This window comes from Malania oleifera, chromosome 6, assembly GCF_029873635.1.
Source record: "Malania oleifera isolate guangnan ecotype guangnan chromosome 6, ASM2987363v1, whole genome shotgun sequence".
Taxonomy (NCBI): Eukaryota; Viridiplantae; Streptophyta; class Magnoliopsida; order Santalales; family Ximeniaceae; genus Malania; species Malania oleifera.
Genome location: NC_080422.1, coordinates 104,278,734 through 104,422,912, shown reverse-complemented (window position 1 = coordinate 104,422,912; position 144,179 = coordinate 104,278,734). Strand labels below are relative to the sequence as shown.

Sequence of the window (144,179 nt, the reverse complement as noted above, 5' to 3'; positions counted from 1 at the left end):
TTGTGGAAGTTGTATTCCTGCCACACAATTTCTTTTTCATATGTATATTATATATCAAAAGTCAGTATTTCCAAAATGCCCAATTGTTCAAATAAATCATACCTAAACATACATATTCTGTATACTCAAACTAACCGGTTTAAAATTTAATAAAAACCTACTTTAATTAATTCCCCTTACCTAGTTTCCTAAATCACACCCACAGAAACCCCGAAACGACGTTTGCGGCACTCACTCGAACCCTAATTCAAAAGCTCGAGTTTATCAACCCAAATTTCAATAAAATGCTATTTAATCATTCCCTAGACCCTATATACTCCATATTAATAATAAAACTTAAAAATACCCTACTTTTCCTGGTTTTGGAGTGGTGCCCAAGTACTCCAAATTGAAAATATGCTTCGCCTATGTTGCAGAAAATCTTCCCAGAGACATCTTGGTGGTTATTGATCGTCAATTTGGGTTGAATTGGGTCCGAAATCGAGGAGAGAAGGTGAGGGAGCCATAGGTAGAGAGAAAGTGGCATGAGGAGAGAGAAGTCCTTGCTTAAAATGAAAGCTTTCTTATTTATAAGTAGATATTCGTTGATGAGACACGTGGATTCGTTGACGAGCTCAAGAAGAACATTCGTCGACAAAACCATGAGCTTGTCGACAAATTTCAAAAATACCTAAAACCACTCTCGGTAAATCTTCGTCGCCGAGGCACATATACTCGTCGACGAAACCCCCAGAGATCGTTCGTCAACAAGAAGATCACATTCGTTGACGAGTCCCTGCTTGATATATTTTTTAAATTTCTTTTCCTTTTCTTGTATTTTCTCCTTTTTCCTCTTATTTATTTTCATTTATTTTTCTGAGTTCGGGTTATTACAAGGGATATATGATTCCTAGTGTATATTGTGGGTTTTTTTGGGGATGAGTATGGTTGTATAGAACTCTGGGTATTTGTATTCTAGATGGTTTGTAAAATTGACTTCCGCTGTCAGGAATGTGTGTATATGGTGAACTGATTACCCTGTACCCCACTTTGGCTCGGGTTATGTTTAAATGGTATCAGAGTTTTTGACGTGACCGATGTTTGATTAATATTTATTATTTATTGAAGAGGAAAAAAATGGTATGAAAATCGGGGCGTCACAGTTTGGCATTAAAGTCTAGGTTGTTAGGTTCTGCAGACTTTAGTAAACAGCAGAATGCAATATCAGAGTATAGGAATGAATTGTGAGGAGAATAAAAGATGGGTAGATTGAAATATGAGCCAATTATTGTTAGAGGAGAAGATTGGGAATTTAGGGTTCTATCTTGCGACCTGGAGGCAGGAGTTTCGTGGTTGTTTCTATGATTTTCCTAGGGTGACGACCTCAGGAAAATCATAGTAAACTATCGCCAGTCCTTATTTCTAAGTTGTAGGACTAAATATTAAATTAGGAAATACAAGGATATTAATATAAATGGTTATAGAGGAATATTTTATGGGTTATAGTGTATATAGGTTGTGTTATGATGATAGGGTACTAAGACTGTTTTGTTCCCTTTTTAGGGATGGACCTTGAGAACAGTAATATGGAAGCAGGAGGTGGTGAGGCACGACTTTCTAATGTGGGTGGCGAAGATCTTGATGCAATGTTATGCAGCATCACCCGACAAGTGATGGTAGAGATGGCCATGAATTCAAGGGAGTGGAACTATATGATTAAGTAGTTCATGCGTATGAACCCCCCATTTTTTCTGGAAGGGCTAACCCATTTAGGATTGAGGATTGGATCTAGGAGATTGAGGAGACGTTGGCAGTCCTTCTATGAACTGATGAGTAGAGGATCATGTGTGCTACTTTTAAATTGATGGGAGAGGCTAAACACTGGTGGAGATCGGCGAGAATGTTAGAGGAATAGAGGCCTAAACCTAAAGTGATGACATGAAGCCGTTTCAGGGAGATATTTTCTGAGTGGTACTTTCCTGCTGCTAACAGGAGTGCAAAAGTAGCAGAGTTTTTGAGTTTAACACAGGGACATATAATGATACATAAGTATGCAGCTAGATTTATCGAGCTATCCCGGTTTGCCCCGTACTTAGTGCCAGACGAAGAAAAGAAGGCGAGGAAGTTTGAGGAGGTCCTGTGAAATGACCTGCTAATATAATAAAATCTTTTTCCCTAGTTTTAAATTCAATCAGTAACCTAAACAGCGGAAGAACAATCATATAAAATAAATCCACACATAATACAATACCAGAGTGTCAAATCATCCCACAATGTACAAACATCATTGTTCTCTCGAAACTACCCTTACTGATACAAGGGTTTACAAAACATGCCACCAAAAAATAATACTCACTCTCAAAAAGGGCAGCACAACAACCCCTCTACCTGCGAGCCTGCTCTGCTTGCCTAGTTAGTTCACCTGAAAAACAATTCAACACTGGGATGAGCCAACGCTCAGTAAGACGAAACATGTTATTACTAGTGTGTGACTGCTGAGTTATATTTCTGTATTTATAATCTGATTTAGAAATAATATCATGGATAACTGAAATTGTAAATACTAGTATAAACAACATATATTTAAACTATATAAATTTACTTTTCATAATACTACTACTATTTGTGGAAATCTACTTATACTTATAATATCTTAGAAATTTTCCCTGGATGGCTGTATGTCATGATTTAACCCCTCATGATAAGGTTGTGCGGCCCGAAGATGGGACCTATCCTGGCTGGCCGACCAGGGTAAGTCAACTGAACTCCGACAATTTGATCGACCCCCTCAATCCATATCTGATGGAGAGCCTATCTTGACGTGGGCACGATTGACCTCATACCACTTACTATCTAAGTAAAGTGGTTGCACTCTAAATTGAATATCTGTAGCTACGATACCGTGCTCTGCTGTCTGATCCATCAGGGTCTGATACTATATAGGTAATTGATATCTGTAATATACTGTTTTTACTGTGGTTTCTAAAATAACCATAACCCCATAGAATTTATTTGAAATTATAAATAAACTGATTGAAAATATGATTTCAGTATAACTGAACTGCTGTCTGAGTAACTGTATATCAGGGTGTTATGGTACTGAAAAACTGATTATTCTGAAATTACTGAAAATATATTTTTCTGAGTATACTGCATACTGAAAGTCTTTTATTCTATAAGCATGTAAATATCATGGTATTTATGTTCATAAACTATAGACATGGTATTCATAGTTTGTATAAATACGATAATATACTCTAATCAATTCAAGCCACACTAATAAATATTATCATAATCAGGCTCTGAAAACAGTATATATAATTTAAATAATAATTTGATAACAACCTATATTTTGTATTGAAATCATAATGAAGTTTCCTAGCATAGCATGTTTCCTTTACTTGACTACTAGAAAGCCCCTATGGTATACTGGTCTAACACCAGCTGGGCTTCCAACTCAGCACCCTAAAAACAACATTCACCGGAACAGAATATCATTATTTCTTTGCCTCCATCATTTCCTACAACTATCAGAAGACCAAAAACTAAATAAAATGCCTTACCCTGATTCTGGAAAGAAATTCAACTCGATCCTACCTACGATTTGCCCCAGTAAACTTGAAGAGAACTTCATTAGGAGAGTCGTGGTGGCCTCAGATCGTTGATTCGGTGACTGACAGGGCCGAAATCGAAGAGAGATGGAGGAGAGGCCGTAGGAGAGAGAGAGAGGGGAAGATGTGCGTTGATTTTTTCTGCTATTAAACCATGTTTAGGGCTATTTATACTGCGGGATTCGTCGACAAGCCACATCACCTCATCAACGAGTCGTATAGAAAGTTCTTCGATGAATCAGAACCCTCGTCGATGAATTTCAGACTTTCCAAAAATCCTCTCTTGGTATCTTCTCGTCGACGAGACGGGAGCTCGTTGATGAGATCCTGATGAACCCTCATCGACGAAACCCCTGTGCTCGTCGACTAGTGCTTGGAAAATTTTTTGGGTTATTATATCCAATATGCAATGTCATCGACGAACACTTTTGCCTTCTTCTGTTTTTGTTTCCATTTCCCTCCCTCTTTATCATTTAAATATCATTATTCTTCGGGTTGTTACATCCTGAGCTAGGGATTATATGAGTACGTTGTAGGCTTCAGGGTCCAGACTTTTTCAGAGATAGTTGATAGAGCCATAGTGATTGAGAGTGACCTATAGAGAGGCACTGTGGCACAGAGTCAGAGGAAGAGGCCCATGCCTCCAGATTTTCAGGCAGGGTCTAGTCGGGTGCCATGGATGATGCATGATAGCAGAAGAGGCCAGAGACAAGGGGTGGGAGGTCAAGTAGTACATGACAAACCAATGCCCCCTCTATGTTCCATATGCTATATGAGACACCTGTGAGAGTGCTGGGTTAGAGAGATAGTTTGTTATCGATGCCATTAGCCTGGCCACATGGCGAGAGACTACCGAACACCGCCAACTTACTGCTTGCTCCTAGACCATACCGAGGAGATCACAGGCACATCAAGGCAGTCAGTAGAGGAATACCGCCCTAGCACGAGTCTATGCTTTGATGCTAGGAGATACTGAGGCGGCAGGAGATGTCGTGACAGGTACTGTTTTGATACTATCATATAAAGCTGCTGCCTTGTTTGATTTAGGGGCGACTCATTCTTTTATCGCCATAGAATTTGTTAATTTTTGTGGGATAGAAACTCAGTCATTAGATATTAGTTTGTCAGTGTCTATGCCAACTGGGGCTATAATGTGTAGAAAAGTACTCATGAATTGTCCAGTTTGTATTTAGGGGAGGTTTTTACCAGCTTATTTGGTAATTTTAGTGATGCATGGGTATAAAGTGATTCTGAGGATGGACTGGTTAGCTGCTAACTACGCCAGTGTTGACTGTTATCAAAGAGAGGCAGTATTCAGACCTCTAGGAGGATAGGAGTACAAATTTTTGGAGTCATGTGTGTGCACACCACCACAATTGTTATCTGCCATTCAAGCGAGGAGGTTGTTGTTAGAGGGTTATCAGGGATATTTGGCTTGTGTGAAGGAGGTATCATGAGGGGAGTTTAGATTAGAGGATATCCCAGTAGTGAGAGATTTTCCTAATGTATTCCCCAAGGATTTTCCATGACTACCTCCTGATCATGAGGTAGAGTTTGCTATTGACCTAACTCTGAAAACAGCATTGAATTCTAAAGCGCTGTACATAATGACACTGACGGAATTAAAAAAAAAGAAGTTAAAGTAATAGTTACAAAAATTATTAGATAAGGGGTCTATCATGCCCAGTGTGTCACCCTAGGAAGTGATGTTATCACCATAACCTGAAAACAAACATGAGAATAAGATGTCATGAGCTTCACATTGCCAAGTATCCCGAAGGATCCTGTGAACTAAATAACACCTAGCAGAATCATCTTTAGCAATTTACTTAGAAGAAAAATCATAATGATACTCAAACATTTAGCAATCTGCTATCTAGAAGGAAAACCATACATGCTAGGACTAGGAGCTTTATCTTTTCACTCTATCCTGTGTGAATCCTACTTAGCAATGGGACACCAATTTAACCGCTTAGGCATCGACTTGGTTGGGATTTGATTTGTATACAACTTAATGTGGAATCTTCTACTGTTGTCTGTAATTGATTGTAGCTTTTGAAGCCATCTTCAGAACCTAATCTTTCTACCATTAGCAATTCTCTAGCACAAATAAATATCACCTTTTCCTTCCTGGTCCATTTCACACAAGATTTATGTCATCAGACAGTGTCTAATCACTGATCATAGCTAACTAAACAACTTCATTTGTATTGTATTTTGTACCAAAAAACAAAGACACATGTTTATTGAATATTTGTCTAGTCACTAAAGCAAGATCATGGTTGACTTGAAGTCGGTATACCAGGACTTAGACTTGCCATAATTGCAATCCGTGTTTTTCATTGAGGATATTTTCCAACTATGTTTTGATATTCAACGTGTGTCACCATAACTTAGAAGCTGAGTTTTAAAAACTGTTGAAACAAGGAAAAAATGTAACGACCCTAAGAATAATGGTATTTAAATAATAAAGAGGGAAAGAAATAGAAACAGTAACAGGGGTTTCGTCGACGAGGGTTCTTCAAGATCTCGTCGACGAGGTCTCGTAGCGTCAACAAGAAGATACTGAGGGAGGATTTTTGGGAAGTTTGAAATTCATCGACGAGGGTGTAGGTTCATCAACGAACTTTCTATAGGACTCGTTGACGAGGTAATGTGGCTCGTCGATGAATTTCACAGTATAAATAGCCTAAAACCGGGTTAAATGCATAAATTTTCAACAAAATTCACACACACACACACACACACACTCTCTCTCTCTCTCTCTCTCTCTCTCTCTCTCTCTCTCTCTCTCTCTCTCTCTCCTATGGCTCCACCTCCATCTCTCTTCAATTTCGGCCCGTTGTTCAACGGATCGACGATCCGAATCCACCACGACGCTCATGGGGAAGTTCTCCCTAAGTCTGCCGGAGCGGATCGTCAGTGAGACGAAGTCGGATTTCATCCCAGATTTAGGGTAAGGTCTTTTATTTGAAATTTGACTTTCTAGCAGTTGTAGGAAATGTTATAGACATATAAATAGTAATATTTTGTTCTAGGATATATGCTTTTCAGGGTGTTGAGTGGAGGACCCTGCGAGTGTAGGACCCATCATAGTAGGGGGATTCTAGCAGGAATCAAGTAAGGGAAATATGCTATGTTAGACAAATTTAGTATGATTTTCAGTATAGTATATGTATTTATACCAGATTATTATTCACAATAGAAATTTTTATACAGTATATTAGTTGTGTTAAATGTTTTAAAATTATTGTGTGGCATGAGATTATGAATATAGCACAGAATCATGTTTACGGAATGAGTATTGAAACAGGTTTTAAGTGTTTTCAAGTTATGTTTTATAGAATATATAGATAGTAGATATGTTTTACAGAAATTACAGAATACCATGATTATACAGTTTTACAGTACCATGACATACAATTTTACAGTCTACTTTAGAGATACAATTAATATAGTTACAATTTATTACAGCGTCATGGTTATTACAGTTATTACAAAATCATGGTAAAATAGATAGTTGTATATAGAACTGTACTATATAGTATCAGACCCTGTTGGACTATACAGTTTACAGAGTACGACACCGTTGTTACATACAGTATAGAGTGCAACCACCTATTCAGATAATACGTGATATGAAAGTCGATCGTATAGAGCCCACAAGTGGACAGGCTCCCCATCAGATATGGGTTGAGGAGGGCTGATCAGACTGATGGAGTATAGTGGTTTATCCTGGTTGGCCAGCCAGGGTAGATCCTGCCTATGGGTCGTACAACCCTGTTATGCGGGGTTAAATCATGACATACAGTTATTCACAAGGAAGTTTTCAGCTATTAGATGTATATATAGTTTTATAGTGACAGTGGAGGTACCTATGTATAGTAGAAGTATTATGAATGGAAAACCTATAAAAACAGATATGTTAAAGCAACATGGGTACAGGTGGTGGTTGTATATGTTATTTGTACTTGTATTCTCATATTCAGTTATCCATGATTATTTAGAAACAACTCTTTAAAGTATTGTAACTTATTTGCCGCACACTAGCAATAACATATTTCGTCTTACTAAGCGTCGTCTCATCCCATTACTTTAACATTTTTCAGGTGATCTAGGTAGGCGAGCAGATCAGGTTCGTAGATAGAGGGGCTTTAGTACTGCCCTGTCAGTAGAGTGAGTATTTTTGGAAGTATTTATGTATAGCCTTAGCCAGTTGAGGGTATTTTGGGAAACTGTCATATATGTATATTTTGGGGAGACATTTTAGTGCTCTAGTATTGTATATTTTCTTGATTGTGTTTATATGGATTCCGCTTCTCACTGCTTAGGTTTATGGTTGGGTTTAATCTAGTTTGGTATGAGAGCATTATAAATTTTATAGTATAAAAAAATAAATAAATCAGAACTAGAAAATAAATAGCAGGTCGTTACAAAAAAGATCTAGAAACCAATTTGGTAGGAAAATTATACTTTACCCTAACTTAAAAATGTAATCCTATGTATTAGTTTGGCAATAAAAAGGAATTGGGTGATTAGAATTACAGGGAATGTTTGGAAGTTCATATAATTTTTACTCAAACAAATTACAAAAATATGATGAGAGTTTTGGAGTGCATTTTATACATTTGATTTGACAGGCAAATGATTACACATCTTAGTCTGAGATGTCCCAACAGGTATGGTCCTTGCGAGTATGAGTCATCTTTGCAAGTTCTCTGTTTAAAGATGAGACTAACCATTGGTGATTATCTATTTATCATATACCTAGTTGATTGTTTTCAAAAGAAAGTAGTACTCTGAGATCCCAGTGGAGTGATGATTTTCTTTCCAACTAAAAAGCTCTCATATTGGACATCTTAAGAGCTTGTGAAAGGATAGAATTTGGGCACATGTATGGGGTTTTAACAGCAATGAAAGAAATATACGTGTTAATGAATTCCAAACTTCTTTACTCATATGTAATGAATTTTTAGATATTCTTCCCAGATGATTTATTGGGGTTATCTCCGAGAGGAGATTGAATTTAATATTGATTTAGTGCTAGAAACGGAGCCTATGTCGACTGCTTCATATAGAATGACATTAATTGGACTAAGGCAACCTAGGGTGCAACTAGAAGATTTTCTCGATAAGGAATTTGTTCGACCTGATATATCATCATAGGTTGCACCTGTGTTATTTACTAAGAAACATAACGGGACCTTGAGGCTATGCATTAATCATTGGAAGTTGAATCATGTTACCTTAAAAATTGGTATCGACTTCCAGGGATTGGTGGATCATTTGATTAATTGGTAAAATCCCAAAATTTTTGAAGGTTGATTTGCAATTAAATTATCACTAATTAATATTTGGGAATTACACATCCAAAATACAGAATTGAGTACACAATAAGATCGCTATAAGTTTTCGGTGTTACCAATTGGGGTTACCAATGCACCTTACATTTTCATAACTATAATGACTCAAGTTATTCAATTATATTTGGATCAATTCATTATAATTTTATGGATGATTTTTGGGGCATTCAAAGACTTAAGAAAAGCATGAACAACATTTGTGATTAATTTTACAAACATTATGAGAGCATCAGTTGTATGCTAAACAAGAAACGTAGGTTTTAGACAACTAATACCAAATTTTTGGGTCATGTCATAATCAAAGGATAGTTATCTATTGGTTCTTCTAAGGTTATGTTAGATTTTTGGAAGACTTGAGATAAAAATTGAACTTGTTGTGTGTTGGTGCTGAAGCAAGGTGTATTAGAACAGGGTGTATAATTCATCGATTTATGTTAGTTACTAGTTCTAATAGAGTGGCTTAAAAGATTAACTCAAAACTTGTTAGATTAACGATAGATTTTACTTGGGGTAGTATTTAACAAATTTCGAGGACGAAATTCCTATAAGGATGGGAGAATATAATGCCCTAGAAAATTAATATGCATGGAAGTGTAAAAAAAAAATTAAATTAATTAATTAATTAATAATACTTATTAATTTAATAACATATATAATATAATATAATATTAATATTATATAATATTATAATAAATTAATATATAAATGTATATATATATATATATATATATATATCGTAATATTAGGAAGGATTAAACATTTCAGAACAGAGCCCCCCCTCTGCGCCTATCTCTCTTTCACGCCGTTCTCTCACCTCCGTCCCTCCTTCTCTCTCTCCTTGATTTCCTTAACCCAATGAACACCGATCGAAAAATAGAAAATACCACTGGGTTCCATTCTCCTCCATTGACATTTTAACCAGAGTGGATTTGTTGTAGGAGCGACGTAGGCACCACTCCTGGGATAAGGTAATCTCTCTCTCTCTCTCTCTCTCTCTCTCTCTCTCTCTCTCTCTCTCTCTCTCTCTCTCTCTCTCTCCTCAATTTCTCCTTAAATCTTTAGCCAAATCGACGATCGGACACCACCACGGGGTCCTAGCTCCGATCCTCGTCATTTTAATTGAACTAGATTTTTAATTTGAGTTTCCTAGGCACCACTCCAAGGCTAGGGTATGATAGTGAAATTATATCCATTACTTATTTTAAAAGTTTAATTAGTATTAGGAGTATGTGAGCCTAAGAAATGTTAAAATAACTGTAATTTTGGGATGTAGTTGATTGAAATGAGGAAATGTAAATTTCAGAGTTTTGAGTTTTGAACGCTGTAGGCGTGAGATTGGGTATTTTAGTAGGCCTCTTGGTAAGTTAGGTAAGGGGAATAAATTATAACAATTATTTTGAGAACTTTTGGTTGAATTAATACGTGAAAATAAGAATATGATATTTTGCCTTAAATTATTATGGTACGAATATCAGATAAAATTGTGTGGCATATGATTTATACTAAATTGTGATGTTTTGAGATTTGAAATATGAGAAATGATGAAAAGTGGTAAATAAAATTGTTTTATTGAGAATGATGAATTATGTTATATCAACGTGTATTTACTGGGAAGTGATGAAATATGAATTATGAATATAGAAATGTTTTCTACGATAAATGAGGAAATATGAAATGATGATATGTTTTATTGAGAAATGTTGAAATACGTGAAATGGAATATATACTGAAATGTGAATACTGCAATGTGAATATTGCGATGTGAATACTGAGTTGTGAATACTGAAATGTGAACACTGAAATGTGAATATTGCAACGTGAATATTGCAATGTGAATAATGAAATGTGACTACAGAATTGTGAAAATGGAAATGTGGAAATGAGAACCCTAATGGACTGAAGTATTTTTGAAAGTACAGTACCGTTGCTGGTGGGATGATAAGTGCAACCACATGGTCTTATGAAGAGTGTGGCGTGACAATCGATTGAGCCAGTGAGAAGGGTAGTTTTGCCCCCTGGGTTCGGACTAGGGATAGGCAGGCCAATCGTATTATAGACGAATTGATGGATTTCTTATTTTGATCTAACCGGGTAGGCCAACTGCGGTTTAGATCTAGCCTTCGGGTCGCGCAACCCTGACCATGGGGGGAAGCATGGCGTGGTGAATATCCTCAAGGTAGCCATGAGTTACAAATGACACATGGATAGGTTACTGTGGACACTCATGGGCTAGATTGTGAGAATGAAAATGGGAAAGAAAAGCTTATGAAAGCTATTGAAAAATGAATATAAGAAATGAAAGAGTGTGAATTTAATTACATAAATAATTAGGGCGAAGTAAAAGTCTCCGTCCGAGGGCTTCTGAGTAAGGTGAGTGCCCTTATAAGTATCAGTTGTAGCCGCTCTCGAACTATTCGGGCAAGGTTACAAATGATATCAGAGCAGAGGGGAGCTACGTGTATGGGCGTGTAATCTCCCCTATCCTCGGGAACTTTTGTCGATAAATATGGGTTGCGGGTGCATGAATTTAAGAAATGGAATAAAACTTATAAAAGATTGTGTTTCATATCGATATGATTATAAATACGAATTTGTACATTTTCTCATATGGTATTATCACTGAAATGAGTGTATTATGATATAACGAAACTCATACTGTCACACATTGTAAATAGTTTATTCTATTTTATTGAGATGTGTCTCAACCAAATATCTAATATTTGAGGAAACCGTGACAGACCTGGTGATAGAGCTCCATAATAGAGGAGAGCTGGTACCCTGATAGACAGGGTGGGTGTTTTGTTTAGGGATATATGATTCCTAGTGTATATTGTGGGTTTTTTTTTGGGATGAATATGGTTGTATAGAACTCTGGGTATTTGTATTCTAGATGGTTTGTAAATATTGACTTCCGCTGTTAGGAATGTGTGTATATGGTGAACTGATCACCTTGTACCCCACTTCGGGTCGGGTTAGGTTTAAATGGTATCAGAGTTTTTGACATGGCTGATGTTTGATTAATATTTATTATTTATTGAAGAGGAAAAAAAATGGTATGAAAATCGAGACGTCACAATCAAAATACATAAAAAGAGTTCATTCACCCCCCTCTAATTCTATATACTCTCGGGTGGAACGTTTGACATATGTGTTTATGCTTTCTTATATCCCCTCCTCATGTGAGTGTGGTGATGCATGTGCATGTGCATATGCATGCCTGGGTGTGCATATGCATGCCTGGGTATGCATGAGATGCATGAATACATGAATGCGTGGGTATGAATGCATATAGGGATGTATGTGCAAGGGCATGACATAAAGTATGTGTATGCATGCATAATGACATGAATGTGTATGCGTGTATAGATGATGCATATATGTGCATGAATGTATGAATGATGATGCATATGCATGGTGCATGCATGCATGCATGAATATATGGGTGGATATATGGATAATATGTAGGTATGTAGGCATGTGGATGCATGTGAGAATATGTGCATGGATGATGAGGCACGTGGGTGTATGCGTGTGCATGGAACATGGCGCATGTATCCATGATCATGCATCTAGATGTATGTGAGAACATATTCATGTATGCATGCTGATGGTATGTATGGATATGTATGTGTATATGCATGATGGTATGATGCATGGATGCATATGGCATGTATGGAAATGCATATGGATGGATGACCATGTGAAGGGGTCTTTTATCTCAAACAGTGGTACCATCACTATAGTACCAAAGGGTCCTCTATCTTTTGTTTTTTGTTCCTTTTATTTTTTAAGGCAACATATATGTAATCATGGTAACCATTTTGTGAATGGGTGTCATGTCGTCAGGAATACTGAAAGGTTGATCATCATTGAAATGATTGAGTAAGATGATTGATTATTATTTAATTATTTTTAGACAAAAATAATTAAATAATAATCAATCATCTTACTCAATCAAAAAATAAAAATATATATATAATTAAAACTATATATTTTTTATTTTTATTTTTTGTTTTTATAATTACAAACCAGCCCCTAAAATGTCCATGCCCACTTCAACAACACAAAGAATAGGCTCATGGCGCCCTAATCTAGAACAAAGTAGAAAAATAACATTATCAAAGCAGCATTACTTAATTAATGTCCTCAACCCCTTGTCCCTTTGTGCATTTATTTTAGTGACTAAAATTTATATGAACTAATTTTAGTAATTATACTATTTAATGTTTGAATTATTATATAAAAAATTTAATTATCTAAAAATAAAAATATAGTAATTAAAAAAATAAATGACAATTTACTCATTAATTTTATTATTTAATCACTCTTAACTTGTGATATCGGATTGATTAGTTTTATGTCATGTAAAGAGAGTAGAACCTTCTTTCTTGGTCTCTCTTATTATACACCTTTATTGCATAATGCAAATTAAGAAAATTTAACTTAACCTAACTTAGTCACAAAACAAATGCCCTCTGAATCGGCTATTATTTAAAAGACTATTCATTCATAAAAAATGGGTTTTACCTGTTCATTTGTTAGAATAAAGATAGTTCAAACTACCACTCATGGTCATGATGTGATGATAATTTTTCAATTTTATGGGCATGTTTAATGTATAGTTATGCAAAAGCCGCTTTCATTTTTTATTTATAGATTTTCAAATAATTATACAAGTATCATATTATGTTAAAATTTTTCAATATATTATAAAAATAAAAAAATTAGTAATTTTAAAAAATTTTACTATATAAATTTGAAAAATTAAACAGGCGATATTTTTGTAATTATTCAAAAAAAAAATTGAAATAAAAAATAAAATAGTTTGTTTATGTTTACGTATCAAAACATACATAATTTGAGATTATTACTCATGTCACTGATGTGGTGATGTTTTTTTTATTTTTTTATTTTTATGTTTACGAACTACAATAGAGATAATATAAGATTATCACTCATGCAAATGACATGATGATTCAAAGAGTGCAAAAATTTCCTATGCAGAAGTCAAGCTCTAATAAATATTATTTTGATTACTTATGAAAGCACGTTTTTGAAACAAAGGATTGAGTTCAATAAATATTGATAACGTTAAATATCAAATTGAAAAAGCATTGAAAATTATAATTAAGTACTATTGTTATTATAAAGATAAATATTGTTTGTGAGCGTTCATAAATTAAGCAATGTTTGGATAGTCGTTTTTATTACATGTATGGAATCTATATTATTATCATATGATCAATACTATTAAATTTTAGCATAGCATATAATGTCTGACAAAGTAATATATGGTTATTAAGTTCATCAACATGATAATACTAAATAAATTAACTTCCTTTTAATTAAAGCTTCCTAATTAATATTTTTAATGAACATTACTAATATTTTGTAGTTAACAACTTAGTTACTCTTTATGTTAATTGACATATTTATTTACAATTTTTAATATTTTTCAGTAACTAGAATATAATAAGATTATTTTTATATTTTTATTAATTATATTATCATTAATTTATGTTTATAATATTATTAGTTTCATAACATTTATCAATTCATTATTAATTTCGAACTAATTTTATTAATATTCATTAAGGAGAGAAGAGTTCTCGATGGTTGTGACTATGCAAGAGAGGTGATTTTTTATTTTTTCAAAAAATTGGTTTCGAAAAAATACGTTTACAATTAATACTTATTTTTGTACAAGTTAAAAAAATATATATTTTAAGTGATAAGTATTTTCAGTAATTTTTTTTAAAAAAAAATGTCGGTGATCACCAACCTATGATATCATGGATCGATGTAACAAATGAGAGAAAAGGAGAAAGACTTATTGACCGTTATATCTTTCTCTCAACTTTTGTCATGTAAACTTGTAATAATTATGAGCTCTTGAAAAAAAATATGAATTTTTTTTTTGGTGATTTCGAAAAACTAACAAAATTTCAGTGATACTGTTGGAAAAATGTAAAAGAACCCAATCACCACGAGTGACATTGAAACCATCAAATGAAGGTAGTAAAATAAAAATGAAAGGAGAAGAGGTAAAAAGATAGCATATATACCCATGTTGATTGGAACATCACACTTGTAAAGAAATTTCCATCAAAAGCATCTCCAAGAAAAGAATTCTCCATTGAAAATGAAATTGGACTTGGAATAATTTGATTCTAAAACACTTATCAAAGAAAATAAAATAAAAAATAAAAAATAAAAGCTTTTCATGCATGTGAGTCTAAATCTACTTTATGTATTGATTATAGTAAAGGAGAACTATTGCAACTATACTAACTTATGCATAAGGATATGTTTGGATCATGAATTTTGTTTGGGAAAATGAAAGGAAAGAAAAGTAAGAAAGAAATTTATTTTTTATCATATTTTCTTTCTCAATATCAAATAATATTGAAATTAATTTTTTATAATATGAATAAAAGTTAAGAAAAATCAATACTACTTATATGTGAAACTAACATTTTGTTAGTTGATTTGTTATGTATTTCATTTTTCTTTTTTTATCACTTTTCTTGATAACCAAAAACACAAAGCGGATTCTTTTTTATTTTTCTTTCCTTTTCCTAATATTTTCCAAATTCCAAATAAACTCTAGTGGCTAGTTTGGATTAAAGATTTTGTTTGGGAAAATGAAAGAAAAGGAAAATATGTGGGGACTTGATTTTCATATCCTTATTATTATTATTATTATTATTATTATTATTATTATTATTATAACATCAGTACCCAATTATCTATTAAACAACTCTGATACCATATATCATCCATAACTCGACCCAAAATGGAATGTCGGGTAATCAGTCCATCTAGAATCACAATAATCATGCAGCAGAATACATATCATAACTAAGCCCAATATACAATACCAACCAAAAAAAATAAAATACTAGAGTACTACCCATCTATACATACACATATACAACTCCAAGAATCCACCCAAATATACCAGGGAATTTTACAAATCACATTTCCCAACTCAAAACACCTACCCTGTCTATGAGGGTAACAACTTCCCTTTATCTCGGAGCTCTCTCTACTGGTTTGTCACGGTTCCCTGAAATGTTTAAATATTTGGGCGAGACATCTCTCAGTAAGTCGGAATAAATTATTTACAGTGTGTGGCACATGAGTTTAATTATAACATAACACATTCCATTTTAATAAATATATCAACTGAGAAAAATATATATAGATATGTACTCATAATAACATAAGTATATATAACATAGTTTCAAAAGCTTTCATTTCATTTTCATAATCATATATACATATACTTCCATTTCTCAAATCATATACATACTCGTTTATTCTCGTATCATATACATACTCATTTATTCTCATATCATTTACATACTTTCTCATTCCTCATAATCATATTCATATTCACATTTCCTAGCCTATGAGTGTCCACCAGCATATAACACGTTGCGTCTGTAACCCACAACCATTCATTTCTCATATCAATTCCACGTTCTTTCATTTCTCACATTCATATTCACATTTTCTAGCCCATGGGTATCCACCAGCCTATAGCACGACATGTCTATAACGCATGGTTGTTCATTTCTTATATCAATTTCACATTCTTTCATTTCTCATATTCATATTCACATTTTCTAGCCCATGGGTATCCACCAGCCTATAGCACGACGCGTCTGTAACCCATGACTGTTCATTTTACTTTTCACTTTTCATAACATTTTTTAACTCATGAGCATCCATCGATATATAATACACTTGCGTTTGTAGCTCATGGCTACCCCGAGGATATTCACATTGTCACTCACTCCACATGACCGGATTGTGTAGCTTGAAGGCTGGACCTAACCGTGGTTGGCCTACTCGATTAGATCAAAATAGGGAACATGTCTATAGTACGATTGGTCTACCCAATCTGGGTTCAGACTCCAAGGGGCAACACTACCCTTCTCACTGGCCCAATTGACTGTCATGCCATATGCTATATAAGTCATGTGGTTGCACTAACACAATGCTAGCAACGGTACTGTGCTCTGAATACTATGATCCATCATGGTTGTCATTTTCACTTTTATGTATTCATATTTCATCATTCCTGTATATCCTATCATATCAATAATATTCTTAGCATTTTTTGTATCATTCTCATCATATCAATAATATTCTCAGCATTTTTTGTTTATAACAGCTTTGTGTATATCATGTATATTATTTTCTTCTAGTAAAACATATCTGTAGAACACATTTTATCATATTTATGTAAAACAAAACTATATATCTCATATTTCATTATTTTTGTATACATCATATCCATATAAATTTCATGTCCATATCAAACATATCAGGATTTCTCACATTATCATTTCTGTATAAAAACATACCCATATAACATATGTATATAAATTCCATTTTATCGCAATCCCAGTATAAAATATTATTTCACATTCCTCATGCCATACAATTTCATCTAATATTCACAATATAATATTCACAAGGAGAATATCATAATATATATAGTTCCCAAAGAAAATACTCATATCACAGTTTCCCCAAAACTATACTCCAAATTCGTATTTTCACATATTTTACTCAACCAGTAATTTCAAAAATAACTATTATAATTTATTCCCCTTACCTGGCTTACTGAAAGGCCTGCTAAAAATTTATATACCCTCGCCCGCAATGTTCAAAACTCAAAACCCTGAAATTCACATTTTTCCCCAACTCAATCAATTTCAATCCTAGAATTGTAATCCCATTCACATTTCCAAGGCCCATGTACTCCAAATAACCAATTAAACCGACATTTAACACCCTTACCTCCGTTTTGGAGTTGTGCCTAGGAACCCCAAATCAATAATCTGTTCTAATTAAGTTGTAGAGAATCGTCCCTAGATCCTTGTGGTGGTTCCTGATTGTCAAATCAAGATGAAACAGAGTCGAAATCAAAGAGAGAAGGGGTTAGGGACGAACCCTAGAGAGAGAGAGTGAAGAGAGAAATTTTCTCTTGCTAAAAATGTGATTTTAGCCTATATATAGATAGTTGTCCTCATGTACTCGTTGACGAGTCAAAGAAGGACGTTCGTCGACGAAAACGATGGGTTCATTGATGAACCCTTAATAGTATGAAATTCCCTGACTCTCGGGATCTCCTTGTTGATGAGCGCAAGACCCTCATCGACGAGTCCTGCTGAGGCTCCTTTAGATTTTCTTCTCTTTTATTCTTTTCTTTCCCTTTCTTTTTTTTTTCCTTGTTTTCTCATAAATTAAATTTTTTGGGTCTCTACATTCTCCCCTCCTTATGAAAATTTCTTCCTCGAAATTTTCTATCCAGTTCTTTTATTCTTATTTAAAAGAGACCACAAAAATTTTATTAATCACTCTCACTTATGCCAAAGGAATACCGTGGTTACACATGAGGGTTCTAGGAGATTACAATCATTAACCTAAAAAGAAAACTCTCCCAAGATCTTCTATAACCTAAAACCAAAAGCACTACCTATCCTACACTACTATATACAAGTCAAAATACATACACTGTTATTTACTTTTACATTTACTAGATTAACTCTGAGCTCCACTGAATAAGTGTGGATATCTCTGGTGCATCTGTCCCTCTAATTCCTATGAAACTTCTTCAACTACATGATTGCGCCATAACACTTTTACTAGTGAAACCCTCTTTGTACGTAGTTCCTGTTCCTTCTGATCCAAAATCTGCACTGGCTTTTCTTCGTAAGACAAGGCATCACCAAGCTTCAGTGCCTCATAACTGATCACATGGGAGGTATTTAGGACGTATTTCCTCAACATAGAAACGTGAAATACGTCGTGGATTCTAGATAAAACTGGTGGTAAAGCTAACCTATAGCCAATTGGACCCACTTTCTCAAGAATCTCGAATGGTCCAATACACCTAGGGCTCAGCTTACTCTTCCTCTCAAATCTCATAACCCCTTTCCTTGGTGCCACTTTTAAGAATGCATGATCTCCTGAATCAAATTCTAACTCTCATCGGCAAGTATCTGCATAGCTCTTCTGCTGACTCTGTGTTGCCTTGATTTCGTCTCTAATATGTCTAACTTTATTATGAGTCTGTTGTACCAGTTCTGGCCTCAAAATCTGTCTTTTAACAATCTTATCCTATTATAACAAGGATCAACACCTCCTACCATATAACGCCTTATATGGTGCCATCCCAATGCCGACCTGATAATTATTATAAGAAAACTCGACCGGTGACATAAATTGTATCCAACTGCCACCAAGGTCCGGCACACATGCTCGTAGCATATCTTCTAGAACCTTTATCATCCTCTCCATATACCCATCTGTCCGAGGATGAAATGATGTGTTAAACTTCAACTAAAAACCCATGACCCTCTACAAACTCCTTCAAAGCTGGGATATAAACTGTGGGTCTCAGTTTGAAACTATGGACATTGGCATGCTATGAAGTCTAACTATCTCCTGTATATACAACTCTGCCAGTTTGCCAATGGAGTAGTTAACTCTGATAGGAAGGAAAAGGGTAGTTTTCGTCAAATAGTCTATGACTACCCAGGTGGCATCCTATCCATGGAATGCCGGCAGTAATCCTATGATAAAATCCATCGATATATGATAAAATCCCACTTCCACTTGGGGATGTTGAGTGGCTACAATGATTTCGCCAGTCTCTGATGCTCATCTTTCATCTACTGGCATGTTAAATACTATTCTACATACTCAACTATCTCTTTCTTCATGTTGCTCCACCAAAATAACTCCTGAACATCCCTATACATTTTAGTGCTTCCCGGGTACACTGTATAAAGGGATCAATGCAGTTCCTTCAAGATAATCCTCTTAATCTTAGGGTTGGCAGGTATGCACAGCCTGGTGCAGAACCCCAAGGCTCCATCATCTACGATACTGAACTCTGCCCCTGTCTATTATGCACTTTATCCATAAGCTTTACTAACTCTGCATCACTCCTCTGAGCAGCTTTAATTCTTTCCTGCAAGGTGGGCTGTAATACTAGATTGACAACAAATGCCTGGTGATCACCCTCCACTAGCTCCACACCAAGTCTTTCTAAATCCATCTGAATCGGATGCTGAATCATCCCTGTTGACACTGCTGCTCCCACTAATTTTCGATTTAAAGCATCAGCTACCACATTAGCTTTTCTCAGGTGATAACTGATGGTGCAGTCATAATCTTTTATTAGCTCCATCCATCTCCTCGACCTCATGTTTAATTCTGTCTGTATGAAGAAGTATTTCAGACTCTTATGATCGGTGAAAATCTCACACTTACCCTCATATAGATAGTGTCTCCAAATTTTTAGCGCGTAGACCACCGCTGCTAATTCCAAATCATAGATAGGGTAATTCTTCTCATATCCTTTCACCTGTCAGGAGGCATATGCTACAACTCTCCCCTGCTGCATCAGAACACATTCGAGCCCTTTGTGTGACGCATCACTGTAAATTACGAAACCCTCTTCTTCTAAAGAAATTGTCAAAATTGTTGCAATGATGAGTCGCTGCTTTCACTCTTGAAAGATCCATTTTCATCGATCCACTCAAATTTCACACCTGTCCTGGTTAATCTTGTCAAAGGACCTGACAATTTAGATAAGCCTCCAACAAATTTGTGGTAGTACCCGGCCAATCCTAAGAAACTTCTGATTTCCTGCATATTTTTCTAGTCCTTTCCAATCCACTACCGCCTCAATCTTGCTCGAATCAACCAAAATGCCACCCCTGGATACCACATGTCTGAGGAAAGTAACTTTCTTCAACCAAAATTCACACTTCATGAACTTTGCATAGAACTTCTTTTCCCTTAGCACTTGAAGCACTATCCTCAAATGTTACTCATGCTCTTTAGGGCTCTTTGAATACACCAAAATATCATCTATAAAACCTACTACAAATTGATCTAGGTATTGATGAAAGACCATGTTCATCAGATCCATAAACACAGCAAAAGCATTCGTCAGACCAAATGGTATAACCTGAAACTCATAGTGGCCATACCTGGTTCTGAACACCGTCTTCGGAATATCCTTCGCTCTGACCTTTACCTAATGGTACCTAGATCACAAATCAATCTTAGAGAATGTCTGTGTCCCCTGTAACTAATAAAATAAATCATCAATGTCGGGAAGCGGGTACTTATTCTTGATAGTCATGTTATTAATTTCTCTGTAGTAGATGCACATTCTCATCGTCTCATCGACCCATCCTTCTTCCTCACAAACAATATAGGTGCTTCCTAGGGCGACACGCTGGTCCGAATAAATCCCTTATCCAACAGTTCTTGCAACTATTCCTTCAACTTTTTTAGTTATGCTGGTGCCATTCTGTACGGCGCTTTAGAATTAGCGCTGTCCCCAGAACTAAATCAATAGCAAATTCTACCTTATGATTAGATGGTAGTCTCGACAAATCCTCAAGGAATACATAAAAAAAATCCCTCACTACCGAGATATCCTCAAACCTCAACTCCCCTTCCGATACTTCCTTCACGCAGACCAAATATCCTTGACAACCTTCCAGCAACAACCCCTTACCTGAATGGCGAATAACATCTGTGGTGGGGTGTGCACACATGACCCCACAAATATGTACTCCTATCCTCCTAGAGGTCTGAATATTATCTCTCTCTGATAGTAGTCAATACTAGCATAATGGGCAGCTAGCCAGTCCATCCCCAAAATAATCTCAAAACCATACATATATAAAACTACCAGGTTAGTTGGCAATGTCCTCCCCTGAATACTGATTGGATAGTTTCTGAGTACCTTTCTACACAACACTACAACCTCAGTCGGTGTAGAAACTGACAAATTGATGTCTAGCAGTTGAGTTTTTATCCCACAAAATTTAATAAACTCCCGGGCAATAAAATAGTGAGTCGCCCCTGAATCAAACAAGACAATAGCTTTATATGACAGAATTGAAACAATACCTATCACTACATGTAACGTCCCCCTTTATCTTAATATATAATAAAACATAATAAATAAAATAGTCAACCTGAACCCGTGGGTAGCGAGGACACCTGTCATACACAGCGGAACCTAGGCAGCAGTAAATGTAAATCACATTCATCAACCACAAATTACATAATTCCAGAGTCTACTATATTCCCAAAGATACTGTGTTTATAAACAATCTCCAAAACATCAAAATAAACCTAAGATCTTACAACAAAAATCTCCTGATCCTAGATCAGAACTTACCTTTCTAGCAGGGAAGCTTAAATCACTCAGCGGCGACCCTGACCCGCTGGTCTCTCCAGATTTCCTGAAATAATTTAAACTTAGGGTGAGACTCCTCTCAGTAAGGGTAGATAAATTAAAATCACATGTGTGGCAACATTAATATTTAATGTTGTAATACATATACCGTACATTTCACATACCGTAAAACATAAATTGTAATATGGTTAGATAAACATATAATTTCATATTTCCAAGTAATCATACTAATCATGTATTATCTGATATAATCTATATTACTGAAAACTACCCAGGATGTATAGCTAACTGATGTCATGTATTACCCCCCATGATGGGTTGTGCAGCCCGAAAGTGGGACCCGACAATGGCTGGTCGACCACTGCTGAGTCAAAAATGTCTGTAAGTACAATGAGCCTGTCACCCCTTTGTGAGATGGTTAGCACCAATCTGATCATAGGTATTTGATCTATAAGCTACGGTACCGTGCTTTTGAAATTGTACTAAACTAATATCCGAGTTCTGATAACATATAGTACATAAACATACACTGTTTATCGTAAATCAAATAATAACATTTTCTGAATCCTACATTAACATAATAATTACGGCCTCGCACCAAAAATATGAATAAATGCGGCCTTGCACCGAATAACAGGAGTAATTGCGGCCTTGCGCCGATAATCAATTACGACTTTGCGCCAAACATATCATATATTCTGAAATCATAATTTATTGTGTTTAACATGTTATTCTTGAAAAATATTTGTCAACATGCTTTATCTTGTAAATCTAACTTAACATGGTATAATATATATATATATATATATATATATATATATATATATATATATATATATATATAAAACAATATTCATGCCACATGAATTGAATGAAAACATATATTCCGTTCTGAAAACACATTTCCTGTTCAATTGCAGTATTTTCCTAAACTTACATTTTCTCAATTATACTCATATATAATCACATGCTTTCTGAAAATTATTTTACTATTAAATAATAGTAAGTTTAATGGAAAATAATTATTTTAATTTATCCCCTTACCTGCCAACTGAAAAGTCCCTCTATAATACTCGTCTTACACCTGCAAGAAACCCTGAGCAATACCCTGAAAATGATAACTCTCAGAACTAAAATTCAGTATTTATTCGAGTACATCATTTCCTTCAACTGTGGAAAGACCAAATTTCGAACAAAAAGCCTTACCTCAACTCAGGGATGAATTTCAACTTACTTCCACCAACGATTCACTCCGGCAGATTTGGAGAGAACTTCCCTAGTAGTGTCGTGGTGACCTCAGATCGTCGATCTGGTGAACAATGGAGCCGAAATCGAACCGAGAGGAGAGAGAAATCGTAGGGAGAGAGAGAAAGAGAGAGAGAGAGAGAAAGAGAGAGAGAGAGAGAGAGAGATTTCTAATTTTCTGTGTTAAAAATCTGAGTTTTTGCTATTTATAGAGCCAGATTCATTGACAAGACACGTACCTCTTTGACGAGTCCTGTAGAAAGCTCGTCGACGAACCTGCACCTTCGTCGACGAATTTCAGACTTCCAAATATTCTCTCTCGGTATCTTCTCATCGACGAAACTTGTCTTCGTCGATGAGGCCCTCTTGTACCCTCGTCGACGAATCCCCTGTGTTCGTCGACGAGGACCTGATAAATTTCCTTGGTCATTGCATCCCAAAGTGCAACTTTGCGTTCGTCGATGAAGTCGGCTGCCTCCTTCTATACTGTTTCCATTTCCCTCCCTCTTTATTATTTAAATATCATTATTTTTTGGGTCTTTACACTACATCCCCTACTGCCTCAACATCTCCCTGGTGTCAAAGCGTAGACCTGTGTTGAGGCAATATTCCTCTGTTGATCGCATCGGGGTGCCTTATGATATCCTCGATACGGTGTGGGAGCAGGTACAATAGCTAACGGTACATGGCAGTTTTTTCACTATATGACTAGGTCGACTACATTGGTAATATATCACCTCTCTGATTCGGCAGTCTCCTGAGTGTCTCCTATGGCATCTGGGACAAGAAGGGGGCATCTCTCTGCCCTGTACTGCTTGGTCTCCCATCCCCTACCCCTGGCCTCCTCTACTACCACGCCTCCACTAAGGCCCCCGGCTGGACCCTGCCTGAAAATCTAGAGGTGCGGGCCTTTTCTTCTGACTTTATGCCATAGCGCCCCTCTGTAGGCTACTCTTGATCACTGTAGCTTTATCAACAAGATTTGAACAAGTATGGGCCTAGAAGCCTACAACCTGATTATATAAACCCTGGCTCAGGCCTTTCTCGAATTTCCTCGCCTTCTTTTCCTCATTTGGCACTAAGTAGGGAGCAAAGCGGGACAAATTGATAAATCTGGCGCTATACTGCTATACCGACATGTGTCCTTGAGTCAAATGCAAAAACTCCGCTGCCTTCGCATTTCTAATATTAGTAGGGAAGTACCACTCGAAAAGGATCTCCCTGAAGCAGCTCCACGTCATTGCTACAAGGTTAGGTCTCTGCTCTTCTAACAGTCTCGCTAATCTCCACCAGTGTTTAGCTTCCCAGTCAACTTAAATGTTGCAAATAGCACCTTCTACTCATCTGTACACGGGAGAACTACCAGCGTCCTCAATCTCCTAGATCTAATCCTTGACCATGAATGGATCTACCCTTCTAGAGAAAGATGGGGGATTCATTTGCATGAACTGCTCAATTGTGCAATTTCGCTCCTTTGAACCTCTGGCCATCTTTGCCATCACTTGTTGTGTGATACTACATAATACAACATCTGGATCTCTGCCGCCCAAGCTAGAAAGCCCTGTCTCATCACTTCCTGAACTAATCGTGTTACTGTTCCTAGGGTCTACCCTGTAAAGGGAACAAAACAGTCTTAGAACTTGATTACTATCATACAACCAATATACTCATCTAACTATAACTCATAAAATATTCTTCTATAATCATTCATCTTTAATATCCTCATATTTCCCAATTTAATATTCAGTCTTACCACTTAGAAACAAGAACCGACAATAGTTTACTATGGTTTTCCTAAGATCGTCACCCTAGGAAAACCACAAAAATAACCACGAAATTTCCTACCTCCAAGCTTCAAGATAGAATCCTAAATTCCAATCTCATCCTCTAACAATAACTGACTCATATTTGGATCTAACCATCTCCTATTCTCCTCTCAATCCATTCCTATACTCTGGTGTTGGCCTTACAAGGCTTAAAATCTTGTTATCTTGTTTTGATGCTAACAAACAAGTGAAATTTAATGTATTTGTGTGAGTAATGATATTTCAAGGTTCATATATGTAAAAGTAAGGTCAAAGTGCCCACAAGGATCAAATATGATGGAAGCAAGGTCAAAGTGCTCACAAGGATCAAATGAAACTTAAATGAGCCAAGACATGAATTACTTGTTGATGAACATGAGGACATGAATAAGTTGTTGAAAGCTAAGGCCTATTAAAGTCAAAAGATCCAAAGAAAAGCAAAGTAAGAAAGTTTAAAGAATATGGAAGCTTGAAGAAAAGATGGATTCAATCCAAGAACAAAGCATGAAGACTCAAGAACTTAGAATGTTAATATTTTAGAAGTCTCATGTAAGTGCTTTAATGTTTAAAATATCGTTTGAAATATTTTGAAACTCTTAGGTTAACTTCTTAGACCTAGATACTTTTTAAAATACCTGAATAATATTTTTATAAAGTCAAAAATTATTTTAAAAAGTTTAGAATCATTTTTGAAATAAAGAGCACCAAAAAGAGTTTTTCCCAAATGCTATCAGTTTTTATATAGACGCATTGAGGTGAATTTTTCTCTATCAAAAACTCATTATTTTAAATAGTGGTAAACATGAAAGTTGTAGGATTTTCTCTTAGATTTATTTTGACACCAAGAACACCTAATTTGGAGTTATACAGAAAAAGTTATGGCCAAAACACTGAAATAGGGTTACTGTTGTTAGACATTCAAACACTATTCAACAGGCAAATTTTTAAAATTCTAATGTTTTAAATTATAGCCGTTTGAACCTTAAATATTCTAATAAATAGGGAAATTCTTTAAGGAAACTTTTGCAAGTTTGAAATTCTATAAATACATTGTTTTGCAAAACAAAATAAACCCAAGAATTGAAAAATCTGTTTTGAGGAGCTGAAAGTACTCTTGTTCTTCCTAAGTTCTCTTGCTCACTCATTGAAAAATTCTTTTGCTGAGAACTCTGAAGTGCTGATCCTTCTTCCTTTCAATTCCTACTGCTAATCGTCTTCTAAGAAGGATATTGGTGAATTCTACACTTGAGTTTCATTCTATTTCCTATTGATATTTTACATTTAAGTATATAGTGCTGTAATTGTACTAGCTTGTTCTTTGAGAGATTATACTTGTACACAGATTTTATCTTATGTTTCTTGTAGTTCATTGACATTCCAAGGTGTTTGGATTGTTGGCTAAGCAAGGGGATATTGCTTAGAGAGGCGGACTCTAGCCTATGTAAGGAGTGACCGAACAAGGGAATATCGTTTGGAGAAGGTAGGCTCTAGCCTTAACCAAGGAATGTTGTAATCGGTTTTGTTCCACCCATCAATGGAATAGGTTTAGTGAATCCTTTGGTGGTTTGCCAAAGGCGAGGACATAGGCTGGATATGAGCCGAACCTCGTAAAAATCTCCATCTCACTCTCTCTTTCCCTATTTTTATTTTCAGTACATATTTAAAATTGAGTGGATGATTTAAATTGAAAATCAAATATACTACGCATATTTGGAAATCAAGTAAACTTAAAGATTAATTTTGATTTGGGTTGTAGAAACCAAAAGGGAGTACGTTGGTGAAACCATATCTTATGGAAACCATACGGGAGTACGTTTCTTGGTTAAACATCATATTTGGAAAGAGTCATTGAATGTTGTATTGAACATCATATTAAGCAAATCCATATATACAGGGTTTGATTAAAATTTATATCTAGTGCTTACTACAAAAGCTTTATTGTGTTTGTGAAAGGATTGTTGAATATTAAATTACATTCTTCACAAGGTTTTCAAATTCATAATCACGGGGCTTATATAAACAAACAAACAATCTCAAGATTTTATATTACCAAAGTGCTAAAAACTTTATATCTTGGTTTGGTTGTTTGATGTTTAACTTGTATTTGGCAATTAAATTGATTGTTTGGTTTGAAGATTGTGTTTAATTGATTGGTTGTTTAATTGTGTTATTGATTGGACAAAAGAACTAAGTTCTTGTGTAATTGGTGAAATTAAACAAACAAGTTTAAGAATTGGTTAAGTGTTTAAAGAAGTTAAGGATTCTTAAAAGAAATTAAAAGAAATTTTTAAAAGCCAATTCACCCCCCCTCTTGGGAAGCTATTTCTAATTTCATCTGGTATTGTATTCCGCTGATGTCTGCAGAACCTAGCAACCTAAGCTCTGATACCAAACTGTGATGACCTGATTTTTGTACCCTTATAATAATAATAATAATAATAATAATAATAATTATTATTATTATTATTATTATTATTATTATTATTTTATAACATCAGTACTCAATTATCTATTAAACAACTTTGATACCATATATCATCCATAACCCGACCCAAAATGGAATACTGGGTAATCAGTCCATCCAGAATCACAATAATCATGTAGCATAATACATATCATAACAAGGCCCAATATATAATGCCAACCAAATAAAATACAATTCCAGAGTACTACCCATCTATACATACACATATACAACTCCAAGAATCCACCCAAATATACTAGGGAATTTCACAAATCACATTTCCCAACTCAAAACACCTACCCTGTCTATCAGGGTAACAGCTCCCCTCTATCTCAGAGCTCTCTTTACTTGTCTGTCACGGTTCCCTGAAATGTTTAAATATTTGGGCGAGATACTCTCAGTAAGTCGGAATAAATTGTTTACGGTGTGTGGCACATGAGTTTAATTATAATATAACACATTCCATTTTAATAAATATACATACTCGTTTATTCTCGTATCATATACATACTTATTTATTCTCATATCATTTACATTATTTCTCATTCCTCATAATCATATTCATATTCTTTTATGTCCCATATTCATATTGACATTTCCTAGCCTATGGGTGTAACGACCTACCTATATTACCATAATTTATTTCAAATATAATATTCTTAATATCCTGTTCAGCAGATAAAACATGATCAACCAGGACCCATGTGTACCAGGGATACAGCTGTCATACAACTCTGATACCTAAGCAGCGGAATGCATAAAATCATATACATGCCATAATACACCAGAAACCATACCAGAGTTCTATTAAACATGTCATATGCATATAAACATCCCAAAAAGACAAAAAAAAAAAAAGTGTCCTAGGGTCATAACCCAAAAATCCATCAGACCCTTGCATAATGACTTACCCTTCTGACAGGGTAGGACAAACGACCTCTAACGCTGCGGAGCTCTGTTAGCCCTTCTATCTGGGTCTCCTAAAATGTTTATATAGCTAGGGTGAGACACCTCTCAGTAAGGGAAATAAACTAACATCAGCGTGTAGTAACATGAGTAATTTCGTGTAATACATATAACAGTACATAAATCATATTTGGAAAAACTGTCTGTATCATAACTAGATAAAACATAATTTATCATAACATGGTATAACATACTGAGTTTCTATACATGAAATCATCTTATATAACTGTATATGAAATAACACCTTGGATGGATAGCTGGTTGGTGTCATGTCTTACCCTTACATAACTAGGTTGTGCGGCCCGAAGGTGGGACCTAGCAATGGGTGTCCGACCACGCTAGATCAACATAAGTTTGTAAGTATGATGGGTTTGCTCCTCTTGGTCCGGACTACCAGAGGGACGCCTGCACTACCATTAAACCACATCGACTGCCGTTCTCCCACAATCCCTTACGAAGTGTGGTAGCACTAACATATACATGATTGTGAACATATAGCTACGACACCGTGCTTCGTGAAAGCCTAAACTAAGCCATTTGGGTTCTGATAACATATAGTAAATCTCAAATAATGATACATAATTGTTTCATACTAATATCTGTCAAGATAATATTTTCATGAATTTTTGCATATCATAGCGTATAAACCACGACCCTTACGCCGGCATTTTGTATCTTATAAATCATGACCCTTACACCGGCATAGAATAACATGTAAAAACCACGGCCCTTATGCCGACTTATTATATCATGTAAAATCATAATATTCTAATATAATACAATTTCATGAAAATTATACTTATGCCACACAAATATGAATAATTTTTTTAAGCATAAAACCTGATTTGAAATCATATTTCCTGATAAACAACATTAAATCCCTTTTACTGTTCAACTGCAGTGTTCCCAAACACTGTGCTAATACATACATAATTTCTGAAAATAAATGTTGTAATATGGTAAATAATTTCATGAAGATTTGTGACATAGTTTATCCCCTTACTTGACTTATTGAAAAGCCCACAAATTACTCCAAAATTACACCTGTGGTGATCCCACCTCAACACCCTGAAATTTACATTTCCCCCAACAAAATTTCAGTATAAACTCATCTAATACATTTCCCCAGCCCAAAAATACCAAATACCTTAATAAATATTAAAATAATCAACTTACCCAAATTTTGGGATGGTGCCCAAGTTGGCTTAACCAAAAAATCACTCTAGTAGATTTGTAGAGAATCTTCGTAGGAGTAACGTGGCGGCTTTGGATCATCGAACTGGTGAAGAATCAACCCGAAAACCTAGAGAGAAGGCATAGGGGGTTAGAGTTAGAGAGAGAGAGAGAGAGAGAGAGAGAGAGAGAGAGAGAGAGAGAGAGAGAGAGAGAGAGATTTCATGCATGTTGCTCGTTAAGAAAAATGGTTTCTTGACCTATTATAAGATGCTAGTCCACGTGGCCTCGTCGACGAGTCACATCTCCTCGTTGACGAGTCCAAGCGAGAGTCTTGTCGATGAACACCTTCTTCTCGTCAACGAGTTTCAGGCTCTTGAAGAAGTTCTCTCGGTAATTTCTCGTCGACAAGGCACGGGTTCCCGTTGACGAGTCGAAGGCCCTGCTCATCGATAAGCACTTCTTCACTTGTCGACGAGACCTTGCTGAATTTTCTTTTGAAAAATCATTTTCTCTCCTTTCTTTTATTATTTAATTACTATAATTCTTTGAGTCTCTACAATGGGTGTCCACTAGTATATAGCATGTCGCGTTTGTAACCCACGACCATTCATTTCTGATATCAATTCCACATTCTTTCATTTCTCATATTCATATTCACATTTTCTAACCCATGGGTATCCACCAGCCTATAGCACAATGTGTCTGTAACCCATGGTTGTTCATTTCTCATATCAATTTCACATTCTTTCATTTCTCACATTCGTATTCACATTTTCTAGCCCATGGGTGTCCACCAGCCTATAGCACGATGCATCTGTAACCTATGGCTGTTCATTTTACTTTTCACTTTTCATAACATTTTCTAACTCATGAGCATCCATCAGTATATAATATACGTCGCGTCTGTAGCTTATGGCTACCCTGAGGATATTCATATCGTCATGTATTCACCTCATATGACCGAGTTGTGCGGCCCGAAGGTTGGACCTAACTGTGGTTGGCCTACCCAGTTAGATCAAAATAGGGAACACGTCTATAGTACGATTGACCTGCTCAATCCTAGTCTGGACTCTAGGGGCAACACTACCCTTCTAAGTGGCCCAATTGACTATCACGCTATACAAGCCGTGTGGTTGCACTAACACAATGCTAGCAACGGTACCATGCTTTGAATAATATGGTCCATCAAGGTTCTCATTTTCACTTTTCTATATTCATATTTCATCATTTCTGTATATCCCATCATATCAATAATATTTTCAGCATTTTCTATATCATTTTCATCATGTCAATAATATTCTCAGCATTTTCTATTTATTACAGCTCTATGTATATCACGTATATTATTTTTTTTCCAGTAAAACATATCTATAACACATTTTATCATATATCTGTAAAACATAACTGTATATATCTTATTTCATTATTTCTGTATACATCATATCCATATAAATCTCATGTCTGTAGCAAACATATAAGGGTTTTTCACATTATCATTTTTGTATAAAAACAAACCAATATAACATATGTATGTACATTCCATTTTATCGCAATCCCAGTATAAAATATTATTTCACATTCCTTATGCCACACAATTTCGTCTGATATTCACAATATAATATTCATAGGGAGAATATCATAATATATATAGTTCCCAAAGAAAATACGCATATCACAGTTTCCCCAAAACTATACTCCAAATTCACATTTTCACATATTTTACTCAACTAGTAATTTCAAAAATAACTATTATAATTTATTCCCCTTGCCTGACTTATTGAGAGGTCTGCTAAAAATTTCTATACCCTCGTCTGCGGCGTTTGAAACTCAAAACCCTGAAATTCACATTTTTTTCCAGCTTAATTAATTTCAATCCTAGAATTATAATCCCGTTCTCATTTCCATGGCTTATGTACTCTAAATAACCAATTAAACCAACATTTAATACCCTTACCTCAGTTTTGGTGTGGTGCATAGGAACCCCAAATCAACAATCTATTATGATTAAATTGTAGAGAATCGTCCCTAGATCCTCGTGGTGGTTCCTGATCGTCGAATCGGGCTGAAACGGAGCCGAAATTGAAATGAGAATGGGTTATGGCGGAACCCTAGAGAGAGAGAGAGTGAAAAGAGAAATTTTCTCTTGCTGAAAATGTGATTTTAGCCTATATAGAGACAACTGTCCTCATGTACTTGTCAATGAGAACATAAGATTCATCAACGAGTTAAAGAAGGACGTTCTTCGACGAATCCTTAATAGTTTGAAATTCCCTAACTCTCGGGATCTCCTCGTCAACAAGTCCCTCCTGACGCACCTTCAGATTTTCTTCTCTTTTCTTCTTTTCTTTCCCTTTCTTTTCTTTTTCCTTTTTCTTTGTTTTCTCATAAATTAAATTTTGTGGGTCTCTACAAAATAAGAGGGAAACTCATTTTACACTATATTTTCTCTCTATATCATATACCATTTAAAATAAATGATTGCTCTAATATGATTAAAAATTAAGAAAAACTAAATGTTTAGGATGTGTAAAATTAAAATTTTGTTCATTGATTTGGTATATTTTTTATTTTCTTTCTCACTTTTCTTGATAACCAAACATGAAAAGTGAAAATCTTCTTATTTTCCTTTTCTTTACTTTATGTTTTCCAAATTTCAAACGGGCATCAATGAATTTAGGTTTCTTCCGAAGTCTCCAAGAGAGATTCATGAGGAGGGCTAGGTTATTATCTTTGGAAGATTGGATAACTAAGCTGCCTACTCTTATTAACTCTATAATTACTATCATACTCTGCCCAACGTAATGGCAGTTGATTGTGTGTGTGTGTGTGTGTGTGTGTGTGTGTGTGTGTGTGTGTGTTTGTCATGAGGGTAGGAAAATGGTGACCAAAATCTAAGATAATATGACCAATTACAAGTTCCTTGCTTGATATGTAGAGGACTATTATTTAACTTGAAAAATGCAAAAATTGGCCTAGGGAAAATTAGTGATTCTCACATGAATAGTAAATGGTTAGGGCTATAATATCTTGAATATTGTTAGGGGTCAAGTATTTCACACTTTGTGAAGGTCATACGACACTCTTGTTTAACTAGCCAGCCAAAGATTACTTTAGTTTACCAACAAAACGCATTTACATGTATTAGAGAATAATCTGATTCCTCTTATTATGACCAAGATCTCAGTGATTCTCCATAATTGTAGTGATCTCCATAATTGTAGATATTTGCCTTCTTTGTGTATTTTTTCCATATTTGTAATTGATACTATGTCTTTAAATACATATCTCCTCACATCATATTGCTGGAGGCATTTCCTTTACGTGGTATTAGAGCCAATTGGTCAAACCTTTGTTGAGATTTTTTTTTTTCTCTCAATGGCCGAACCCAATACCTCTATGCTTCTGCTCAATACAATGGTTCATATGGTGAACATCAAACTCACTCCCACAAATTATATTTTTTGGTGTCGTTAGTTTGTTCCCTTGCTTGAAAGTAAGGATCTTATGGGTTTTTTGGATGGTCTTCCTCTGCACCCGCTGCTCAAGTTCGTGCTGGAAATGATCTTGTTCCTAATCCTTCCTACAAGAAATGGCACACGCAAGATAGAATTTTACTCAGCCTGCTTTATACCTCTCTCACTGAGGACTGTATGGCTGAAATTGTTAACTGCACCAGTGCTCGTGATGCTTGGCTAGTTCTTGAAATTTCATTTTCTCACAATTCAAAAACCAGGGAACTCCAATTGAAAGATGAACTCTAGTTGATGTAGCGCGACTCTCATGGTGTTGCTGAATATGCCCGCTCTTTTCGTTCATTATGTGATCAGCTAAGTGCTATTAGAAAATTAGTTGATGACATCAATAAGGTACATTAGTTTCTCTATGGTCTTGGTTGTGATTTTAAAATTTTTTCCACTTCCATGTTGTCACAGCTGCCACTGTCCTCCCTTGCAAATCTGGTTTCAAAAGCTATCAATCATTAGCTCTTTTCTTGGTCAATCCCTGGGGATTCCTCTTCTCAGTAGGCTATATTTGTCCAACATGGTTCTGTTTCTAGTCGTTCTAAACCAGATTCTCCTTTGTCAGCATTAGGACAATCTTTTAAGACCTATGGAACTACTTGCCAATGGTGTGGCAAAGAATGTCACACTACCAAGAAATTCCATAAACTCGACAAACTCTTGAAGAAATCTAAGGCTGTAGGTTTGATTGAAGCGTTTGCTGCCACTTCCCTTGATGATTCTCAAAATATCAAGTGGCACATGGGCATGGGTGCAACTTCTCATATGACTGATGATGTTGCTATTCTTGATAAATTTGTCTCTTACACTGGTAATCAACGGGTTTTTGTGGGTAATGGTCAATCTTTGTCTATTTCTGGCATTGGTCTATCTCCTTTCTTATTTCTTCTCATCCTTTAAAAATGTCTGATGTTCTTCTTGTTCCTCGTAATACTAAAAATCTCTTGTCCTTTAGTAAGTTGACTCGTGAGAACAATTCTTGATCGTGGTCATGCAAGTTTTTTTCTCTAGTCTTTCTTTATGTAATTCTCATGCACCTTCTGCCATTTGGCATGCATGATTAGGACACCCTTCTTCTCGCATTGTTTCCTCTTAGAATAAGCACGGTGTTATCACATTTTCTGATTAGTGCAATTATATTCAAAACAGTGTTTTGGTTCTCAAATAGGAAAAATTCATTGATTGCCTTTTTCTAACTTCAATCAATGTTGCTCTTTCTTATTTGAATGGATTCACTGCTATTTATGGGACCCTTTCCAATTCCCTCTCCATCCAGTTATAGATACTATTGTGTCTTCATAGATGATTTCTCTCATTTTAATTGGCTCTTTCCTTTAAAGCTTAAGTCAGATTTTTTTGACATCTTTGTTCAATTTCACAAGTATGTTATTAATCAATTTGACTATCAAATTAAAAATTTTCAATGTGATGGAGGAACTGAATTCACCAATCATCATTTTACTTCTTTTCTTCGTGAATGTGGTATTGTGCAACGCATAGCTTGTCCTTATACCCCTAATCAGAATGGTATTTCCGAAAGAAATATCGCCATATCACTGAAACCGGTCTCACTCTCATGTTTCATTTGCATGTACCTTTTCATCTTTGGGTCAATTCATTCTCCACGACATGCTATCTCATCAACCATCTCCCCTCAACAGTTCTTGAATGCAAGACTCCTTATGAAATTCTATATGGTAAAATTCCTTCTTACTCTTTGCTTTGTACATTTGGTTGCCTTTGTTTTCCATTTCGACGTGATTATATGCCCAATAAATTATCCCCTCCTTCTATTCATTGTATTTTTTTAGATACAGTCATTTTCATAAGGGTTTTCGTTGCTTGGATGAGAAAACTAGTCAGGTTTATGAGTCTCGCCATGTTCAGTTTTTTGAGGATTATTTTCCTTATGTTACCTCCAATATTCCTTCTTTAGTTGGCACTAATTGTGTCACTTTTAGTACTGACCCTTATGACAGTTTCCTTCCTAGTGACAACCCTTCCCCCACCGGTGTAACTTCAGCTCCTAGTCCAGACCCTACAACTTGTGTTCTTTGTGCCGATTCAAGTCCCCTTCTCATGCCTGCTATTATACCCTCTCAGCCTTTTTCGCCTAAACTAGCCTTGGAAGTTCTTCCACCTGCATCTTCTTTCGCTGTCCAACTGTCTACCTCCACTCACCCAATGATCACTCGTGCTCGGGATGGTATTGTTAAGACTCACATTATTCATTCGTTATATGCTTTCACTGCTCCTACAAGGTTTTAGGTTCATCTTGCAGTTAAAGAGCCTTGTGGCTTTAAGTGAGCTATCCAGCATCCAGCATGGCTCTCGTCAATGGACAGTGAAATTGTAGCTCTCAAGCACAATAGCATATGGTGATTAGTTCCTTGTCCAACTGATCATAATGTTGTAGGTTGTAGATGAATTTTTAAGACCAAGCTACATGCAGACGGTTCCATTGAGTGTCACAAAGCTCATCTAGTGGTGCAAGGATTTTCTCAAAAGCATGACATTGATTTTGATGAAACCTTTACTCTCATTGTTCGACCTGCTTCTGTTCGAACTATTTTGTCTCTTGCTGCTATCAATAATTGGCTATTAGGTCAACTTGAAGTAAAAAAATGCCTTCCTTCATAGATTTCTCTCCGAGGAAGTTTACATCGAGCAAACCCCAAGCTACATTGATATGCAATTCCCAACTCATGTCTGTCGCTTACAACGTGCTCTTTATGGCCTTAAACAGGCTCCTCGCCTATGGATATTTAATTCGTATTGGGTTTATTGCTAGTCGTGCAAATTCCTCTCTCTTTGTTTATCATAGTCCTCATGGTGTTATTTATCTTCTACTATATGTCGATGATATGGTTATAATAGGAAACAATTCTTCTATGTTGAGTTCTCTCATTGATCGACTGGCCAAAGAATTTTCCATGAAGGACCTCAGTGATTTACATTATTTTTTGGGGATTGAGGTTGTTAAAAATGACAAGGTTCTTTTTCTCAACTAAGCTAAATATGCGCTTGATTTGTTGACTCGAGGTGATATGGTGGATTGCAAGCCAATCTCAACTCCTTTTTTGGTAGGATCTCATCTCACCGATCATGGTACTTCCTATTCAGATGCTACACATTTTTGCTCTTTAGCAGGTGCCTTACAATATTTGACTCTTATAAGACTAGATTTATCCTACAGTGTTAACTCTATATGTCAATATATGCATGCTCCCATCATTGATCATTTTAGAGCCTTGAAGCGTATTTTACGCTATGTCAAAGGAACCTATCATTGTGGCCTTCAAATCTCACAGGATTTGTCTCACACTTTTCTCGGCTACTCTAATGCCGACTGGACAAGTTTTCCCAACACTCTTCATTCAAAAACCGGATTTGCTATTTATCTTGGTCACAACTTAATTTCATGGTGCTTTAAAAAGCAAACTACTGTTACCCGTTATAGTGCGTAGGACAAGTACCGTGCTCTTGCCTCAGTTGCTGCAGAACTCTCCTGGACACTTCAAATTCTCCGAGAACTCAAAATCATCCTTTCTTCCTCTCTGTGACTCCTATGCGATAACAATAGTGCTATTTTCATTGCTTCCAACCTGGTCACCAAATCTCGCTCCAAACATATTGATATTGACTATCATTTTGTTCATGAACTTGTTGCTCGAAAGGTTATCAATCTCAGATTTGTCCCTTACACCTTTAGTTGGATGATGTTTTCACGAAAGGGGTGTCCAAATTACAGTTTTTATTGGATCGTGGCAAGTTGTGTGTTTTTCCTTTTTCCACCACACCAACTTTGAAGGGGGATATTAGAGAACAATCTGATTCCTCTGATTATGACCAAGATCTCAGTGATTATCCATAATCGTAGATATTTGTCTTCTTTATAAATTTGTTCCATATTTGTAATTGATACTATGTCTATAAATGCATATCTCCTCACAACATATTGCTGGAGTCATTTTCTTTACAACATGCAATAGGTGATGCTACATTTGCGAGCATGGATTTCAGAGTTTAGATTTGGATTTGGGTGGATTTGAAAAAATTTCAATATTTATTCAAATCCAATAAAACTCTAAATTCAAGACCTCTCCAAAACATATAGTGAATGTAAAGTAAGCAGAAGTAGTAAGTAATTCATGAAAACAAATGGCAGGCAAACAATGAACATTGATGTTAACAAACATCTTCGGTAAGTAATATGTGTTTGGCAAGGGATGCAAGTGAGTTAAATATGTTTAACAAATGCTAGTGAGTTTTACAAGACTAATGAATACATATCTTCTAGTAAAGAGCTTTATATGTCATTTTAGCTCTAACATTAAGAAACATCAAACGGTTTGAGGAGTCATACTTATATTTTACACTAAGACATAAATGCACTCCAAGTATAAAACATATACTACTATTTACATGATAATAACCCATCTTATGTACACAAGACAAGTGGTTATAGGTAAGCATAATGTCTTAAGCAAGCTTGACTTGTGAAAAATGTAAATGCAAGCCTCCTTGATATGAGTATTCCTATAAAGATGAATGCATGGAGTGACCAAAGTTAGGCTTCGAGGAAAAAAGTTACAACACTTAAGTCAATAGTATAATGAAAACGAGACTACGAGAGGTATGTCTTTCCCCCCTAAATGTCAAGTATGTCCTTGATTCCTTTCTAATGTAGGACAAGAAACAAGATCTTGAGAAGAGCTATGTTGGAGAATAATTAAGAAAAAAATGGGTTAAGGGATTGTTGGGTTTAATTAGTAGTTTATTATGTATTTAGTTTAATTAGTATAATATTATGTGTATTTTGGGGGCTTGTTTGTAATATTTTTATAAAATAGGGGTATGTTTGTAATTCATGTAGTTTTAGGGGTATGTGTGCAATTTTATGTGTTTAGGCTTTCTTGTAAATAGTGTGTGAATGCCATGTTGTAAGTTAGTTATTAATAAATTTGAATTGTTGTTTGAATGTGAGTTCCCCCCTAGTATCTCCTCTCTCCTTCCTTCCCCTCCCTTCCTCTTTTCTATTTCTTCTAATCTCTTTCATGGCAAAACCTTGATGCTACCCTTGCATCATTTGGTATGAGAGCCCAACCACAATCTCTTTCTACAATCTCTTTCTTTCATTTCAATTCCTCCATCTTTTCCTTTCAATCTTCTTCTTCCCCTTTTTCTCTTCTTCTGCTTCTTCTTCTTCTTCTTCTTCTTAGTTTCTAATTTTTTTTTTTTTAAAAAAAAAATTCAAGTTGTGTCCCATCTTTCAAAAAAACCACCTTCCAAACCCTTTCCTACAACACCACCCATCCCATTGAAAACTGAACCCCCTCAAAACCCTCACCCCTTAAGTTTTCATCACTATCCATCCACTAAAGCAACCCCCACATGCTGACCAAACATACTCTAGTCGTCAGCCTTCAAGAATCCCTAGTGTCTTGTGCTTTTCTCATCACACCACCTGTAATGACTCGAGGAATAATGGTATTTAAATAATAGAGAGGAAGGGAAATGGAAACAGAAACAGAAGGAGGCAGTAGACTTCATTGACGAACGCTTCGCATTCATCGATGACATTGCACTTTGGGAGTAATAATTAAGGAAACTTATCAGCTCCTCCTCGATGAACACAGGGGATTCGTCGACGAGGGTACAAGAGGGCCTCTAAATTTCGTTGACGAGAAGATACCGAGAGAGGTTTTTGGGCAACTCTAAATTTCGTCGACGAAGGGGAGAGTTCATCGACAAGGAGCCTTCTTGACCTCGTCGACGAAGGCCAGTGTATAACTAGCCCGAACTTCATTTTTAAGCTTAATTTTCAGCGCAGAACTCTCTCTCTCTCTCTCTCTCTCTCTCTCTCCTCCCTTCGGTTCCCCTCCCTTCTCTCTTCGATTTCAGGCTGAATTTCCGTTGGTTCAAGGAAAATTTGGTTTTTTCATAGTTATAGGAAATGATATTCACATGAAAATACTGAAGTTTAGTTCTGGGGATTGTTGTATTTAGGGTATTGAACAGGGAACCCTGCAGGAGCAGGATGAGTGAAATTAGGGGGTTTCTTTTCAGTACCAAGTAAGGGAATAAACTAAAACAGTTATTTTCCATGCAAATTATTATTAATTATCAGTAAATTAATTTTAAGGAAAATATGTATTATATCTGTCTATTACGAAGGAGATGCATATTTGGGAAAATACTACTATTATGTTGAAATGTATATATATGTATGAGATGCCAAAAATTATGATTTTAGAGTATAAAGTATGGTTTTATACAGAAAATGTGTGGCATGAATATTACTTTACGTGAGAAGTATTATGATATGACTATGTTATGAATGAAGCAGGTTTTCAGGAATATGAAATATTACAGTACAAAATGATGTTGAAAAATACATGATAATTGATTTATTACTCAGAATGATATGTATGAGATATTCGGCGCAAGGTCGTGATTGATAGCTGGCGCGAGGCCGTGTTTTACGTATGATTTCGGTGCGAGGTCGTATTTATTAAATATTCGGCGCAAGGCCGTATTTATGAAATGTTTGGCACGAGGCCATATTTATGAAATTATAGAAAATGCTATCGTTCCATTTATGTTAAACGTTATATTATCATGTAATATATGTTATCAGAACCCGGATGTTAGTTTAGTTCAGTTCAGAAGCACGGTACCGTAGCTTATAGATTAGATATCTATGTTCAGATTGGTGCTAACCACCCCATGAGGGGGTGGGAGATGGATAGTTAATGTGGCTTTTAGTATAGAGTTGTAGACGTCCACCTAGCAGTCCGGACCAGGGTGTGGCGGGCCCATCGTACCTACAAACATTTTTGACTCGGCAATGGTCAGCCAGCCATTGTCGGGTCCCGCCTTTGGGGTGCACAACCCGTCATGGGGGGTAATACATGACATCAACTAACTATTCATCCTGGGTATGTTTTTAGTATTATTAGCTATACCAGACAGTTATGATTAGTATGATTTATTAGAAATATGAAGATTGTACTGTATATCTATATTATCATTAAATATTCATGTTGCCACACAACTGTATTTAGTTTATTTTCCCTTACTGAGAAGTGTCTCACCCCCGATCATTAAACGATTTTCAGGAAACTCAGAGAGACTAGCGGGTCAGGGCTACCGCTGAGTGAGTTGAGCTTCCCTACTAGAAGGGTAAGTTCTGATCTAGGATCAGAAGATTTTTGTTATAAGATCCTAGGTTTATTTTGGTATTTTTGGAGATTGTATATAAACATAGTATTTTGGGATTGTAGTTAATTCTGGTATTATATCTTTTGTGGTTATGATGATGATGTTTTATATTTACTGCTGCTTAGGTTCCGCTGTGAATGGCAGGTGTCCTCATTACCCATGAGTTCGGGTTGACTTTGTTATTAATTATGTTTTATTATACGAATATTTAAGCATGTCGTTACACCACCACCACCACCACCATACTCCCCACCCACTAATCTATAGTCTTGTAAAATTTCATCGTTAGAATCTCATCGTAGGCAAGTCTCGCACCCTACGTGCCGACGAAGCACATGAGAAAGTCTTTCAGAGTCTTATGCAATTTCCTGCCTTGTGAGAAATTGCTTGCAAGCATGATATTTGAGTTTCTCCAATATCTGCAACTTAATATTTTGATTGTGGACATGATATATTGTAAGCAAGCGTGATAATTTGCACAAAACCGTAGAAAATTTTATTGCTAGCATAAAAAATTAGGTTTTTTTTTGCTATAATTTGTGAGTTTTCTTTGTGAATTTGTCTCATTTCAATAGGACAACCAACATCAAGGAGAATTTAAGATTTTTTTTTTAAGAAATTGGGAGTAAGACTTGTGGGAAATTGTGTAAAAATGCTATCGGTGATATAAAGCTGCAAAATGTGTGTGTGCGCGCGCGCGTGTGCATAAATTAGTTATAGTCCATTAGTGTCATGTCTTTAATATTTTTAGAGTTTTACAAGATGAAACAAATTGCAATTGAGAGAATAAAAGTACGAATAAATAAAACTTTAACTCTTCAAATCTTCTCTCAATTCTTTAACTTCAATGACTTAATCATGTTAAAAAACAACTTAAGCACAAAGTCAGTAGTGCACAATAATTTATTATTAGGCTAATGAAACCCTGGGTAAAGAATTCTACTACTTGGATGTCTATCAAATTCGTTAAACAAACACACAAAAAATAAATAAAATAGAAGAAAAATAAAGAAAAAAACACTTAGATTTTTTAAGTTGTGGTTGAATCTGCAAGGATAGATAGCCTAAATATCCTCCATTGGAGGAATCAAACTATTTGTAGTGCCAAAATATTTTTTTAATAATTTTTAGAAAATATTTTGGCGATCTTTTGAAAAACACTTGAAAACACTTGAAGACACTTGAAAAACTACTAAAATTCTTGTCGAAAAATCATTTGTTTTTTTATAAAAAATTTTTATTTTTAATGGAAACTTTGCAGAACAGAGATTAAGGTCAATTTAAACATTAAGAAAAGTCCAATTTTTTACCCTCACGCCACTTCATGGATGATTGCATTGAAAAATGATTTTAGAAAACAATGAGAATTTTTGGTGGGAGAATGACAAATGTGTCTTGAAATATGTGTTTTAAAGACTTGAAAAACATTTAAATACCACATCATGGATGTATGACTCCAAGAAATTTTGAAACTTTGCAAGAAAAATTTTGAAAATTTCATAAAAAAACTTGCCTGAATTCATTTTTGAAAGATAAACTTTGTTTTTAAAAAAAAAAAAAAAAAGCATGAAAATATCTGGAAAAATGACATATAAACTTACCAAATATACTCTAAGAAGTATAGAGAGACTCAAAAGAACTTAAAATCCTAGAGAAAAACATGAAAAAAATGCAAAATATGTATTATCGGGATTTAACAGTCGACTACTTGCAAAGGGTGGTTGACTGCCTGGTAGTCCAATGACTACTTTTTCAATCTAGTAGGGGACAATCGACCACCTAAATGAATTGGTTTGCCTGCAAGCTTTTTTTTTTTCAAAAAAATATGCATTTTTTTGGATATTCAAGCATGCTTTTTCATGGAATTTAAAGTAGAAACATCCTGTCAACTCTTACATGCAATTGACACAAATTAATGATAAAAACATTAAACATTTGAATATGAACATTCATACAACATCAACATGCCTCAACATACAAAAACTCATAAAATAGTTAAAGATGAATAAGGAGAAGGATTAGACACTGACCTTGTTGAAGAAAATACTTTTGTAGACCAAGCGGAAGATCCTCGCCTTTAAATTCACTCTCCAAATACGCTCCAAACAAATAAATGAGAAATGAATTTCTCTTTTTTCCTTCTCTCAAACAAATTCTCAGTTTGATCCCCATAAACACTTAAAAATTCTTTCCTTGCCCCCAGTTGGAACTGCCTTCATTTCTCCCTCAAGAGTTCCTTTCATAGACTTCCAATGAAATGGAGAGAAGGGCCTTTTTGAATTTAAATTTAGAAAATTCAAATTTAACTATCATTAACTACCACTGGTCAATTGTCAAGAGGTTGATTGACCACCAAAAGTGACCAGTGGATCACCTCATACTATTTTCCTTTCTCTTTACATTTTTGAACTAATTTTTTCGTATGTTCAGTTCGGTCTTTATTTTATTCGGTAAAAGATGACTATCGGCAACCAATATGATTCCACCATCTATTTGTATTTTAACTGCATTAGGCAGTTAAATTTTTTCGTCTAACAAACTATATATAAGCATAAAAAAATCTTATTAGTTGTTAAGTATGGATCAAATAGCTTTTGTCACACCAACTTCCATGAACCACGTAGGGGAATCTACTTTTTGAATGGCTCTTTGGATGGATGGACCTAGAAAGGGCACAATAAAGCTCTTTCGTGGATGGCAAGAGCATAAAGAAAAGGGCAACTTGCAATTCTTTAGTGTTTGTTTGCAATATTGGGCATGGGTCAATAGGAGAAAGCATCACAAATGAAGTGAGGAACTCTTTTTTGTTCTTCGCTTGGTGCTGCGCTGGCTAAGTCTTCTGGTCTATTTACTTAGCAAAAAAGAAAAAGTCTTGTGGAATATTTTTGTTTTGTTTTTTTTTTTATTTTGTTTTAAAATTAATATCCCATACATGGTGTGAAAATGAGTGTGCAAATTTAAGGTGACCGAAGAAATTATTTGTTCTTCAGCATAATAGTGTGCGTGTCGGCTTGTTTAAAATTTTAAAAAAATTATCGAGATCCCATGAAGTATGAGAATGGGCTTGTGCACAAATTTAAAGTAACGTGCCTATGTTTATATCTTCAAAAATTATGTAATTTTTAAGTGATTATGTGGGTGTAATTGAAAAAAAAAAAAAAAATAGTACTAACGTCGGAGCTAGGTGTCTTGAAAATGACCTCACACCTCATGTTGGCTTACCAACACTTCTATTCTTCACTTCTCAATAATGTAAAAGCTCAAAAAAGTTAAGTTGGATTGATTTTGACTTTTTGGTGCCACAAGTCTTCAAATTATGATAAATTGTATATATTTTTATTTAAGAAAAATGGGTTTTGTTAGAATTCTTGACTTTTGTTTTCAGTATTGAGTGTGATTTACTCCAGCCTCATGTTTGCCAGAAATGACACGAACATTAGGATATGGGGCATACCCTTATTCTACGAGAGATATTTATTTATTTATTTATTTTAAAAATACGGTCTCCAGCCACCCACATAGAAATATAGTAAGATATAATACAATATAATTAAATCTATCACTTAATTCATATTTTTTTTATTCAATTTCTTATTACATTTCATTATCACCTCATTTTGTTATGCGAAACAAATGTATAGTAAATGTCACTTAACTCTATTTATTTTATTATAAAAACGGGTATGGTACACATGCACACACATGGATGAATTCCATGCTAACTACTTTTAGTAAAAACAAGGCTATTGCAATATGAATTTTTGTATAGTATTTACTTTGTCTCCTTCGATAAAAATTGTCACATTACATTTCATTCAATAATTGAGAGATGAATTATAGGTTCACATGGATAGTGAGATATAATTAAGGTGAAAATGAAGGAAAATGGACACTTACTGCGTAGAGAAGTTAAAAAGTTTATAACGCTCATAGCATATCCCAAGACTAGGATTGATAGCCTTACCCATATACCAATCTCAATGCACAAGTTGCTAGTTTGACCTCTTGCAATGATACAAACACAAAATTTATTCATCAAATATGAATTCAATACAGTTAATTTCATAAGTTATGTAAATAGCAATTCTATTGTTAAAACTTATATATATATATATATATATATATATATTATTGGTTCACGACCTAACAGGTTTAACTTATAGATAAAGTGATAATCTGACATAATATCATAACTGATTACCGAAAGGTTCTGAGTTTTAGGTGTTTAAAAAATTATTGTAGTTCTCACAAATTGGTATAACTTATCATGTATTTTTCTCTCCACACTTTCTCGCAACACACTGTTGAACTATTCCCACAATTTAATAAGCTTAAACTTTTAGGTAAAGTAGTGGCTAACCATTATAAAACACAGCCCTCGTCACAAATTAAACTTTTGGTGAACCAATTAGCTCCCAAGAAGATAGAACAAGTAGTAAATGAATACCACTTAAATGACCATAATTGCCTCAAGAATCACAAAAAAATGACTGGATCAGATTACAGGATCCAGCAACCTTATCTCCTGGACTTCCAAACTGCCAAAACGAATACTTATTCCCACCCAAAAGAATCCAGAAACAGGAAGAGAAAAAAGAAAACCAGAAAATGGCAGCACCATTCCCTTCCACTGCAAAAACCATACTCCCTTCTGCTCTCTCTTCTTCTCCATCTTCTTCTTCTTCTTCAGCATCATTACCAATTTATACACGCATAAACAATGTAAAGAGACTGAAGATACTGTGCCACGCAATGACTGAGCCTCCAATTATGACAAAGAGAAGCCTCTCCCTCTGCCTTACTGCAACCTTTCTCTTCTCATTGGCTACTAAAGGCTTCTCCAATGCCAAGGCCGCAATCCTGGAGGCCGATGACGACGAAGAGCTAATGGAAAAGGTGAAGAGCGACAGAAAAAAGAGGCTGCAAAGACAAGGAGTCATCAACTCATCCAAGAAAGAAACAGGTGGGGGTTCTCATTTCTGTGTGCTTGCTTTAATTTCGCACGTTTCCTTTGTTAGCAGTTGAAATTTGGTCAATTTGCTCAATGCCCTGTTGATAGAATTGAAACCTGATGATACTGTGCAATTATAATATATACTTTGTGGTGATGAACTTGTGTTGGGAGTTGGGTATGATGTGGTTTATCAATTATCAGCAGCTGGAATATTTTGCAGAAACTCAGTTACATCTTAATGAGCTCTTGTCATCTCCATCTATTGGACATAAAATTTTAGTTTGCCTCCTGCGGCGGATATGACCTAGGATAATGCAGGCACACTCAGAAAATCAAAAGAAAACATAAAAAGCAGAAGATATGGAGACTGAAAGCAATATTGTTAATGAGAGGTCTCTTTGGGTCGAATCCTCTACTGCAAATTTATGTATATCCCCATGTGAATATGATCCACGACTCAACGACTCCAAGGGAAGCTTGATTATCTTCATATGTTCATATGAATAGTCAGCATCACCTCGTTTGGGATTATTCTATTGAACATAGTATATAGTTTTTAGTCCCACGTCACAATGTTAGGATAACCTCACTCTCTTGTATAACTTATATACATCTCAAAGTTGTAAGCTAAGTACACCAAGTGATATTCACTTCCTCTCATGTAGTTCTCTCTCTTTTACTTTCTTCTTGGTATCAGAGTAAGGTTGGGTTCCTTATTTAAGATATGTGTTCTTAGTTGAGCCGTATGCTCTACACTCGCCACGTATGTGGAGTTTGTGCATCAGAAAACTTCATTGGTAGTAGGTTGACTCGTCTGCTCTATACTTGTCACTTTTAGTGGATCTTGTATATCAGAAAACTCAGTCTACTATTTTCCCGGTGCATCATTTCATACTGTCACTTTCTGGTGACCTTTTTCCAACAACTTTCCGGTGACTTTATTGGTGACTGTCAAATTTTCTAGCAACTTTCCCGGTGCCTTCTGGCGACTTCGGAAAATTTTCCAGTGACTCTGGCTGCTTCGGCAGCTTCCAATGTCTTTTTTCGATGACTTCAGATAACTTGCTTTGTTTTGCTACGTTGATACTTTTGTAGCCTATTCCTCGCCTTTATAACGGCTACCAAGGATGGTGATATGGCTACCAAGGATAGTAAATCCACCCCTTCTTATCTAAACCTTCCACGCCCTAACTTATCTTTGGCTTAGATTGCTTGTATTCAGAAGGTCACTAGCATTCTTCTGAATGGTGGCAACTTTCATGCTTGGTCACGGTCCCTTTGGTTATATCTTGGGGGCTGTGGCAAGGCTGAGTGGTTGTTAGGATTGGAGTTTCGCCCTGCTAATGCTGATCCGGCTCATTGACAGTGGTCCATTGACAACTGTGTCATCTTGGGTTGGATATTTGCTTCTATGGAAAACCGCCTCTTTAGGATGTTCATGTTTCACACCTTTGGTCTACCTTGACCAAAATGTTCGCCCACACAAGGTGTGAGGCTCGAATTTTTGAGCTTTATTGGGAGCTCCACCAAGCAACCCAAGCTTCTTTGTGTTTATCTGTGACTAACTTCTTCGACTATATCCTGTCTCAGTGGGAGGAGCTCGCCCAGGATGAGCTTCTTTATAAGTTTCCTACTGAGGCAGCAACTATTAAAGTAAAGTTCCAGGATCATCGGCATACCTATCAGTTCTTGATGGGTTTAAAACCTGAGTTCGAATCACTCCAGACTTAGATTTTGAACACATCCCCAGTGCCCTCTTTGTATGAGACATTTGCAATGATTGATGGAGATGATCAGTGACAGTGTCTTCTCCTTGGATTTGCTTCTTCTAGTGTGCCCAAGCAGGTTGCCCTTACAGCCCCTGCTGGTGCTAGGTCTATTGATTGCAAGACTTGATTCTGCTATCACCGCCAACTGAATAATCACACCATTGAGCGTTTCTTCATTCTCCACCCTGAGTTGCAAGAGCATTACTCCAAACATGCCTCTCATGATCGTGGTCGTGGCAAAGGTCGGGGACCTTCTAATATTGGAGCTGTTGTGAAATCTCTTCCTAGTCCTCCAACTTATTTTACTCCTGCACCTACTGCTACTTAAGATTTCTCTCAGCTCCAGGCTCAGCTTTAGTCTCAAATTAGCCTCTTTTCCTCTACTACAGCGACTGCATCCTCCTCTATAGCCACCTTTGCTGTAGGTAACCCTACTTCCCTTTTAAGTAAGTCTGGCACGCCCGGTGGCACACCCATTTGGATACTAGAGTACTCAGGGGTGAACAATTATTTGAATGGTAAGACATCTTTCATTACATCCCATGTCCCTTCATCGGTTCGTACTGTCTGCATTGTCGATGGTACCTCTCGTTCCATTAAACTTTTTTATATTTATTATGGACACTGGAATGTTGGGATGTCAGCTTGCTTTTACGCCCTTGGATCCTAATATTTCCCTTTCTACAGAGTCTGGTGATCTATTGACAGGCCCTTCGGTGTATCAGAGACTTGTTGGTCACCTCATCTATTTGACTAGCACTTGGTACCTTGTTCCAAATAGTACAAGAGGTACATAATAAATAGGGAATAAAGATAGAGTTGAGGATAAACAGGTAGTGCCTTGGGTATGAATGGAATGAGAGGTACAATCGGCAATACGGACAGTACGAACCAACGAAGGGATAGGGGATGTAATGAAAGATACCTCACTATTCAAATGTTGCCTCTAAGGCTTGTATCCAAATGGGTGTGCCACCAGGTATGCCAAACTTACTTAAAAGGGTAGTAGGGTTACTTGAAGTAAAGGTGACTATAGAGGAGGATGCAGTCGGTGCAGCAGAGGCAAGGAGGCTAATCTGAGATTGAAGCGAGTAAGATGAGCTTGGAGCTCAAAGAAATCTTGAGCAGCAACAGGTGCAGGAGTAAGAGAAGCCGAAGGTGCAAAAAGAGATTCTGCAACATCTCAAATGTTAGAAGGTCCCCAACCTTTGCCACTGCCACGACCATGAGAGGCCTGTTTGGAGTAACGCTCCTGTAGCTCAGGGTTTAGAATGAAGCAGCGCTAAATGGTGTGATTATTCGGTTGGCAGTGTTGGAAGAATTGAGTCTTGCTGTCAACAGACCTAGCACTAGTAAGGGCTGCAAGGGCAACCTGCTCGGGCACACTAGAAGAAGAAAATCTAGGGAGAATGCATCGTCGTCAATCATTACCATCAATCATTGCAAATACCTCATACAAAGAGGGCACCGAGGATGTGTTCAAAATTTGAGTTTGGAGTGATTCAAACTCAGGTTTTAAATCCATCAAGAACTTATAGGTATGCCGACGATCCTAGCGCTTTTCACTCAATAGCTGCTGCCTCGATAAGAAACTCAGAAAGAGGCTCATACTAGGCGAGCTCCTCCCACCGAGACTGGAGATAGCCAAGGAAGTCAGTCACAGATAAACCCAAAGAAGCCTAGGTCACCTAGTGGAGCTCTCGAAAAATCCAAGCCTCACACCTTGTGTGGGCGAACATTTTGGTCAAGGCAGACCAACGACTATAAACAGTATTGTGAAACATGAACATCCTGTAGAGGTGGTCTTCCATAGAAGCAAATGTCCAACCCAAGATGACATAGTTGTCAATGGACCACTGTCGGTGAGTCAGATCAATATTAGCAAGGCGAAACTCCAATCCTAACAATCACTTATCCTTGCCACTGCCCCCAAGATATAAGCGAAGGGACTGTGACTAAGAATGAAAGTTGTGCCATTCAGAAGAATACTGGTGACCTTCTGAATAGGAGCAGTATGAGCCAGAGATAAGTCAAGGAGTGGAAGGTTCAGAAAAGAAGAGGTGGATTTACTGTCTTTGGTAGGTTTATCATTGTCCTTGGTAGTTATTGTAAAGACGAGGAATAGGCTACAAAAGTATCAATGCAGTAAAGCAAGTTGCCAGAAGTCATCGGAAAAAGGACGCCGGAAGCTGTCGGAGTCATCGAGAAAGTCATCGAAAAATTCGATGGAAAGTTGCCAAAAGTTGCTAGAAAAAGGTCACCGGAAAGTGACAGTATGAAATAATGCATCGGGAAAATAGTAGACTGAGTTTTCTAATGTATAAGATCTACTAAAAGTGGCAATTACAAAGCATACGACTCAACCTACTACCAATAAAGCTTTCTGATGCACAAGCTCCACATACGTGGTGAGTGCGGAGCATACGTCTCAATTGAGAACCCGGACCTTAAACAAGGAACCCAACCTTGCTCTGATACCGAGAAGAAAGTAAAGAGAGAGAATTATATAACCTGGAAGTGAATATCAGTTGGTGTACTTAGCTTACAACTTTGAGATGTATATATAACTATACTAGAGAGTGAGGTTATCCTAACATTCCGATGTGGGACTAAAAACTATACACTATGTTCAATAGGATTTATTCTCAGTTGTCTTTGATTCTAACTTCTTAGATTTATGTTTGAAAGTTCATGACTCCAAACAGCCAAAACATAAATTGGACCGAAGAATTGTTGTCAAGGTGTTTAGATGGGCCTTTGTCCTTACTAAGCTGCTTAACACAATCCTCTCTAGGTGATTAGGATCCCCCACTGGAATCTTGCAAAGGATAGAACATACAGGGAATCAAAGAAAGCCATGCTTGGATGAAATGAAAAATAAAACAGAACAAAATGAAAAAAAAAAAGAAGTGAAAACCAAAAGAAAGAAGTGTATTCTGTTAATTTTCATTCAGATGCACCCTACATAAAAATGAACCTGTTAATTTTCACTGATAATTTGGAGTCAAGTCTAACTAGAAAACTTGAGTGTATTATGTCTTCCGCATCAAAGATCATAGTTTATTTAGTGAAATTTCTATGTCTCTCTTTTTCTTGTTTCTTTTTTTTTTTGGGTGGGGAGGTGGGGGGGGGGGGGGGTTTGCAAAACAAATGATTGCAGTCGAATGAGTTGATTAAGGGCTGTTAATTTGGTTCTCACCACTATGCATGTGATCTGATTGGACTTGCACTACCTGTCTAAATGATATGCTGCAGCATATCTGCAAGAGCTTATTTACAAGCTGAGCAAAGTGGGTCAAGCCATAGACAACAATGATCTCTCAGCTGCTGGTTCAGTTCTTGGTGCAAGCACGAACACAGATTGGGTCCAAAATGCCAATAAAGCCTTCACCAAGGTCGACCTACTTTATAATAATCTTGCATATGTTTGTGTAAGGCAGTATATTTTCTAGAGAAAATTGTGAATATTTGGTGTGCATCTTCAACAGCTAAGCTCTAGTCCTGAGGAGAAGACTGAAGTGGATGTATTCAATTCCTCCCTAGCTTCGTTGATTTCATCAGGTAAGCAATCAGCATTGAGAATTTCCCAAAGAGCGATTTTTTTTTTCTGCATATATGTTGTTCTGATCTAAGTTATACCAAACAGTAAGTAGAGTAACAGTAAGTTAGAACATGAGACTAATAGATACGTTGCACTTTGCAGTTGTTCGGAATGATGTTGAATCCTCTAAAATAGCTTTCGTATCATCCGCCGGTGCAGTGGAGAAATGGACAATCTTGACAGGGCTGGTTGAACAACTTAAAGGGCTTTGAAGGGGAAATTGTTTTTCATCTTCATCTTCTTCTTCCCATCATTTTCTGACATTATTATTTTTATTTTTTCCCTGATTGAGTGGAAAGTGAAATTTCTACGGAATTTCTAGATTGATTTATTTGTATCTCATTTGTATCTTTCCCTAATAGCTTCCTTTTTAGTTAAGAGAATCCCGAGGAAAAACAATTTGTTTCTACCAAATTATGAAAAATGTTTTTTCACTTGCATATGGGTTGCGAGGGATCATTCCAATTTGTTTTTTTTTTTTTTAAATCTTCATCTACTAAGTAACATCCCATCAAGCAGTGGAATTTTGATGCCATCCCTCACAATTATGATGTAGCTAAAATGTGGTTGCATTATTTTCAAAACATTAAAGTTGTATATGAAAGCATGAATTTGATGTCTCAATTTGGATGTGTGAAATTTTTTTTTAAAAAAAATATATGGTATAGCTTTGTAATATATTTTATTCGAATCCACAATCTAGATTCAAGATTCAAACTCCAAGCTCCCAACCAGGGGGCATACAGAACCATTCAATGGCTTCTGAAAGCTAGCCGCAAGTAGATGACAATGGGTGGAATGGAGGCAAAACAATTCATATGCAATTGTAATTTCACATCTGATTTGTGCTGATGAGGGGGTATCTCAACTTGGGACCTTCAATACTGTCCTGCCCTGCTCATGCATAACAAAGGAACACGGCTCCATTTACCCACACAACAGGGCGGCTGGTATATAATTAGAATTCATAAATGAAACAGATCATCATTTTTTTTCCCGGGCGCAGATGACTGATCCTTGCAGAAACTGGAAACCTGGGCACTTCGATTGCTGAGTCACCTGAAAAAGGCTGAAATGGAGGGTATTGAGCAATAAACTGAGCTCAGAGGATTGTCAATACTTAACCATACAATTATATTATGGTACCAGAATTTGATGCCACAATGTTACAAAGAACCCTACAAGTTACAGGAACCTCCAATGCAACAAAAGCAGCTACATTAGGGCACAATCTAAAGATTGTATAGGCGATGTTACCCGGGAACAATCAGATTCCTTTCATTAACAACATTGAGCTACAGTCATCAGAAAATGAATTCAGGAAATCTAAAAAGGTTAGAAAGCTAAGAAAGAAACCAGAATTAATTTAATCGATGACACTCAAATATTGGCTTCACTGGCTTCATTGCCTTGGGGATTCCCATTTTCCGTTGCTGCCTTTTTCTCCATATGTGCTCCCTCAGAATCAAGAGTACTTCTGTTCTGCTCCTCTTTCTCCTCTTTTCCTTCCACTTCATGTCTTGTTTCCTCGGTCACAGCTGCACCCAATTTGTCCTGCTCGCCAAACCCATCTTTCTCTGCATCAACTTGCTGTTGCTCGACTTGTCCTAGAACTCTTTCTTCCTCCACTTTTTCCTTCTCGATTTGACTTGCTTCAGAGCCAGCAGCTTTCTCCTCACCTTGGGTCTCTTTTGAGTTAACTGGCTCAGCATCTGCATTCTTCATGCATTCTTCAGCATCACTAGCTACCTTAACATCGTGTTCAACTTTAGCTACTTCAGGAGGAACATCTGTTTTGCCTTCCTCATCTTGATTTTCCTCACCTTTCTCACCTTTTTCAGCATCTTGTGCGTGAACTTCTTTGCTCTCATCAGCTTCTTCTAGGGCAATTTCTGTTTCTTTGTCTTCTTTTTTTGCAGTTGACGATTTCCTGCTTCGTTTCGTAGGAGGCTCATTTTCCAGTGGAGTTGCTTTTGCTTTCTCACTAATCCTGGCTGATCTCCTCGGGGTCTCGCCGGTGCCCCAGTCAAACTCCGATATTGCAGGACCACCAGGATGTGATTTCAGGTACTGTTCCAATTGTTTTTTGCTATGTATATCCTCTCCTGTTGGAGAAGTGAAAGAGATCTCGTTCTTCCTAGGGGTGCCTTTTTTGGGCATGAACTGCACTTCAACATATGCATTGTATCAGACAACTCAATAAACTGGCCAAAAGAATGAAATTCCAGTAGTAAGGTAGAAGATTAATCACATATATGTGCGTGTGTATATATACGCACATGGTATGAGAGAGAGAGAGAGAGAGAGAGAGCAGAAACCAAGTCCAACACCAAATCACATTCAAGAAAACCAGTTGACCAGCCCAATAATTTGGTCAAGCCTTGTTTAATCAACAAACTAATTAAAAGGAAAACCATGCATAATGAGTCGAATATAAAAATTGGCCCTTTTTTTTCCACATCAATAAAATTGAACCGACAATCATCATTCTGAAATGATCAACAAGTTCTATCCAGCGAAGGCACATATGAACAGTGTCTGAATTACATACACCTATATAACATAAAATTAAGATTCTCCAGCAGAATAGGAACCAAAAAATATGCATAAGAACTGAAGTATGAATACACAAAGCAGAAAATCAGAGAAGGGCATATAAATAAAAAGCTTGACAAGCATGAAAAATCCATTCAACAGATCATCAAGCACTTTTGCCATTTTATAGCATATATCCATACTATTAAATATTAACTGCACATGAAGCTCTTGCTTCTTTAGTTTTTCTCCCCAAAATCAACCAATTCCAACACACCTCCCCACCCACCCCCACAACAGTAAGATCAATGGTTAACTTTCAAGGAACAACAAAGAATGCTCTCCACAGATACATTTAAAAGGTTAAGATGATCATGTATCGCATAAGCATTCCATATGAAAAAAGAAACAAATAAAAAAAAAAACATAAGAGATGAAAAATTTACATTGTCAGGAGGTTTTAGCATTTGTAACAGCAAGAAATAATAGGAAAACTGTGTGTGAGAGAGTATAGAATTACAAAATAATATAATCAAGTTCAATACATATCCCCCGAATGTACAGCATAAAATAGGAGAACCAAGATCTAAGAAGTACCCCCTTAGCCTTTCCCATCTTTTACTTTTGCTGCACCAAACATGGGCTAAGAGTGGGTGTAAGCCAAAAGCCTAGTCACTCCTAGTCCATGAAAAACACACACTAGGTAAAAGATAGTTTGGGATATTGTGATGTGCAAGTTCAGTAAATATAATAACAGTACATAAGCAGAGTTACCAGAACATGCTAACACCCAACTGAACAATGTATTGGTACGAATATTCTGAAACGTGGTACATTGTAGTTTCAGAATGCTAAATCTAATGATCCTAAGTATTAATCCAATATTTCTCACATAAAACATATTTTTATTAGTTAAGTGGAGAATTATCACATTATAATTCCATTATAATTAATTTTTCATCTACTTCACAAAAGAAAATCTCTTCTAGATTTTGAAACACTTCAACATCCTCCCCAAAATATACAAGAACCATTACATATTTTTCACCAATATTTTCTATATAAGTATGCCCCCCAACATCCCACATGTTACAGCATGTGCCTTATCATGATCCTGTTCTAGTTCCATGAACTGAAACATTCCGCATTCTAGGTAAAATTGATATAAAGTAATGCATAAAATTCAATTCTATTATAAACAAATCCTGGTTATGACACGTTACCATCCATACGGTGACAGTGTCCCACTTATTATTTTTTTAATTTTTTTTAAATTAATAATAAGAACCTTTTTTTACTTTTTTTTTCTTCCCTCCCCTTCCGAATTCTCTCGAATCTCTCTCCCTCTCTCTTCTCTGTCCCGTCCTCTCTCTTTTTCTTTTCTCTCTCCGTTCCTATCTCTCTCTCCTCTCTCTCTGGCACAGCTCTCTCACTGTCGCTTTCGATTTCTCTATGCTCCTCACCCTCTCTCTCTCTCTCTCTTCTCACTATCTCTTTCAATTTCTCCTCTCTGTCACTCTCCCTTTTTCTTCTCTTTGTACCTTCAATCTCTCTCTCTCTCTCTCTCTCTCTCTCTCTCTCTCTCTAGGCTTTCTACTTTTCGATTTCTCTCTCTCTCTTTCTTTGACCTCTTGGCTTTCTCTTTTTGATTTCTTTCTCTTTCTCTGTCCTCACTCTATGTTTCTCACTTTTGCAGGTTTCTAGAGATTAAGGGTCATAAGCAGAGAGCCTAGAACTTCCTGCCTTCAGATCCGAACTTAGATTGATCAAGCCAAAGGTGAGTTTTTTTCAATTTCAGATTTTTTTTTTTCATTTGTTTTTTGTTTTTTTTTTTTTTTTCCATTTTCTTTTAGTTTCTTGTGGACCAAACAGAAAAGACGTTAAGAAAAAGTAAAATGGGTACTACAGGCAACTTACTACATTCAATAGATTTTCAAAGATATGAAAGTAAAACTACATCAGCTTGGCACATTACAACACAACACAGGCCACATATCAATAATATGCATTGCATTCTCCAAATAAAAATGTGTTTTGAAACACAGATTTGCAACAAAATGTAATGCACGGTATAGCTTTACATCAATATATCTATATTACATCATTTTTTATAGAATAATAACAGCAAAAAATGGAATTAATTTCAACACTGATAAGAATCAAATATAGGTGAAATAAGACGAACGCTTCAGTTCTCTATATTAGATGACAGTTCCTGTTGCATGACCATGGTTTGCACTTCTTACTCAGGATTTTATTGAGCCTTGTAGTTTCCTTGCATATAAACCTTGAGTCTATCACGGTACAACCTAAACTCAAACAAGTTGGAGCCAAAAGACACTTCAATGTTTCATCCTATGGAATAATTTTATAATAATAAAAAATGGCTTGATTCTTGTGAAGGCAAAGCCATTGACTTTGTTTCGAACCAACTCTAGTAAAGCATGCTTTCTGATCATTATGTAACTACATAACATTTCGGCTATCTAGCACTAAAATGCCAAGCCTTCCAAAATAAAAACATGCTCTGAACCACTAGTCATTTTCTGCAGCTGCATAGCACATGAGTGACAGCATGAGTAAAATATGTATTAGATTGTCCTCAGGAATGTTTTAGGTTCTGAAAGATATACTCTTTGGTGACAACTATATTATATTCATTTTGGATATACTCAAGTTTCCAACATCTGGCTCAAGTTTGTTATGACTTGTGAGGCTCTTTGAGACAGCTTTGAAGTAAAAAAGTGACTTTCGAGCATAAAATCACTTCAAAATGTTAGTAGGATAGACAACAAACTTATCATAAATTGTTATACATTTATTTAGGAAACAAATCTGTCAAACCTACCATAAATTGTTGTATAGTTATTTAGGAAACAGATCTGTGAATATCTTTCCTGAATTAGGGGTCAATGCTTAATGTTAGGAGATGCTGTAATTTGGAGATATTATAATTAAGGGATATATACCATTGCTGTAATTAGGAGTTATTGTAATTAAGGGATATATTGTAATTAGGGAAAATGACTTCTATATAAGAAAATGACCACTCGATTGAGGGTCATCGAGCAAATCTGACATGGTATCAGAGCCACTCTCTGAATCAACCTTGTCGTTGGTCCATTTTTTGTGGTTCTAGGCTCTGGTTTTCTGGTTTGCAGTTTTTTGGTGAATTTCGAGATTCTAGTTATGGCTAACAACTCCAACTCAGAAGTCTTTCAAACTCGGTTTACTGGGAAGAATTATGCTCCCTGGGAGTTTCAGTTTCAACTTTTCGTCATGGGAAAGGAGTTGTGGGGTCATGTTAATGGGAGTGATTTAGCACCTACCGATCCTACGAAGTTGGTTCAATGGAAGGTGAAAAATGCTTGCGTGATGACTTGGATTCTTGGGTCTGTAGATCCACTGCTTATACTCAATTTAAGGCCTTACAAGATGGCTAAATCGATGTGGGAGTACTTAAAAAAGGTCTATCATCAAGATCATTCTGCCCGGAAATTTCAGTTGGAAACTGATCTTGCTGCCTATTCCCAAGGTACACTCTGTTCAGGAATATTTCTGTGGTTTTCAGAATCTTTGGGCTGAGTTTCCAACATTGTGTATGCCAACGTGTCGGCCGAGTCTCTCTCTGCTGTTCAAGCAGTCCATGAAGCTAGCAAAAGAGACCAGTTTTTAATGAAACTAAAGCCAGAATTCGAGTCTATTCGCTCCAACCTGATGCATAGGAATCCTTCACCATCTCTTGACGTGTGTTTTGGAACAATGTCTTCTTACTCAATCTTCGCTTCCGCAAGAAAATGCTGTCACGTACGCTGCTCAAGGCAAGGGGAGGGGACGAAACATGCGTACGGTCCAGTGCTAGAGTTGCAAAGATTATGGGCATATTGCTGCCCATTGTGCTAAAATCTTCTGCATCTACTGTAAACAGAAGGGGCACATAATCAAAGAATGCCCAACACATCCTCAAAACCGACCTGTGAATGCTTATCATGCTACTGCAACTGGCCACACTTCGGATGGGGTAACCAGCACTCAAAATCTCGCTCCAGTGTCGCCTTCCACTGCTGCTACACCTGCCCTTACACCAGAAATGGCACAGCAAATAATTGTATTGAAATTTTTCGCACTAGGGCTGCAAGGTAAGGGTACTATACCCTCTCAATCTTGGCTTGTCGATTCCGCTGCATCCAATCACATGACCAATTCTCCTAATATGCTTAGCAAAGTTCGTAAGTACACTGGTTCTTCTAATATTCAAGCTGCTAATGGTCATTTTTACTGATTACTGGGGTTGGTGATATCACACCATCACTTACTACTAATATTTTTGTATCACCTGGGCTTTCTACAAGTCTTATCTCTGTTGGACGATTAGTGGATGATAATTATAATGTTCAGTTTTCTCGTGATGGTTGTCATGTGCAGGATCCGGTGTCAGGGAGGACAATAGAGAAGGGGCCTAAAGTTGGGAGACTGTTTCCATTATACTTTTCCGTTCTTAGTATCATTTACTTGGCTTGTACTACTGTTTTCAATAATTGTGAAGTATAGCACAAACATTTAGGCCATCCAAACAATGTTGTTTTATCTCATTTGCTGAATTCAGGTTTGTTGGGAAAAAAAAGATTTTTCTTTGCCTCATGCTTTGTCTTTTGATTGTTCTACGTGTAAAATCGGAAAAAGTAAGATTCTTCCCTTCCATTCTTCCGGGAGCAGGGCAAAAATTTGCTTTCACCTAGTTCATAGTGATGTATGGGGCATTACTCCTGTCATTTCTCATGCTCATTATAAATATTTTGTGACATTCATAGATTACTATAGTCGGTATACTTGGGTATATTTTCTGCGCTCTAAGTCTGAAGTCTTTGCTGTTTTCAAATCATTTCTAGCATATGTTGAGAATCAATTTACCACTAACATTAAGACTTTACAATATGATTCTTGTGGAGAGTATATGTCTCATGAATTTCTTGAGTTTCTTCATCACAAAGGAATTGTTTCTCACCACTCGTGTCTTTATACGCCTCAACTGAATGGCGTGGCCGAGTGCAAAAATCAACATTTGTTAGATGTTGCTAGGACCTTGTTACTTGCATCTTTTGTTCCTCCTAAATTTTGGGTTGAAGCTTTATCTACAACAGTATATTTGATTAATAGGTTGCCTTCTAAAGTGCTAAATTTCGACTCTCCATACTATCATCTGCATAAACAGCACCCTAGCTTTCTTGACTTACACACTTTTGATAGTGTCTGTTTTGTGCATCTACCTCCGCATCAATGTCACAAACTCTCTGCGCAATCTATGAAATGTGCCTTTATGGGATTTAACTTATATGTCAAAACGGATTTGTGTGCTATGATGCTTCCTTCAATAAATTTCATATATCTCGTAATGTCGTTTTCTTTGAGCATCAATGTTTCTTTCCTAGTTCTCTTACGTCATCTCTTGCAGTTTATGTTCTTCCTCACTTTGATGATTTGATATGCCCTCTTGAACGCTTCAAGCCTGCTTTTGTGTATGAACGCCGTCGGCCAAGTCTACCCCTTCTTGATTCTAATCTGCCACCTGATCCTAATCCTGTTTTTCATCCTCCTTGACGATCTAGTCGTGCTTCTCATCCATTGAATAGGTATGGTTTCCCTCATACCTCCTTCACGGCTACCTTATCAACTGTGTCGATTCCTAATTCCTACTCACAAGCTAATAAACATGAGTGTTGGAGAAAGGCTATGTAGGAAGAACTCCAAGCTCTTCAAGAAAATCAGAATTGGGGCATGGTCCCTTGTCCTTCTCATATCAAGCTAATTGGGTGTAAGTGGGTTTTTTCTATGAAACTTCGGTCTGATGGGTCTGTGGTCCGTTATAAGGCTCGTTTGGTTGCCCTTGGTAACCGCCAAGAGTATGGGGTTGACTATGAGGATACCTTTGCTCCTGTTGCTAAAATGACCACTGTGCGTACCATTATTCCCATTGCAGCCTCTCAGGGATGGGCCCTTTTCCAGATGGATGTGAAGAATGCATATCTTCACGGTGATTTACAGGAAGATGTTTACATGACACCTCCTCCTGGCCTCTGCTCGTTGTCGACGTCGAATGTGTGTAAGCTGAAGTGCTCTCTATATGGTTTGAAACAGGCTCCCCGAGCCTGGTTTGATAAGTTTCGGGCTACCTTACTTCGGTTTTCTTTCATCCAAAGCCAGTATGATTCCTCGTTGTTTCTTCGTACGACTTCTATTGGTATTGTTCTTCTTCTGGTTTATGTCAACGACATTGTCATCACTGGGACTAATTCTGCTCTCATTGATTAGCTCAAGTAGCATCTTCATGATTCCTTCCATATGAAGGATCTTGGTCCTCTCCAGTATTTCCTCAGTTTGGAAGTTCAGTCCGACTCATCTGGGGTTTTTCTGTATCAGCATAAATACACAAAGGACTTAATTTCCTTGTCAAGTTTGCAGGACTCTTCTTCAGTGGATACCCCTTTGGAAGTGAATGTCAAGTATCGACAAGAGGAGGGGGATCTCCTTCCTAATCCCACGGTGTTTCGACAGTTAGTTGGTAGTCTCAATTATCTCATTATTACATAGCCTGGCATCTCCTTTGCTGTCCAGCAAGTCAGTCAATTTATGCAGCCTCCTTGTCATCTTCATCTTGCAGTGGTCCGCCAAATTATCCGATATCTTCAGGGTTCCTCTCACCGTGGCTTGTTCTTCTCTACTAGTACTCCTCTTCACCTTATGGCTTTTAGTGATGCTGAATGGGCAGGATAACCTGACACTCGTCGGTCTGTCACCGGGTGGTGTATGTTTCTTGGTGATTCCCTTATCTCTAGGAAGAGTAAGAAACATGATCGTGTTTCCAAATCTTTGACTAAGTCAGAGTACCGTGCCATGTCAGCAGCCTGCTCGGAGATTGTGTGGCTCCGTGGCTTACTTGCTGAAATAGGTTTTCCTCAATCTACTCCCACTCCTCTTCATGCTGATAATACAAGTGCTATTCAGATCGCTACAAATCTAGTCTATCACGAGCGTACCAAACATATCGAGGTGGACTGCCATTCTATTTGGGAAACTATCGATACTCGGGTTATCTCTCTTCCACGTCTCAAGTGACCTTCAGATAGTGGAGGTCTTCACCAAAGCTATGACACGACTACGTCATCAGTTTCTTGTTGGCAAATTGATGCTTCTTGATCGACCAGCATCAATTTGAGGGGGGATGTTAGTAGGATAGACAACAAACTTACCATAAATTGTTCTACATTTATTTAGGAAACAAATCTGTCAAACCTACCATAAATTGTTGTATAGTTATTTGGGAACAGATCTGTAAATATCTTTCCTATATTAGGGGTCAATGCTTAATGTTAGGAAATGTTGTAATTAGGAGATATTGTAATTAAGGGATATATACCATTGCTGTAATTAGGAGATTTTGTAAATAAGGGATATACTCTAATTAGGGAAAATGACTTCTATATAAGAAAAGGACCACTCGATTGAGGGTCATCAAGCAAATCTGACACAAAATTGCCATGCATTAAATTTGTTGAGAAACCTTTGTTCCAAATTCAACTATGGAGAAAACTGTGACTGCCAAGTATGTCATAATGTGATCTTGGGTCTTAAATTAATTTTCAACTCTGTGATTTACAAATCAAATTATTAAAGCTAACTTTAAAATGATTTTGCACTATAAAATTATTTTCATTAAAAATTACCTCCAATGGGCACCATATGTATATAACAATGTGGTGTGTATGCACACATTGCTAGGAAGTTAATTTTTTTAGTTGTTTGGAGTTCCATTTGTATTTAGCTCAATTAGCTTTGACTATTAACAATCTGTATTTTCAGTCATGTACAAGGGAGCTCATGAGTAAATATTCAAAAATAGATTAGTAATATATCAAAGAAATTTTAAATATGAAGAATTAATTAATGCTTTTTAATAGAAATAAAATATCAATTAATGTTTTTAATAGAAATAAAATATTTTTTTTCAATTAGCATTGGAAGCAAATTGGAATTAAGGTTCAAATCTTAACCTATCTATGAACACTCCAAAAATGATTTTACATAATTTGGCTAAGTGTTAGGGGTTGACAGTGTGACCTTGGTTAAATGGGGAGGAGAGATGTCTTCACTTGCCCTCGCCAAGGATTTTTATACTAGATGTTGAATTACACGGATGATGGCTTGTGTGGTTGTCTTGTTTATTGAATATAACAACTAGTTACACATCTCATTGAGTATGAAGGTCGCTTGTCTTCATGAATTCATTATTGTTGAAACCGATATTTCATGCCTATGATGGCTTTCGAAAACCTCTCAAGTGTTCATGATAGCCGGATTGAACATATAGTTATTGGCTGACTCTGTCGAGAGTAAGCCTCGACGAGCACCATGCGGCCTATTAATTGGGGTTTAAATTGGCAGTTAATGACAGTTAGTATCAGAGCACGGTGTGCGTGATCCCGGTGGGCGTGAACACTGTGTTGGAAACTGAGAATTTAAAATTTTGTAAAACAGAACGATGTGGAAGCATACAAGGCAAGGGACGACTCAAGAGAAAGCGTGCCAATAGAGTTTAAGGCCACCAAAGAGAAAATTGATTTTGAAAATTGAATTGTGGAACTTGAGTAAGTCACTCCATGTATAGGAATCCCTAGTATGGTGTAGTTGAAAGCCTTGAGAAAAGGGTGTAATGCATAAAAGGCATGATGCCATCTCCCATCTCTCATGAAGGAGAAAGACAAACAGAACTTGCGGTATTCGAAAGGAGGATTGAGTAGTCGGAAACTCATCGAGGTCGTGATTCCATACATAATCCCAAGGGGTAGTGCCAATACAGCTTGAGGCCTCCCTATGGGAAGCAGACCAATAGAGCTTGAGGTCTACCAGAAAGTATTGGGTTGTTGCCTTGAGTAGGCTGAAACACATCAAGGGCGTGATGCCATCCATCATCCCATAGGGTAGTGCCAATAGAGCTTAAGGCCTCCCTACGGGAAGCAGACCAATAGAGCTTGAGGTCTGCCAAAAAATATTGAGTTATTGGAAGCCTTGAGTAGGCTGATACATATTGAGGGCGTGATGTCATTTATTGTCCCAAGAGATAGAGCCAATAGAGCTTGAGGCCTCCCTGCGGGAAACAGACCAATAGAGCTTGAGGTCTGTCAGAATATTAAGTTGTTGGAAGCCTTGAATAGGCTGAATGACATCGAGGTATGATGGATTCCAGAATCCCACGGGTTTGTGCCAATAGAGCTTGAGGTCGACCTACGGAAGTTAATTGAGATCGTTGCTTATATTGCGCTTACAAAGGATGAGAAAAGAATCCATGACAATTCGACGGATAAGTGAGCAGAGGATTTCCAATAAGACTACAAGGAGAAGGTAATGGTTCAGTCCAAGCACCCAGGAAAGTAGGCAAGGTGCCTCACAAAAGTGCAAAAGGGAAGGCAATGTGAACGTTGCACACTCTGCAAGTCAATATGGTAGAGAAAGGATAATGGTTCACACCAAGCGCCAAAGAAAGCAGGTAGGGTGTCACACCAAGCGCTAAAGGGTTGGTAGGGTAAATGATGCATGGTTCGGTTGGTATGGCAGAGAAAAGATAATGGTTCCCTTCGAGTACCTAGGAAAGTAGGCATGGTGACACACCAAACGCGTGAAAAGGGGTGGGCAGGGAGAACGTTGCACGCTTTGACCAAGTTAAGATAGATAATTGCAAGCCTCTATCGACTTGAACAATGGTATAATGCAAGATTTGGTAGATTTCAATGCCCAAAAGACAACCAATTGGAGTGGATGAGTCATATACCTTTTCAATTCTTTACCTGTCAGTTGTCATAGTTACCTCACATAGTCGATGAGTCGTGTCCTTTTTCAGATCCTCAACTATTATTTTTCATAGTTATCTCACACAATTGACGTGTCATATCTTTTCTAGCTCTTAACCAGTCAGTAGTCGTAGTTAACTCGCATAGTGGATGAGTCATTTATCTTTTCAGCTCTTTGCAAGTAAGTAGTCTCGTAAGCTCACACAGTGGAGTTGTTTGTGTGCCTTTTCAGCTCTTTGCAAGTGAGTATTCATGGTTCCCTCATACCGTGGATGAGTCATATAAAATCAAGACAAAAATATGTAGAGTATAACTTGGTAGACATGTAGTCAATGACGAAGGTCATGGACAACAAGAGTAGGAAGTCTTCTTACAAATATATCGACAAGGTCGTCGATAGAGTGAGTAGGGGAGAATGTTAGGGGTTGACAGTGTGACCTTGGTTAAATGGGGAGGAGAGATGTCTTCACTTGCCCTCACCAGGGATTTTTATACTAGATGTTGAATTACACAGATGATGGCTTGTGTGATTGTCTTGTTTATTGAATATAACAACTAGTTTCACATCTCATTGAGTACGAAGGTCGCTTGTCTTCATGAATTCATTATTGTTGGAACTGATATTTCATGCCTATGATGGCTTTCGAAAACCTCTTGAGTGTTCATGACAACCGAATTGAACGTGTAGTTATTGGCCGACCCTGTCAAGGGTGAGCCTCGACGAGTGCCACGTGGCCCGTTAATTGGGTTTAAATTGGCGTTCCAAGACACTAAGCTTAATTCTTTATCAAAATGTTTTATCTTATTTTTGCAAGACATGGATATTTTTTACCAAAAAAGCCATTAAGACAAAAAGAAATTGGTATAAAATATGGTAAACTCGTAGAAATACAAAATATCTTGAAAAATATAAAGATGCGAGAAAAAATGCAAAAAAAAGACTAGTAGTGAAGCTAAACATAGAGCTTATGATACTTTATATACTAAACTAGATACAAAAAAGGAGAAAAAGACATTTATAAACTTGCTTGAGCTAGGGAAAGAAAATGCAAAGATTTAGGTGATGTAAAATGTATAAAGGATGAAAACGATAATGTCTTAATTAGAGAAGAAAATATAAAACAGAGGTGGGGAATATACTTTGATAAGTTGTTTAATGAAAACCAAAATGAAATATTGAACTTGGAAGAGACAAATGAGGAGAAGACTAAAAATAAGAGATTTATTTGCAAAATTAGAGTCCTTGAAGTTAAGATGACATTAAAAAAGATGAAAAGTGGAAAATCTATAGGACCAAATAAAATACCAATTGAAGTTTGAAAATGTTTAAGGGATCTTAAAGTTTGATTTACATTGTTGGCTCATAACCTAATAGCTTAAACTTTTAGGTAAATTAGTAATCTAACATGATATCAATGTTGATTACTAGGAGGTCCAAGGTTATAGTCTTGTTGCCCGCGTTTATTCTGTGGTGTTTAAAAAAATCATTGTGTTTCCTATCATCGGTGTTATTTGTTTTGTTTACCTCACCACGTACTATCGGGCTGCACGTGTGGAAGAATGTTAAAGCTTAATACACATTGTTGGCCCACAAACTAATAGATTAAGCTTTTAGGTAAAGTGGTAATCTAACATGGGATAAAAAATATTTGGTTAACTATCTATTCAACACTATTATAAAAACCAAGAAAATGTATGAAGAATGGAGGAAAAGTATGTTAGTACCTTTGTACAAAAACAAAGGCCATATTCAAAACTATAATAACTATCATGGAATTAAAATTATGAGTCATACGATGAAATCATGGGAAAGGATAATTGAACATAGAATAAGACTAGAAACGAAGATTTCAGAAAACCATTTTAGTTTTATGCCTGAGAGATCAACAACTAAAGCTATTTATCTTTTAAAAATTTTAATGGAAAATTCTAGGGAAAAGAAGAGGGACTTGTATATGATTTTTATTGACCAAGAGAAAGCATGTGATAAAGTATCTAGGAAAGTTCTTTGATGGGTCTTAGAAAAGACAGGGGTTTGCAGTAGATATACTGAGGTCATTAAGGATATGTATGATAGAGTAGTGACTACCATTAGGACTGTAGGAGGGGAATCTAGAGATTTTCCAAACACAATAGGTGTACATCAAGGTTCTACTTTGAGTCCATATCTTTTTACTTCAGTATTAATAAACCTATTAGAAATAATGAAATATCCAAAATGAGATCCCTTGGTGTATATTGTTTGCAGATGATATTGTGTTGATTGATGATAGTAGGAGTGAAGTGGAATCTACGATAAACTTTGGAGAGTCACATTAGAGTCTAACGGTTTTAGGATAAGTAGGAATAACACATAATATAGAAATGTAATTTCAGCAATGTAAGGAGAAGCAATGAAAAGAAGAATAAACTTGATAATAAATGTATTAATAACACTAATAGATTTAGATATTTTGGATCTATCATGCAAGTTGAAGGGGAAAGTGAAAAAGATATAGTACATAGAATTAAAACAGGTTGGGGAAAATGGAGGAGTGCGTCAGGTGTGTTGTGTGATCGTAGAATATCCTAAAAATTAAAAAGAAAGTTTTATAAGACGGTTGTAAGGCCAGCTATGTTTTATGATTCAAAATGTTGGGCAACTAAGAAACATGTACAAAAAGTAAAAGAAACTGAAATGAGAATGTTAAGGTGAATGAGTGGTTTAATATTAAAAGATAAAGTAAGAAACAAGCATATATGCAATAATTTAAGCATAGAACCGTTGAAAACAAGATAAGAAATGGGTGACTTAGATGGTTTGAGCATTTGAAATGCACGCCTAGTAGAACACCTATGAGGAGGAGTGAGTTAGTTATTGTTTCTAACAAGATAAGGGGTAGAGGTAGGTCAAAAACAACTTAGAATGATGTAGTGAGGAAGGGTTTAATAGCCCTTAATAGGAAAACGCTCTTGATCAAATGAATTGGCGAAAAAGGATACATGTAGCTGACCCCACCTAGTGGGACTTAAGGCTTCTTAATGTATCACAGCTCTACAACAAAATATCTAGATTACATAAGTCTTTATAGTCTTAACAAAAATACAAGAACGGTATAACTTGAAATAGTCAGATTCGAAGGTGACTATTCCACTGCAAGACCCTAATCACACTTCTTATTTGGGTTTTTCAAAATAAGAACACCATAAATTTATAATCCATAGATCATGTATCATAACTTTACATCAATATAGCTACTTCGATTATGGAACCTGAAACAGTCAGATACCAATATTGACAAAATAAACAACTTCAATTATTTTCTATATTAGGTGACACTCTCATTGTAAGATCATGATCCACATTACTTACTTAGAACCTTAAAAAAGTCATGTAGTTTCCTTGCATCCCAACCTCAAGTATATCATGGAAAAACCTCAAAACTAAAGGAGACAAGCTCAAGCTATCAATGAGACATCATCAGTAGATTATAATACAAGAAAGTAGATTAAAGCGAGCATTCATATCACAAGATGTAGCAAATAAAGCTATAGGAACACTAATATAATTGCTTGATCGCTCAACTTTTTTAAAAATAAAATATTAAGCTTCTCTGCATCAATAGGAAAATAGGTGATTTTCCAAAGCCATTTTGGCCTCAAGGCTATAACCCAAGTTTTAGGCTTCCATTAATAGTGACCGCATGGGGGCAAAAGAACATCTAATCCATTTCTTCCAATCTTCTATTGAAATCTTACCATTCAATACCCATTTTAAAAAGAACAATTAAACCAATCATGAGTTGTCTTCAAATTCAGTCTAAAATCATCACCCCTTCTTTTCACATCTCTCTCTCTCTCTCTCTCACACACACACTCTCTCTAAATAGAAAAAGCAAGTGAGGGAAAGGTAAAAAAGATAGTGAATAAAGACAACAAAAATTACAAAAGAGTTTGCACTAATATCTTCGCAAAAGGAACCCTAGAAAACATCCCATAAGCCAAAGCCCAAACGAAGCAAGAAAAACTGATCTATCCCATAACAAATAGGAAAACATGATTTGACCTTTAAAGATTCTGCATCCTTTTCCATCCACAAAGTACAAAAAAATAGTGCGAGTTGAGGTCCTGGATTTTAATAGGAGAATCAATCCTTGAGCTTTTTTCAGATTGGCTTTCTACTTTGAAGAATTATTTTATTTGGTACAACATGAATGATATCAAACTCAATTTGCTACCATGAAACTTGTGGGACAAACAAAAATCTAATAGGCAAGTGTGGCATATGCTACTCGAATTGTCAGCCTCCTATAGTCAACTGAGACGAAAGGAAGCTACATTTAAATTTTCTTTCTTATTATTATCAAGATGAGCTCTTGAGCAACTCACCAACCTTGGGCAAGCATGATGCTGCATTTAAAGCTTCTTCCATACAATTATCAAGATGAGCTCTTTGAGCAACTCTCCAACATTCGGCAAGCATGATGGTAACTGAGTACATAAACAAATCGGAACGGGCAAGCTAGACCAGCAGCAAAAGGGCCATCAACTTGAAGGAAGGCCCCTATTTGAGGTGATAACATTTAAGTCTTGAGGGATTGAAGATCCGTGTCAGACTCTTCCTCACTTCCAAGTCAAGATTAAAGGTCAAGAGTTCAAACTCAAATTGTGACATGCCATGTCTTCAACATTGAGGCATATTTGATTCAGCCTGATTCAGCAGTGCAAGAGAATGTGCTCAACTGATTCGGCCTGATCCAGACACAAGTGGCACCTATTAACGACTGGTAGACCCTTTTTCTGGAGGTTCTCAATGGTAAGAATTCTGAAAGTTGCCTCCTATGTACAGAAAGCAATTTTGTGGGGGCTGTAGGTTATCAAATGAGTTGCGAAAGGAATTTGCAGTTGTTTTCTGTAAGAGAGTCAAGGTGTTTATTGTATGACCTGACTATAAATTTCTTATTTTTTATCCAAGGTCAACTTGGGCTCATTGGTTGTGTTCTGGCGTGGATTTTATAAAGGCTACTGTAGAATTTTATTAAAATTAAAAATTTCCCAATCAAAGGCATTCCTAACTGGGGGATATATTTCAGAACATCCATGATCAGTGAGCACAAGTTTCTGGCTAATAACATCACAAGCCAACCTGAAAATATTAGGGTATTTTTTTGCTGAGCAAGGACTTGCCACACCACATATCATGCCAAAAGAAAACATTCGCCACGTTCCCCACTTGAAAATAAATGAGAAAGAAGAATTTAACCCATCTTCTCCAAATGAATATGGGCTATTCCTATGCCCTAAAGGGATATCAATGTTGTAGCCCTCCTTTACATTGATTATTTGTCTCTTCCAATGTCACATTTTTTGAGTCTACACCATAATATTCGGAGTATTTGAGTTTTCTTGACCTCAACTAGTCCCTTCCTCGCTCTAGCCTTATAGATCCTAACCTATTATATTTGCCCATTCTTCCTTCTCGTTGCTTGGTTATCCCAATTTGCAAGTGTAGACATAGTGAATCAAGAGAAGGGAGCCTCCTCCTACTTTTACTTCTACGCATCTAGTTCCCTCGTCAGATAATCCTATTTCGCAAGATGTTGATCCTCTTAGTGCTGTTCGGAAAGGTAAGCTTGCACTCAACGTCCAATCTCTATTTTTTTTTTTGTTATGATTTCTTGTCACCTTTGTATTACGATTTCGTTAATACTTTGTCTTTTGTTGTTCTTCTAAAATCTATTTTTGAAGCCCTATCCCATTCTTGGTGGAGGATTACAGTGGTTGAAGAGATGCATGTGCTATAGGATAATTGTATTTGAGGGTTGGTTCCTGTTCCTCTTGATAAGTCTATGGTTGATTGTTGCTAGGTGTATACTATGAATATAAACCCAGAAAATTCCGTGGCTTGTTTGAAAGCCCTCCTTGTTGCTAAGGGATAAACTCAAGTGCACGGTTTGTATTATTCAGGCACATTCTTTCTTATTGCCAAAGTTCCCTTTGTTCTTTAATTCACCTACTTAGCCACCACCTCACTAGCCTCTACATCAGTTAATTGTGAAAAATGCTTTCCTACATGGTGATCTTTAGGAGGAGGTCTATATGGAGCAAACACCTAGGTTTGGTGCTTAACAAGAGTCAGGCTTAGTGTGTCGGTTCAAGAAATCATTATATGGTTTAAAGTAGTCTCCCAAAGTATGGTTTGGTAGACTTGGTGCTTTAGTACTTGGGCTTGGCCTCCAATGGTACGCAATAGATCACACTCCATTTTATCGTCATAATCCATTCAATAGGATTCTTCTTATTGTGTATGTGGATGATATTTTGATTACTGGTTATGATGATTAAGGCATATAAGGCCTAAAATATTTGCTACAGATTAAGTTTAAGACCAAATATTTGGGACCATTGAAATACTTTGTGTGTATAAAGGTATCCTGAACTTATATGGGAACCATCTTGTCACGGAGGAATCACGTTCTTGATCTTTTAGATAAGATGGGTTATTGGGATCCAAACCTATTGATACGCCCATGGATCATTGACCTAGGACGGTAGCATATACTTGTCGGAAAGTTGATTTATCTCGTTGTTACTCTACTAGATATATATTTTGTAACAAGTTTGGTTAGTATGTTTCATAATTCTTCAATAACAAGTCATAGGGATGCAATAATTTGCATTTATCTCAAAGGTGCATTGGGGAGAGATCTCTTATATTAGAATTAGGGTCACTTGTATTTAGGGATATATAGATGCAACGAATCGCCTTGAGACAAAAGATCCACAGTTTGTTTTCTTGGAAGAGTCCGAAACATACAGCAGTGGCTAGGTTAAGTGTTGAGTCAAAGTATAGGGCCATGGCTCACACTACATGTGAATTTGTTGGGTTAAAGAGTATGTTGGAAGACCAAAGTTTTCCACATTTTCAATCTATGGAGTTCATGTGTGATAACTAATAACCAAGTTGCTTTTCATATTGCCTCCAACCTAGTCTTCCATGAGCGGATGAAACGCATTGAAGTTGATTGCTACTTTGTTTGGGAGAAACTTGTCCAAAATCTCATTACAAATTTACAACCACTCACGCGAAGCTATTGATTTATTCACAAAGCCTTGGGGTTGCTTGTGTTATTTATTTGTAACAAGCTAGGCGCATATGATATCCATGCTCTAGCTTTAGCGATGTGTTAATGGTTATTTTGGTCGGTTAGCATTATTAGTATTTTATAGTGTTATGTTGGTAAACATGAGTTAGCAAAGGTATTATGGTCGTTGGTTTGTATTTGACGTATATTATAAGTGGAAGGAAAGACCTATTGTTGTGATTAGGTCTTCCATTTTACCCAATTCTTCAACATAAATCCTAAAAAAATTGGAGCAAACATTAATTAAAGCCTAACAATGCGCTAAAAGACCTACCAAATTGATCCCAACTCATCTTGGCAATGTCGAATAAGAACTTGGGCTTTTGAAACCTTTGCCCTTTCTTTTGTAAATTTTGGTTGGCTGGAATTTTCTCCCATCATCTTTCTATGGCTTGGAAGAAATTTAGCATAGTCAATGAAAGGAATGACATCAATCTTACCTGTTGATTAGGACTTCGGAATTCATTGCTTGTAACCCAATCAATGATATTCTTTTCACTTTACAAGGAACTCTAGGTGTCTACCACCATGTGTTGCAACTATTTTTTGTGTATCAAGCACATCTTCAATTTCTTCCCTCAAGGTTTTTTTTTTTTTAAAACGAAAATACCCAAATTTATTGATAGCCCTCACTTACGGTGAAGGAAAACCATGGTTACAAACAAGCCACAAGGGATTTACAAATAAACTAGCAAAACCATTCCAAGCGACAAGATCAAAACAAACCTAACAAAACATGACCCAAAAACCAATCTAAAACAAAACTAAACAAGACCATATTAATCAAAACAAAACAAACACAAACAAAACCAAAATACCTACAAATTGATGACAAATACCTGCAAAACAAAAAACTTGAGGAAAACATAGGAGAACCAAATGATGTCAATTAAAAACAAAAGTTTGGAATACTCATCTTATCCATACGAATTAGACCTCTCATTTTACTCGGCAGCACATCACCTACAAAATACCTCCTCGTGCGATCCATCCCACCACCAATTTTGAGTTGCTTTCAATACAAATATTATGATATCCCAACTCTTTACACAGTCGAACAACACTAATAAGAGCCTGCAACTCCGCTCCATTATTAGTACCAGACTCAAATTATTCATAGAAAGCGGCCTTAATCTTACATGAATAGTCGTGGATGATACCACCACCACCACAAGAACGTGGATTTCCGCTACAAGAGCCATCGATATTTAGCTTCAACCAACCCACAGGAGGCTTTTCCCAAACTACTTTTCGAGGAGGTCTAACCTTCGGAGTTATCATTTTCACTTGGAACTCATCCAATAAATTCTTATCAATAGAAGGCAAAGAACCCTTCACACCTTCAGCAATTTTAGTAAGCCAAAACCTTACCAATAACCAAACTTCATTCCCTAACTCATACTTATCTTCGATGTGGGCTTTACAACGTCTGAGCCAAAGTCTCCAAGAAATTATAGTAGGTAACAAACCGATGATCAAACCTTTTTGGGTTAAATTTTTGGCACATCTGAACCATCTACTAATTTTCACCCTCCAAGGTTCATCATCAAAGCTTAGAATTCCCAAGCCAGACGCTGCTCGCTTCCAAACCATTCTTGCGATGGAACCCGTACTCAGAACATGATTGAGGGATTCCTCCTTTTTTATCCATGCAACAGTTGCAACATGAGACCATACAAATTAGACCATATTCATCGTCGAAGGACATATCTCGATGACCTTGGTAAGTGGCAAGATCTTCCATATTAAACATTTTATAGATGTCCAAATCTTCAGTTAGTTTAAGGGCATGCACATTAGAACTTATCTTCTTCATGATTTTGTTTGGTCATTCTTTGAGTATAGATGCTTGTAGGCACCTGTAGGAAACAACTTGGGTTGTATGCATATCATTTCCATATCACCTTTAAATTCAGTGGCGTGTCTTCAAAGATCAGCATGTCTCTCTCTTATGTGCTTTGCAAATGCTTCTATTTTTCTAGGAGGTTTGATGTTGGGAAGTTAGGGAACCAAGTTCAATGGCCTTCTTAATTGCAAGCCTAGAAACAATCTCTAAGTGGCTGTGGTAAAAAATGACTTCTACTATATGTGAATTATGCCACAAGAAGTACTTTATCTAACATGATCATCCACTAGACACCTCAAGAGATCTCCCAAACTTTAGTATACAGCCTTAGTTTGTCCATATTTTTGCGCATTGAAGGAAGTAGTAAAATTGAGCATTGTATTTAGAAACTTCCTAAGAGTTCGCCCAAAATAGCTTATAAACTTCCCAGTTTTTGGCAACTTATGGAAACACATGACTTCTTAAAAGAAAATTCTTTTGTGTTATGAACAATAGCCTATATATTTGAAATGAGACTCTCTTTGAGAACCTATCAAGAATCAACAATATGGAGTTCAAACCCCTTTGGAGTTCGTGGAAATCCTTGGATAAAAGTCCATGCTAAGGACTTGCCATGGCTTATGGGGTATAGGTAAAAATGCATGTAGAAACCACTGTTGTTTTTTCCCTTTAGCTAGTTGGCTTATATGGTGTTGACATTTTTAGGAACTTCCCACTTCAAGCTAAGCCAATAGAAAAATGTTTTTTTTCTGTAATAATCAATATGTGAAGGCTTAACATACATTATTGGTCCATAACCTAGTAGCTTAAGCTTTTAGGTAAAGTGGTAATATAACATGATCTAAAGGTTGATTCAATCTACCATTTTGAGATTTGATGGAAAAACAAAATTTGAGCACAGGAGAATACAGATGCGAGTATTCTTTAAATTCTAGGATATTTGGGATGCTGCAGGTCAAGGTTATAGAGAGGTGAATCTAGTGCCCAATCGAAAAACAAAATTGATTATGGCCAAGAAAAAAAATATAAAGGCGTGATACTATATTTTTTACGGATTTGATCCATCAATTTTTGAGAAGGTTGCTCACATAAAAATTGCAAATGAGGCATGAGACGCACTATTTAAGTAATACAAGGGGGTTGAAAGAACAAAGATGGGGTGATTGCAGACTCTACAATGGTAGTACAAACTTCTGCACATGGAGAAATCAGAAACAATGCTGACTATTTTTTGCGAACATTAGCTACTATCAATCATATGGGAGCTAATAGTGAGGAAATGAAGGATTTTTAGAGTATAAATAAAATCCTTCATACTCCTACAAATCTGGTATGAATATATTGTGATCTAGATTGAGTAGTCTAAGGATTTGACTGCTATGACACTGGAAGAATTGTTGGCATCATTATAGGCCCATAAGAAGTGGTTAAATGAAAAATCACAAGTTGGAGTAGAGAAAGCCCTACAAGTCGGTTATATATAAAAAATGAGAATTGGAATCATTCCAATCAATGATTCAAGAATAGAGGAAGAAAAAGGTTACCAATCAGGTCCGCGAAGAGAACTTTGTGGCAAGAATACCGAAAGGCAGGAAAAATCTCAAGTTCAGTGTCAAAGTTGTAGTAAATATCGTAGCTACAAATTTGAGTGCTGGTACAATGAAAATAGTCGCAAGAAATATCATGCAAAGGTTGCATAATGTAATGAAGAAAAATTGAAAACTGTCAGAACTGTTGGATTCTTGATACAAGCTGCAACAATCACGTGTGGTAGAAAGATATGTTTTTTGAGATCATAAGTAAAACTTGGGAATAATGCAACAGTGCCAATTTTGAGCAAGGAAAAATATCTATAAGCTTGAAGAATGGATCCCAAAAATTTATTTTCGATGTATTTTATGTTCATGGAATTCATCATAATTTGTTGAATTTGGGACAACTGTTAGAACGGGGCTATGACATGTGCATCTATTAGAGAATTTTTGCTATTAGAGATGGCCAGGGATGACTAATAGTAAAGGTAAATATGATTCACAATAGTTTGTTTCCGTTTAATTTTATTGTGGAAATTTACCTTGCTTTAGTGCATTTATTCCTGACGATAACTTGGACACTTGAATTTTGGTATCTTGAAATTTCTTGCTTGGGAAAAAAAAAATTGGATTTGTTGTTTTTGCGTCTTGTGTTTTAGGAAAGAAGCATAGAGGTTCTTTCCCTAAATACAAGTTTTGGAGAGCCAAGAAATTCTTGGAGTTGATTCATTTAGTTTTATGTTTTGCAGAGGTTCCTTCCAATGGTGGTTGCAAGTATTTTGTTATTTTTATTAATGATTACCGTTAGAAGACATGTTTATTTTTTGAGAAATAAATTTGAAACTTGTGATGCATTTAAGATAATTAAAATTTGTGTGGATAAACAAAGTGGGAAACTCAATTTTGAGAACAGATAGGGGAACAGAGCATACTATTTGTGGTGATTTTTTTTATGAAAAATGGTACTAAACACTGATTGACAGCTATATACACATGGTACTAAACACTGATTGACAGCTATATACACTCCATAAAAAAATGGAGCAGCAAAGATGAAGAATAGGATAGTAATGGATATGGTTAAATCTATGATAAACAACAACAAAAATTGCAAGCCTTAAGTCTCACTATATGGGATCAACTATATGAATCCTTTTCTGCCAATTTAGGGCATTATCTTCGATTAACTTAAGAGCTATTAAATCCTTCTTCACTACCTCATTTCAAGTTATTTTAGGTCTATACCTTCCGCTTTTAGAACCATTTACAATACCTAGCTTGCTCTTCTTCACTGGTTCTCTACTTGGTCTACGTTTCAAATGTCTGAACCATTTAAGTGGCCCCTCCTTTATCTTATCTTCTATCGGCGCTATTCCTAACTTATTGAGGATATGTTATTACTTAATTTATCCTTCAACATTATACCACTCATCCACCTTAGCATGCACATTTCCACCACTTTTGGTTTTTGAATGTGTTGTTTCTTAACTGCCCAATTTTCTTATCCTTAGAGCATTGCTGGTCTTATATTGGCCCTCTAGTACTTTCCTCTTAATTTTAATGGTATTGCATGATTGCATGGCACATTTGATGCACTCCTCCATTTTATCTAACCTGCTTTAACTATATGCACTATATCCTCTTCAATGATGCACTCAAAAAATATTCTTGAAGATTTTTGGGCGGAAACATTGCATGTGGTATTTATGCTTTAAATAGGTGTCCTATGAAAAACAATTATGGGATGACACCACAAGAAGCCTCAAATATTCGGAAGCCAAATATTGGACATCTTAGGATGTTTGAATTTGTTGCTTATGCCTATGTGTATTGTGTAATTTAGTAGAAGTTGGATGATTAGGCAAAAAAATATTTTTTTCCATTAGCTATAGTCATGGAACAAAAGGATACAAGCTGTTCAATCCACTTGCTTGGAAGGTACTAGTTAGTTGGGTTGTCACCTTTGAAGAGCAAGGTACTTGGAATTGGTCTACCAAAGAGTCAAAATTGCCATCAAAGCGTGTAGAAATGTTTTATGGAAATTTTAACGAGGCTAGAGAACATGCAGTTGGTAACACATCATCTTCTACAATTTTGTCTATTCCCGTGGAGTCATCTATTTGTCCACAACGTCAATGCCATTTGTCATCCAGAGTGCGGGATTATGTTATTGATAATAATGATGATTTAACTAATGAAGATGTTGTAAATTTTGCTTTATTTGCAGATTCTGATCCATTATCTAATGAAGAAGCTGCTGGTAATGACTGATGGATTCAAGTTATGGATGAAGAAATTCATCAATTGAGAAAAATAATATTTGAGAGCTCACTACTCTTCCTGATAAGAAGCCCATTGGTGTTAAATGAGTGTATGAGACCCAAGTACAAACCTAATGGAGTTTCTATCATTAGCTGATTTATGGAGTTTTCACGTTAGTCACATATGCAAGCAGATAAGCGTTTCTTGAGATGCATTAAAGGTGCACAATCTAATGGAAGTTTTTTATTCATGTTGTAACAAAGTGGAGTTCATTGGTTACACAGATAGTGATTGAACTAGAGGTGTTGAAATTTGGAATAGTACTTCCGGCTATGCTTTTCATCTTGGTTTTGGAATTTTTTCTTGATCTTCTAAAATATAGCAGGTGGTTTCCCTTTCTAGATGTGGAGAATATTGCAGCCACTAATAGTGTTACTCAAGCTGTTTGGTTGGTTGGGATACTTGTGTATTACAACATCACGGGGATAATCCTATGAAGATTTTTTATGATAATAGGTCTGCTATTATTTTGACCAAGAATCCAGTTTTCAATGGTAGAAGCGAGAATATTGACATCAAGTGTAACTATATTTAGGACTTGGTGTGTGACAAAGAAATTACAGTTAAATTTGTTTGTTCGAAGATCAAGTTGCACATATTTTCATGAAGCCACTTGAAATGAATAGTTTTTATTGAACTCAAAGAATTGATGGGCATGATCAATTTTGAAGAACTTGGTTTAAAGGAGGCTATGTAAGAAATGAATCAAGTTTCTTTTTATTTATTGTGTGGGTTTTCATATTTAGATTTGTATGTGCAGGAAACCCTAGGTATTAAGGAGTCTTATATGTGTGCCTCCATATGATTTTGGGTGGAAATTGTTTGTTCATGTTAAGGAAGCAAACAACAATTGTGTTGCTCTTAATTATTTCAATTAAACATTCTTTCTTGAATAATTAATTTTTTGAATCTCACACTTGGTATCAGAGCTATGGTTATCTTGTTGTTCATGTTTATCCTTTGTTGGTTAATACTTAGTTTATTAACTGATAATGGGTGTTGTTTGTCGTTTTCTTTCTCTCCATGTTCAATTTGGTAGCATCTAGGGGGGAGTGTTAAGGCTTGATATACATTGTTTGCCCATAACCTAACAACCTCAGCTTTTAGGCAAAGTGCTAATCTGCCCCTCTGGCTTGCAATTCCCATATTACTTGTTCTTTGAGAGAAGTATTGGGAAAGCACAAGCGAATCCACTTGAAAAGATATCCATCATGGACAGGAAAAATAAGGATAATCAGATAGCTGCGAAGGTATTAGATCAACGTATATAACACTAAAATCTTTACAAGAAGCCTAATTTTTCTTGACTTGGTTGAAGCAACCACTTGAACAGCCATTGAACCAAAAATATAGGTTGCTTGGCTAAGTGCATGCATTGCTTTGTTTTGAGTAGGCTACACATACTAGTTTACCTCTTAGATAAGAATGCCTTTATTTCTGACAAGCATGGAAGTTTCATTCATTCAATACTTTAAACCATGGCCTCTGTTCATGCAATTGATTGTGCAGAAACTTTTGATGAATCACTCATAGACAGGAGCCAATCCATGGCCCTATGAACTTCACACAAGCAGTGGGTGTAGCAATTCTAATATGACTTTAACATTGTCAGGATCGGGCTATGTACATACAGATGAGGTGACAGCCTAAAAATATATATTTTTTATACCAAAAGAAATTCATTAATAGGAAGAGAATTTACACGGGGGTGGGGTGGGAATGAGACGTCGTCCACAAAATTTGGGACAAACCAGAAAAAAAAAACTGAAACAACAAAAAACAGAAATCAATCCAACCAATTCTTCCAATCCCTATACAAATCCTGGAAGCTAGCTTCTCTGAAAATTCCAAACTCAATACACCCAAAAAAGTCAAGAACTGATTCTTTTCTCACACCAAATACAAATTCAACTTCTTTCCAGAAAAAATCTGGGCATTATGTTCCAACCAATGACTGCATAAAACTCGCTACACTTCCGTAGAGCTGCCTTATCCTTCTTCCAAAGCCTGCAAAAGAAGTGATTAACTAGTCTTCCACTGAAAAGGGGCAGACCCAACTCTTCCATAAAATTGGACAATTTATTCCAAGTCCTTCATGCAAAATAACAATGCAAAAAGAGATGAGAGGCAGTTTCATAATTCCTATAATGGAGCACGCAAACATCTGGAGAGAGAGAACCTTCAAAGGTCTCCTAATCTACAGCAAGTTATTGGTATTAATTTTGTTAAGCACAAGCAACCAACGCTTTAATTTTAGGGGGAACTTTAACCTTCCTGATGAGTCCCTAAAATACATGATTTTAGACCCTCATTTACCTTTGTTTATCCTCATTTTATTATGTATTTACCCAGAGTTATCATTGTTCAAAGTTATGCAAGATTTGTTTGTCTTTTCAGGAAAAAACAGGTTAAAGTCATGGAGTTGGGCATTACAAGAAGACAAGGAGGATTTGGAGGATTCAAAACTCAAATTCAGACGTTCAGCCAAGCTCCAGAAGCTTCAGATCATAAATAGACAAGAAGATGACGCTCGACCATGTGGTGCGACCAACAAACCATAGGGGCGACTTAGTCTTCCACTACAAACTCCAAGGTTCAGACTGAGATCAGAATGTTGCAAGGTTCGACTAAGTGCGCGACCAAGTGACACCTTGGAGCGACCACGTCGAGATACTAAGACAGAACTGAAATTCAGAAATACCAAGAATCTTGACAAAGTGTTCAACCAAGAGACCTTCTGGGGCGATTATATCAAGATACTGAGATTTCTTGAAGATCGAGATACTGCAAGTCTCAACCATCAACTCGACCATCAAGACCCTGAGGCGCGACAAAGTCAAAGACATTGAAGATTTGAATGCCTGACTTCCCGTGAGATCCAACTAGGGCGCACACAAGAATGCCAGAGGAGCGACTTGGTCAACAGCGACGATCTGCTGCGCGAGAGTTGCTGCAACCTTTCCTAACTTGTAAAACAACCCTTGTAAACCCTAGAGCCTATAAGTATTCGCTACGAACACAATCTTTGGGTTCCTCTTTGGCCTTTCTTAGTTTAGTGACAGACCTAGGAAGTCATTGAGAGCCAAGTTAGAATAGGAGTAGAGTAGTTTCGGTTTGTGTATGGAGTGTCCGACGGCCTGTGACAACTGGGGGCGTTCATATAACAGCCGTGTATATTAGGATCTTCTTTTGTACTTCCTAGAATTAGTGATAGACGTGGTGAATGCAAAGGGATGATCTTTTTACATGCTTTCATTTACAACTTTCCTTTACTACTTTTATTTATGGTTTATATAGAGACTCGAAAAATTAAATTAATAAAGTATTAAAAGAAAGAGAGAGGAAAAGAAAAGAAATGAAAGAAAAATAAAAGGGAAGAAGAACGGTAGGGATTCGTTGACGAACCCAAAGTCTTCATCGGCGAATGTCCCTATAGCTCTCAATTTGTCGACGAACCCATGAAGGCACTTCGTCGAGTACACGTGTCTTGTCAACGAGAAGATACCGAGAGTTTGGGGAATTTCAGGAAATTTCAGGTTCGTCGACGAACTAGCTTCCTCGCCGACGAAGTGCCTTCATGGGTTCGTCAACAAATTACTTGAACTCGTCAACGAACGCCGGCCTATAAATAGAGGAAACCCTCATTTTCAGTGTCGTTTTCTCTCTCCTCTCACTCTCTCTCTCTCTAAACCCACGATTCCCTCTCTCTCTCTTTGTTTCCAGCTCCGTTAAAGCCCGGATTGATGATCAGGAACCACCACGAGGTTCCTAGGAAGATTCTCTACAATTTAGGCGGAGCAGATTTTCAATTTGTGATTCTAGGGCACCATCCCAAAACCAGGGTAAGTGAGATATTTTAGAATTTTAAAGTTAATTTGGAGTATATGGAATTTAGGGCATATTAAATGTCAATATTGTGGAGGTTGTGTCAAATAACTTGGCAAAAATGTGATTTTTAGGGTTTTGAGCTACGAACGCTGAGGAGCGTATGTTTGAGGGTGCTAGTGGACCTCTCAGTAAGCCAGGTAAGGGGAATAAATTATAGCAGTCTTTTCTGAAAATTATTGGTTGAGAAATATGAGAAAAAGGAAATATAATATTTTACCTGAAATTTATTATGATATGAATATCAGATGAAAATTGTGTGGCATAATTCATACTGAAATGTATTTGAAATTGAGTTAAATGATTTACATTGGGAATAATGAGATTATGAAATGTGTATTGAAATATGAGATTTGAAATGTGAAAGATGATAAAAAGTGATATGCACTGAAAAGTAGCTTTTGAGAAATAATGAATTATGAAATATGAAAATGTTTTTTTTGAGAAATGTCGAATAACGTGAAATGAGATATGTATATGTTAGTGAGAGGAAATGAGTGTTGAATTAATGAAACATCATTGAAATGATGAAATGAAATGTGATTACTGAAAATGTGAACATTGCAATGTTAATGCTGCAATGAGAATGATGAAATGTGAATACTGATATGTGAATATTGCAATGTAAATACTGCAATATGGATATTGAAATGTGAATATTGCAATGCGAGTATTGTAATACGAATGTGAAATGAGAATACTGGAAATGTGAAAAATTGCATCGTGAATATTGCAATTGTGAATTATTGAAATGTGAAAATGAAACCCTGATGGATGGATATATGTATTGTTGAAATGAGCACGATACCGTTGCTAGCGGTGATTAAGTGCAACCACACGGACTCGTGGAGCGTGTGGCATGACAATTCGAATGAGCCAGTATGAAGGGTTGTTTTGCCCTTTGAGTCCGGATCAGGGTATATGGCAGACCATTCGTACTACAGATGAGTATATGATATGATTATTTTGATCTAACCGGGTAAGCCAACTGCGGTTAGGTTCAGCCTTTGGACCCCACAACCTCGACCATAGGGGGAAGCATGGTGTGGAATATGAAGAGTGACCTCGACCATGGAGTGAAGCATGGCATGGAAAATATCGTCAGGGCAGCCATGAGTTACAGACGCGGATGTATTGGTTACCGAGGGCACTCATGAGATAGATGTGAAATGGAAATGAAAATGGAAATGAGAAATGATATAGTGCGAGTTAATATCATAAATTATTAAAGCGAATTAAAACATTCCGCCTGAGGGCTTACTGAGTAAGGTTAGCGACCTGATGAGTATCAGTTGTAGTCGAACCCGAGTTATTCATGCAAGGATACAAACGATATCAGAGCAGAGAGGAGCTACATGTATGAGTGTATAATCTCTCCTATTCTCAGGAACTTCGCTGGTAAATATGGGTTACGTGTGAATTAATTTGGAAATGAAATTAAAAGCTTATGAAAACTTGTGTTTTATATCTATATGATTATGAATGTGGTATGGTATATATTCTCAGAAGATATTATCACTGAAATGTATATATGTTATGATATAATGAAAGTCATATTGTCACACACTATAGATAATTTATTCCATCTTACTGAGATGTGTCTCACCAAATCATTTAAATATTTCAAGAAACCGAGATAGACCAGGTAATAGAACTCCGAGATAGAGGGGAGTTGATACCCTGAGTAGACAGGGTGAGTGTTCTAAGCTAGGGATGGAGGATTCCCCTAGAGTATTTTGTGTTTCCTTTTGGGAATGTATTAGACATGTATTCATGGATGGACTAGTACTCTGGCATATGTATTCACTGTGGTATGTATGTATATATATATATATAATGACTTCCATTGTTAGGTTTGTGTATATGCGAATGATTGTGTACCCGGTACCCACTTTGGGTCAAGTTATGTATAAATGGTATTAGAGGTGTTGACGTGGCCGATATATGACTAATATGTTTTATTGGAAAAAAAATGGAATGAAAAATCGGGGCATCACAGTTTAGATTGTGATGATGCTTTGTGACAAGATTAGCACCTCTATTGCTTCAGTCAGGTACACATATTAGACTACAGTCTCCCATAGAGGTTCTTGTGATCGTTGTGCTAAAGTATACTCCGATTTCTGACCGTGCTCCGGACGACTAGTGCACCCTTGCTACTCTATACCCTCGAACGGCTCCTTGGATTGTTTAGCTGGGTTCCGATTAGTTTAGTACGGTAAACTCACTGAACTTGGAGTATGCAGAACAACGTCCTAAACTATACTCATGTCTAAACACTGCTTTGTAAGAGTAGAGTTAATATAGATTTACTTGCTTTTATTTAATTGTTTTCCAGTAGTTGGTTAGATTTCACCTATTGAAAAATACCATCTTTTACTTCTTTTTCGTAACAAGGCTATGATAAACTAATCTGGAAGTGGTTTGATAACTGCGTTTTAAGTCTCCGTGGATCAATACCGAACTTACCCACTTTCTACTAAACTTGGGACATATAGGTTTTATAAATATTATTTTTGTTAGTTAAGGACCCAAGCCTTGGAGAGCCTACCAAATTTTGGCTCCGTTGCTGGAGACTTGGCTACGGTTATAAGCCAACTTCTGATTTAGAGTATTATTACCTTGTTCTTTTAATTTGCTCTCCTTTTGTTTTCACTTTCTTTGTTAATTTCTATTTTCTTTATTTTGTTTTCTGTTTTTGAAGTCTGAATCTATGTGCTTACACGTGTCTATGTTTGGTATGCGTTCTTTGGAACACGAGATAATTCCCATAAATCTTGAGATTGAAAAATCTCGTAGGTCCCTTAGGAAACCTATCTCTGATCTGAAGAAGGCTGAGTCGTCTGAACTGAAAGCAATGGCCGAAGATAACCCCCCGGTTCCCACTGAACAAATCCCGGAACCCCATGCTCCCCACCTACCTGTGGTGGGAGAGCAACACCTTCGGCCTCTTAGGGGCTACTTTGTACCTAATGCATACACATCGCCGTCTTGCATCCGGTTCCCGAATGTTCAGGCAGCAAAATTTGAGATAAAGACTTCATTCATCGCAATGCTACCCAACTTTCATGGGAACTTGACAGAGAATCCTTATCAGCATCTAAATGAGTTCTTGGAAATTTGTTCCACCATCCGCATCCCTAATTTCAGTGATGATGCTCTTTGTCTTAGGCTCTTCCCATTCTCTCTGAAGGATAAAACCAACTATTGACTGACGTCCTTAGAACCGAACTCGGTGACCAATAAGGCCACCATGCAACATGAATTTCTTAAAAAGTACTTTCCAATTGGGAAGACTAACCAGCTTCGGAGAGCCATCACAAGTTTCTCACAGATGGATGGGGAACTCTTTTTCGAGACTTGGGAGCGCTTAAAGGACCTACTCCGTAAATGCCCAGATCACTAGGTCTCCAAGTGACAATTAGTCCAAACTTTCTACGAAGGGTTGGCTGAGAGAGATAGGTCCATGGTTGATGCGTCGTGCGAAGGTACTTTCCTCACTAAGCACAAGAGCGAGGTCTGGATTCTCTTTGAAAATCTGGCTGAAAACTCTCAGCAGCACATGGCTGCCACCCGTAGACTACCTAATCCATTAACTTCTAAACCTAAGGGAGTTTACGAGTTAGCCACGAGCCAGGACTTAGCTCCTACTCCGCATGTCATATCCAAAAAGATGGATCAATGCTTGCCCCTAGGACCGCAAACAACGGCGTGTCCAGAGATATGTGTAATCTGCTCTGACCCTTCCCATACATGTTATAATTGCCTTCACGCGCATTCCCCACTGAGCTTGGGCAAAAGGAAGTAAAGGCCACCCACAACTAGTATGATAAGCCCTCTAATGACCCGTATTCAAATACATACAACCCTGGGTGGAAACAACATCCTAACTTCTCGTGGAGGCCGTAAGCTCCGGGTTTTCAAGCCCAAAGACCTCCACAAACCCCAAATGCTTTGCCTCCACGACCATACCAAAATCTTCAAAGTCATTGTGATTCAGCCCTCAGATTTTTCAACCACCTCGCAGCCGTCTCCCTCACAACCCAAGTACGACACATTTCATGAGACGGTGCTGAGGTCCCTTAAGAATATTGAAGCTGATCGCCAAGCGGATCGATAACTCCTTCGCTCTCACTCCCAATCCATTGCGAAGCTAGAAGCCACTTTGAGACAACTAGCTGCCACCTTGAGTCGGAGAAAAGAAGGCAAGTTGCCAAGTCAGCCTATAGTAAATCCTAAAGGACAATATGGGGTAGAATGTGAACTGGACGCTAACCCCTCATCATATTCTGAGCAAACCCAAGCAGTAACCATATTTCAAAATGGCAGGCTGAAAGCTAAACAAGACAAGGAGTAGTTGAGCACGGGGAGACCTAAGACAAAAAACTGGAAGTACCTAACGCTGATTCATGCACTCTCTTTTCCCTTAGTCGGGTACACAGATCAATGAGTCTCACACCCACCACCAGAAGAACCACACCTCCCTTCGCCCCCCATAGGGCTTTTCACAGCTACCTAATGATACATCCGGCAACCCCACTTGCACCCTCTATATTTAGGAAAGAGGCTTCCACTAAGTCCATCTGGGACATGTTTAAATAAGTGAGAATGGATACGCCTCTCCTCGATGACATTAAGCAATCACCTGCATTCATAAAATTCCTTAGGGACTTGTCAACGCAAGGGATAGAATCAAGGGTGCACATGGATGGTTTGGTTAAGCAGGCCAAGCATATGAGTTCCATAATACTAAAGCACCTTATTCCTAAACTAAAAGATCCCAGCTCACCTATTATTTCGTGTATAATCGGCGATTACACCATTGATGGGGCCCTTCTAGATTTAGGAGCAAGTGTGAACATCTTTTCATACTCGGCCTATCAAAAACTTAACCCAGGAGTGTTGCGACCCACCTCGGTTTCTTTATGCCTTGCTGATCGATCTCTTAAGCAACCCCGGGGTTTGGTAGAAGACGTGGTAGTCAAGGTGTGAGATTTCCATTTCCTAGCCACAGCTAACGCCTGCATTCAATGTAGGACGGGGATTATGGACATCTCATGGGGCCACAAGCAACAAAGGCTAAACATATTTAATGCTTGCCAACATCCTCTGAACGCCGCCCAAGCTGTGGACGAAGACGTGATTGACAAAAATGTTAGGGAAGCAACTCCTTTAATGCTATGGCAACACCCTTGAGAAAGTACGCTTCAACTTGACAGCCCTACTACTACTGAATTTGTGGACCCTTTTGAGCTATTTATAATAAAACATGAGTGGGTACCCAATTTTGAACATAAGTTGGGGGCATGCAACTTCGGGTGTGAGGAAGAAAAGAGAGAAGCCAATGCTACTTGGGAACCAGGATGAGTCCAAATTGAGCTTCAATGCGTCTAGCTGAAGATGGTAAACTTAGCGCTTCCGAGAGGCAACCCGATAGTTTTCCTTTTCCTTTTAGGTTCTTAGAGTATTTAAAATAGATTAATTAGAAGTCAGAGTCCTTAGAGCGGGTTTTAGGATAAGTTAGGGATGCGGCTAACACAGCGACCATCATATACTTGGGCGACTAGGTCCAACCCTTGCATTGGGCTGAATTTCAGTACTTTTCAAGAGGGTCGACCATGTCCGCGACCAGCACTGAACTGTGTGCACCATGGTTTTAAATAAAGGCCGCGACCGTTACGTAACGCCGTTACCTAAAGGTTTTTTGGGTTACCGATACCGTTACACACCGCGAAATCGGTGGGAAGAAAAATCACGGCCGTAGCGGCCGTTACGGACCGCGACCGTTACGTAAAGGCCGCTACGGCCGTTACGTAACCACTATAGGACTGTTACACCAAAAAAATATTTTATTTTTTACTTTTTCTTCTCACTTTTTCTCTCTCTTTCATATATCATTCTCAATATACCAAGTGGCAAGAGGTGGAAAAGATTATAATGAGGATGACAATGATACAAAATTTACTTTTTCTTTAAATACTCACAATAGATGCATTAATTAACAATTTCAAAATACTAACTTGTTAAGAATTTTTTTTTTAATAATATTAGTAATGTGATATTTATGTTCTTTATTTTTCAACTTCAACCTTCTTTCTTTTCTAACTATTTTATATTTATATTATTCGTATGTCTTATGTGTCTAATAAATTAATGGAGTGTATAATGTATTTTATTTTATTAATTCATTTAGCACACACAAGAATTTATCACAGATAAGAATAATGAAAAGTATAAATATGCCCACACACGTAATTTTCTATCAATGATGGTTTAAAACAAATGTAAACTTGTTGCCCTTACCAAATAACTTAGTTACTCAAACTAAAGGGTCCAAAATACACTAAAACCCTTTCTAAGAATGGCCAAAAGCTTAAAACATGCAAGTATGCTAATATGCACAAGGTTGTGTGTGCTTAAAAAAAATTCACGGCCGTTACACCCGCTTCCCGTTATGTAACATCCGCTACTCCTGCTTCCCGTTACACCTGTTACCGTTACATTACGCTACCTGCTGCCGCAATTTAAAACCATGGTGTGCACCCTAGTCGACAACTCAGCAACGTCATTAAGAACAAGCTGTCACACTCGACTCTTTTCCCACTTCGTCGTTCTCCTTTCGACCTTGTCACTAGTATCAGTCCACACTCACCGTAATATCTTCTCCACCATTGTACCAATGGTTGATACTAATGACATATACATGGTGCTTTTGACTGGCACTGGTCTTTTGTGCTACAGGATATCTCTGCATGCATGCTATTCTGGTTATTGTATTTTGAAGGTACAATGTTTGTTCTTACTGGCACATTGCACTGTCCTATCCCTTACCCGAGTTCCTTTTTCTGTCCACTCTTCAGTGAGGACATTGAAGTTCTAAGTTGAGGGTAGGGGGTGGCACACTACATGGCACATTCATGCACAAAAATGACACAATTTTAAAATTTTTAAAATAAATTCTAGTGAACCATGCTAACATATTTTATACCCTATACATACACCTATATAACCAAATGTTACATACATAAGCTTTTCAGTTATATGATTTCATTATGCTCACTAACAATATAGTAAATTAGTTGTGTAAAGATCATATAACATAGCCGACAACTTGATATTACTCTAGGTCGTTGACTAGTGGTTTGTTCCGGTTAATACTGCAATGTAAACTCTAGCATTTACATGGTACTTCACAGGGCTAAAAACACACTAACACGTGATTTGTAACACTTAGGGTTCTTTAAGAGCATTGAGAGAACAATCGTGGCGACTATGACACCTTGTGAGGTACTGTTGAGTCATTCGTTCATTGCTAGAGTTTTTGACGTCAAACTCTGAGTTTATAAAACTCAACTTTCCTTCTTTTGCTAGATGTCCTTTGACAACTAGTCTTTGCTCTTGTATTTGCTAGACTAGAGGTGACATCAAGTGGGGAGATACAAATATAGGTCTTGTAGCTTACTCAAGACATAAAGGTTAAGCCCCCCTAAAGACTGACTTTTTCCATGGACTCCTGTTCGAACTACGTTCTCATTGGAAACATGAAGACAATATAAAAGGTGATGATTGTTTTAGCTGACCATGCAAAGAAGGAAAATGAAAAAGAAAGAGAAACATGAGCAGAGAAAAATGAAAACAAAAATATACACCTGCTCTGAGAAAAGATAAAAAGGTCAAGCTGAGGACACACACTACGAATCTACATACATGAAGGATCTTCCGACCAATACATTTTCTGAATTCACGCAAGCTTGGGAATAAGTTCCTCTAGGGCAAATGTGGCAAGTGAGTGAGAAGATGCTAGAGTGAAGGACCCGACACCTCAGTAAGGGCTAGATTCCTTTCTTATAAGACTAGTTCACTCCACACTTCTAGCGTTAGTTCTTCAAATATGTGGGATGTTTGATCATGACACTCTTCCTCAGGTATGAGAGTGAACCCATTCTCTTAAGTGAATTTTGAGGGAATAAACCAGTGAGGCTGAGTTAAAACGACTGTTCTGTAGGTGCCTCCGAGCATTCTGAGTGAGACAAATCACATCCTTTACACATGCCCTGTGACGTGGCCTATCCAAACTTGGATTTACATGCTAGTATTAACTTTGAATTATAATCATGGGTTGATTCCTTGTGAGTGGTGTCTTGAGATAGCTGTGTTGTGTTGAGTAGATAGTTGTGTTGTGTTGAGTTTTACATGATTGAAATGCTGCAAAGTGTGTGTGTAATGGAGTTGTGTATGAAGAGATCTGTATGTAATAAGGTTATATCTCTGTATGTAAAATGGAATGATTATGTTGCATGTGTTCTTATATTTTGTTTACTGCACTGGTGTTTGTAGGTATCTCCCTGGAAACCCTCACGAGACTAGAACTCGTCCACTAGGATCAACCTAGGGGTTTAAAGCCTTATTGCATCAATAAATGTAATCGTATTTCCCACGAAAGAAGATACAGGTAGGATTTGGTAGTTTTCTTAGATTTTGCTTTACTTGAGGACTAGTAAAGTGTAAGTTGGGGGTTGTGATGAGTCCCTAAAATACATGATTTTAGACCCTTATTTATCTTTGTTTATCCTCATTTTATTATGTATTTATCCAAAGTTATCATTGTTCAAAGTTATGCAAGGTTTGTTTGTCTTTTCAGGAAAAAAAGGTCAAAACCATGGAGTTAGGCATTACAAGAAGCCAAGGAGGATTTGGAGGATTCAAAACTTAAATTCAGATGTTTAGCCAAGTTCTAGAAGCTTCAGATCATAAATAGACAAGAAGATGACGCTCGACCATGTGGCACGACCAGCAAACCACAGGGGCGACTTAGTCTTCCACTACAAACTCCAAGGTTCAGATTGAGATCAGAATGCTGCAAGGTTCGACCAAGTGACACCTTGGAGTGACCACGTTGAAATACTGAGACAGAACTGAAATTCAAAAATACCAAGAATCTCGACGAAGTGTTCGACCAAGAGACCTTCCGGGGCGACTATGTCGAGATACTGAGATTTCCTGAAGATTGAGATACTGCAAGTCTCGACCATCAAGACCCTGAGGCGCGATGAAGTCGAAGACATTGAAGATTCGAATCCCTGATTTCCCGCGAGATCCGACTAGGGCGCGCACAAGAATGCCAGAGGAGCGACTTGGTCAACAGCGACGATCTACTGTGCGAGATTTGCTGCAAACTTTCCTAACTTGTAAAACAGCCCTTGTAAACCCTAGAGCCTATAAGTATCTGCTATGAACATAAGCTCTGGGTTCCTCTTTGGCCTCTCTTAGGTTAGTGACATACATAGGAAGTCATTGAGAGCCAAGTTAGAATAGGAGTAGAGTAGTTTCGATTCGTGTATGGAGTGTCCAACGACCTATGACAATCAGCGGCGTTCATATAACAGTCATGTATATTAGGATCTTCTTTTGTACTTCCTAGCGTTAGTGACAGACGTGATGAATGCAAAGGGATGATCTTTTTACATGCCCAGCTTTCCTTTACTGCTTTCATTTATGGTTTAGATTGTGATGATGTTTAGTGACAAGATTAGCACATCTATTGCTTCAATCAGGTACACGTATTAGGCTACAATATCCCATAGAGGTTCTCATGATCGTTGTGCTAGAGTATACTCCGGTTCCCGACCATGCTCCAGACGGCTGGTGCACCCTTGCTACTCTACACCCTCGAACGGCTCCTTGGAATGTTTAGCCGGGTTCTGGTTAGTTTAATATGGTAAACTCACTAAACTTGGAGTAAGCAAAACATCCTAAAATATATTCATGTCTAAACACTGCTTTGTAGGAGTAGAGTTAATATAGATTTACTTGCTTTCATTTAATTGCTTTCCAGTAGTTGGTTAGATTTCACCCATTGAAAAATACCACCTTTTACTTCTTTTTCATAACAAGGCTATAATAAATTAATCTGGAAGTGGTTTGATAACTGCACTTTAGTCTCCATGGATCGATACCTGACTTACCCACTTTCTACTGAACTTGGGATAGTTAGGTTTTATAAATATTATTTTTGGTAGTTAAGGACCCAAGTCTTAGCGAGCCTACCACTTCCAAATAACTGAATTAATAAGAAAGGGATAATTTGAATAGGTAAAAAACTCAAAAGAATGATTTACAAGAGAGCACCCCCAAATGATCCCAATACCAAGAACAAACATCCCTTCCCAAGGATAATTTGCAATTGTTCAATACAAACAACAAGGAAGACAGCTCCACCATCTCCCTATCATTCAAAGGTCTCCTGAAATGAAGATTCCAAGAAATTGGAAAGCCACTCGCACCATCCACAAAGAAAGAAATAACTCTGTTTGGCTCAGAGCACAATCTAAAAAGATTAAGGAGAAGAAGTGCAAAAAGAATCGTTCTTGAGCCATGGGTCTTTCCAAAAAACGAATCCAAGATCCCCTCGCCACTACAAATTCAGTGTGAGGGACCAAAATAGAGTAAATCTAGGAAATAGATGTCGATGGACTCCCCCAAAGAACATCCCAAGCTAGCATTGGCATCCCACCCATTCTCATCATACCCAAACTTAATATGAATAACTCTATGCCATAGGGAATTATCTTTTGGCCTAAAATTATAACAGTAAGAGTCATGAAATAACATTTATTTAAGTTGGTGTAGACTTTTTCTTGATGAGCAACTCTTTTCACTTGTTGATAGTGCATAATGTGGTCTTCTTTGGTCTTGCTGGAAATTAGTTTGTCAGCAAAATACACAGTGAATTAACTGTGCCATAGTAGTAATGAAGGTGGTAGGTGGGTTAGAATGGACGAATGGCATGAGTAGCACTCATAGAGGCCATCTTTTCTTGAAAGTTGTTCTCCACTTTTCTTCAAGCCTAATATGTATTGGTGATGGTCACCCATAATATCAATCTTCGTGAAGATGGTAGCACCTGCTATCACGTCCAACGTATCAACTAGTTGTCAATAGGAAATAGCTATGTGATGATAATTTTGTTAATAGCATGCCCATCACAACCACCCAACACATGCCAACTGACATCTTTTAGTGGCACTAGAAGAGCAATTACTGCACACAGGCAACTTAGGAATGAACCCCCCCCCCCCTTTTTTTTTTTGGGGGGAAAAAGGGGGTGTATCTTTATTAGAAAACCCCTCACTTATGGTAGAGGAATACCATGGTTCCAACCTTGAGACTTGGGGAAAACAAAATCAAACCCCAAGAATGTAAAACTGACTTAACCAACTTATTCAAAACCAATAAACCAATGACCAACAAACAAATAAATAAGAACTAAACAACTATAAGTGGAAAACAAACAAAACTCCAGAAGACCTCGAGGAATAAACCAACCACTACAACCTTTACAAACACCAGCATAAAGCATCACGAGCGCAAGGAAGGAAATCCCAACAAATCCAATCGAATCATTCCCATGACTTGCTGTGGAAGCTCATCCTGGCAACTATATGATCAAAATATACCAAATTCACCTTGCTTGGAAAAGAAATTTGCACTTTGATTCGCTCCCTGAAAACATGTTCCACTTTGTGATGTATGCCTCCCAAAACTAACACAAGCTCTTCCCACAATTCCCATAAGTTCCAAGCCGAACACTTCCCAGAATTAATCCACTGAACCAACAAAGTAGAGTCACAAGCAATCTCCACTTTATCAAATCCGAGATCTCTGCACAGATTAATCCCTATAATAATCGCTTTCAATTCAGCCATGTTATTGGTTCCATTACCCAATAATGAGGAACAACTCCAACTTGTTGCTTAAGCCCCATCTACTTGAAATCAAAACTCCAACTTGTTGTTTTAGTCCCATCTGCTTGGTGAGGTTCATGTGATCATCAGGTAGATTGGGTTGTTGAAACCAGCTCTGAAGTCAATATTATGTTGGATATCTTGAGCCACATTTGAAAATTTGAACAGCATCTTGGACACATTCTTGTTGCATTTCTAGGCAAGTTATAGCTGCTGGTTTTTTATTTTTGTTGGCCATTGCGACATGATCTATATCTTGCTTCTTCGCTTTGCCTTTCGAATTACTTATTCATGAGATTGTTAAGGTGCCTCATTTAATTTTTTATTTTTACTAGTTTCTTTGGCTTTCAGGTAGATTGGGTTGTTGAAACCAGCTCTGAAGTCAATAATATGTTGGATATCTTGAGCCACATCTGAAAATTTGAACAGCATCTTGGACACATTCTTGTTGCATTTCTGAGCAAGTAATAGCTGCTGGTTTTTTATTTTTGTTGGCCATTGCGACATGATCTATATCTTGCTTCTTCACTTTGCCTTTCGAATTACTTATTCATGAGATTCTTAAGGTGCCTCATTTAATTTTTTATTTTTACTAGTTTCTTTGGCTTTTGATATTTCTTCATCATTTCTGCATTCATGGGTTTCAAAACAATGTTTGAATGTAACGTAATAAATTTTTAGCCCTCACATCATGTTGAACAGCCTAGTCATACAACCATGAGCAAGTAAAAAGTATGTAACAGTCTTGGGTATGACAACACACCAAATAGAATTATGATAATGACCATAATAAATGGAAACCAAACATTGCCTTATTATTGGATCTGAATTATTGATCCTTACGACTTCTTGTTCTGTAGGCAACTTTAGTTGCTCAACAGTGGCTTCTGACACCATATCCATATTTCATGCTGCTGCCTCCTTCAGTGAGTTACAAGCTTCATTCCAAAATGAACTAAAGCTTGAAAAATTGAGGTGTTCTTCCATGCTTTTTTTTTTTTCTTGTTTTGGTGCCGAAGAACGTCTCTATTGCCTAATGAGAAGTGAAGTATCTTCTTCTTCTTTTAGGTCATGAACACTAGATGGCCAACATTATTTTTGGGCTCACTGCCATCATCATTTTCAGGTCCAGGAGGTTCTGTCCTTGCATCAATATGAACTTTATTTTTGGGACATAGCCATGCCATGTACCTCATTTATCTGCCTTTAAAACAAACAACATTGCGACCCTTCAATCGATGGCCATGGGCCCTTTATTCTTGTAGTCAATGGCAGTTTATAGCATTAGGACTTGTTTAGAAGCCTTTCTCACTTATTTGAATATTCTTGGATTTGTCTCCCCAGGCATTCTAGGCAAATCATTTGGTGAGATGCTGCTTCAAACTCCTTTTCAATTTTCAAGACCATTTGGAATGTCTCATAAATGTTGTAGGCATTTTTTTTAAAATAATCAGCCAAGAATGTTTCTTTAAAGGCATCAAGGTGATGCCACCCTAATACAAAGAAAGTACAGCAACACAAGTATAATGAATATTCCCTCACTATAGGCTATCAAGAAAATCAAGGATTACATGAATATCCCTTACAACTGGACCACTATGCCAATTAGCTGCCGTAGTTACCCAAGGACCATTGACAACATTAAGGGGTGAAGTGATCCTTTGAAAGCTCCTGTTTCATTCCCTTCACAGCTACCTAAAAAGAAATGGCAAGGGAGATGATGGTAAGAGCCTTCCTTCCTTCCTCACTTGAATGGGCACCTTTCCAAGCCCATAGCTCACCCTCCACAGCTCCAACAAAGATTCATTTCTCCATGATCAGGGAAAACGCCAATTTTCATAATTCCTGCAATTGGTTGCCTAAAGGAGCACACATGCCTCTTTCCCTCTTCGTCATGCGAGGTGACACAAAGAAGATGATTTTCGTTTGAAGGAAATCCTTCGACCTAATGCTCGCTGGTGAGCATGTAGACCTTCTTAGAATCACAGAATATCGAAGAGGAAGGAGGATCTCCATCTTTTCAAGGTAGAGGAAATTGTGTAGCCCCTCCCTGCCGTGGATGACTTCTGGAGTTGCAGTGAGAAGAGGACGCTGTCCCTTTCATGGATGCACCGAGAGTAGGTCTAGAAGACCTGTACTCAGAAAATAGTTTGCTAAAGTGATCATGGAAGAATTGCTTGGAGGCAAAAATTCATGGTTCTTTGGATAAAGGAGGGGGGCAGGAATACTAGTTTCTTCACCGAAGGTTCAACATGTGACAAAAATTGAAGTGGAGTGAGGAGACTCTAATTGATGCAGGTGACATCAAAAGGGGCATTTGCAATTTTTACAAGAACCTCTATACTGAACGAGAGACATGGAGACCAACAGTTAATGGCATTATTTCCAAAAACCTGTACCTTCTCACTGCGTGGTGGCTCAAATGGTCGTTCAAGGAATAGGAAATCGTTCAAGCTCTCAAGTGCTTTAATGGAGATTAAGCTTTTAGCCTTGACTGCTTCACTTTGGCCTTTTTTTCCAGAGGAATTGGGGTCTTCTCAGGCAGGACAAAATCTGTGTTTTTGATGATTTTTACAGAACAGGCAAATTTGTGGTTAGTACCAACTCAATCTTTGTCTCCTTGATTTTGAAGAAAATGGGTGCTAGCAACATCAAAGATTTCTGCCCAATTTTCTTGGTTGGTAGCTAGTTTAGGCTTCTTTCCAAAGTCCTCACAGCAAGGCTTAAAATTGCAACTTTGGAAGTTATTTAGAAGCACTTCTCGTGCCTTTGTAGCAGGCAAGCAGGTCGTGGATGCTGCCCTGGTTGCGGATGAAGTTGTAGATGCCTATATTAAGGAAAGGAAAAGAGAAGTGATCAGCAAGCTGGAAACAGAGAAGGTGTTTGACCACGTAAATTGGAATTTTTTGCAGTATATTCGCAGAAAAAGGATTTTGGGGAACTCAAGTGCAGCTGGGTTTATTAATGTATTTCAACCCCCTCATTCTCAGTGCTCATCAATGGCTGCCTTATGTGAGGCTGCAAATGAAACCACTTACGAATGGCTCGAGAGCTTGACTTGGTAAGAGCTCATTCAGGCTCGTTTATTACGCAAATGTGTGATTCCCAAGCCCCATTTTGAGGCTTGTTTAATAAACGAATTGAGCATGAACATGAATGGGCTTGGCTTATTTTGACTCATGAGTGGCTCAATTATAGGCTTGGTTTGTGCTCGTTTAATAGGCTTGGGCTAGGCTCTTTACTGGTTTGTTTAGTAAGATCAAATTAGGCTTGATAGACTCCAGAATTCAAAAGTAAAAATTGTTTGGGCGTGGCTTATTTAGCTCAAGCTCCATAATCTAGATTTAATGATAAGGCCAATGCCCAAGGTTGATAGACTAGCTTGGTGGAGGTAAAAAATCTCTAAGGCAGTATTATTAATAGCCTTTTTTTTAAAACCTTTTTGTAACAAAACCCTAAGAGCCTCTCACCCCTCAAACTAAGAGATTCTAAAAAAACCAAACCGCTCATTAGCATCTTGGTACCTCAGCTAGGTAAGGACTCATCAGCTCATTCATTTACATAATAAACAAGCTTGAGCAAGTACATTAAAGCTCAGTTTAAGCTCGACATGAGCCTGAGCTTAGTTAAAATTAATAGAACAATCTTGAGCATGGAAAAGCTTAGCTCAGCTCGACACGACTTGTTTGTGGTCCTAGCCTTATGATAAGTAAAGCCATGAAGGAAGCATACTCAAGTGTCACAGTCCAACTATTTTCACACCCTTGTGAAGGGCCGTGCGGCGCTAGCTAAAGCATTCTTGCTTAACTAGTCAGCCTATTGTTTACCAACATTCATCCACGAAGCACTTTCACTAACATTCATTCAAATAGCAGCGGAAATAGTAATCAATTCATGAAAGTCGTGGCAAGTAAGCAGTAAACATTGAAGAAAACATAATTCATTAACAACGCCTCTGTTGACATTGTGTGCTTAGCGAGGGAGGCAAGTAGGCTAAACACGTTGACAATAGCTAATGAGTTTTACAATGACTAATGAACACTCACCCTCCCCTAAAGAGATTTTTATGTAATTATCATCCTGCCACTAGGAAACATCAAAGTGACCGAGGAGTCATACTGCCTTATTTGACATACAAAGACTCTACTAGCAGAAAATAACCCTACACTAGTATTTACATGATGGAAACACATCCCAAGCACACGAGATAAGCGGTCACAAGCAAGCATAATGCCCTGAACAAGCTTAGCTCGTGACATTCTCCCCCACTTATGCGGTCGACGTCCTCGTAGACTTTGGCGGTAGGTACAACAGTTAACTATCTTCCGCAGAAATCCAGCTGATTACTTTGTCATCAAGGCATTTCCACTTCACTAGGAACTTCTGCCGCTTCTTCCTTGAGGATTTGAACTTTCTATCTGCAAGGATCTCTTCAACTTCACGTCTGTCAGGTTGCACTATCTTCAACTCTGCTCTGTTCGGCTGACTTCTATTCAAGTCATTGGTGTTGGCGTTGAACGGCTTGAGGCAGCTGACATGAAACTGCGGTCTTCTCCCCTGATCTACCCACTTCTTCATCTGCTTAGAAGCTTTCTCCAGATGGGCTCGGGCAAACTCTACATTTTGGTCTCCATTCACTGGTGAAGATGTACACCCTGGGACTCTTTCGTCTGTACGGCTCACCCATTGTGTGAGGTAACAGCGGCGGCTGGCTTGTAACAAGCTCAAAAAGGCTCTTGTTGGTTGTTGAGCTCCTTTGGGCATTGCCACAGAATGAAGCCACATCAAGTAGTTGCGCGCCATTCTTCTGGTTGTCGTTGACAAAATGGCACAAGTACTCTTTCAGTAGCTCTCTAAATCTCTTCATCTGTCCATCTGTCTGTCGTTGATAACTCGAATAGATGTCAAGGTGTGACCTGAATATCCTGAAAATTTATGTCAAGAAGTTGTCAGTGAACATTAAATCTCGGTCACAAATAATAACTTGGGGAACACCTCAATGTTTCACAACAATCACAAGGAACAATTGTGTCATCTCCTCTGCCGAACAGTACTTTGGTGGGGCCATGAAAGTACCATACTTCTTCCGCTCCCTCTTGTCTTATTGGCAAGTGAGACAAGTTTTGGTATAATCAACCACATCATCCAGTGTGTGCGGCCAATAATATCTCCCTAGTAGTCCTGTCATTGGAGTCATTCTCCGCGAATACCCCTCAACGAACTTCTTGTAGTATCTAGTAAGGCCAAGAAAGGAACGCAACTCCTTCACAGTCGTGGGGATCTTCCGTTCTTGAATCATCCTTACCTTCTCCATACCCCTCCGGATATGACCTTGTTCAACCACACGACTAAGGAATTTGTTGCTCCGCTGAGCGAAAGAGAACTTCCCTTTCTTCACATACAGACTGTTTCCCCTCAGCCTATCGAACACCTTCCGTAGATGTTCTTCATGTTTCCTCTGAAACAACACCGATGCTCCAAACGGTGTTCTGGAAGGACGAACACATCCCGCTTCCAATTCATCAAGTTGTTTCCCCAACTCTACTATCTCAAGAGGCGCAATCCGACATGGCCCTTTAGTAGGTTGTTTCACTCTTGATAACAACTCGATCTCATGCTCTGCAGTCCATCGTGAAGTCAAATTGTGAGGCAGCTTATCTGGCAACACCTCCTTATCCTCATCCAACACCGCTTGGATAGTCGTAGGCTCCAGCTCTTGCCCTACTTCTTTGTCTACCACCACCGTGGCTAAACGTGTTTGCTCACCCTAACCCAATCCCTCATTGAGTTGTATAGCTGAAAGGGACTTCCCATTGTCTCCTTTCGCTGCAACGACTTGCACCATGCACGAGTGATCTCCCATCAGACACAAGGAACCAGCCGAAGGCATCAGCACTGCCCTCGTCCCCCATAGGAACTCCATTCCTAGAATGACTGAAAAGTCATCCAATGGCACCGCTGTGAAATTCGCATGACCTTCCCACTGTCCAAGCTTCACAGTCACTTGCTTGGCTACTCCCAAAGTAGGCTGGGCTACAGAGTTGACTACTTTCATGCATCCTGTATCCTTCTCTAAGGATAAGTTGTCTCCATGCTTCCAACTGCAAAACAAAATTGTGAGTAGCCCCGTATCCACCATAGTACGGGTACTCTTCCCATCGATCCTCAAGTCCACAAACATTAACCCTTTTGCTCGTGTAACTTTCGGTGTTTTTGCCTGCTTTTCCAATGCGTTCACCAACCGCACTGAACCCACCCTCGGGGCATGATCCTCTTCCTCCTCGCTTTCCACCACTTTTCCCTAAGTGGAAGCTTGTAAGGCATTGAGTAATCCCTTGTGTTGACACTCACTCACTCTGTGAGATCCACCACACAAGTAGCACGAAATTTTACTCTTCCCCTTTCCATTGGGTGTGTTGAACCCCTGAGACGACAAAGCTTCCTTCGAGATTGATGATTTAGAGTCGGCTCCCCCACTCTTGGGTTTGCCTTTCTTGAAAGACTTTCCACTGTTTCCCTCTCCTCCAAACCGTTTGGACGAAGCAGTATCATCACCAGCGTAGTCAGTCAAGCGTTCTACAGCCGCCGCTTGTGCAATTAACAAGTCTTGAACCCTTTGCCTATGAAGTTCAGTTCTTGCCCACGGTTTCATCCCCTCTAGAAAATAGAACAACTTGTCCTTCTCCGACATATCCCGAACATCCAACATCAAAGCAAAAAATTGTTTCACATATTCCCTGATCGACCTCGTATGCTTGAGATCTCTCAGTTTTCTCCTTGCATTATACTCAACATTTTCAGGAAAGAATTGGGCCTTGAGTTCTCTCTTCAAGTCTACCCAACTATTGATTACACAACGTCCAGTTTCAATCTCTTGGTACTTGGCACACCACCACAGTTTGGCATCACCAACCAAGTACACGGTCGCAATATTCAACTTTGTCTGTTCTAAGGCCATCCTCACAGCGTGAAAGTACTGGTCCACATCAAACAAGAAGTTCTCTAACTCCTTGGCATCTCGGGCACCCCCATACGTCCTGAATTCTGGCACCTTGGTCTTGCTAACTCCCAAAGTGTTGGAGTTCCCCATAGCAAGAACCATCAGATTCACCTTTGCATCCAGATCAGCCATCTGCAATTGCTTTCAACTGTGTGGCGAAATTCCTCTGACATGTCGCCTATCAAACCTGCTTGATGTTTTTGTGATCCCATCACTTCATCAACAAGTTCTCTCATCTCAGCCACCTCCGCGGTCATAGTGTTGGTTGTTGCCTCAACCTATGCTTCCAGCACGCTGATCCTCTCAGCATTGTTTGGCGCCATGGTCACTTACCAAAGCTTTCCAAATCCAACAACGAAGGCAATCGAATTCACGTAGCAACTCAACCTTGGGCTCTGATACCAAGTGTAACAGTCCGACTATTTTCACACTCTTGTGAAGGTCGTGTGGCGCTAGCTAAAGCACTCTTGCTTAACTAGCTAGCCTATCGTTTACCACCATTCATCCACAAAGCACTTTCACTAACATTCATTCAAATAGCAGCAGAAACAGTAATCAATTCATGAAAGTCGTGGCAAGCAAGCAGTTAACATTGAACCAAACGTAATTCATTAACAACACTTTTGTTGACATTGTGTGCTTAGCAAGGGAGGCAAGTAGGCTATACACGTTGACACTTTACTAGTAGAAAATAACCCTACGCTAGTATTTACATGATGAAAACTCATCCCAAGCACACGAGATAAGCGGTCACAGGCAAGCATAATGCCCTGAACAAACTTAGCTCGTGACATCAAGGGATGGCTTTGTATCAAGAAGAACAATACAAGTATGGTTGTCTCCCATCTTTTTCCAGATGGCACCTTTATTTTTATTATGAGGATGATCTTGAGCAAATCCTCAATCTCGGATGTATTCTTCTCAAGTTCGAAGTGGTTTCAGGCTTGAAAGCGAACTTGGGCAAAAGTGAAATTATTCTAGCGGCGTCCGAATGTGGGCCTCTATTTGCAGGCCTATTGGGGTGTAAGTTTGGGGGCTTCTCCAAACGAACTGTAGTATGATCCATCAGTCATCTTGTGCCCACACTCCATGACAAAATGGACTTTTGGATTGGAAAAGAGGACATGCTCTCAAAGTCACTTGTACCCTATTGTATCAAATGAATGTCCAAAAGGGATTTTTTGGAGTAATGTCGTGCTCACAACTTGCTCTCTTATCAATAAAATTCCATCCTCTTATCTTTTCTTGTAAAATCCCATATTTGGTTATCTTCTTTTAGGCTCCTTTCTTCCCACATCCTTGTATATTCGGCTATCTGTCCTCTGTCCATTAGTTAAAGTCTAGGAATGGATAAGTTGGATTCTTGTGCTATCAAATGTATTTTTCTAGGCTATTCCTACACTCAAAATGGATACCAATGTTATAGCCCTGCTTCTACGCCTCTAGTTTCCTCGTCAGACAATCCTATTTCCCAAGATGTTGATCCCCCTATTATTGTTTGGAAAGTGAATGCAATTGTATCCAACATCCAATCTCTAATTTTGTTTGTTATGATTTCTTGTCACTCTCATATTATTACCTTGTTAGTCCTTTATACTCTATTGCACTTCCAAGATCTATTTTTAAAGCCCTATCCCACTCTAGGTGGAGAACCACAATATTTGAATAAATATGTGCGCTACAAGATAATTTTAGTCTAGGGTTGGTACCTCTTCCTCCTAATAAGTTTGTGGTTGATTATCACTAGGTGTATATTGTGAAGGTAAATCAAGATGGTTTCGTGGCTCGTTTGAAGGCCCTTCTTGTTGCTAAGGAGTAGACTTAAGTGTACAGTTTAGTCACTTCAATACTGTGGTACTTGTGTTTGGGTTCCGACAGTATATAGTAGATCACTCTGTATTTTATCATCATACTACATTCGGCAGATTCTTCCTGCTGTGTATTTGGCTGATATTGTGACTATTGGTGATGATGATAAAGGTATTCAGGGCTTAAAGCATTTCCTATAGACCATGTTTGGGACCATAGAAGTACTTCTTGGGTATAGAAGTATCCATATCTTATATGGGAACCGTATTATTACAGAGCAAGTATTTTCTTAATTTGTTAGATGAGATTGGGTATTAGGATCCAAACCTATTGATACACTCATGGATCCTAACAATAAGTTAATGCTAGATATAGGTGATTTGTTGCCTAAACCAAGAGTACAAGACAATACTATAGACTTGTTGGAAAGTTGAATTGTCTTAGAGCCACTCTACTGAATATATCTTTTGCACAAGTGTTACGAATTAGTTTATTATTTCTCCGAGAATGAGTCACAAGGATGCAGTAATTCACATCTTGAGATATATGTGAGGTGCTACAGTGAGAGGTCTCTTATATCAAGATTGGGTTACACTTATATTTTGGGATGTACAAATGCAAGTTGGATTGGGTCACTTTCCAAAAGAAGATCCACAACCGTGAGTTGTATCTTTGTTGGTAGCCAGGTGAATTTCTGAGTCTATAAGGCCATTGCTCACACAACTTGTGAACTTGTTTGGTTGAAGAACATGTTGGAAGAGCTCGGTTTTCCACATTCTCATTTTATGAAGTTGATATGTGATAATCAAGCTTCTATTCATATTGCCTCCAACACGGTCCTTTATAAGCAAAAAAAAAAAAACCACATCGTAGTTGATTACCACTTTGTTCAAGAGAAACTTGTGTAGAAGCTCATTATGATCACTCATATGAAGTCTGATTTGCAGCTTGCTGAATTAATCACTAAAGCTTTTTTCCCCTTTTGGGGGGGTGGTTGGGATGGGTGTTGCTCATGCTAAATTCATTTATAACAAGCTAAGAGCATATAATATCTATGGCCAGGTCATTTAGCATTATTAGTTAACAAAATGGTTCGAATTATCCTCTCTTTTGAGAAGGTCTTTCATTATATAGGCAAGACTGCAAGTTATACAAAAAAACTTAAATTTGTACATGTTAATTACACAAGAGTGATCTTAGGAAGCTATATATGGTAAGCCAGCTAATTTACATAAAATGATTTTAGGAAGCTATACATCGTAAGCTAAATCTCCTCTCCTATTTATGAAAGTATATACAGCCTAGATTAATAGCTATTAACAAGGCATAAGTTATGGCCTTCTATTGACACCCCCCCTTAAATTGAAGCGGGTTATCCATAAGCATCAATTTGTTTGTAAGAAAATTATGTCGTTGCCGTGTGAGAACCTTGGAGAAAATATCTGCCACTTGAAGATTGCTAGACACATGAGGAAGAGAGATAGTTTGAGCTTCAAACGCCTCACGGATGAAGTGGCAATCAACCTCGATATGTTTAGTGCGTTCATGGAAGATGGGATTGGCTGAAATGGGAATGGCACTAGTATTATCCGCATGAAGAGAGGTCGGACCACCTAGAGAGAATCCAAGTTCAGCCAATAGCCCTCGGAGCCAATGTATCTCAACGCAAGCTTGGGACGTGGCCCTATATTTGGACTCAGAGGGCTTAGAAACATGGTCCTGTTTCTTGCTTTTCCAAGAAATAAGAGCCAGATTAAGAAACATACACCAACTCGTAGTAGAATGTCGAGTGTAACTACACCTGACATAATCAGCATCACTATATGCTACAAGATCAAGTGAAGTACCAGAAGGATAGGAAAGTCCCCGCAAAGTTGTGCCATGGGCATAGAGAATGATTCGTCGAACTACAACCATATGAAGGTGCCTAGGAAATATCAGGTCTAGAAATTGTAAGATAGACCAAGCTACCAACCAGCGTACGATAGGCTACAAGGTCTGATAACAAGTCACCCTCTTCTTTGCGCAGCTTGAGATTAAGTTCCATGGAAGTATCATGAGGGGTAGAGTCCTGGAGACCAGCAGCAGCCACCAAATCCTGGGCATACTTGTGCCGTGACAGAAAAATACCATGTGAACCAACAATAATTTCTAGACCAAGAAAATACGTAAGAGATCTCAGATCCTTCATGTGAAAAGAGTCCTATAAATGCTGCTTTAATTGGGAGATCAAAACCAAGTCAGTACCCGTGATGATTATGTCGTCAACATACACCAAGAGAATGACAACACCAATCTCAGTTTTGCGAAGAAACAATGATGCATCATACTTGCTTTGGAGAAAAGCAAACTTGAGTAGGGTAGAAGTAAATTTTGCATACCATGCATGAGAGGCCTGTTTGAGACCACACAAGGAGCGACGCAACTTGCACATTGCCAAGTAGGGGTGGAAAGTAAACCTGCAAGAGCACGCATATAAACATCTTCCTTGAGATCCTCGTGAAGAAAGGCGTTCTTCACACCCATTTAGTGCAAACCCCAATTTTGAGAAGCGGCAATAGCCAAAATTGTGCGGATGGTGGTCATTTTGGCCACCGGAGAAAAAGTTTCCTCGTAATTTACTCCATATTCTTGATTATTTCCAAGAGCTACTAAGCGGGCTTTATACCTGCCCAAACTACCATCAGACTTAACCTTAATAGAATAGACCCACTTACATCCAAGTGGAGTCACACCTGCAGGGCAATCCACCACTTCCCAAGTCTTATTAGCCTCAAGAGCACATAGTTCCTCCTGCATGGCCTGTTGTTAGCATTTCTCTTTGACTGCCTGTGAGTAACCGTTGGAAAAGCAATAGAAGATAGAGTGGCAAACAATGCAGAAGTAGTAATACCTGCCATACATGACAGGAATCCATAATGGTCAGGTCCTCTAGAGGAGCGGCGCAAAGGAGCAAATGGCAAGACAGGAGCAGAAGGGGGCAGCACTAGAGGACTCCGCTAGTATACCATGCCTGGCTGGAACCTTTCAAAATGAGTACTAGGAGCACTAAAAGTGTCATCAAAAGAAGGCAAGAAAGCAACCGAAGACTCTGGTGAGGAAGACATAGGAAAGAACCATTGATTTTCAAAAAAGAGCACATTCCTTGAAATGCGAACCCGATTAGAGTTTGGATCATAGCATAAATAACCCTTTTGTGTGACACTATATCCCAAGAAGGCACAATGGATGGATTGAGCAGAAAGCTTGATTGTCTGGCAGGGGAAAATGAATAAAGCATACACACCCAAAAATGTGAGGATTTGTATAGGTAGGATTGTGATGATAAAGCCTGAAATATGAAGACTCGAAATCCAAAACTTGGGAAGGAAGTCTATTTGTAAGAAAGGTTGCTGTGGTAAGTGCTTCTACCCCAAAACGTAGGAGGAACTGAAGACTCAATGAGCATGATCCGAACAACATCTAAAAGATGACGATTCTCTCGTTCAACTACCCCATTTTGTTGTGGAGTATATGGACAAGACTGTTGAGAGTTAGTACCTTTAGCTTGCAAGAAAGATTGGAACTCATGAGACATATATTCCCAACTTGAGTCAGACCGAATAATTTTAACAGCAGCTGAAAATTGAGTGTCAACAAGAGCTAAGAACAGTTTGAACATATGAAAAACTTCTGATTTGTGCCGCAAGAAATACACCCATGTATATCTGCTGTAGTCATCGACAAATGTCACAAAATATTTGCATTGAGCATGAAAAATAATAGGACTAATACCCCAGACATCACTATGAACGATCTCAAAACTGTGGGTGGTTCTACTTCCTTCAAAAGGAAAGGGTAAAGTCTTACTTTTGCCAAGTTTACAAGTTGCACAATCAGGAAACATAGTGGAAGAAGAATGCTCTTTATTATTCAATAGACCAGATTTTAACAAATAAGATAAAACCCTAGAATTAGGATGACCAAGGAGCTTATGCTAGACTTCATTTGACACTCTAAGACTTATTACAAAGTAAAGACAGTACAGAGAAAGAAGGTAAGCTTCGTGGAACAGGTAGTTGTCGAGAAAAGAGATGTCCATGCTTAGGTCCCATCGCTATCAACTGCCCTGACGTCTAATCCTGCACAACACAACCACCATCAGTAAAATGTACATCAAAATTTTGATCCACAAGCTGGCCAACAGAAACTAAATTCACAGAGAGATTAGGCGATACAAGAACATCCTTAAAGAAAGAAGATACATCACCAACTGCCACAATGGGTAGAGCACTACCATTGGCTGTTTGAATATGTGACGAGCCACAATATTCTCTGACATTACTTAAACCATGGAGAGAATTAGTCATATGATTAGAAGCACCCAAATCTAAGATCCAAGAGGGAGATGAAGAACCAGTACCTTGAAGACCCAACGCTGAAAATGCACTCACAATCATTTCTTGCACCGTTTCTCGTGTTAGAAAAGGTGCTGGAGGCTGTAAAGCAACAGCAGAAGTTGCAGCAGTGGCAGCAGGCATAGCTGGCTGTAAGTCACCAGTAACAACAGCATGATAGACCTTGTTGCAGCATGAAGGACGAATAGTACAATCCTTAATAATGTGCCCTGGCTGGCAGCTGCTTGCAGTAATTACAAAATTTCTGAGGACAGCTAGGGGCAATATGGCCATATTTCTTGCAACTATAGCACTGTGTGGTGCTCATGTCATGACCCTTCCCCTTGCCATGAGCAGCATAGGCAACCGAGACAGTATTAGAAGCAACACGAGACTGCTCCATAATATTCCGAGTATTGAGGCGTTGTTACTCACGCCAGAGTTCTCCAAAACAGGCCTCCAAAGTCGGAACAGGATCTCTATTTACTAGAGAGGCATGAATAGATTCAAAGTCAGGCCTCAATTTCATTAGAAATTCGTCTCTTTGGCTGGTTTTGTGTACGTGTTGTACTGTCGCCAATCCTGCCTCCAATCCTTCTGCGGAGACCGGGGTTGTAACAAGGTCGGAATAATCATTCCACAAAATCAGAAAACCAGAGTAGTAGTCTTGAACTGATAGATCCCCTTGAGTATAGTTAGCAATGGCCAACTCAAGCTAGAAGTGCCTAGCGTTGTTGTCTTGGTTATAAACTTGCTTGAGATAATTCCACATAGCCTTTGCAGACCTATGAGGACGCAGAGAAAGAATCGATGTGGCTCCATAGAACCAAGCTGCCTTGTCGTCCACAGACCTTTCTGCAGTAGATCCCCCTTTGCTGCTGCCATCTATGTCCCCACAGCTCTTTACCCTTGAGAAAGGTCTCCAATTGAAACTCCCAAGCAGTATAATTTTTGCCAGTGAATCTGACACAAACCTTATCTGACTTCTCCATAAGTACTGAGGCTGTGACTGAGAAAACTAGGACTGAGATTACTTAGGGAATGGCACTGATACCATAACAGAATGGTTCGAATTATCCTCTCTTTTGAGAAGGTCTTTCATTATATAGGCAAGACTGTCAGTTATACAAAAAAACTTAAATCTGTACATGTTAATTACACAGAGCGATCTTAGGAAGCTATATATGGTAAGCCAGCTAATTTACATAGAGTGATTTTAGGAAGCTATACATGGTAAGCTAAATCTCCTCTCCTATTTATGGAAGTATATACATCCTAGATTAAAAGCTATTAACAAGGCACAATCTATGACCTTCTATCAACATTAGTATGTGCTAGTGTTATGTAAATGTGAGTAAGGGTATTATGGTCATTGGTTTATGCCCTTGACAAAAATTATAGACGGAGAGACCTATCGTTGTGAGTAGGTCTTCCATTTTACCCAATTCTTTAATAAATAGTATTTAAAAGAGATTTCTATGGGACTTGTGAGGATTTTGAATATCATCTCGTCAGATGGACGTTGGTTAAACAATCTATGCAAAGAGGAGGGTGTTGGGTCTAAAATCTCTTCACACTTTCAATAAGGCCCTCCTAGGAAAATCTTAAGATTCATGAAGGGGAATAATCATTTATGGAGGAAATTCAATGTCACTAAATAAAATCTTCAACGTAACGGCTAGGCCTCTAAAGAGATTAGTGGAGCTCACGGTGTTGATATTTGGAAATAAAAGATACATTTGATAACACAAGGATCCAACTTGTCCATTCATGGGGTTTGTTGATAAAAAAAGGATACACAACCGACTATACAAGGAGGAAGTGAGAACAAAGAAGCCTTATAGAAGACACCTAAATATGGGATTTTACCACCAAGGTCAAAGGATGTTGATGACAAAGCAAGCAGTGAATACAACATCACTCCAAAATGCTATAAGGACATTTATTTGATACAATAGAGTACAAGTGACTTGGAGAATGTCTGTTTTCCACTCTGTAAAGGTCAAAGGATGTTGATGACAAAGCAAGCAGTGAATACAACATCACTCCAAAATGCTATAAGGACATTTATTTGATACAATAGAGTACAAGTGACTTGGAGAATGTCTGTTTTCCACTCTGTAACTCTATATTGTTGTGCAGTGCAGGCATGAGATAACTTATGGATCATACCAAAGTTTGACATATAGGTAGTGAATTGGGCACTAAAGTACTCCTTAGCATTATCACCACAAACTATCTTGACTGGAAAACCAAATTGAGTCCTCATTTGATAAAATACAACCAAGACATCTTAGATCAGTCATCGACAAACGCAACAAAGTATCAAAATGCCAACTTTGACGTGACATGATTAGGGCCCTCAAACATCAAAATCGGCTAACATGAAAGGACCAATAGCCCATTTATTGACTCGAAAAGCAAAGGGAACACGATGGTGTTTTCCCATTTGACAAGACTCATACTCAAGATTAGACACGAAGCAAAAAGCAGAACAAACTATTTTAACTTGTCCAATGATAGATGATCAAGACAACAATGGATTGATGTGGTGTAGCAGAGGCATAGCATGAAGTAGGAGAAGAGCGATTCAAAGTAGTAAGTCCACCAGCCTTACATCCAATGCCAATCATCTTCCTCGTCTTTAGATCCAGAATAACAACAAAATTGAGAAAGATGATTACACAACAATTTAGTGACTCTATAATCTTACTAACAAATATGAGATTGAAAGGGGATTTCAGAGTGTACAAAATAGAAGAAAAAGAGATGAAGTAGGATTTACTATTCCTATCCCCTTGACAATAGCAGTGGATTCAACAACAGTAACTCAAGATAGAATTTAGAATACTGAAGGGTAGAAAAGAAGCTAGTTACACTTGTCATATTGTCAGTGGTGGTAGAATCAATAACCCAAGGCCTTGTGTGAGAGATACTATATGACATGCCAACTGTAGGATTTCCCTTCTAAACAAAAGATCCGATGTGATGAGATGCTTGTTGGGATGCCTAATACTACAAGAACCTTGAATACTCATTTGAGATAGCTATAGTATGATGTTCACAAAGTGTTGAACAAGTGACTGACGAGGGAAACATACTTTTGGGATTTTGGGACTCCATCCTAACACACACAACAACCTCGAAATGGCAGCAAATCAGAAATACACAGCGAATTACATACCTGTGGAATTCATGGACACTATCCAAACACACAACCTTCAACAACCAAAGCAAACCACAAGCACACAACGAAAAAGAAAAACAAATCACAAGCACAGCAAATACCACCGTTTAAGTCTCCAATGAACACAGTAAACATTGACTAACAGCTTCTAGCAGTATGTTAGATTACCACTTTACCTAAAAGCATAAGTTGTTAGGTTGTTGGCCAACAATGTATCAAGCTTTAACACAATACCAAACAATCATCTCCCGGATGCCACACACAAGCAACTAAAAAAGGGGATATCTTTGGACGAAAAACATCACCAAAACTTTAATAATATGTTTATAAAGGGATTCGAACATTATAGAAGGAATTCAAGCCAAAAACATGCCTAGAAAAACCTTCATGAGCTGGCATGTGGGGACACCCTTGCCTACCTTCGACCGGCACGTGAGGCCGCATGGGAGGAGCTCTAGAAGTGATGAGCAGATATGTTATATCTATGGGTGGCTATGGTGTTGGTTATGCAAAATCTAAAGGTATTTTTGTGTTCTCAAACTGGCAATGTAGTCTAGGAACTTTCTGGAAATTGTTGTGGCTTCCGACATCTGCTGGCTATTTTTCAAGCCAATGGTGGTGCTAGCATTGCTCCTATGATAGTAGACATGCAGTGGATTTAGGCTTTGGTTTTCACGATGGCGGTGAGAATTGGGGTTTAGGTTCTAGAATCATGCTCTGATACCATGTCAAAGAATTGGGTAAAATGGAAGACCTAATCAAAGCAAAGGTCTCACCCTTTATTTATAATATATGCCAAGTACATACCAATGACCATAATATCCTAACTCACCCATGCTTACCAATGCAACACTAGCACATATTAATAATGCTGAAAAAAAATACCATTCACAATTTACAAAGTTAAAATGTTATATTAATGTTTCCACTATAGGGACATTTTGGTAATTTGAAATACAATTATAGGATTGGGTTGCCAAATTGGGTCTTTTGGTTATAGGCTTATTTTAATAATTTGGGGCATACATAAGAAATTTCAATCGATGCAAAGTACTTTCCAAGTCTTGTGAGAAAAGCCTTGAGCCCCAAGTTTAAGTCTAGTTGAACTTGGGCACTAAGGGAACATGGTCTCCACATCTGACCCCCTACAAATATTATATTTAATTTGTTCTGACAAGGGAAGAAAGAAATTCAACATTCTTGTCTTGATGTGTGATGCCTCTTTTCTTGGATGTGATGCCAAAGATCCTTTGTGTGAATGCCTAGATTCTCTCCTCTTGTTTTTTCTTCTTCATCTCATCCCCTATATCAGTGTAAATGTTGATACAATGTATTACTGTTCATAGCACATAAACACACCCTTCCACCTTATTTCTCCCTCTCTGGCGAGCCTACTCATAGCCCTTGCATGAAATTCATCAAGAACCTCACAAAAACAATCCTTCTCATTTGTTTTTGCTCTACTTGTTTGCTTGGAATATATGGATAAGCTTTTTGGTCTATTGGGAGAAATTTGGGTTTGTCTAGAATCGGTGGAGGATTTGATAGCCACTTCTTTTTCTGCTTTTGGTAAAAGGAAGGATGCACATGCTTTGTGGTTGTGTGCAATTTTCGCAGTTTTGTGGGGTTGATACCAACTGTCAAGGGCACAAACATTGTGAAGAGTCGTGCAATACTAGCTAAAGCGCTCTTGTTTAACTAGTCAGCTGAAAGTATACCATGGTTCACCACAATAACACATTCACAACCATCAAATGCAAAGTAAGCAAATATAGTAAGCAATCATGTAAGCAAATGAGAATCATGCAGTAAACATTAAAGTGACGCTATCATTATCAACACCTCCATATGCGACATGTGTTTAGCAAGGGAAGCAAGTAGGCTAAACTTGCTAAAAACACACTTACAAATGCTAGTTTTATATTGAATGAAATGCTCATATATTTATAGGGAAAAAGGTAAAACTCATCTTTTTTATGGGAGAAGATTCATTATTTGGCCTTGCTTGGTGTGCTTTGCTGGTAGTTTTAAAGGAGTGAGGTTTTCTAGTATCCTTTGGCATTGGATGGCCTTGTTATTCTAATTGTTGAGTTTTCTATTATTGTTTTTAATTTATTTTTTATTCTCTTTTATTTTATTTTATTTTATTTTATTTTTTTTGTGTGTGGATGATTTCTTGTTCTCTTTCTTGTACATTCTTCTTATTCTAATGAATTCATATTCTTCTGCAAAAAAAAAAAAAAAATTCCCCACAACTGTAACAGGTTTCTGTTGCACATACAGCCAAAACAGCCTCTACTTACCCTCTCCTTGCTCAATTTCCTACCTCTTCTTCAACCCCTTGTAAACACAAAAGGCCCCATTATTTTTACTAAACTTCAGCCTACAACCTTTGCTAACCCACACAACCCTTTTTTCCCCTATTATCAGTCTATGTTGGGGCTAACCTGAATCAGCACTTTCACTAACATAGTAACATCCCACCCAGTGCGATAAAGACCATCCTTACCGCTCATTTCATAATAGAAAGAAAATTTTAATCCATTTCCCCAACCTACCCAAAACCTTGTTCTCTTACACCTTATTCAATAAGCCCCTGCAACCCTACTTAAAACTTTCTCAAAATAAAATTTAAGAACAACCCCCTCCCCCTATCACTGCTTCTCTTAGCATCATCTACCACCTCATTAACAACCAACAACACATCCAACATCAATCTATCCTTAATGAACTCATTTTGCACCATCATCACAACATTTGCCCAAGCCATCCAAAGCCTCCAAATAACATTAACACCTCAGTCAAAACTTCACACAGACTAGTAACCATCTAATAGACCTACAATCCTTACAACATTGAAATGAGTGTAATAGAAGTAGAAATCACACTCCTCCCAACCACCTTATTACCATGGAACTCATAAAAGAACCTTAGTATTTCTTCCTCAATCACCTCCCAACTCTTCTGGAAAAAAGAAATCATGAAACCATCATGCACAAAGTCTTCCTTCTCTCTAACTAAAACACAATCAACTTGACCTCTTCAACATCAAAAAGATCTTTCTAGCCAATAAGCTTTCCTTACTCTATGGTTAAGGCCGCACTTAACCAAGTTACAATCTTTAATCACAGGCAAATTATCAAAAATAGACCTAGGCAATTCCTAACTTTCATAAACATATCATAATAACAATACTAATAATGCAAATGGAGGCTCGTCTATCTCATTGATGGCATCCAAGTAAACTTACCAACAGAAAAAGGAGGTCCTCGAAATTACAATCCTAGATGAAAAAATACCACGACAACAAAAAACCAAGTCTTAAGTCCCACTAAGTGGAGTCGGCTACATGAATCCTTTTTATCCAATTTACACGATCACAGGCAATTTCCTTCAACAAATTCAAGGCTATTAAATCCTTACTATCTCATTCTTAGTTATTTTAGGTTTACCCCTACCCCTTCTATCGCTTCTCACAATAACTAGCTCACTCCTCCTCACTCTCGCACTATTTGGTCTATGTTGCAAATGCCCAAATCATCCAAGTCATCCCTCCTTTATTTTATCTTCTATAGAAGCTATGTCTAACTTATCGTGAATATGTTCATTCCTTAATTTATCTTTTAAAGTTATACAACTAATCCATTTTAACATTTTTATCTTTGCAATTTTACTTTTTTGGATATGTTGTTTCTTAGATGCCCAACGATTTTCATATAGTAGAGCTAGTCTAACAAATGCCCTATAGAACTTCCCTTTTAATTTAAAGGCATTCTACAATCACATATCACACTAGAAGCACATCTCGGTTTGACCCAACCTACTTTAACTCTATGCGTTACACCTTCTTCAATTTTTGCTTTAGCTTGCATAATAGATCAAAGGTATCAAAATCTACTAGCATTATTGATTTCTTGACCATCAAGTTTAACCTTTTCTCGAGTATTCCTCCTACTATGACTGAAATCACATTTCATATATTTTGTCTTATTTTTACTTATCCTAAAGCCTCTAGATTCTAAAACTTCTCTCCGTAATTCTAACTTAAATTCTACTTCACCCCTAGTTTCATCAATCAAGACAATATCATGCAAAAAAAAATGCACCCTGGCACCTCATTTTGGGTACTCCTAGTAAGCTCATCCATCACTAGAGCAAAAAGATAAGGGCTCAAAGCAAATCCTTGATGAACACCTATTGTGATTGGAGATTCCCTAGTTACTCCATCATACATATTCTTAATGACATCAATATACCCACCACATACGCCCTCCTTTTTTTTTCTAAAACCCACCATAGAAGTAGAACTACAAGGAAAAAATATGAAAGACAGATAATAATGAATTAATTAATTAATTAAGTAAAGCTCGTCATACAACTGGTATTCAAGACCAACTTCACCCCAACCCCTCAGTCCCCCACCCTCATGTAACACAATAAAATAAAATAAAAAATTAATTATGGGTATGAACAACATTGAAATCACCCCCAAACACCACGTCAGTCTACAAAAACCAAATGAATTGGCAAACTCGATTCAAAAAAAAACCCTCTCAAAGTAGACTCAGTGGACCTATAAACACAAACAATCCACCTCTCCTAGAAACCATTACCACTAACGGAACAGACAATGAGTGGCAACAGTTAATTGTTTAGGGAATTATTATCTTTCAGTTTTAGGGACACTAATAACTAGCTGGTCTATAAGAATTAACTTTTCTGTGAACTGAACCTGCTCTCACAATTTCTTCTATTTCTTTTCTTCTCCTTTCTTGCCATAATGTAAACTCACATATCATCTAGATGATCAAGTTGAACTTCTCAAGCACATAACATGGTATCAGAGAAAAGCTTCAATCTTTAATTCCTGTCTCATTTTTGTTCACTGTTTGCAATTACTGTCCATAGTACCAACCTTCATGCACTGTTTATTCCAACTGTTTAGTATCTCTTCTTCCTTCTTTTCTCTTTATTCCCTATTCTTAGATAAAAAATTGTTCTCTAGTCTGATAATCATTTAGGGCTTTCTTTCACCTATTGACTTTTAACTATACATCTCTTGGCCGGTGCAGCCTGTTCATGGATTGCATATGATGTGAATTTTGCAATTTGTGTAAAATAACTTGCAGTCACTGTGCTTGATGCCTCTCTTTTGGCAGCATCACACTATCACAGCTGGTTCCTGGAAGTGTCTCTGCTGGTTTCAATGTGTTCTATGTTTGGTAAGAATCATTTCCATATTCTTGAAGGTTTCATGCATATCATTTGATACGTGTGCTGCTGTGTGTGATCGATCAGAGAATTTGAGCTGCTGTTTGGGGTCTTTTCCGATTTTGTATTTATCATTCAGTCTACCTGTAGTTATAAGTATGGTCAATCCAAGTGCTGTGCAGCTGTCGCCGTTTGACCCAGCTGGTTATGATGTGGAAATGTTAGTTGTGGCTGTGACTTACTAATAAAGCCTTAGCATGCTCTCTTTCCAGATTATGCTTGCTTCAATGTGATGTAGCAGCTGTTTGTGTTTGTGGCTTATTTGTGCCTAGTTTTTTAGATTTCATGTCCACAATACCTACAAGATTTCAGGATTGTGCTGTTGTATGTCACCTGTGCTGGACCTACCACTTTGGCTGTTGTATGGTGCAGGTTCAGGCAGTGCAAATTCTCAGTTTTTTATTTTTTACTTTTTCTTTTTTTGTTCAATTGCATTTTTCGCTCAACTTATTATCTGTTAATTTTCCAAGTGTGAGGGTTTCTGGTTGACTTCTTAGCCTATTTCGTGCTTGATCATTTTCAGTGCTAATGTGAATGTGCAGAATACAACATTTAGTTTGTCAGGCGTTGACTTTGGTAGGGGTCTTGGTCATTGTGGTTTCATATTTCCATAGTGAAAAGGAAAACCAGAATGTTGATCGATGCTGGGATCTTTGCGGAAAACAAGCTAGGGACAACAAGTCTTTTACCAATGGTGATACACTGATACTAACATAGATTCTTCTAGTACACCACTCTAAGGAGTTTAACATTTTGGTCCACATGCTCCAGCAGCTCTCCAAGCTAAGCCTTCAACATCCTCTAGCGAAACTGTGGCATTTAGGCTTGCAGGGTTTTTAACTTCATCATCCAATCCATGGATAATTGATTTTGGTGCCTCATCACATACGACAGGTAGATCTGACCAATTCTAGAAGATTAGCATTCATTACTCAATATTTCCTGCATTGATAGTACAGTAACCTCTATTTCTATTTATGGAGATCCAGTATCTTTCTGTTCCTCTTTCCTCTATACCCTACATGCCTAAGTTTCCTTTGAATTTGTTATCTCTGAGTTACTAACCATGTTTCGCAATTGCTCAGTCACATTATCACATTAACCTTCTTATTGCGTACCCACTAATACCCAGGATCATCACCATATGAAGAAAAACATTTGAGAGCTTGAGAAATATGGGCTACATTATATTAGAGGAGGCGGTGGTAACGCCTGGCATGCCATCTCGGTTTTCTTCAAATGACGTTTCGGAAAAAATGACATATTCGTGTGGATCATCCAAAATTCGGCAACTTTTTCAAGCTTTTAAATGTCAAGGTAGTCAACAGGGGAAGCATGGTAAGTTTTCCTTTTGTCCTAGGTTGAACCTTGCACCACATCCTTACGTATTATTATTCATTCAGATATCTGGGATCTGCAACAGGCTCGAGATTTTATCATCGATATTTGTGTGTTATATGGATGATTTTTCTCGTATGACTTAGTTATAAAAGATAGGTCTGAGTTCCTCACTGTTTTTGTCCAATTCATTAATGAAGTAACGAATCAAACTCGGCATTCATGTTAAGATATCCCTTTCCAACAATGCACATGAGCTTATTCAAAAATAAATTCATTATATTTTGTCCAAATCAAGGATTATTCATGAAACTGCTGGAGCATATACTCCTTGTCAAAATGGTATTTCTAAAAGGAAGAAGAGAAAGTTACTTGATTGCCCAGTCATTCCTTTCTGCATGTGCATGTTCCTAAAACTAATGTTGTTCTTACTTGATGTTTTCTACTTATAGCATGTCATCTAGAGTCATAATAGGAATATTTGCTTCTCTATGTGTACCTTGTTGCTATGTTTTCTCCTACAACCCAAATTTGACAGGAAAGAGGAAATGGGTAAATCTAAACTACTATTTAAAATTGAAAGGAAAAAAAAAAAAAAGCAATCAAAGAAGTTGCCTCTTTGAAGATATAAATGATGTAATTCCAGAAATTTCCATTCAAAATGTGCTTAAGTGTTGAATGCGCTCCATCCGAGACACAGATATAACCAACTACAAGTCTTCAAATTTTAGTATTTATTTAAGAGCATTTTTAATAATAATAAAAATACTTTCGCTGGAAGGAAGAAAGAGAATCCCATGGTAATAATATCAGCATCCTGAAAACCCCCCTCTCTCTATATACAACTAAAAGGAGGGTTGGTTTTATGAGGTCATGTGCCATGGCTCCAATCCGCATTGAACCCTATTACACATAGGAGAAGTTGACAATTGAATCCGAGTTTTTTTCCCCATTCTTTCTGTATCGTCAATATAGTGAATATTAATTTTAAGCCCTTTCTTCGGAAACCCTAACAGAAGAACACAGAGATAAAACAGCAACCCAGAACGTACCAAAAAATTCCCAGCAACGAAGCACAAGTAAGAGCAATTGGACAGAAATACGAGGCACTCCCACAAGCCCTAGCTGAAACCATAACTACTGAACCAAATTCAAGCGCAGAAACGAAACAGCTTACAAAAACGAACATACCCAGGTCAAATTCCCACAATTAAACAAAATTAAAGCTCGCAGAGTACATTGACTCAAAAAGAAAGCGCAGGAAAAACACATATAATGTTGAATAAAGTAGATAGAGAGCGAGAGAGAGACCTTCTTCTTCCAGCCAGGAGGAGCTGGGAGTTCCAAGGTGACTTCTTCCTTGGAGCTCTCGTTCACCGCACTCGCCATTTCACCTGCGAATTCAACCCAGCAGAAATGCAATGTATTAGTAGAGCTGAAACAACAGAACCAACAACCGCCAAGTTAGAAGAAGAGGAAGAAGAAGAAGAAGAAGAAGAAGAAGAAGCCTACTGTGTGCGTCTCTCTCCCCTCTTGTCTCTTCCGTTTTATCTGCTCAGATTAAATGAACAAATATGACAAAAGCAAATTGAATCAGAGATTTGCTGGGCTTCGTCTCTCTTAACCGCTTCGTTTCTGCTGGCGACCCGACCCGTTTTCTTATATATGGGTTTTGTTGTCGGTGGTCCACTGGTCCTGCCTCCATTCCTATCCACATTTCTTGCCGGGTGAGATGACAATTAACAAATATTCCTTAAAAAAAAATTACTTAATGATATGAAATAAAAAAAAAATTGGAAAAACAAATTAATAAGATGAAAAAAACAAGGTTTTATAATTAATTTCCAATTATTACCATTAAATCAAGATGAAATCCCCACTATCAAAATAACCAGTAAATAAATGTTAAATTTAATAGGAGCATGTTATCCTCAATTATAAAAGGGACATAGAAGGTAAGCGTTTCATTCTCATCCACTCTTTCTTAATGTTGCATCTTATCCTCCCATAGTCCCTGACTTAGGCATTAGAGCGATACCTCGAAGCACACCTCAACTCCTTCAAGTCTCTCTTATTCGATTCCATGCAGGTGGTCGTAATCAAAGGTTAGTCTACATCAATTAGCCAATTTTTAGCAACAACAGTTGGCGATGTTTGTTGATTTTTTGAATTTGATCCCGTTTTGATTATAACAAACCACTCGTATCTTATGTGTGTATTTAGAATGTCAATAAGTTTATATTTCAGTACACACATAAGGAAAAGGAAAAATGAAAGTCAGAAGGGACTTGAAGAATACAGTCTGACGTATTCCATGGAAGATAGAAAAGCGAAGAAGAAAGAAGACATATATTATTTCATTTGTAATTTCATTTAATATTTTAATTTGTAATAATGCATATCATGCATGATGAAATTGATAAGTTAAAACCCAGGATCATAGACTAACCTTAGGAAACTTAAATTTTCATGGAAAAACCATTCACTTAAAAGGTCGTACTCATACATATAGGGGTAAAATTTTTAAGGTCAAAATCAGGGCAAATCTTGGTTTTTCAAAGTCCTCGGTCAACCGACCATTGAGCTTTATAAACTCCTCAGTCGACCGACTCTTCATATCTGGCTTGTTTACAAAGTCTTGGCCGACTGACCCAAAATGAATATAGCTCCCTCAGTCAACCGGTCATTATACTCAGTCATTTTTACATGCTCAACCGACTAGCCAAAATAAACTAATTTAAGCCTTAGCTGACCGAACCTACAAAGGTTCAAAAATCGCCTTTGGCTCAGCCAGCCGACCACATCCTCAGTCAACTACGCCTCTCAGAATATTTTTAAAATTACACGGGTCAGCCGACTGACGCTTTGGCCAGCCGACCGACCTCTTTGAAAAGCTTAAATTTTCATGTGGTCAGTCGACCGACCCTCTCGGGTTGTCCAATTTTTTTAGCACTAAATGCCATTATTTTTCCAATTAATCTTTTCTAAAATGACGAGCGTGTCCCCAACGATTATAATTTTTGGGAACTCTATATATAGGTCATTCCAAAGCATGATTAGATGGTTGATTAGCTAGAAATTCTCTCTAAAATTTTTGTGCTATATTTTCATATACTCTTACATATTTAAGCATATATTCAATCTCTTCCTCATATCTACTTGTTTTTATCATTATAGAAAGAGAGCATTTAGTTCATCTTCTTCACTTGTAAAGTCATTGCAACTTGAAATTAGATTGAGTACTCTACATTGTAAGCATCATATATTTCATTCCTTAAAGCTTATATTATCCCATTCATTCATATTTGTAAATTAATTTTTGGAGAGTGAGCTTGAGTCTTTCCCATACTATTTCATTGATAAATATTGTTGGGAAAACTCTCTATAACTTGGGAATCTTTGCACACTCATTGCAAGATTCAAAGCTAGTCTTTGTACTTATTGAAAAATATTTTTGAAAAGTTAATCATCATTATTTCCTACACTTTAATGTTGAAATATACTTTGGAGATATTATTTGAGTCTTAGATCTTTGAAATACACTTAGTGAATATTACATATTTGAATCAAAGATCATTTTCATTATCATCTCTCACATTATTTCATAAAATCATTTTTGAGAGATATTGCACAAACTCTACTGAGCTTGTGTGAGATGACAATTGACAAATATTCCTTTTAAAAAAATTACTTGTTGATATGAAATAAAAATAAAATTGCACAAATTCTACTGAGCTTGTGTGAGATGACAATTGACAAATATTCCTTTTAAAAAAATTACTTATTGATATGAAATAAAAATAAAATTGCACAAACTCTACTGAGCTTGTGTGAGATGACAATTGACAAATATTCCTTTTAAAAAAATTACTTATTGATATGAAATAAAAAAAATTGGAAAAGCAAATTAATAAGAGGAAAAAATCAAGGTTTTACAATTAATTTTCAATTTTTACCATTAAACCAAGATGAAATTTCCCACTATCAAAATAACTAGTTAATAAATCTCAAATTTAATAGGTGCATGTTATCCTCAACTATAAAAGGACATCCGAAGAAAAGGTAAGTGTTTCATTCTCATCCACTGTTTCTTAATGTTGCATCTTATCCTCCCATAGTCCCTGAATTAGGCATTAGAGCGATACCTCAAAGCACACCTCAGCTCCTTCAAGCCTCTCTTATTTGATTCCATGTAGGTGGTCATAATCAAAGGTTAGTCTACATTAATTAGCCAATTTTTAGCAGTAACAGCTGGCGTCATTTGTGGGAAATAGAAGGATTTCTATCTTTGATCATGACCATGCCACATAATTTCAAGTTAGAATTTATTATTGGGGATCAATCACCCCAATCAATTCATTCCACCCCAACAACCAACTCATCATCAAGTGTGCTCCTAAAAAGAGCATGGATTACATATTCAATATGACCCTACATAAAAAAAAAAAAAAAGGATTATATAGAACGTGCTTCAGAAGCCACCTAGATAGAGGCAGCACCTAGTGGGAAGGCAATGATATCATAAGAAGTTGTTGTAAAGGTATCAGACCATACCAAACGATAGAAGATGCTAACAATGTGGGTATTTATAAGTAGCGATCCCAGGATCTTGAGGAAAAGTTCAAGAAAATTAACTAACTAGAGAAACTAGTGAAAGGGAGTGCAACTATCTCTCCATAGGGGAGACATCAACAAAATCCTTAGACCCTCCCTTTTACAAAAGAGTATTGATGCAATTGCAAGTTGTGCTTGATGCAATCATGTGTCAAGCATTTGCAGTGACTCTAAAGGGGAATGACAGGATGTGATACCAAACTCTAAAACTCAACTTAATTGGGTTTTTTTTTTTAGATGGACTATCAGTTTATAAAGCATTTCGCTACTTTCTCAATGCAACTTTAGAAATCCAAAACTTAGATTACGAGGTAGCAGTAGTGGCTTTGACAACAACTCTTCAACCAATTAGGGATTTCTTAAATTTGTTAGGAAAGAAACCCCCAATCACAATATGGGTGAGTTGATGACACAAGTCCAAAAGTATATCAATTTAGAAGAGGTTATCACCATAAGAAGGAGCATGATCGATTTGAAAAAGGAAGAACCCAAGAGACATTGATGAAGTAGTTAAGGGAGGTAAAAAACAAGATATTAATAAACCATCCAGTAGTTTGAAGGAGAACCCATGCCGACTCCATCATACAAAAGAATTTTTTTCAAAATTCTACAAGTTCCATAGAGACCATGGACATGATGTGGAGGAATGTGTCCATCTAAAAGACGAAATTGAAGCTTTGATATGGCGAGGACACTTGTCAAAATTTGTAAAAAGGAATGATCATCGAGCCAAGGCACGCAATCATCAAAAACCAAAAATAGCTCAAAAAGAAAAGCAGGTTGTAGGAGAGATTATTGGGATTCTCGAAGGACCAATTAGTGGAGGAGATAGTGGATGAGCAAGGAAAAGGAATGCAAAGCAAGTTTTCTTGGTTGATAACCACACACAAAGTTAGAAAAAATTGTGGCAGGATGAGGTCATTACCTTCACAAAAGAAGATATGAAAGGAGTTCAACAGTCACACAACAATGCTCTAGTAGTGTCCTTACTCGTTGCCAATTATTGGGTAAAAAGGCTATTGATACATAATGGAATAATTTTTTGATCGATTTTAAGAAATGAAGATAAAGGTGGAACATTTAAACCCCATTTCAACACTCTTAGTTGGATTTAGAGGAGACGTGGTTCACCCTTTGGACATAATCACACTCCCATTGACAATAGGGACACCACCGCAGCAAATCACTCTTATGACAAACTTCATGCAAGTGGACCTTCTTTCCTTCTATAATGTAATATTGGGGTGTCTCGCACTTAATGCAACTCGAGCTTCACTTCCACTTACCACCTATAGGTTAAATTGCCAACCTCAAACAGAATAAGGGAGATAAGAGGGGACCAAACGACAACTCATAGTTGTTATGTAATGGCTCTAAAGGGTAAAACAGAAGGGTGAGAGGTGACTCACTCCAAAAATGAGCAGTTTGGAAGTTATCTCAAGTATAGGAGTTCAGTCGTGTAATAATTAGCCCAAAGGTCAGATCGTCTCCTCAAGGAATGCAGTTTAGTTCCAAAATTTGTGTAATCCCAAAAGAAATTAAGAAAAGAAAAGTTTATTGAACATGAATCAGATTCGGTTTCTTGGATTTTTGAGATTTTTGTGATGACATTAAAACAATGTGAAATTTAAATTATAAACCTAACACGCACTAAATTAACGATAAGAAACGTGAGACAAGCACAATAAGATAGACGATAACAAATTTAATTGCAGAAAATAATCCTACGTTTAACCATTCAGATAAAAAATAAAACCCATGTTAAAAATTGTAGACAAATGCCTAAAAAATGATAACTTTATCATGTAACTGAAATACGCAATCCTAAAATCATCAATCAAACATGAACTCAAACAAAACTAAACTTTAAACATTCAAGAACATAACAACACGCAAACTAGAAATTGAACTTCAATAATGACCAAATATAATTTGAAAATTTCAAACTTTAATTAAGACACAATTCCAATAAACACTAGTAACTTGAGCAACCATTAAAAAGAAAAGAGAGAATGAAAGAGAGAGATAAATTAAACTAATAAGATTTAAAGATTTTAAAAGAAAAGCAAACTAAACTTTAATAAAATTAATCCAACAACCAATTAAAATTCAACAGAGAGAGAGAGAGAGAGAGAGAGAGAGAGAGAGAGAGAGAGAGAGAGAGAGAGAGATGATGTGCCAGAGAAGACGAGAACTCGAGAGCCATCGGAGAAGATGAGCTCTGAGCTGAGAGAAGCCAGAGACGACTAGTGAGAGTAGACAGATCATTGGAACTAGGAAAGACTGTGAGGGAGAGTTGGGATAAATAAATAAATAAATAAAAAACAAAGCAACGCTGGAGAGAGAAAAAAAATGCCTTAAAACTGAGTGAGAGATGGGAGATTGCCGTCAAACTGAAAAAGATTTGTAGGAAAAACTTAAGAGAGAGAGAGAGAAGGAAGGGGAAGAATGTGTTTGCTCCCCCCCCCCCCTCTCTAGCTGTGCATATCTCCTCCTTTTTAAAGGTTGCTACTGCACCATATTGCCCTAACCAGCCCTGCCGCACGGGTCTAGAAAAACCCTACAGGAAGCCCAACTTTCTTCCAATCCACACGTATGGGATTCACAAGATGCTGCCCACGGAGGAGAGCCCAGCTTGATGTTTTATACATGCATGCCATGATTCAAGCCCAGCTGTCCCTACGTGCACAGCCCTGCGGCCTCTTCTCGAGCCCACACACACAAGCATTCTTCATTTTTAAACCCAGTGCACACACACAACCTATCTTCATGCATTAACATGCATGGCCTGGTTCCCTTTGCTTCAAGGCTTTCCAAAGGTTCACGTAATGCCATGCATATGCATGCATGGAAATCCAAAAACATGCTCACGTGGCACCCATCTCTTCACATATGCATGAGATGGTCGCTTGCATGGCTCACGCTAATGTACACGACTCACGTACAGCTTTCACGTGCATGCAATTTCGACTTTAGTGCCCAAAAATTATCATGCAATAATAAAATATATAAAAAATCCATAAATTCTTCATCAAAGTGGGATAATTATCAAACGAACTCAGTGAGTAAAACAATGGACATAATCAGACATTTATTAAAATTATAATCTTTAATGCATGAATTTAAATGCCTAATTATGCAACTTTGACGTGTAATCACACCCCCCAACTAACGTTTTTCTAGTCTCTAGCAAATAATGTGAATGCAGTCTATGGTGATACCTATAAACACCAATTTCAGTGAATATTAAATGAATGCACATACAACACAAATATACCATTTCCCATATAGGAATATCACCAAATTGCACACTAGCTCATTCATACACAATTCATGTAACTCTGAAGCAAGTCACTCATACAAGTTTCATCATTATATAAATATTAAGAACATTATACTCACATAGATTCAACCAGCAATTACAATTTAGAGTTAATGTAGTCATATAAATTCGAGTATAAATAGGCGAAATCTCGAAGCATTTGTAATGGGTATGGCTCGTTACAAACCCAGGATACCAATGGGCACCTACAGAACGGTTGTTTTGATTAGGACTAACTAGTATACCCTAAAAAATACTCAAAAAGGATGGGTTCAATCGTCATATGTGAGGAGTGTCATGATCAAACATCCCACATATTGCAAGGAACAAATGCTAAATGTACGGAAAGGACTAGTCTAAAAAGGATCCAACCTATTTGTGAGGTGTCGGGTCCTTCACCCTAGCATCTTCTCACCTACTCGCAATATCCAACCAAGACCATCCTAGATCAACTTATTCACAAACTAGACTTGAATACATCTGAGGCATTAGGCAGTTGAAGAGTTGTCATATGTGGAAAACATATGACGTGTCCCTGACTTTTTATTATAATTGTGTGGAGCAAGTATTAATCTTTCACTTCATTCTCATGGATTTATATTTCTCTTTTTTTCTTTTTCTTTTTTTTTTCTGCGCATTTTTCAATTTCTTTCTTTTCGTGGTCAATTAGGCTAATCATTACACTTCTTTTGTTGTCTTCATACCACCCATGCGAATTAAGGTCGAATAGTAGTCCATGAATTAAGTTTATTTCTACGGGTGGCTCAACCTTTACATCTTGAGTAGGATACAAGTTCTAGGTTTCTATCTCCCCACTAGATGTCATCTCTAGGCTAGCAAGTCAAAAATTGAGACTAGTGTACAAAGAGTATCTATAAAAAAAAAAAAAAAAAAGGGAAAGTTGAGTTTCATGAACTCTGAGTTGACGTCAAAAACTCAAAAGAACAATAAATTATTCAACAATACCTCACAAGGTGTCAAAGTCGCCACATGCGCTCACTCAGTGCTTACAAGGAACCTTAAGTGTTACAAGTAACGTGAACGTATATTTTCAGTCTCATGAGATACCATATAAATACAAGAGTTTATATAGCGAAATTAACATGAATGAACTACTAGTCAACCTACATAAAGTTACAATTCCTAGATTAGTCATATAGAGAAAAACTAAGTTACAATTCCTAGATTAGTCATATAGAGAAAAACTACACATAAATAACCCATTATACAGCTTAAGTGTGAAACTCCTAGGTTATATGCAAGTATGTAAAGGGTTAAATGCAAGTATGTAAAGGGTATAAGTCATTTTCAATCATGGCCTAATCATCCATATTCAAATTTTGTTTTTTTCTCAATGTGTTTTCTCATCCCTCCCTTCCCCCCCCCCCCCCCAAAAAAACTAAAGTGAAACATTGTCCTCAATGTGAAAGCATAAAGGAGACAGGAAAGATGATAGGGAGGGAAGTAGAGACATACCTGGGTGGAGAAGTAAGGGAAAAGAAAAACTAAAACTAAGGAAAAATGTACCTGAAAATTAACTAAAAATAAAACAAGGTAAAATAAAATGAAAAGAAATGAAAGAAAAATATCACAGTTTGTCTGTAAGGCTCTAGAGGAATTTCATCTGGTGGATGCAGTTTTATAAATTGAACTGGCAGATATCCAAATTTGAGCCGCCACAATGAATCAGTCTTATTACCTATACAAAAGTTAGCCTCAAATGAATTAATGTTCTTCAAAATACCACACACTACATGTGTAGATTGACTTTCTTGTTTTAACAAGAAAGGATCTTTATTCAGTATGTTTCCCAGGAAATTTACTTCTTTAAGAACTAGTTTTTAAGGAAAAGTTGTCGGAATAGTTACCTTTAGTTCTTCAGAAGCATCAATATTAAAATTTTTACCTCGTTCCTTGAAAGTTGAACTCTCACCATTCTACTCAACTTCTTCATTTGATGCACCAATTACCTTACTATTGCAGAGATTTTGTAAGAACCTGAACCATGATATAGGGAATTAATTAATTAAGAGAAGGGTAAATTGGTAATTAAACAAGCTTCGTCAACAAAGCCAGAGTTCGTCGACGAAGTCTTTGTAGTTCTCGGCGACGAAGTGCAAAATCTCGTCGATGAGGAGTGGCCGGGTCGAAGGGTTATAAATAGATATTTTCATTACTTCTCAGCTAAGAAAACTCAACCTCTCTCTCTCTCTATCTCTCTAGAAACTCAACCAACTCTCTATCTCCCTAGATTTCTTCACTGTATGTAGCGGGAATTGTAGATCCGATGTTACCACGAGGATCAGGGAAGGATTCTATACAAGTTCTATGGATTGGATTTTCATTTCGGGCATTCTCAAGTTTTGGCCCAAAATAAAGGTAATGTAACGACCTGCTATTTCTCTAATATATATTTTTATATATATTCATATACACAAGTATTCTCTATCTATAATACTACTGATAATTTATCAAGCTCAAAGGAGCACTAAAGAAACTCTAGGCACTATACATATCTATGCAGCAGTATATAAAAACTAGGAGCTACTATATACAATACTAGAAAACTACCATGTTCTAAAATTTATTTACAATACAAAATACCCAGTGACGTCACTATAATGTGAAAACTATCCCAAAACACTGGTATCTTATAAACACCTACCCTTCCAGCAAGGGAAGCTCAAAACAACCTCTACATGCGAGCCATATCTGCTCGCCCAGCTAGTTCTCGTGAAAAATAGAAAGTCATTGGGATGAGTCGACGCTTAGTAAGAAGAAATATGCTATTACTAGTGTGTTGCGAATGAGTTACATATTTGAAATACTAAAATAATACTAATACTGTAATCTAAGTAAGCTAATAAGCTTTACAGAATATATGGAATATAATTTAAAATATAGTCGTGTATCTAAGTTTGCTATTTGAAGGTACTGCTAATATAATAGTATAAACTACTGCTGTGTGATATATTTGTACGTAGGAACTTCTGCTATACCATGGGATCTATATATCATGATATATTCCCTTCATGATAGGGTTGTGCGGCCTATAGGCTAGACTTACTCTGATTGGCCTACCAGGCAAGTGAATCTGAATCTCTAACATTCGCCAATCTATGTAAATCTAGCCCACTACAATCACTCCGGGCCATCTCTAACATCTATCATTGTCTAACCGGCTACCTCAAGCAAGCATGCTGGGGAGATTGCAACCTCTCCTCGCATAGTTAGACGGAATCCACATATTATCTAAGTCACATGATTGCACGTGTCTAAAATAGCAATGGTACCGTGCTCTACTGTATATCTCTATCTGTAATATCTACATGGGTCTGAAACTGTGTAATACTGTATAAATATATATATATATATATATATATATATATATATAATCATCTTGCTGCTTTGACATAATTTCAAAAACAACCATAACACTATAATTTTGAGTTGTAATATCTGAGATATCTGACTAAAATAAATAAATAAATATATACATATATATATATATATCTGTATCATCTATAATTTCTGTTTGCACTATCTGTATATAATATTTGTATACTCTGTATATAATATCTGTAATCTCTGAATAATCTAATTATAAAATCTTGATACTATAACTGCATAATCTATCTGAGTGTTATGGTTTAGAAATCATGTTTTTCCGGGAAATATTATCAGTCTCATTTATGCTATTCATTTGTATATCCGAATATCTGTAATGTTACATGATCAACATACCATATTTTAATAAACTCATGCCACACATTTAAATACTAAAAATCTCATGCTCAATTTCTGTAATTTCTGCTGTCAAATAATATTCATAATATTCTGGAAAAATAACCTGATTTGCATGCTTGTAAATATACATTCATAATCTTCTGAAATATATAAGAAAATCTCTAACATAGCATATTTCCCTTACCTAAACTCTGGAAAACCCCTACTGTACTATATCCCTATACCCGTAGCGTTCCCTGTTCAACATCCTGAAAACATCATCCCCCAGAACAAAATATCAGTATTTCATTGCATACTACATTTCCTATAACTGTGGGAAAGGTAAAAACTCGATAAAATACCTTACCCTAAAATTGGGATGAATTTCAACCCATCTCCACCAACAATCAGCTCTAGTAAACTTGTAAAGAACTTCTCCAGGAGCGTCGTGGTGGCCTCAGATCTTCAATACGGCGAGAAATGGAGCCGGTATCAAAGAGAGAAGGAGAGGAAGACGTTTTAAAGAGAGAAAGAGAGTTTCTTGCGAGATTTACTGCTGAAAAATATGAGTTTTCACTATTTATAGGGCCAACTTCGTCGACGAGACACGTCATCTCGTCGACGAGTCTTATAGAAAGTTCGTCAACGAACCTGCACCCTTATTGATGAGTTTCAATCTGCCTTAAACCCTCTCTCGGTATCTCCTCGTTGACAAGATGTGTCTTCGTCGACGAGGGCCTCATGTATCCTCGTCGATGAATACCCTATGTTCATCGACGAGGCCCTGATTAATTCCTTGGATTATTTCATTCCCCCCTCCTTATAAAATTTTGTCCTCAAAATTTACTATCTGAATCATACATCATTTTCTGAGAAAAATGGTCTACTTATTTTATTACTTACCCTCACTTTAGCAGAGGAATACCGTGGTTACATTCCAAATTCTGGGGATTACACATATTAAACTAATAACTACTTTCATCTATTCAATACATGTACCTGCAAAAGAAACACTATCTAGCTATTATACTTTACCTGATTACCTCTAAACCTCTTAGAACAACTGCGGGTATTTCTGTCTCATCTGCTCCTCGAGCTCCCAAGAAGCTTCCTCTATAGAATGATTCTTCTACAAAACTTTTACTAGCTCGATTTCTTTAGTGCGTAATTCTTGTGTTTTTCTATCCAATATTTGTACTGATGTTTCTTCATAAGCTAATGAATCGTTAAGCTCTATTTCTGCATAACTAATTATGTGGGATGGACTTGAGATGTATTTCCTCAACATAGTAACATGAAACACGTCGTGTATTCTAGATAAAACTGGTGGCAGGACTAACCTATAGGCAACTGACCCTATTCTTTCTAGTATCTTAAAAGGGTTAATATACCAACTTGCCCTTCTTTCCAAACCTCATAATTCCTCTTAGAGAAGCTACCTTTAAGAATACTTGGTCTCCCATGTCAAACTCCAATTCTCGACGGCGAGTGTCTGCGTAGCTTTTCTATCGACTCTGTGTAGTACTGATTCTTTCTTTAATTAGTTGGACCTTTTCATACGCCTGCTGAACAATCTCTGGACTCAATACTCGCCTCTCTCCTACCTTATCCCAGAAAAGAGGTGAATGACACCTCCTACCATACAATGCCTCGTAGGGTGCCATACCAATACTAGCCTGATAGCTATTATTATAAACAAATTCAACCAACGACATAAATGCCCCCAAAATCTAGCACGCTTGCCCGAAGCATATCTTCTAATGTCTGGATCGTCCTCTCAGTCTAACCATCTGTATGGGGGTGAAAATTTGTGCTAAATTCTAATTGTGTACCCATAGCCTCCTGAAAACTTTTCCAAAATCGTGAAGTGAACCGAGGATCTCGGTCTGAGACTATGGATACTGGTACATCATGGACGTGAATTATCTCCTGAACATATATTTTTGCCAGTCTGTCATGGAATAACCAACTTTAATAAGGATAAAATGGGCAGTCTTCGTCAGACAATCAAAAACCACCCAAATTGCATTCAATCCCTGCTGCACTGGTGATAACCCCGTAACAAAATCCATGGAAACGTGGTCCCACTTTCACTATGGAATGAAGAGTGGCTGTAATTGTCTTGCTGGTCTCTAGTGCTCAGCCTTAACCTACTGGCACGTCAATCACTGTTGTACAAACTCAGTTATCTCCCTCTTCATTCCACTCCACCGAAAGTACTCTCGCAGATCCCGATACATTTTAGTACTGCCGGGATGGACTGTGTATAGTGATCTGTGAGTCTCCTCCAATATAGTTCTCCTAATATCAGTATCTACATGAACACATAGCCTAGTACAGAACCATAGGGCTCCGTCATCTGATATGCTGAACTCCTCTCCTTGACCATCCCGCACTCTAGCCATTACCTCCGCCAATTCTGCGTCATCTCCTTGAACTGCTTTAATTTTCTTATATAATGAAGGTTGTACAACCAGGCTGGAAACATATGCCTGAGGACTATCCTCTACTAACTTTATGCTAAGTCTCTCCAAATCCATCAGGATCGGATCCTGAACCTGCATAGCTGCCAGTGCTGGTCCCACTGATTTCCTACTCAGAGCATTTGCTACCACATTTGTTTTCCCTGGGTGGTAACTAATTGTGCAGTCATAATCTTTAATAAGTTCTAACCACTTTCTTTGCCTCATATTCAATTCTTTCTAGGTAAATAAGTATTTCAAGCTCTTGTGATTCCTGAAGATCTCGTATTTTCCATCATACAGATAATGCCTCCATATTTTAAAAGCGTGCACCACCGCGGCCAACTCTAGATCATGCACAAGATAGTTTTTATCATATTCTTTAAGCTGTCTAGAAGCATATGCAATGACCTTGCCGTGCTGCATCAGTACGCACCTGAGTCCCTTCAGGGACACATCATTGTATATCATAAACCCATCCTCCCCCGATGGGATAGCTAACATCGATGCTGTAACCAACCTCTGTTTCAACTCTTGAAAGCTCTACTCACAGTCATTAGTCCATTAAAACCTCATATTTTTCCTCGTGAATCGCATCAACGGACCTGACAAACTCGAGAAACTATCCACAAAACGCCGATAATAACATGCTAAATCCAGAAAACTCCTAACCTCTTGAACATTTCCTGGCCTTACCCAATTCACTACTGCCTCTATCTTACTCCGGTCAACAAATACACCTATCTCAGAGATTACATGGCCAAGAAAAGAAACCTGCCTTAGCTAGAATTCACATTTCTTAAATTTCGCATACTACTTCCTTTCTCTCAATGTCTGCAATACTAGTCTTAAATGATGCTCATGCTCCTCAAAACTTCTCGAGTAAACCAATATATCATCAATGTATACAACCACAAATTGGTCCAAATACTGATGGAATACTCGGTTCATTAAATCCATGAATACCACTGGCGCATTAGTCAACCCAAATGGCATCACTAAGAACTCGTAATGCCTATATCTTGTACGAAACACCGATTTTGAGACGTCTTCTGCCCTCACTTTCACCTGATGGTAACCCAACCATAGGACGATTTTAGAATAAACCTGGGTCCCCTAGAGCTAATCAAACAAGTCATCAATCCTAGGAAGAGGATACTTGTTCTTAGCTGTCAGTTTATTAATCTCTCTATAATCGATACACATCCTCACGGTTCCATCTTTCTTTTTCACAAATAAGACTGGTGCTCCCCAGGGCGACATGTTGGGCCTAACAAACCCCTTATTCGGTAATTCTTGCAATTGATCTTTTAACTATTTTAACTCAGCTAGGGCCATTCGGTAAGGAGCTTTAGATACTGGCGCTGACCCTGGTAGAAGATCCACAGTAAACTCAACTTCACGGTCTGGTGGCAAACCAGGTAATTCCTCTAGAAATACATCTAAAAATTTTCTGACCACAGGAACATCAACTTGTTTCAATTCTTCTTTTGGTAATTCTTTAATGTAGGCAACAAATCCCTGGTAGCCTTCTTGAATTAGTTTTCTCACCTGAATGGCTGATACAAGCTGTGGCGAAGAACGTACCCGCGAACCAAGAAATCTATATTCTCGCTCTCCTGAAGGTCTGAAAATCACTTCGTTCAATTGATAGTCAATACTAGCATGATTGACTGCCAACCAATCCATACCCAGAATTATATCAAACCCCTGCATATCTAATACCATCAAATCAGCTGGTAGCGTCTTTCCCTGAATAGTCACTAGAAAGTCCCTGAGTACCCTCCTACATCTCACCACCGACCCAGTCGGCGTAGCTACAGCTAACCCAACATCGAACAATTGTGCCTCATACCCCATTAATTTTGCATATATTGATGAAATAAAAGAGTGGGTGGCACCTGTATCAAATAAAATAACAGTTGTATATGAGAAAGCAGTAAGGGTACCTGTGACTATGTCTCTAGCTGTATCGGTATCACCATATGTCAACGCATACACTCTCGCCAGTGTCGTATTTCTCTGATGTCCTCCACAAGGTGCCTGATAACCACCCCGAAACTATCTGGGAGCTGGTGCCTAAGCTGGCAATCCCTGACACGACCAAGATCAGTGTCCGAATCTCCCGTATCGGTAGCAGACATCCTCACCTATTCTGCATTCACTTGGATGTCTGCGGCCACATCTAGGACAGGTAGAAATAACCTATCCACCCAAAGGTCCACCACGGACCATCATCCGTCCCTGACTGCCTCCATATTGATCCCCTCTCCATGGCCCTTGGCTAGAGCTCGCCTGTGAATCCTGAGGCGCAGACCTCTTCCTCTTATCCTGAGCTACAGCATCGCTCTGCATACCACTCTTAATAATAGCAGCTCTATCCACCACCTCTGTAAACGTCTGAGCCCAAAGGCTAATAACTTACTCAAATAAACTCTACTTCAGACCTTCTTTAAACTTCCTTACTTTTTTCTCCTCGTCTGGTGCCAAATATGGGGAGAAACGGTATAACTTAAGAAATCGCGCAGCATACTATGTCATTGTCATCAACCCCTGAGTCAAATGCAAAAATTCTTCTGCCTTTGCACTCCTAATGATAGTAGAGAAATATCACTCGAAGAATAATTCCTTGAACCGACTTCATAACACTGGCACTGGATCTAACCTCTGCTCTTCAATCATCCGCACTGATCTCCACTAGCACTTTGCTTCTCCTGTCAATTTAAATGATGCAAATGCCACTTTCGACTCATTTGTATATGCCAGCACTGCTAAAATCTCCTCCAAGTCCTGAACCCAGTTCTTAGCTATAATCGGGTCAGGTCCTCCAGCAAAAGAAGGAGGTTTCATCCGCGTAAACTGCTCGATCGTGCAGCCACGCTCTCCTCCGCTCTTGGCCATTTCAGCCATCACCTACTGAGTGACCCTGCGCAAAATAACCTATGTATCTCCATCTCCCATGCTGGAGGGTCCTGGTCTGTCACCTCCAACATCGATGCCACTGTTACCCGAATCCATCCTGAAAATACAAAGAATGCTATTTTAGAATCCTATTTCTCATACAGATCTAATTTATCCTATTCAACTAAAATCTCAGTTTCTTTATTAGCAACCCCATGTTCTTACCCCAAGATCCAATCCTGCGACCCAAACATATGACTCATCAAAAGTTTACTATGATTTTCCTGAAATCGTCACCCTAGGAAAAACACAGAAACCACCACGATAATCCTGTATTTAGACCACAGAATAATCCTCAAATTCTTTTCCTATATTCTGGCATTGTATTCCCTGCATTATAGAGTCTACAGAACCTACCAACCTAGGCTTTGATACCAAACTGTAACGACCTGCTATTTCTTTAATATATATTTTTTATATATTCATATACACAAGTATTCTTTGTCCGTAATACTACTGATAATTTCTCAAGCTCAAAGGAGCACTGAAGAAACTTTAGGCACCATACATATCTAAGCAGCGGTATATAAAAACTGAGAGCTACTATATACAATACCACAAAACTACCATGTTCTGAAATTTATTAACAATACAAAATACCCAGTGACATCACTATAATATGAAAACTATCCCAAAACACTGGTATCTTATAAACACCTACCCTTCCAGCAAGGGCAGCTCAAAACAACCTCTACCCGCGAGCCCTATCTGCTCGCCTAGCTGGTTCTCCTGAAAAATAGAAAGTCACTGGGATGAGTCGACGCTCAGTAAGAGGAAATATGCTATTACTAGTGTGTGGAGGCAGAGTTACATATTTGAAATACTAAAATAATACCGATACTGTAATCTAAGTAAGCTGATAAGCTGTACAGAATATATGGTATATAATTGAAAACATAGTTGTGTATCTGAGTTTGCTATCTGAAGGTACTGCTAATATAATAGTATAAATTTCTGCTGTATGATATATCTGTACATAGGAACTTCTGCTGTACCCTGGGATTTATATATCACGATATATTCCCCTCATGACAGGGTTGTGCTGCTCATAGGCTAGACTTACTCTGATTGGCCTACCAGGCAAGTGAGTTAGAATCTCTAACATCCGTCAATCTGTGTAAATCAAGCCCACTACAATCACTTCGGGCCATCTTTAACCTTATCATCGCCTAACCAGCTACCTCAACCCATAATGCTGGGGAGACTGTAATCTCTCCTTGCGCGATTAGACAGAATCCACATACTATCTAAGTCATATGGTTATACGTGTCTGAAATAGCAACGGCACCATGCTTTGCTATATATCTCTGTCTGTCTGAAACTATGTAATACTGTATACATATATAAATATATAATCATTTTGCTGCTTTTAACATGATTTCAAAAACAACTATAACACTATCATTCTAAGCTGTAATATCTGAGATATATGACTGAAATATATATATAATATCTGTCTGTATCATCTATAATTTCTGTTAGTACTATCTGTAATATCTGTATATAATATCTATATACTCTGCATATAATATCTGTAATCTCTGAATAATCTAATTATAGCAACTTGACGCTATAACTGCATAATTTGTCTGAGTGTTATGGTTTAAATATCATGTTTTTTTGGGAAATATTATCAGTTTCATTTATGCTATTCATCTGTATATCTGACTATCTGTAATGTTACATGATCAACATACCATATTGTAATAAACTCATGGCACACATTTAAATATTAAAAAATCTCATGCTCAATTTCTGTAATTTTTGCTGTAAAATAATATTCATAATATTATGGAAAAATAACATGATTTGCATGCTTGTAAATATACATACATAATCTTCTGAAATTTATAACAAAATCTCTAGTATAGCATATTTCCCTTACCTAAACTCTAGAAAACCCCTACTGTACTCTAGCCCTATACCCGCAGGGTTCCCTATTCAACATCTTGAAAACATCATCCCCTAGAACAAAATATTAGTATTTCATTGCATACTACATTTCCTATAACTGTGGGAAAGGTAAAAACTGGATAAAATAACTTACCCTAAAATTGGGATGAATTTCAAACCATCTCCACTAATGATCAGCTGCAGCAGACTTACAGAGAACTTTGCTAGGAGCGTCGTGGTGGCCTCAGATCTTCAATATGGCGAGAAATGGAGCTGGGATCGAAGAGAGAAGGAGAAGAAGACATTTTAGAGAGAGAAAGAGAGTTTCTCGTGAGATTTACTGCTGAAAAATCCGAGTTTCCACTATTTATAGGGCTAGCTTCATCGACGAGACACGTCATCTCGTTGACGAGTCTTGTAGAATGTTCGTTGACGAACCTGCACCCTTGTCGACGAGTTTCAATCTGTCTTAAACCCTTTCTCGGTATCACCTCATCGACGAGATGTGTCTTCATCGATGAGGTTCTCATGTATCCTCGTCGACGAATCCCCTGTGTTCATCGATAAGGCCCTAATTAATTCCTCGGGTCATTACAAGTTAGGCTCGATTTTCAGTTCTGATTCTGTAGTCTTGTAGATAACAGAGTTGTGAGTGAGTTTTGTACTGTGGGTTGTAGGTTTTGGAACTCAATTCGTGGTTTAGGGGCCTTGGAGTTCGGGATTTGTCGTTCGGGAAAAGGTAGGGGGATTCAATTTATGTCGATTATTTTTGAAATTGAACTTAGTAGAAATGTGGTTACGGTCTTGTGAGTGTTTTGGTTACTCATTTGGGGAAATCTAACGGGTAAAACTGTGGGTTTTTCATGTAACAGTTTTTGGGAAAAAGGGGGTACTAGGCTGCAATCCCTGGTTTTGTTGGAAAACCTTTTGGTATACTGTGTTATGCATTATGTTAGGGATGGTTGTGCCTTGACTTTATTAAACTGTATACGCTTGGAAAATCATGATTTATAGATTACCAAATGGGTGTGGTTTGTTTGGTTATATTAGCATGCATGGTTGTGTTTTGATGAAATGCAAAAGGAATTGGGTTCCAAGTTGTTCCAGGTACTAAAAAAGTGTCCAGCTCTATATCCAAGGGCATGAGCCTTACCGACTGATCACCGAAGGGTGTGGATCCACTTGTTTGTACCGGTACGATGCCATGGGAGCCTAGGTTTCTCCATGTGTTAGGGATGCCGTGTATCGCGGGCTGGCTATGGGTCGACCCCAGGTATCACGGGCCAGCTTCGGGCCAAAGGGTGTGACGACACCGGGTTACTTAATCATGTCTGTGTGCGCGTGTATGCACTGTTTTGAAACTGTTTTGTGAAAGTACTGGAATTGCGTTTAACTGTGTATGTTTTGTTGTCATAATAACACTCAAATGTCACACACCAATATACCTCTATCTGCCCTTACTGAGAGGTGTCTCACCCTTGCTGTACGTACATATTTTTCAGGTCCTTCAAGTAACTGGAACTAGGGTCCTAGTGTTGGGAGCATAGTGGTCGGTATATTGCGAGGGGTACTTGGGTAAGTACTAGGACTGTATCGGGTTAACTTTTTTGGTTATGGTTGTCACCCGGGTTGTGTTGTATTTTTGTGAAGTTTGACTCCTTTGTATAAACTCTGGTATGGTATAGATTGTGTTTAGAAAGACTTATCTTCTGCTATGTTTCTATTGTGTATGTGAATGTGTATAGGGTGTCTGGGAATCCCACGGGGTCGGACCCTCATTCATTGTACTATATCTTGATTTTGGTGATACAGGGACATGTTAGGTTACTTTTTCACCCTCAGGTCCAATTATTGGGTTTGGGGCGTGACAGCTTGGTATCAGAGCTAACCAGGTTGCTAAGTCTTGTAGAATTGGTTAGGCATAGCTATGTATACATACCAGAGCATAGGAGGTTGGATATGGGTAGAGTTGGTTGAGGGATGTTCTGTTGTTAAACCGAAACTCATCGGCGGTGTTCTGTGTTTTTCCTAGAATGACAATTTTTGTAAAATCATAGCAAACCATTGATGACTTTCATGTTAGTGTGATAGGACAGACCTGGACTTGACAGGTGATAGTTAACATGATTAGGGTTAGACAATTGTGTAATGTAACGACCTGCTTATCTTATCATATAATAAGACATACTTAATAACAAAGTCAACCCAAACCCATGGGTAACGGGGACACCTCTGACATTCACAGCAAAAACCTAAGCAGCAGTAAATATAAATCACATTTTCATAACCATAAAATATAAATACCAGAGTCAACTACATTCCCAAATATCTGTGTTTATGTACAATCTCCACAAATACAACATACATATAAACATATCTAGGAACTCACAACACACATCTATCGTCCCTAGATCAAAACTTACCCTTTTAGTAGGGTAGTACTACTAACCCAACGGCGGTCACGTTCCGTCGGTCTTTCTAGGTTTCCTAAAAATCATATAATGTTCGGGGGTGAGACACTTCTCAGTAAGGGAAAATAAACTAAATATAACTGTATGGCAACATGAACATTTAATGCAACTATACATATACAGTACATTTCATATACCTGAAACATTCATCATAATATACTGAATAATCATATACTTTTGTATATTTCTAATAAATCATGTAATTCATAAAATGTCTGGTATAATTAATAATACTGAAAACATACCCAAGATGAATAGTTAGCTGGAGTCATGTATTACCCCCTATGACGGATTGTGCAGCTCGAAGGCAGGACCTGACAATGGTTGGTCGACCACTGCCGAGTCAAAAATGTTTGTAAGTATGATGGACCCGCCACACCTTGGTCCAGACTGCCAGGTGGATGTCTACAACTCTACACTAAAAGCCACATCGACTATCCATCTCCCACCCCCTTGTGGGGTGGTTAGTACAAGTCTAAACATAGATATCTGATCTATATAGCTACGGTACCGTGCTTCTGAAACTGAACTAAACTAACATCCGAGTTCTGATAACATATAATACATGATAATATAGAATTTAACATAAATGGATTCATAGGATTTCTATTCTTTCATAAATAGGACCTTGCGCCGAACATTCGTAAATACGGCCTTAAGCCAAACATTTCATAAACACGGCCTTGCGTCGGAAACGTATAACATACATGGCCTTGCGCCGGTTCTCAATCACGACCTTGCGCCAAATATCTCATATACATATCATTCTGAATAAATAAATCATTTATCCTGTACTTCAAAATCATAACATATTGTATTATTTCATAATTCTTGAAAACATGCTTTACTCGTAAAATTGTCATAACATAATACTTATCACGTAAAATAATGTTCATGCCACACAATGTTGAGTAAAATCATACATTTTATTCTAAAATTACATTTCCTATATTGCAGCAGTATTTTCCCAATTATGCATTTTCTCAATAATATTCAAATATAAAACATGCTTTCCTGAAAATTAATTTGCTGATAAATAATACTAATTTGCATGGAAAAATAACTTTTTTAATTTATTCCCTTACTGGACACTAAGAAAAACCCCCTAAAAATCCACTCGTCCTGCACCCGTATGGTTCCCCATTCAACACTCTAAATTCAATAACTCTCAGAACTAAACTTCAGTATTTTCACGTGAATATAATTTCCTGTAACTATGAAAAGACCAAATTTTGAATATTTAGCATTACCTTGAATCAGGGATGAATTTCGAACTAACCCCACCAACTATCCACTGCGGTAGATATGCAGAGAACTTCCTTAAAAGTGTTGTGGTGGCTTCTAATCATCAAACCAGAGCAAATCCGACCTAGAAACTTAGAGAGAACGAGGAGAAACTGAAGGGAGGAGAGAGAGAGAGAGAGTGAATTTCCTGATTTTTCTACGTTTAAAACCGAGTTTCACACTATTTATACTAGGGGCTTCATCATCGAGCCACGTCACCTTGTCGACGAGGTCAATGGGCAATTCGTCGACGAACTCTCCCCTTCGTCGATAAAATTCAGAGTCGCCCAAAAAATCCTCTCGGTATCTTCTCGTCGACAAAATTCACCTTTGTCGATGAGCTTATAATGCAACGTCGTTGACGAACGTTCGCATTCGTTGACGAAGCCTACTGTGCCCCCTTTTCTATTTTCCATTTTCCACTCTTTTAATTATTATTTAAATACCATTATTCTTCGGGTCATTACATTCTCCCCTCCTTATAAAATTTTGTCCTCGAAATTTACTATTCATATAATTCATCATCCCTTAAGGCAAAACGGTCTACTTATTTTATTACTTACCCTCACTTATGGCGGAGGAATACTGTGGTTACATTCCAAGTCCTGGGAGATTACATATATCAAAATAAAATTCTCCCAAAACTAAAATGCCACTTACTAACTAAAGTATTACATGTACCTGCAAAAGAAATACTACATATTTACTTACATTTCCTAATTACATTTGAACTTCTTGGAACAATTGCGGGTACTTCTGTTTGATCTGTTCCTCGAGCTCCCAAGAAGCCTCTTCTGCTGCATGATTCCTCCATAGAATCTTTACTAGAGGAATCTTTTTATTACGTAGTTCTTGTTCTCTTTTGTTCAGAATCTACACATGTACCTCCTCATAGACAAGTGAATCATTGAGCTCTAATACACCATAATTGATAATATGAGAAGGGTCCAAGATGTATCTCCTCAACATAGAAATATGGAATACGTTGTGCATCCTGGATAACGTAGGTGGTAAAGCTAACCCGTAGGCAACCGGCCCCACTTTCTCTAAAATCTCAAACAGACCGATAAACCTAGAGCTCAGTTTACCCTTCCTTCCAAACCTCATAACTCCTTTTAACGGAGCTATCTTCAGAAATATATGATCCCCAACATCGAACTCCAAATTCCTGCAGCGATTATCGGCATAACTCTTCTGGCGACTTTGAGTTGCCCTGATTCTATCCCTGATAAGCCCAACCTTATTGTACGCCTATTGTACAAGATCTGGCCCCATAATTTGCCGCTCACCCATCTCTTCCCAATATAACGAAGAATGGCATTTTCTAATGTATAGAGCTTCAAATGGTGCCATGCCAATGCTAGATTGGTAATTGTTATAATACGCAAACTCTACCAGTGGCATGAATTGAGTCAAGATACCTCTAAAATCTAATACACATGCTCAGAGCATATCTTCTAATATCTATATCGTCCTCTCAGTCTGCCCGTCTGAATGAGGATGGAATGTCATGCTAAATGATACCTAAGACCCTAGAGCTTCCTGTAAGCTTCTCCAAAAACATGACGTGAAACACGAGTCTCGATTTAACACTATAGATACTGGCACCCATGAGAATGAATTATCTCCTGGATATAGATCTCTGCCAAACGGTTAAGGGAATAGCTGATCTTGTTAGGGAGGAAATGGGCGGTTTTAGTCAACTGATCTACTATCACCCAAATCACATTCTGGTCATGCGATGTCAACGGTAGCCCTATAAAAAAATCCATAGATATATGATCCCATTTCCACTCTAGGATAAATAGCGGCTGCAACTGACCCGCCGGCCTCTGATGCTCAACTTTTACCTACTAGCACGTCAAGCACTGGGTTATATACTCAGTAATCTCTCTTTTCATACCGCTCCACCAATAAAACTCTCGTAGGTCCCTGTACATTTTTGTACTGCCAGGGTGAACTGTATACAAGGATCTATGAGCTTCCTCCAAAATAGTCTTCTTGATCCCAGCATCAGCAAGAACACACAGTTTGGAATGGAGCCGTAAAGCCCCGTCATCTGAAATGCAGAATTCCTCTCCCTGACTAGTCTGCACTTTATCTATCACCTCTGCTAATTTTGGATCTTCCTTTTAAGCAGCTTTAATTCTTTCCTGCAGAGTAGGCTGTACCACTAGGCTGGCGATACATACTGAAAGATTACTCTCAATTACTTCAATGCCGAGTCTCTCTAGATCCATCATAATCGGATGTTGGATTTCCATAGCAGTCAATGCTGATTCTTTCAACTGTCTGGACGCAAATGCCACCACCCTTCCATGCTGCATCAATACACAGTTAAGTCCCATCAAGAACGCTTCACTGTAAATAACGTAACCCTCACCCCTCTGATGGGATAATCAGTACTAGTGCTGTAACTAGCCTCTGCTTCAATTCTTGAAAACTTTGCTCACAGCTGTCATCCCACTCAAATCTGGCATTCTTCTTAGTTAGTCGTGTCAGAGGCTCTGATAAAGTTGAGAACCCCTCGACAAAATGATGGTAATATCCAGCTAACCCCAAGAAACTTTTGATTTCCTAGACGTTCCTCAGTCTAACCCAATTCACTACTGCATCAATCTTACTGGGATCCACAGAAATTCTGTCTCTTGAGATAACATGCCCCAAAAACACAACTTTCTCGAGCCATAAGTCACATTTGCTGAACTTTGCATACAACTTCTTCTCCCTAGGCATCTGCAAAACCTACCTCAAATGCACCTCATAGCTCCTCGAATAGACCAGTACATCATCAATAAAAACCACAACAAAATAATCTAAATATGGACGAAAAATCCTATTCATCAAATCCATAAATATTACAGGAGCATTCGTCGGACCAAATGGCATAACAAGAAATTTGTAATGCCCATACCTGGTCCTAAAAGTCGTCTTCGATACATCTTCTGCTTTCACCTTTACTTGATGGTAACCTGACCTGAGGTCGATCTTATAATACACCCTGGAGCTGATCAAACAAGTCATCGATACGGGGTAGAGGATACTTGTTCTTGATTGTCACTTTATTAATCTCCCTGTAATCTATGCACATCCTCATAGACCCGTTCTTCTTCTTCATAAATAGTACTAGAGCTCCCCACGGAGATACACTAGGTCGTATGAAGCCCTTATCAAGAAAATCCTGCAACTAATCTTTTAATTCTGCCAACTCTGCCGGCGCCATTCGATACAGTGCTTTAGAGATCGGAGCTGTACCTAGAAGTAGATCAATGGAAAAATCTACCTCACGATCAGGTGGTAAATCCAGCAATTCTTCTGGAAACACATCTATAAATTCTTTCACTACTAGTATGTTAATAAGTTTTAATTCATTCTCTGAAATTTCTTTCACGAAGGCTACAAATCCCTAACAACCACTTAGGAGTAGTCTCCTTGCCTGAGCAGCTGAGACCATTTGAGGTAGAGATTGCACTTGTGACCTTATAAATCTTAATTCTGGTTTCCCTAGAGGTTTGAATATTACTTCTCTAGCATGATAGTCTATACTGGCAAAATTAATTGCTAGCCAATCCATACCAAAAATAATATCAAACCCATGCATGTCTAGCACTACCAAATCAGTAGATAGAATCCTCCCTTGAATATTAATTGGACAACCACTAAGCACCCTACTACATCTCACTACTGACCCGGTCAGTATAGCTACTAAGAATTCAACATCTAATGTTTGTGTTTCAGCCCCACACAATTTAACACACCCCAAAGATTTAAATGAGTGTGTGGCCCTTGAGTCAAAAAGTGCAATAACTTTAAAAATAAAAACTTACTAATCGTACCTATCACCACGTCGCCGACTGTCTCAGCATCACCCAGCATTAGAGTAAAAACCCTAGCTTGGGGCCATATTTTGCTGCTGGCCTCCATGTGGCACCTGGTAGCCTCCTTGAGTAGGTCTAGGAGCAAGAGTAGCACCAATATGAGCCTGACAATCCCTCATCACATGCTCTAGCTCCCTACAGCGGTAGTAGATACCTCGCCCGGCACGACACTCCCCCTAGTGTCTCTTCCCACAAGTCGGGCAAGCTAGAAGTGGCTACATACCCTGAAAACCTCGAGTCCCTGTCTCCTGCCTCTGATATATGTAGTAGCCACCTCTCTTCCACGAACCACGGCCAACACCTTGCTAGGAACCAGAAGGTGCGGATCTCTTCTTCTACCTTTACTCCTCAGCTTCCAACCGCTCCCTAATCTTTACTATAGTGGCTTTATCCACCAGCTCAGCAAAATCCTGCAACTTCAGAATCGACCTCTGCTTATATATTTCTCTCCTTAAATCTCTTTCAAACTGTCGTACCTTCTTTACTTCATCTGGTATAATGTACGGGGCGAAGCGAGATAGTTCGATGAACCTCGCCATGTACTGCTGCATGGTCTGCTGTCCCTGCTTCAGATTCAGGAACTCCTCAATCTTAACTTCCCTAGACGAAGTCGGAAAATACCTATTGAAAAATATCTCCTTAAACCGCTCCCATGTCATCTCCACAAGTACCATTCTCTGCTGCTTTAAGAGTTTCACTACCGACCACCATCACTTAGCCTTCCCAGTCAGTCTGTAGGTAGCAAACAACACCCTCTGCTCCTAAGAACACTACAGTATTGCAAACACTTTCTTTATCTCCTGCACCCAATTTTCAGCGATTGTAGGATTAGTTCCTCCTAAGAAAGCTGGAGGATTAATCTTAATGAATTTCTTAATTGAGCTACCATGACCCGCCGACAGACCACCCTATTCCCTTGAACTCCTAGCAATTTCTACCATAACTTGTTGTGCCACACTGCGTAAAATTACATCTGAATCACCACTCGTAGCGCTTGAGGGTCCAGCACCCTCATTCCCACTGACATGGGCACTACTATCACCAAGGTCCATCCTGAAATACAAATAACTTAACTCAGAACCCTATCACCATAACATATCATCCAACTAGTACTATACTAAGCAGTAGTAAATATAAATCACATTTTCATAACCTTAAAATATAAATACCAGAGTCAACTACATTCTCAAATATCCGTGTTTATGTACAATCTCCAAAAATACAACATACATATAAACATATCTAGGAACCCACAACACACATCTATCGTCCCTATATCAAAACTTATCCTCCTAATGGGGTAGTGTTGGCCTAACAAGGTCTTTCAATTGATTTTGGTGATAACAAACAAAGGATGTTTAACTTGAAAAAGGTTGAGTTTTGATGTTTCAGGAGATATGGATCAAGTGTGGTTCAAAGCAAAGCTCAAGTATGGTTTAAGAGAAGAATAAGTATAAGTCAAGTATGAAGATATCTTCTCAAAGATCCAAAGAGGGTCTAACATATTTAAAGCTCAAGAAAATTGTTCAAAGAATCTCAAGAGCAAAGAGAACTCAAGCTTGAAGGCCTAGGAAACATATTTGTAAGTATTTCAAAAGGCAAAATATCTTTGAAATATATTTTGAAGCTTTTTCTAAGAGATTATCAAGGTTTAAAGACTTATTTAAGTATATTGAATTAAGTTTTTTTAAAATTCATGAGAGAGCAAAACAGTTTTAAAGAAAGCCTTTTTATAAAACAGATTTTAGTAAGTTCAGTTGACTAAACTTTTTAGTTCAGATGACTGAAGTAGAGACTTTAGATGAATGGACATTAAGTTCAGACATCTGAAGAATTACTTCAGACATTTGAAGAATAAGTACAGACGACTGAAGAATTTCCAGAATAGACAGAGAGTTGCAGTAGTGAGTTCAGATGACTGAACTTGCGACTTCAGTCATCTGAACTTGCGACATCAGACGTCTGAACCCTGACTTCAGACATCTGACCCTGTATTCGGTTCTATTTTTTAAGGGTTTAAGGAACTTCAAATGACTGACCTCGACACTTCAGACGACTGAACACTGTTCAACTGGCAAAAATTTTAAATCTCTTATTTTTAAATTGTAGTCGTTTGAAACCCAAATTTTCTAACAACTTGGGAAACTCTTTAAGGAAACTCTTACAACAAGGGAACCTACTTGAAAGCCTATAAATACATGGTTCTTGTGAATAAAAAATTATCCCAAGCATTGAAACTCTCTCAAAGCTCTCTTGCTCTCAAAATCTCTTACTCAATCTCTTGCAAAGCTGAAAGTACTGTTGTTATGATCTTTTAGTTCATCAAATCCTGAAGAATTACTGATTTCTCATCTAGAGAAAAGGATTTTGGTGAATTCTTTGAAAAGCTTCAAAAGTTTATTTCATTCTTGATATTTTATCTTTTGAAGTACATAGTTCTTATTTGTACTAATTTGCTTTTTGTGTGAGCTTCTCTTGTACATCAAATTTTGATATTTCTCTTATAGATTTTGAACAATTCCAGGCTGTTGGAACGTTGACCAAACAAGGGCATATTGTTTGGAGAAGGCGGGCTCTTGCCTTGACCAAAAGAGTGATTGTAAACAGGTGTTGTTCCACTCAGCAACGGAACTGCTATAGTGGAAACCTTTGGTATTTTGCCAAGGGCGAGGACGTAGGCTGTGTTGAAGCCGAACCTCGTAAAAATCTTGTGTCTTTCTCTCTATTTTATATACTATACTTGTTGTGTTGTATGATTTCAAAGTGCAGGTAACAAGTTTCAAAAAGAAAGAAATAAAGATTCTTGGTATTTAGAACGTACGTTTCGATTAAC

The 144,179-nt window shown here is 37.5% G+C and overlaps 2 protein-coding genes and 1 non-coding gene across 3 annotated transcripts; 1 reads left to right on the top strand and 2 right to left on the bottom strand.

The window, feature by feature from the left end:
- Positions 1-45,098: 45,098 nt before the first annotated feature.
- Positions 45,099-51,364, top strand: LOC131157067 (thylakoid lumenal 16.5 kDa protein, chloroplastic). Its single transcript, XM_058110932.1, has 4 exons — positions 45,099-45,563; positions 50,579-50,718; positions 50,812-50,884; positions 51,027-51,364. The coding sequence occupies exons 1-4, from the start codon at positions 45,209-45,211 to the stop codon at positions 51,134-51,136; spliced, it is 678 nt and encodes a 225-aa protein (XP_057966915.1). The 5' UTR covers positions 45,099-45,208; the 3' UTR covers positions 51,137-51,364.
- A 670-nt stretch (positions 51,365-52,034) lies between these two features.
- LOC131157066 (methyl-CpG-binding domain-containing protein 11-like) lies at positions 52,035-116,372 on the bottom strand. The gene is made up of 3 exons (XM_058110931.1): positions 116,248-116,372; positions 116,047-116,129; positions 52,035-53,087 (listed from the first exon to the last, which is right to left on the bottom strand). Exons 2-3 carry the CDS (start codon positions 116,122-116,124, stop codon positions 52,305-52,307), a joined length of 861 nt encoding a protein of 286 aa, XP_057966914.1. The 5' UTR covers positions 116,125-116,129; positions 116,248-116,372; the 3' UTR covers positions 52,035-52,304.
- LOC131158975 (small nucleolar RNA R71) lies at positions 83,313-83,418 on the bottom strand. The gene has a single exon (XR_009137591.1). It is a non-coding gene; the product is annotated as a small nucleolar RNA R71 (small nucleolar RNA).
- Positions 116,373-144,179: the final 27,807 nt, after the last annotated feature.

Coding starts and splice junctions, on each gene's coding strand:
- LOC131157066 (XM_058110931.1), bottom strand. CDS start 116,124: ATGGCGAGTGCGGTGAACGAGAGCTCCAAGGAAGAAGTCACCTTGGAA. Junction 53,088..116,046: donor CTCCTGGCTGGAAGAAGAAG/GTCTCTCTCTCG, acceptor GTTGAAGTGCAG/TTCATGCCCAAAAAAGGCAC.
- LOC131157067 (XM_058110932.1), top strand. CDS start 45,209: ATGGCAGCACCATTCCCTTCCACTGCAAAAACCATACTCCCTTCTGCT. Junction 50,719..50,811: donor CCAATAAAGCCTTCACCAAG/GTCGACCTACTT, acceptor CATCTTCAACAG/CTAAGCTCTAGTCCTGAGGA. Junction 50,885..51,026: donor AGCTTCGTTGATTTCATCAG/GTAAGCAATCAG, acceptor TGCACTTTGCAG/TTGTTCGGAATGATGTTGAA.